The sequence below is a fragment of the Pieris napi genome, chromosome 9 (genome assembly GCF_905475465.1).
Source record: "Pieris napi chromosome 9, ilPieNapi1.2, whole genome shotgun sequence".
Classification (NCBI taxonomy): Eukaryota; Metazoa; Arthropoda; class Insecta; order Lepidoptera; family Pieridae; genus Pieris; species Pieris napi.
In genome coordinates, this window is record NC_062242.1 from 2,273,929 (window position 1) to 2,418,107 (window position 144,179).

Sequence of the window (144,179 nt, forward strand, 5' to 3'; positions counted from 1 at the left end):
TTAAGAGATAAATACACACCTCTGTTTAATTAAGTAATTGATACCGCCAGCGAGTTTTCTTTAACACTTTTTCTTATATTATATTTTCACGCTTTTCTTCCTTCCATAATAAGATAATAGTCATTATACGCGGCATGCACGTCTTAAACATATAACCGGATGATATCGTAATTTCTAAAGAGTAATTTCAAAGGTCCATCTCCATGGAATTGCAATATTGCTATTTTGTCGAGCATCCCAATACATTTCACCGTATTTGAATCAGTTGCGCCCGCGCATCAGCTCTGTTTGCACGTGTATTCGCGTAACGCGTACCTCGCGAAGTGTTCGACAAAAACCTGTGCAGTGATATGGTTTTGTGTTTGATCTGGATTCGTTGTTTGTGACATTGACGACGTAAGTTATATTTAAAATTAATGGTTTCTAATTAAGGTGATATAAAAATCGATATTACTAATTCCCCAAAGAAATTATTAATAACGTCGCGCATTTAAATTATTTAGAAATCGGACGAACGTGCAATGCTTAGATGGGATTTAGCTTTTAGAACGAAAAAAAATCGTGCAAAAAATACAGTGGGACTAATTGATAGGGTCATTACCAAAGTGTTCGAGAGCAATACGAATGGAATAATGGAGCACAAGTTATTCACGATATCTAATACAGGTATCTAATGTTCATGCAAAATGCAACGAATCTCCGTTGCCGAGATTGGCTGCGTGCGCGCACGGTTAGGGCTATGAGATAGGCCAGCTGATTAGGAAAATACAATTCATAAACTAAACGAAACACACTACAAATGTTTTTAAAAGTGTTTTTTATAACACTTAAAATTATTTTATTAATCTTCATCCATAAATTATATAGCACGTCTTAAAGTTTCCCGCTTTTTTCTTAAAATAATTTGTTATAAATAAGAAAAATATTTAATAATTAATGCCTGATATGGCATTCTGGCAATAACTACATATGTTCTTGCTTTTTATAGATTAAAATTTGTTTTTCTAACGATGATGATTATAAGACCGTTTCTTTAAATATTTTTCAATCTTATACAACAATTTTTATATATTTAAAACAAAAGTGGTTTCTAAAAAGTAGATATACAGTTTTACTATAATGTGTGGTAACCCTATCCGAGTATGTTAGTGGCGCGCATGCGTAGTGAGAGTTAGAAGATGTAGCAACGACCTGGAACGCATCAGCTCGAATTAGCGCCCGTAAAGATATTAATATTTTAATAAGTTTCGCGTGCAGGTGAGAGCATAAGGTTTTCCTTGTAGTTTTTTCATATTAATTTTTTATCTAAGATCTTTTTAATTAAATTGGGTAGATATATCTATAAATTTCCGGTTTCCCAAGCATATTTTAAAAATGGGATCTATACGAAAAAATATTTTAGTTAGTTAATGAATGTAGATTTTTCTTAATACACACTGTAAACTGAGGTAAGCAGTTTAAAATGAAACTCAGAATAGTATGTATATTTTGTGTGTTAAATTAAACTCGCTTACTTTTTGTGTCTGTGTGATTGTGTCACAGGATCAAATTCTGCGTGAAGAAACTATTAAAAATGTGAATTTTGAAGAAAAAATACAATTAAAAATTTTAGGGTAATTATGCAATATATATGGCACTCAGAGTATTTTCATTTATTCATTAGTCACGCATACATAGACTCGCAAGTGCGTTGCCGGCCTTTCAAGAAGTGGTACGTTTTTTTCTTGAACGACCCTAAGTCGAATTGGTTCGGAAATACATCAGTGGGCAGCTGATCCACGTAGTGGTGGTGCGCGGCAAAAACTGCCTTAAGAAACGCTCAGTTGTGAAACGACGGTGATACAGATGGTATTTTGTATTCTTCATCTCGTCAGGTGTTGCTACAATAATCTTCAATCTAGTTACAAATTGTTCAGACACTAAAAGTTGCCATAACCAATCAATTTAATCGCAACATAACTGCATTTAATAAATTGTAAGTCAATCATTATACTAATTTGTATGAAATATACAACTCCAAATTACTGTGTACTACTAGCACTACTGACAAGTCATCAATTAAACGAATTACACAGTATAAGATGACAAGATACTAGCTCAGTCATCATCATCGACTTATCTAACGACACACTGTCGTCGGCGAAGCGACGTGTTCACAGATAGCACTATAATTGATTTGTATGGAAAGCAAATTGTAATAAATATAGTTAAAAAAACTATAAAATACGCTTTTAAAGCACATCAAACTAAAAAGTGAAATATAGTAAACTATATTTATTTTCCACTTTTTAGTCCTAGCAGCAATACGTGTTGTCTCAATTTAATCGTATTGCTTTGTGGACTTAAAAAAAATTTCATTGTTTTTTCGAGATATGAAATTATTATATTGTCGCTGATTCTTTATAAGTGTACAAAGTTTGAATTAAAACATACATACAGGTGAAGCTAATATAAAGCGTGTAAAAAGTAAAGAAAAAACATAATATATTTCAAAAATAGGTCTACATAAATTCCTATATTGAAGATATATATTATATGAGTATTTAAGTCGGTAAAAAGAAACAAAACTAGAAGATTTTGTGAAAATTATTTGACTTTGACATATATAATTAAATAATATATCGTGACAATATTTCTTGCGTATATAAAAAGCTCGTAATCTCGTCTATCTTTTTAGCTCGCTATATCCATTTAAACTACAACTTGGTGACATATAATTTACAAAATTAGGTCTTAAAATTCAAAAACTTATTAACTGTAGTGCACTGATAAACAGCAATGATTAATATCAACATAGCTCACACAACTTGCCACAGATGGCGCCATACTTTATGTGTAAATAATAAATCGCGCTAGCATTTTCATTCTTTTCTTACTATATTATGTTAGTTGTATTTAAATTTAAATCGTTAAAATTTGCTATATCTCTTGAAAGGGTGAAAATCGTATAATCGATTTCACCCATATTAATTTGACAGATGACTTACTTAAATTATAAATTATAATCTCAAATAGGGATGAATGGTGATTGTTGTTGGAAAAACATCGATGTCATAATCGAAAGCCCAACATCAGTGTTCGATATTAAATGAAAAATGTTATCCAAATTCCAACATCGGCATCGATGATTTTTGCAATAAGAATTGACATACAGTGAAATGGTGAGAAATTTATTAAGAAACACAACAAATTATTACATGTTTTTTATCAACTGGCTGAAATCTGAATGTAAAGTAATTTTGATAAGGAAGAACCTTTTAATCTATTTATTTGTTGATAAAGAGTAGTGAGAGAAAGAGCGAGCGAGACTAAGAACTACGAAGAAGAACAAGAAAGAGAACCTGGGCGCAAAGAATGAATAGGCGTTCAAAATTTAATATCTCTGATTTGTGGATGCGTTCATATAAGACATAATTTGTTTCGTAAGTTGCATTGGTCGCATTGCATATTTTTCGTATAGGAACATCGATGTTTTTGCTTTCAACATCGATGGTCATCAAGCATCCCTATTCTCAATACAAAATATAGAACTTGCTCTGTGCAGGCTTTTAAGTATTTTGTTACTATTTAAACAATCCTTTGTCAATCAATTTGACGACTCATTGGTCTAGTAACCCTGACTGCGAATCCATGGGTCCCGGGTTCGATCCCCGGCTGAGGCGAACATCGATGTGATGAGCATTTGGTGTTGTTCTTAGGTCTTGGGTGTTTAAATATGTATTTATATGTATATCTATCTATAATATGTATGTATATCCGTTGCCTAGTACCCATAACACAAGCTTCACCAGCTTAGCATGGGACTAGGTCAATTGGTGTGAATTGTCTTTAAAAAAAAAAAAAAACAATCAAATAATTCAAATACCGATAGCCATCCAACCGTTTGCATGCCATTTGCGATCACTCGCTATTAGCAGTTAAAACCAGACGCTTCCATTACCAGGTTTGACCAACTCCAAAAAACCGAAGAACTCCTTATACAAGTCGCGTGCTAGTGACACTGTTTATTATTTGGTCTCTAATCCATTATTTGAAGAAGCCTTCAATAAGCATAAACCTAATGAAGTATGGAAATTAAAACGCTGAAGTATAAAACCCAAAGTTTTTTTATAAATTGTCTCTGTACAAAGACAATTAAACATTTCGATCTAGCCTAACTTAAGACTAATAAATAATGTAAAACTAACCTAATTTACAATTACTAAGTAACGCGTGACCGAATATTTAGATCATAAGTTTAACAATTACTCATAAATGACTTGACTTCTTATTATGACATTTGCATGCCTGTTATTGTATGGCTGATTGTGCGGACTTTTCTTGTTGTTCCATTTTTTATTTTATTTTGTACCACTATCATGGCAAATAAAGGATTTATTATTATTATTAAGAAAGTGTCCAATAACACTACTTACAGGATTATGGGGAAGACACTCTGTTCTTGTGTTCTATTCACTAACCACAGTTTAGCATTTAAGACTTACATGAACTCACACTAATTCCCTAATTGGATTGGTTTTATCCTTTTAATCTTATCACTGGTGTCAAGAAGTTAAATAGCCTCGACATTCACGTGATGGTATTATTCGTGGAAACATCGTACAATAATATGTATTTCCGAACCTCGACTTAGGGTCCTTTAAGAAGAGAGGGTACCAATTCTTAATAGGCCGGCAACGCATTTGCGAGCCATCTGGCAATGTGAGTGACCATGGGCGGCGGTATCACTTAACATCAGGTGAACCTCCTGCCCGTTTACCTCCTATTACTAAAAAAGTCACCATCGTTACCTTGGTTACAAGTAAAATGTTTTGTTAAGTCTGCTAGTATTAAACATGCTCTATTGAAGTGAAGGTACTAGTAATTGATACCATGCACAACTTGATGACAAAATAACGAAAAGTATATGAAAATTGCAGAATATGCTTCGTGTACCACGAATGTATAATTTTCCATTCGGGTTTAAAAAGCGTGTCATCACTTTATATAAACTATAATTTAAATAGACATTAGACTATTCTTATTTTTAATGTTATATTCAATGTGTTTAGTAGAAAAAACTTAAGTTAAATATTATTAATTAGTGTAAATATGACGTATGACAGACATCCCTTGGATCGTAGGTTCGATCACCGGCTGTGCACCAATGGACTTTCTTTCTATGTGCGCATTTAACATTCGCTTGATAAATGAAAACATCGTGAGGAAACCGGCTTGCCTTAGACCCAAAAAGTCGACGGCGTGCGTCAGGCACAGTAGACTGATTAACTTGCCTATAAGATTGACCAAATAATCATAAAACAGAAACAAAATCTGAGGCCCCGACCTAAAAAGGTTGTAGCGCCACAGTTTTATTGTATTTATATATGATGTGTAATTGAATCCAAGCAGCAGTTAATTTAATAATGACTTAATTATTAAGGCTAACTTAGTTCGTCAATATGCTAAACTACAAAAATCATACATAGATAATTTATTTTACGTGCCCTAGGAGCTGTTAATGTAATGCAAAGACCACAGAGCACAAAGCTCGGTGCTTTTCTATCTTCCTCCGCGCTTTGTGCTCTGTGCATTACATTATCTACTTTCCATATAAGTATATATATTTATTTACAAATGGCCAACGCTCGGTACACTCATACAATGGTACGAAAGAAAAATAAAATACAAGATTTAATGTGACTTATATATAACAAATATACAGTATTTAAAATTTTCTTAACTTACATAGTAATAATTGTCTGTCTCCAGTTCAAACAATTTGTATGACAATACTTGGCGATTAAAAAGAGTGGTGGAAAGTTTCTTGCCAGTTCTTCTTACCCGCTCTACGCCCTTGACTTGCGAACTGGTAGTAAATGTAAATTTACGATTAATTTAAATTGACGATTCAAAAGTGTACTTGGTTACCCACTTGAATAAAGATATGTTGAGTTTGAGTTTAATAAAGATAACTATAAAATTCATAAAAATTAAAACAAATTTAAAAAGTTTGATCCCTGTAGTGCCTTTAACGCTGGCAAAATTTCCTCGCTATATTGCGATACTTATTCGATAAACGGGAAAGCACCAGCCCTGCGATTCTGTAACTCACTTCACGAACTCACACAGCGGTTTTCGCATCGGCGGTCGCTCTCAAATCAGTCGTGAAGCAGTCATTTTATGATTTGGCATTCTGAAAAGGTGGGAGCTTGTACTTTATTGTTTATCAGAATGCCAAATCATAAAATGACTGCTTCACGACTGATTTGAGAGCGACCGCCGATGCGAAAACCGCTGTGTGAGTTCGTGAAGTGAGTTACAGAATCGCAGGGCTGCTCTGGGTTCACCGGTACTATCTACCAGGCGTCAACTTAAATCTTTAAATAGCGCCTGTGCACTTGAACCCCACGGCGCAAGAGTCTCTACTCTAAAGGGAACAAAATCGAAGTGAGTATATCCAAAACCAACATTAAATGTTTATGTCGATAGTAGTTACGTATTAAAAACCACTTTCACGCTTTATGTAAACGTCAATAAATTGATAAGTGAAAGAAGATCTTTTATCTTCAACACTATATTGGTAAATAAATGTCGTCGCTTTCTCCGCGTTATATCAATTGGTATTTAATGTACTGATAAGATGACGGCACCAAATTAGGGGGCCTTATCGAAGATGTGACACTGAGAAATGGTTGTACTGAGAATAGCTACGGTATAACGTAAGGCATTTATTTATTTCGTAATCCTTCAATATAAAGTTATAACAAAAAACAATTGGAAAAGATGGAATACGTAATACAAAAAGGTTCATACATTTACAAAAGGAAAAAATCTATAAGTACATTGAACTAAGTAATACCGAATTCGGGTGTGTGTTAGTGCGGGTACGTGAGGGTGTGGATGTGGGGTGTGCTCATTATTATTATTATGTATATAAACACATTAGCAGCTTAATAAGCTGATGCGCGCGTATTTTGAGATTTGGAGAAACTTTACAATCTATTTTTAAAAGAGTACAAAGATGGTGCACTGATTACACTTTCCGGAAGCCGATTTCAGTCGGCCACTACTCGGTTTGGGAGAAAATTCTTTAGGGAATTTGTGTTATATTAAATTGTTAAAGAACTATCCCTCAAATGTGTATTTTCACTTAAAATAAAGAGCTTCTCAATTCCTAGAACATTATAGTGGCCAGTGTGGATTTTATAGGTTTCAATGAAATTTCCTCTTAACCTCCTACTTCCTAAATCAGTAAGGTCAAGTGCTTTCAGACGCTCAATAAAAGAACTGGTTCGGAAATACTTTAGTGGGCAGCTGGTTCCACATAGTGGTGGTACGCGGCAAAAACTGCCTGAAAAATGCTCAGTTGTGGAACGACGGACGTCGAGGTGATACGGGTGGAATTAATATATTGGAAGTAAACGAATTATAGTTATTACTATATTCTTCACTCGTGGTCTAGTTTATTGAATTTAAATATAGCTTTATTGCCAATTGTTCAAGCTCGAATAAGCTCTCCGTTCATACTCTGCCAGTATTCAATTGATTTAAGTAATAATATGGAAAACCTTAGAAAACTTCCAAAACTAATTTCCTTTGGTATGCGGTAAAACAAAAGAGGAATGACGTCTGAGGTTACTAACCCGGTAATTAAAATACAATTACAATGGGTTTCCCGCGCTCTGACAAAAGGTCCAGTTATAATATTTGTCAAAATCACAAGCACCGCTGCCGTTAACTTAAACTACTTGTAATTGAGAGTTTAATAGCGGAAAACATGATAATTTGCACTAACATCTTCTTTTGAATAATTCATTTTATTTTTGTTTAAACCGATTATTTATAGTAATAAAACTGTCTTAACAGATTCTAATTTGAAAAACAAGCACGCTTGTATTCTAAATTTGAATTTTGTTTTTTTTTTCGCAATTCGGCCAGTGCCACGTACACTAGAAATCGTCCCAAAGACAATCACCATTTGCATTTATTTATATTCTTTTTCTAGAATTATTATCTACATTAAAAATTTTTAGCTATTTTTTGTCTTTGAAAGTCTTAGGTACTATGGTAATAAGATTGATTTCGTTAGTTTGTCCTGCATTTTCAAAGTGGCTATAACGATAAGGGAATTTAATAGCTATTTGATGTTTATAGTATATTTATGAATGGTAAGTGATTTAAATAGGAAATGTTTGTGAACGATAACAGTTTATTGGTTACAAACATCAAACCATAAGCCGTTATGAATTTTGGTATGAAAATTGCACTGCAAAATGTCATATTAGGATTTTTAATTTCTTTTGTCATTGTGATGTTGTCTAAATATTGTGTACAGTTGTGAATGATCAATGTGTTGTGTTGTTGTATGTCGTGTGTTCTCTGTTAGTGTTTGTATGTTATCCGATAGTGTGGATTTTTAAATAATAAAAGAAAATTAGGAATAAATATTCAGATATTTACATATAACATTTTATGTTGGGTATGTTTACTGGGCTCCATGTATTTCAATTGTATTTCTCTTAACTTTTTAGTTTCTAAGTGTTTGTACTGTGATGTTACCCCTTGGTTTTCTGGTGTTTTTGCACTATGAGCTTATTTATAATATTTAAGTAATAATAAAAAAATATGTTATTATTCGTTCTACTACAAATAAATTCTCTGTTTCCGGTCGTTTTTTGTGCGATCTGTAAACATTAAAAAATTCTATATAAAAACTATTAAAAATTAAAAAACTAGAGAAAATTTACTTTCGCATTTGAGTATTACTATGAATAACAAACTCCCATGTTTCGTGGAACTCCCATGATCTAGCTTATCATACATTATTTATTCAGTAGCTTGATTTTCTTCTATGAATATGGAGATGTCATGCAAAATGTCTCTATACGACACGCAATACATTGCGATGCTATTTGTTTTATTGATAGAGGTTCTTGAACTTGATTGATTAAAACAAGTGAAATTATATCATAAAAGTTTTTAATAATGACAACTTGACATGACAGCCACGGAAACTGGAAAGACTTGACACTTTATGACTTAGTTTAGTCTTTGTTGTTTTCTTCCTTTATTTATTTATTTATTTATTTACAGCATTCCAAACAATAATTCTAATATATAGACTAACTTATATAATACTAAAAATAATGTTCTACTGAAAAAATATTAATGTTCATACATCTCGCAGTTTTCCCAGTCACAAATACATATTTCCAATTTTGGTGCAGAACTGAGGAAACGGTTAACTGAGGAACAATGTTGGCCTAGTAGTTTGAGGTCGTAGGTTCGATCCTCGGCTGTGCACGAATGGTCTTTCGGTCTATGTGCGTATTCAACAGTCAGTCGTACGGTGAAGGAAATCATCGTTAGGAAACCGTCATGATTTAGACCCAATATAGTCAACGGCGTGTGTCAGCCACATAAGGCTGATGACCTATTTGTGTATTAGGAAAAATAAATGAACACAAAACGGATACTGAGGCCTAGACTTAGTAGGTTGTAGCGCCTCTGAATTTACTCTTACTCTTACTAAAAATTTACTCTCATAATGTTTCCCTAACGCGCCAAAAGATTATAACTTTAAAAATTCTTCGTCTACAATGTATAGTTTATATATTTATTACACTAAAGGTATTGCGATACCCTTACTCTTACTTTTGGCTCCCGCAGAAAGTTATAACTAATTAAAATTAGCGAAATTGGAGCATGAAGCGACAGTCTTTGAAAACTAATAATTAATTGGAAAACGAGTTTAATTTAACTTTAAGCGTAAGTGCGCGAGTTACTTTGAACGTAGCTAGTAACTTTTTAAAATTAATTACATTTGCTGCACCGCAATTAAAAACGTAAATAACTATAGTAAGTTTATAAAAACTACTCTCTAAAGTGCCGACGTTGGAGCCCCTACAAAATTAAAGAAGTACGCATAAACAAAAGAAGTCTATGCAGTGTTTAGGTCTTCCGTAAACCTAGTGAAAGTTGCTGAACATAAGAAACAATATGCTCCTCCCCTTTTAAGAGTGAAAGGCAAAGGCGAAAGCCACTGAAACCCAGGTAGAGTGCCAGGTAGTAAGGAGATAAGGTGGTGTAATATATATATGCCTTTACGGCTAAAGGAATCCCACATGCCCCAGTAGAACCCCAGCCCGGTTGTGTACCAGAGTCGTATGGAACCGAAATGGTTTAATATACCCTTACTGAGTATGTGGGACTCACATAGCCAGTCTATGTACGGTATGCCTAAAGCCATTTTTATCGGAATTTAAATCGGAATGCCGAGAATTCTCAGCTAGATAATGGTAACACGAAATTGGATTTTCTACTGCGAAGATATCTTTGAGATAATATTTTATCAGACTTTAATAAAACTGCTTCAATATTGCAGGGAGTGTGGAGGCAAATTTCGTGCTGTGATGCGCCGCGAGCGCCTCCACTCGACTTATGCATGCCGCCCGCGCACCCGGTAAGTCAATTATACTTGAGCTACTTGAATTTAGGAGCAGTGTTGGCCTAATGGCTTCAGCCTGCGACCCTCATCCCTGATGCCCGGGATATACGAGGCTAGTTTTTCAAGCTAGTACTGTCCTGGCTTGCTGACCTGGCTTGGAACTTGTCAGTTCTGTTTACATGAGGCTAGGATTATTTCAAGCTAGTAGTACTATTGCAGTGAGTGAGGTGACCACACATCCAAAATAAGCTGCATGCGAAAAAAACACTATTCAACTGAATGAGTTACTTCAAAAACTGTGTCAATTCGCTCTAGAATTTTTTGTAGTGCTGAATCACGTTTAGATTTGTCTTTATAACTTGGAACTTCAACAGACATTAATAGTCACGGTACAGTTGTACAAACTTTAAATTAATATCCATACTTAGTTTGGGCATCTTAAAATCTCAAAAACACGTCGCGGTGACAAAAATATTGACTTTTTAGGTCTAAGGCAAGCCGGTTGTCTCATGATGTTTTCCTTCACCGTTCGAGCGAATGTTAGATGCGGTCATAGACAGAAAGTCCATTGGTGCACAGCCGGGGATCGAACCTACGATCTCAGTGATAAGAATCGCACGCTGATTAGGCCAATATTGCTCTAACTCGCACGCTATTAAAGATCTTAATATTTCTATGAACAAAACAAGTGTTTATCGTAACCTGCAATCTAGAAATTTCGTGTAGTTTATTATTAGTTTTATTTAATACTAAGTCGAAGCGTAGTAAATTTATTTTAAATCTGTCGGAAGTTCACAAAATAATTCTCGAAAGCTCTCCCGCCTGCAGTCTGCCAAATGCATCGTTGCATATTTCATGAGTGTAAAATGACTCCGGCTGGAAACCTTCACTTTTATTTCACACTAAAATTGTTTTGTGTAAATTAACGTGATGTTTGTAGCGTATTCGACTCGCATATCTTAATATATATAAATTACGTGTCACGTTGTTTGTCCGCGATGGACTCCTAAACTACCGAACCGATTTCAATCAAATTTGCACAACGTGTGTAGTTTGATCCAACTTAAAAGATAGGATAGCTTACATCTTAATTTATACCCGCAATATTATTTTATTGCAAAATATTTGTTTATTATTTGATAGTCACAATTCTAACAGATGGCGCTGTGTTGAAAGTACCAACGTTTCACATAAGCTACAATTTAATGGCATGGTGCCATGGGCCAAAAAAGCATGGTGGTCCACATGACTGGTGTTCGCCTAACATTTCCCTTGAATAGTTTACTATTATGTAATACCTATAACAAAAACCTAACCAAACATAGCCACAGCAACGCTTGGCCGGTCTGCTAGTTATACAATATTTGATAGTGTTGTATAAAAAAACTATAAATATTATGACATATCACAGTGCCTACACGCGTCCATTATTATAAAAAAGGGGATAAACGGACAGGAGGCGCACCTAATGCTAAGTGATATCGCCACCCATGGACGCAGTGGACTCGCGAGTGCGTTGGCGGCGTTTTAAGAATTGGTACGCTCGTTTCTTGAACGACCCGAATTGGTTTGGATACACTTCAGTAGATAGCTGGTTCCACATAGTGGTGGTGGGCGGCAAATACGTAACACATAAAAAACTAGCAAGAAACTTTCCGACATTGTTTATTCAAATATTTTTTCCAGCATTATCCTCGCGTGTCCCACAAACCGCAATCGAACTGTAATATTATATAATTAAATGCATTCATCAATTGACAATTGTCATTTTAACTACGCGGCATACGATAAGCCTAAGCATTTCAAACCAGAAATTTATTATTAAATTGGTATTAAATTTAGAAATTATAAAGTGATTTAAGTCTTACAACCCTAACAATCTATTTCTAATCAAAATATTAATAGTTTTTGGTAAATTAGAGCAGTGTTGGCCTAGTGGCTTTAGCGTGCGACTCGCATCCGTCGTCGTAGGTTCTATCCCTGGCTGTGCGCATTTAACATTCGCTCGAACGGTAAAGGAAAACATCGTGAGGAAACCGGCTTGCATTAAACCCAAAAAGTCGACGGCGTGTGTCACAGGAGGCTGATCACCAACTTGCCTATAAGATTATCAAATGATCAAGAAACCGATACACAAATCTGAGGCCTAGACCTAACGGGGTTGTAGCGCCACTGATTTATTTTATTTTTATATCCCGAGTTAATACATATAATAAAAAGAGTAAAACGCGGAAATAAACGGAGAATGGCGGATATTAAAGAAGAAAACTTTAAATTTCCTGCAAAGTCCTAACTCGGTCTTAACTACTGTAATTGAGCGTCGCGGCGCACAGCATTTGCTGACAGTTAACGATTTGCATATTTCAGAACTTTGAAAGTAATTTATATTATACGTATTTATTAACGCACAATTTTAAAAGGATTCTCTTGGCTCTAGACAACTAAAAACCTATTAGAGGTAGGAAAATTAAATATATAATTATTATATTTCGGGCGGCCGCAGAGCAGGCGGAAAATAATATAATTTTATTTCTCGATTATTATCCTCGCACAAATAATAATAAACGTATTGACAAGGGAAGGTCAGAACAGAGCAGAGTGGAAAGAAATGGTGGAGGCCTTTGCCAAAGTTGGGCAAGCAGATGGGTTGTCGGTGTCACCGACTCACTAGAGTCACTAGTTTAAGATTAAATTTATGTTTAATTCTTTGTGCCAGAATATTTGAATTACCTTAATTGACGTTCATAAATACAAATTGTTACCTATATTCATCAATGATGTTTGATTTGAATATATGTGGCGAAATGTATATATTTAAAACGAAACCCCGAAAAACCAGAGAAACTTATACCGCAAATAATACAATTCAACTGTTGAGTCTATTCACGAGCTATTAAACACTGCATTTCAGGTCAGACAAATAAACATTTGAATTTGAGAGTTTTTTGATATTAATATCGGTGAAAGTGATTTTGCTTTATGAAAGTGACCGCAGTGTATGAAAAATTCAGCATTTCTTTCATGTCAATGGATGTGAAAGCGTTTTAGAGATGCAAAGATGAAAGCGGGAATTTGGGGTTTCGTGAAATAAGCGTTTACAAAGAATTAGGTAGGTACCTATATGAGAATCCGAATAGCTTTATTGGTAAAGGGCCGTTCAAGTAGTACGTAAGCACGATATTGGGTTCGTTGATTTTCTTATTTGGTGATTCCGTCAACATTAATTATTTACTTTTTTACACATATTGTCTATGTTTACTGTGCAAAGTATTCTGCTATGGAATTCTCTTCCAATTGACATTAGACGAGCTCAGTCCTTAAATTTATTCAAAAAGCTTCTTTTTGATCATTTTCTTTCTGCCTCGTAATTAGCTGCCTCTGCTTATATATATTCATTATTGTGACACTGTAAACCTTTTGTATTGTATTGAATTTTAAATGTTTGTCTATACATAGTTCTAGTTATTATTATTGTTATTTTTCCTTTAGACTTTACTTTATTTTAGTTATAGTAACGGGTTATTTTGAGTTTTTATTTTTATTTTTTGTTAATAATTTTTGCAATTCTTGTACTCTACCCTCTGCAGGTGTTTCTTTTTTATTGTTCCACATTAGGGTTGCCTGAAAGAAATCGCTTGTTAGCGATAAGGCCGCCCGTTGCCTTATAACTTTTGTAACATGTTTTTTTTGTATTTTTGTTATGTGTATGTTTGTAAGGTAATAAAGCATAAATAAATAAATAAATATGTTTAAAAACGAAATGCATTTTCGAGGTTTCTAACCAAAAATTAATACGTTTATGTACTATTATTTTTGATAGTTTTGCTTACTTTTGCTGACAAGAGAAAGGGGGGAGGGGATAAATTGCAGTAAATCTGCTTACGTAATACTTCATCGGCCCCTAAAATGTTTCTGTAAAATAATATAAAAAAGCTAGCTTAGTTTCAACAATTGTCAAGCTGCTAATGCTCATTGCCTTAATCACTGGATATGAACTAACACGGATCTCTTATCGTCAATGGTTAACGCGTTAAATGTGTTAAATGTCATCGCAGTGACAGCCGAAATGTTGCTAGCGCCATCTAGCGGTAGTAATTTAAAACAGAGGGATTTTGTTATGGCCACTTTTTGAGGTCTCTGATTGGGTCATTAATGCGTTATTTCTTCCATGAATACTAAGGTATTATATACCTTTAGTATACCTTTCAATTTATTAAGTTTCAAAAATTTTCTTTTTGGGAACTTGTCGTGTTTGTCTATAATATGTTTTTTTAATGTAATAGGACGCAAACGGCACACCTGATATTAAGTAAAGCCGCTTATGGACACTCACATTGCCAAATCCCAGAAGGCTCGTAAGTGCGTTGCCGGCCTTTTAAGAATGTGAGATATGAAATGATTCTGCTATGCTTACGCGACAAATTGGGACAATTTGCGAAATCCATGTTTTCAAAAGGAAGTAATTTATTATAAAAACCAATATGAGGTAGACCCACAAAACAACTGTCTGAAACTGGGTTCGCTTTTGAAATACAGATAAAGCTCATTTAATAAATATTTAATACTCTTCGACTTCTGACCCGGTTGTAAATATAAGAATCTTATATCTATTTGTTTAAAGTGCCAATCTTAGTATGAAATAATTATGTCAACTTGATGTGGATGTCCCGACCTATTGTTAAGCACTCAAAATGTACGTAAATAATTTTATTTAAATTTAATTTAAAAAAAAATCAAAGACAATATTCTGAAATATAGATGACGCCACTGTGGGACCATAATATGCGGAAATTTTCATATTTAAATCTCGTAATAACTATGACATATCATCGGATTTTACGATACATACCAACCGTAAGATTAATTGAGATCGACATAAGCTTTAATAATTAGCATCGTTAGCACCTGCACATAAGTAACTGGTCTAATACATTATTTATAACTTTCCACACACAGCCTAATAGCGCTCTCGTGTATAAGACGTAAGGGCCAAAATCCCGTAACAATATTTTGCATAATAAAACAGAATGATTGCTATCGAAATGTTGAACGCATTAAGTTAGATGTTGTTTATAAGAAATTGTAATGAATTGTAGATCAGTTTATAGATTACTTGTTCTATTATGAGAAATAATGATTTTACAGTACTTCATACTGTTTAGATTGTAGAGTATTAATATTTTTAAATATAGAACGTTAGCAATTCAAATAAGGAATTGATGAACGATTTTTGAAATGCCTTTGTGGAATTGTCAGATTTCATAGAGCATTGTCGTCTCTGCAGAATTCTACGTTATGCAGATTATATTTGATATAATGAATGACGCATACCCCTTAGTATGTAAGCTATAATGCTAACCTTTGCCTATATATTTTATCTATTGATTGTATAGAAGAAGATTGATTTTTGATTGATTATAAAAAATTTATAACAGAGGAGTGAAAAAACAAATTGGACACAGTTTTTGCCGATATACAATAGGCTAGATAATCAAAGGGTTTATAAATATTTGTAATTTATGAATCCGTGAGATTGGCTTTTAGTTAGTTAGTTTAGATTAAGTTTTTGTTGTTACTTGTAATTTTATTTTTGTTGAGCACTTCTTGCACTGTACCCTTAATATTTTTTTTTATTTCCTTACTAGGGTTGCCCTGAAGAGATCGCTTGTAAACGATAAAGCCACCCGTTGTATCCCTTATAATTTATGTTACAAAGTTACACCTCTCAATTTCTTAGTATAAATATAAAAAAAGTACCTAGTTTAAGTTTTTAATAGTACGATTGTACTTGCGTTAGGGTTAGAAAACACATGTAAACAGGCGTTTCGGTGCCCTTTCATATCTATTTAGTGATAAAAAAATTAAATTTAATAAAAGTATCAGGCCGGTTTATATATATATTTTTTCTAGATAATTCCCCGACAATATGGTCGTCGAAGGTTTTAAATACCTTATTTATATGTATAACTTAAGTAAATATTGCTGCATTGGTAAAAAAAATTTAATGTTTTTTTAACAATTCCCCGACTATGTAGTCGTCGGAGGTATTAAAGAACTTACGCCATTCAGGCCGAGCTACGCTCGCCAAAACAGACCGAGCTGAGTTGTACAGGCCCTAAAGGCCAACAGCGAGAATCTATTCCCAAAAAAAGCACATTACCTATTTCGTTTAAAAACTGTTTGAATAATCTTGACCTATTGTTCAACATTATTTGTTTTAGGTTCACCTCTGTTACGTTCATTCCCATAGCTTGTTCAGTGTTATACCTGACGTGTCCATACATTGGACAGTCAGTGTAGTAGGTACCCTCTCTTCAGCTGCATTGCTACAAAGACAGGCAGCACTTTGTCTAACTATGAATCTGTGATACGACAAGAATCCACCGTGACCTGTGAATATTTTGCTCATTAAAACGCTATCTAAACCTTTTTTATTACAATTTCTTGTGAAGAGCAATAAAACACATTGATATTCCAAGAAATTGGTCTATGGAAGTGTTCGGTTCATTAAATTCAAATCACCAATTTTTACGCCGAGTTCAAAACGTATTCACAGCGTTCGTTAAAAAATTCTCGCTTGATTTCGGTTAAGCGTGTTTTTTGTACATATTTACATTATTGTATTCGCAAGAAATCTTATTAAATTAATGTTATAATACAAGTTTTTATAGCCTCATCTATTACATGAACCGTCTTGCTTCTAAAGAGGACCTTTTAGTGTATTTTAGGGCTGGCGTACAAATGCGTTCCCCAGAGTAATTATGCAATGGCCACATCAATGGAATCATCGATTATTTCAATCTAAATGACCGTACATTTAGATTGAAATATAGGTCATCGGGGTGCTTTAAATAGATATATATATATAATATAGATTTTCGTTTTACTCTATATTAACCACTCGCGTACAACACTAGACTAGACTAAATAATTAAATTTTAATTTAAGAGCAGTGTTGGCCTAGCGGCTTCAGCGTGCGACTCTTATCCCTGAGGTCGTAGGTTCGATCCCCGGATGTACACCAATGAATTTTCTTTCTATGTGCGCATTTAACTCGAACGGTGAAGGAAAACACGGCGACGGCGTGTGTCAGGCACTGAAGGCTGATCACCTTCTTGCCTTGATGTAACAGTTGAAAAGAGTGTTTTCGTCTGGCTATACTCTCGGGGCGTAACTACGACGATTTAGGAAAGCGTCACGCTTATAAAACTAAAAAAACTCTGAGCAAAATGTACAGCCTTAGCTTGTACACTAAACATATTATTAAAACTAACACGTATGCTCTTCGTATAAATTCATTTAAAATTCAAATTCCAACGCAATTCTTACGCAACTCGGGTAAGGAGTATCAACAAAAAATACTTTCACTCAGCCCGATTGGGCTTAATTAACTGATTTTACAGCCCAGCGAATTTCGGAGATTTTGCTGTGTCGCCGAAATAAAATATTTTCTCTTCAATTTTGCTCCGTTTGCTTTGGCAAAATTTGCTAAATTGTAATCTCAATGCAATGATGTAATTTTATTAACAATACTGTAAAAAAATAGTACACAAGAACAAAGTGTCTTGATACTGTAAGTAGTGTTTTTGGACACTTTATGTTAAATATCCTTTTTAGTAAATTAGGTTAGTTTTAAATTACTTATTAGTCTTAAGTTAGGCTAGATCATAATGTTAAATGACGCTTTGTGCACAGAAAAATTACAAAAAAAAAAACAATACTGTCGGGTCTAAATTCAATTAGTAATTATTATTAATTCTTACTCGGTGCCTATTATATTAAGTAAAATTACAGCGTGGCACATCTATGGACCTGGATTTCTGAAACTAAAGCTGTTTCAGGTTGAACATGACCTTCATTAAAGAATCTTCTAGATACAGATTTGCTGAAAATAAATATAAATTAGACACCGGTGAACCCCGAGCTGGTGCTTTCCTCGCTCCACGGATAAGTATCGAAATACAGCGAGGAAATGCCGATGTGAAACGTACACTAACTACTAGCCACAAACTTTTTAAATTTGTTTTAATATTCTATTTATTAAGTTTTAATTATTATTATTATTACTATGTATATTAATAAAATTGTGAATACTGTATATTTGTGTGTTTTCGTCCAATACACACAAAGAGTCACGCATTTTCATTACTTAAATTGTCTTAGAGAAAATAGAAAAAACTTTGTGGCTAGTCATAAACGGAAGTAGGGTGTATAAAAAATATCGTTCACATTCTATTGACTAGTCTAGTACTTTGTCCGATAGAAAATAGAAAGCTGTTTAGATCTAGATTTTTACCACTCGCGTTGTACTGTTAGAATTCTATCAAATTGAAAAATTGTCACGTACTGAAAATTATTAACTGTATTCCAGAAGTCTAAATGAATGAATATGGGGAGAGCCGCAAATGCAAAAAGCGTACAGTAATCATCATAATTATACAAAGAGATTTGGTGAAACTAAGGGTAAGCTGGAATGACGTGGGGGGAAATTATGAGAGCTGTTTAGGACCGATCAAGCTGATTTTACACTAGACTCCGATTTTCGAAAGAAAGTCGAAGACGGCTTGACCAATTTTTATTATAATTTATTTATTGCTTGAACTCTGAGGAAGGCTTTTATGTAGAGGAAAATTAAAATTGCATAGGTAATGGGGTAGCGTAGCAAAAAGTTTCATGTTTTGGTATGTAGCTACTAAAAAGGTAAGTTAAGTAACAACATCATACTAAGGCGAAACGAAGTTTTCGGGTAGTTAAAAAAAAATAAAACACTAGAATTTAATAAGTTTGTTCTGAAATATTGTACTACATAATCAACATTATATATATTACCTATATACGTACATAGGTGGAGTAACAACATGTAGAAATAGTCATATTTTTATGTCCAATGTAACCTTATATAAAAATACAAGTCGAAATTCGATTTTTTAAGTATAACAATGTTGCTACGCTCTTTGATATAAAATTTTAACGAGGCAATAAATATTCAGTGTATATCCATTTTGTAATACTTTGTGATATAATGTTACCAGTATGGACTTGTTTTAATAGGTATGTAGGTTAGAAGTAGGTACCTAAAGATACTTCAGGTGAATTTGTTTACGCTAATAAATGAAAATCTAAACTTATTATTAATACACTTTTTTATTTATTATTGCTTAAGGGTAAAATACCAAAATGCTGCAGGGGTTACACCTTAGTGAAGGACTACACCACAAATTTTTAATTCCAATTTAAACATAATATTAGTAGTAACTACATCTACTTGAAAGGGTTCGATGTGTCTTCTATTTAAAATAAATAAAGAGCCTTATTTCTATAGTTATGGCCTACCGTCTCTCAACCGCGAGGTCGTGCGTTTAAACCCTAAGATCTTTGTTTCTATTATTTCTTGATCTGAGGGTAACTAACGTGAGGAAACCAGCATGTCATAAACACACACAGAAGCCTGTGTCTGGCTTACCTTATGAAATTAAATGTGTTTATAAAAAGTTGTATAAATGATTATTATTTAACAACTTTATTTATTAATTAAAGAACACATCATCATATATAGGGTCTTTAGTATTCCAATCTATCTATTCTAAAATGCATGACAATTACGGTGAACATAAATTTTGCAAAAAAAAAATTGAATAAAATTATACTTCCAACTACAAATTTTAGTTTTACTAATTTCCTATTAAAAATAGTTGTTCGCTTAACAATGCGGAATAGGTAATCAAAAGGCTTTTTTTTAAATTGATCACCCAAAGTTTTACGAGCAAATTTCCGAATGTACATTAGTTTCATGTAAAACTAACGAGTTAAGCAAAATGTTTACAGAATTAAGAAACACTTTTGTTTGGAGTATTGCCAAGTATGAGTCGACAGTGTCTAAACACTTAGGGTGAGATCTATAGTGCGCACTTGGACTTTGCTCAGACTTAACTACAACCATTCTTTACTTTTTTAAAGGATAATAAAGAAGGTATTGCATGAAATGAAACATCAATTTCTGTCTTAGCTTGAGCTTAGCTTAATCTCACCGTTAAAATGTCTATAAATATACTAAATCATAGTTTAACCTTAGTGTTTTTCGTAAGTAAAGTCTGAGCAAAGTCCAAGTGCGCACTATAGATCTCACCCTTAGTACAATTAACTTATCTCAGTTCAACTTTATGCTATACATTGCTGTGAACATATGTAACCTACCAGTGCAGTGGGCCAGGCATTTGTCACACACACACGGTTTCCCCGGGAGACAAATAATTCTATTTTTTTTAAAGAACAGGCAAACGGGCAGGAGGCTCACCTGATGTTAAGTGTTACGCCGCCCATGGACACTCTCAATGCCAGAGGACTCGCGAGTGCGTTGCCGCCCTTTTTAGAAGTGGTACGCTCTTTTCTTGACCTTAAGTCGAATTGGTTCGGAAATACTTATTAATAAATAACTTACTTATTACTTAATAAGTATCGCAATACAGCTGCCAGCATTAATGGCACACATTTCTTTTTATTAGGTTTTAATTTTCTATTTATCAATTTTAAATTGTTATTACTATGTAGGTAAAGAATATTGTAAATACTGTATACTATATGTTGGAAATAAATATTTAGAATTATACGAAACATTATATACTGTGAGACAATCTAAACATTAGATAAAACATAACATTTATTAAGATTTCTTCTTGATAAATTACTCAAGATTCATATATCATCCTGACACATATAATGAAGATCTTCGATCGTATCTGACTGTATATGAATGGTAATGTCTGAAACAATTGAACGGATTTCGTACGGTTTTCGCCAACAGATATTGTGAGTTCTTGAGGATGGTTTTATGTAAATTGAATTTTAACGATTATTTTTAGAGAGGAAATCTTGTTGAACTAATTCCACACGGAAGCTGCGGGCTGCATCATATAAGCCCCTTGCCCGTTTGCTCTCCGATGCTTCATATGGTATAGTGAACTTGCTCAAACTCATTAAAAGGCTTAAGTATCTGTTAGCTCTTGATGAACGACTGTGAGTTAAGAGGTTATTGTATGCAACCCTTGCAGAGCTCGTTATTTTACCAATCTATAATATAAAAATGAATCGCAAAATGTGTTGGTAAGCGCATAACTCAACAACGCCTGGACCAATTTGGCCAATTCTTTTTTATAATATTCCTTGAAGTACGAGGATGGTTCTTACGGAGAGAAAAATTAAAAAAAAATCGAGTGAAAAAGTCTAAAAACAACACTTTTCTATATTCCCATACAAAATATTCGTAATAATACTTAAAAGTCAATTTGAACTTTAATATCATAAAGTTCAAGTGTTAGTGGAGGGGTTCCGGGAAGGTAATTTTTAATTTTTTGACATAATGTATTTGTTGTCTTATCAACTTTCTTTTTTTTATCTTACTAGCTAGACCGGTGTCCCGAATAGCAGAATAAGTATTTAAAAAAAATAAAGAATCGACTGTTAGGCGGTACGATGTTCGCCAGGCCAGCTAGTTTCAAATAACTAGGTTCGTGCTTTTACAGTACTCTCACAAGTAATTCAATTCGCATGCATATAAAATATTCGACAAGTATTTACGAAATGCGCCATTAGACAAAGTCCCTAATCAGCGTTGTGCCACTGATCTCTTTTCGCACCCAATCCGGTCATTATCGCCGCAACCAAACAAAACAAAACTCCAACTTTCTATTGTACTCCTCTTATTGGGGGACGTGCGTTCAATATTTGTTTTTGTCAACTGTTTATACACGTTTTGGGCCGTTTTCACTTTCGTTGGTACAGTCGCGACGACATTTGTATTCCGATCGCGAACGATTACGTGTCTTTAATGTATTCTTAAGTAATCGGTGATGTTGAATGACTTTTTAATGGTATTATTAATTTATTGTTTATTATGTCGCGTGTGAATGGATTTTGTTTAGGTGAGATGTTAACAATTAAGTAATAAAACATACACAGACACACACTCACGTACACACATAAACATACACACACACACACATACACACAATTTACGCACACACACATACTCCATGTGGTTTCCTTATATGTGTATCCCTATAAATATTGCAGCCTATGTAATAATGATTGTTTATTCTTACTAGATTTTTCTCCACTTTATAAGACCTTCTGTCGATCCGAAGTGGTGGAGGCCTGATGACCTGTAACATAGGTACTCTTACCTTTAGCAGGCATCAGTCTCACACAAACTAGCACTTTCTCTAAACAGAAGTAAGACAATTATTTATTTATAATAGTATATAACTGTCAATTGTTTATGTACTAAGTTTTTGTGAGAAATGAATAAAGATTATTATTATTATTGATTTTGTAAGTAAATTTCGTGAAATTAGTTCCACCCCTACTGTGTTTCTGGTTTTATATACTAATATTAAAAGGAACATGTTGATTTTGTAATATATTCCTTTGTAAGCTCCGTTATAAAAAAAAATCTAATATTTTTAGACAGTAAAAAAGATTACATATGACAAAGAAAAACTTCATTGCTCGACTGTACCGCGTCACGGAAAACGGGACAAAGTACTTAAGTGAATATTATTTTTCAATATCTGATTTTTCTTAATACGACATGGCTTTTAGTATAAATAAGCTTGCGTTTCTATTATAAATAAAACACGCTTTTTAATTTATAAGCTAAGTACATAGAACTGGTTTCAGATAGATTATTTTTTTGTTGTGTTCTGTGTTCTGTGACCACCGTATGGGGCGCGTATATATTTTTTATTTGGTCCCACAGTCCACACCCACAATCATATTATTATAACAATCAAATATACAGTATTTACAATTTTCTTAACCTAGTAATAATAAATATAAAAACTTTAGAGGTGTCAAGGGACACCCGGATGGAACGAAATTCCTTTCGATTAATTTATATGTTGATTGGTATCATAACAGTATGATAGATTTTCTCGACACCAATCTTACGACGAAAAAAAAACCCAACATCACGAGGTGTTCTCAGGCGGTCACCCATCCAAGTACTGACCTCGCCCGACGTTGCTTAACTTCGGTGATCGGACGAGAACCGGTGTATTACAATAGCAAATAGCAAAAAAGTGTCGTGACAACTTTTCGTAAGAATTTTTTCCGTCTAGCCCCCTTTCACAACGCGCGATAAGGAACTTCGTTCCAATAAATTTAGGTTTAAAGAACTTTATTACTCATAAGAACTATTAGTTCGCTTAAAATGAGATACAGTAGGTAGTACTTAATTCTAAAATTATATAATATTAGTCTCTCTAGGGCGTTGGAAACAGTACTGATTGCAAATAATCTTTTAGACCTCCTTTGAAAACATTTATATTTTCGCACATTTTCAATTCTTCTGGTAAGTTGTTGAACAACTGTGCTCCTTCGAATAATATTGTTGTTTTTCCGTAATTAGTCCGCGGTGTTATAAGTTGTAGTATATATATAGTTGTCTAATATTTAGTATTTTTGTTTTTTCATATAATATTTTAGTTGGAGTTAGGTGGTTATAATGGAATAAAACTTTTATAATTTTGTTTTGGGTCCTTTGTAATTTATTTAGATTAGTTTTCGCGGCTGATCCCCATATTTCAATTAAATATTCAAGATTTGATTTTACTAAAGAGTTGTATATAATAGTTCGTATTTTTTTTGGGATGCAGTGTGCAACCTTACGTAGTGCAACTAACAATGACATTAGTTTTGTTTTGACATGATCGATATGCGACTTCCAGGAGAGCTGGTCATCTAATATTAGTCCGAGATACTTTTCTTGAGTTGAGCGTTTTATTGCATCATTATTTATTATTAGTGGTGGGTAGTCTGAAATCTGTTTATTTCTTGCGGCGAAAATCATATGAGATGTTTTAGATGTGTTAATAGTTAATAAGTTATATTTTAACCATTCACTGAGTAGCTGTAAGTCCTTCTGAGCATTATTTATTAAATCACACAAATTTAAAAAATTTGGTCCCTGTGGCAGTGTACCTTTAACGCTGGCAGCTTTTCCTCGCTGTGTTGCGATACCTATTTGTCGAGCGAGGAAAGCACCAGCTGTTGGGTCACCGGTACTATCTATCTACTTAAATATTTAATTAGTGCCTGTGCACTTGAACCCCACGGCCCAAGAGTCTCTACTCCAAAGGGAACAAAATGGAAGTTGGAAGAAAGACTCTTATATTTGAACCGTTTATTATTTTCCTTTGGTTCATTGATTTGATGTTAGTATCAGTGCCTTCTGTGTCTAGCCTGAAATAATTACTGTTTTGCCAGGAATCGAACTCCATGTCACTTTGAAATCGGTTTTAGTTTTTATAATTCAATTTCTTTTTTTTTGTTCTTGTATCAGTGTGCCAAGCTTTTATAAATAAATAAATAATTAATAATATAGTATATAGTAGTATATGATATCCTACTTTTAAATGCGTCGGAAAATTCAAAGCAAAATTAATTAACCTTTTAAAATGCATGTTAGCATTATACACATTTATTGTTATAATATCTATCTGAACAAAAGAGTCTACTAAACACATACTAATGTCTTATACTTCTTAAAACCACGGTTTTCTTAGTACCTCGTGAGAAGATGTTTATCGCGGAGTGGCTTGTCAATACACTTACGGTGTTACAGAAATGCTAGTACACATTAGAAATGAAAAATATTTAATTCGATTTCTAAATGTCATCTCATACAATTCATTTTTTGACTAATTTCTAATTAGTAAGAAAAACTGGTGTTAAAATTCTTGGCTTCAGATTTCTGTATGTGATTTGTGATCATTTTTTTCTATGGCAAGTAGGTGATCAGCCTTCAATGCTTTCACACGCTGACTTTTTGTATCTAAGGCATACCGCTTCCTTACGATGTTTTCGCAATTTTTTAAACTTTCTCGAAGATTAATTCAAATCCGTAATTATCTTCTTAATCTTTGACTCCTTTTAATCTTCTCCTCATATCTTGACCCTGATCGTACCTATTGGACTCCGTTAGTAGTTATTTTGCACATTTATTTACACTTATCGAAATTGTAGGATTTATACTCAATAAAAACTAAAATTTTATTTCCTTTCAAGTGTGTACTAGGAGCTTTTATTAAAGCTTAAATCATGTTTGACATTTACTCTAATCTGTTGTATCAAGAACTAGCTTCATTGTAATTAGCGCTTTAGTGTCGAATGACTTCGCTAAATCATCGTTTGATTTTCCCCCTTTGTAATTAAGAAGATAAGAAACGAACGCTGGTATGACACAATCCAAAATTAGTGGAGTGTTTAGTAAACGTTTTAGCAATCAATTAATTTGGAATGTATGTTATCTTATAACAGTTTAAAAGAACATTAATACCCGATCCATTTTTAAGGTTGTTACGAAAAACAATATTTCGCTATGAACAATTCGGAAAACCAATATAAGGCAATGTACAATGCGGCACTACATATACTAAAATAGCATGGCCTAACACGCAAAATAGTTAAGCAGTAAATATAAAGTTCTTCAGTCGGGCTCTTCATTTTTAAAAGTAATGTTAGTGGAGTAGGAGACAATTACGAGCCACAGTCAAATAAATAACGGCACTGTGGAATCGACTCCCAGTAGGGGTCTTCCCTCAAAGATATGACCTCCAAATGTTTAAAAATCGAGTGTACTCCTCCCCAAAGGCCGGCAACGCTACCACTAAAAATGGGTGTCTATGGGCTGCAAAGACTGCCCTTTTATGGTCGTCCCGCAAGCTCGTTTTATATAAAAAAAAATATATTTTTTTTCCTTGGCGCGTCAGACAGTCTGTATGTATGCGCTGTTTTTGCGCAGCGGAATCAATCACCCACGTAGATGTACACGTGTGGCTTCCCAACGAGCAGAAGTCCTCGGAACAATGAGGTCGTTCCGTGAAGCCTGCGAAGTGCCTAGGAAACTTCTGAGCTTATAGAAGGAGCTAGGCTGGCTTAATTTACCAGGACTTAATGCACATTGGACCAAATGGGGGTCAAAGTGCGGAAACTGAGTCCAAACGACACTACACTAGTGGCGCCGAAAACTCCCTTCACTCTCCTCTCCCTTCGGCAAGCCTCTGTGCCTGGGTCTCTGCAAGGGTCTTTACTTGATTGGTCCAGCGAGGTGATCGGCCTCAATATCTGGTACCCTTAAAAAATGAAAATTCGTTTCCATTTCAGGTAAAAGATGAGACAAAGAATTGTTGTATGTCGCAAGATCATCACAAGATTTTTTTAATCGGATTGCATGTCATATCGATATAACCGAAGTCATAGCCTTTGCTCTCTCATATATTAGACAGTCTTAATCTGATCATGAATATATTAAGTAATTATGTATTCTACGGTTGCTTTGAGACAGGTGTGTTACTGAAATTCGTATTACCATCGGAAATTTATTCAGTACACCAGACTTGCATAAATTATTCGAAGCTTCCAATCCTTACATTGAAGGAAGTGCTTAGACAAGAGTATTTATGTAATTGTAATACGAAGACGGAATAACACAAGATCGTTATGTAATGTATTAGTGATTTATTTTAACAGTTTATTGACAATTCACAGATTTTTTATAATATTTAAATTAAAAAATATAGCCAAAACGGATAACACCATATATATGAAGGATTACGACTAAAACATTTTGTAATAATTTATTTATTGATATGTATTGTCTAAGTGTGTGTAAACTAAGTAGTAAATCCGTATTTAGTAAATGATACAATTCGTATTGTGAAATCAAGGAAACAAAAGTAGTAGAATAGAACTTTGAAACTGAGGTTTTTTTATTTTCAAAGTTAAGAACCGGGGCACTGTCATGTTTCTACGTCTCAAACTACAATAACTAGCATGAAAACGCTCAATCCGCCGTTATTTCTACGACTCGTATATTTCTATTGGGCGTGCAGTCACACAAATTGTCCATACCCAAACCAATAGAATAACATATATTATATAGTTGATTCTTCCATACATCCTGAAATTCAACCTCTCATTTCAAAATTCAATAAAATATTAAACAGGTTCATTACAGCACAAAATGCCATATAAAACCGATGCTTGTGAAGCATCGGTTATCACGACTCAATTCACATAAGCGATAAAATTAAAGTCAATTAATGTGATTTGGTTTAGGTTATAGACGTGAAATACTGAAAATTGGCCCAGTTCTTGAATTGATCGGCTCGTAAATTGGAGTATTGGGGTAATTTGCCAACGTAAAGCTGTCTTCAATGCAGTCAATACGTCGCCTATTCATTTATGGAATTCATTTAAGAATAGACAATTTAGTATAATAATAAAACTAGAAGTCTTTATAGTTAGTATTATTCTAAATCAGTTAAGTAGATAATAGTATAATCCTTATCGCGTTTTGAACCTTCAAATAGATACCTTTTACATAGCATAGAATATGTATTTAGTAAGCGCCTTCTGTCGTCGAAAAACGGATAGATTTTTTGAAGGTGATTTTTTGATACTTAAAACTAGACATTCTTATTATTTATTTTATTGACAAAAGATTGCCAACGCTTATACATTGGAATATAAAGGAAAAAATACAAACTTTAATGTGTCAAGCACTTATAGGCAAACATAACAATCACTATAAGAAAAGGAAACATCAAAAATTATAAAAACTACAGGAAAATTAATTTCAAAGTGTGAGTGGAGCAATTGTTGATATCCAAACCTACGTTAATCGGAATGCTTTGAAAATAGGGTCAAGACTTCTAAATATAACTAACTATTACTAACTAACTTCGACTAAGTCTATTCAAACATACGTAAAGATTAGCCTTAAAATCCGTATTATATATATATAAAAACTCTTGTACTTGAACGCAGAGTTGTAAAATATTTATAAAATTTTGAAAGCTTTGCTCCATAAGGCGTAATGTACAATCTACAAGAAAATGCTTTTTACGCCCAAAAAGGTGTATTATGGGAGGACAAAACCAATTCTTACGAAAACGGATTTGATATGTTACAAAACTACTTACGAAGCGGAAAGTGAATCACTTACACCATTTTAGTGCGGTTTTCCTTGTACGAGGGGAAAGGTAAGATTTTCTTAAGGCTTGTGTAATATTGAAGTGCTAAAAATGATTCAGTTGTGTCATAAAAATCCTGATTATATAAAGTTAGTTTTTAAGGGCGAATTTTTTTTTAAAGACAATTCACACCAATTGACCTAGTCCCATGCTAAGCTCGTGAAGCTTGTGTTATGGATACTAGGCAACGCATATACATACATATTATAGATAGATAGACATATAAATACATAATTAAACACCCAAGACCTAAGCACAACACCAAATGCTCATCACATCGATGTTGGTCCCAGCCGGGGATCGAACCCGGGACCCATGTATTCGCAGTCAGAGTACTAACCACTAGACCAATGAGTCGTCAAATTACATTTGTGAAATGAATAGTTTTAATTTTGGACATATTTTACGTTCTAGTAAAAGTTTTTTAATTCCTTTGGGAGAAACAGAATCATCAAACTGAACTGCAACATAGGAATTACATAAATTGCCATTGGGCAATTGCCAGTTGTAACTGGATTATTATTATTATTTATCATAAGCACCAGCCAATGTCAAATATAACAAGCTTAATATTAATATGACAGCTCCAAACTTTGATCGACGTGGTAAGTACAATTACTTACTAATTATTATTATTACTTATTAATTATATTTGACATTGGCTGGTGCTTATGATAAATAATAATAATAATCCAGTTACAACCTGACTAGGCGCTAGACTTAGTTCATCATAGACAAGATGTTCAGGTTTCTGTATGACAAATGGCAACGATTTTTGGGTTCGTGACATGCCGGTTTCCTCACAATGTTTGCCTTCATCATAGGAGCAAATGCTAACTGCTGGATGAGGATCGCACGCATAAGTCACTAGGCCAAAACTGCTCTGGTGATTGGAATACAATCCAAAATGCCTACCCACTATTACATTTTGGAAATATATATATATTCTATTTATAAAAGGATTATATAGCATTCTATAGGTGAAAGAATTGTAGAAATCGGTTCGGAAGCTTTTTAATTTAACCCATATAGTCATACAAATGTTTCCTCTTTATAATATTACTAGCTGTGTCTTAGAACTTCCCTATACACAACATTTGACGTAGTTTTCTTTTGTGGCAACAAAATAATTTTATGTTTTTCAGTTCCGACTCGGGATAGGCCCACATACAATTGCCCATGGGTAAAACATTTTTTTGTAGACATTGATACAGTATTAACTGTACAAAATTTTTTTGTTCTATCATCAATAGTTTCCTCAGCGAACGCGATGACAGATTTTTATGGATAATTTTTTCACACCTTGGGTTATATTATTGCATTTTTAAAAGGGATCCCTATTGTTTTTGAAAATGTAATATAGCCTATCAGTCAGTGAAGATGCAGCTTTCTAAAGGTGAAATCGGTCTAGTAGTTTTTGTGTGAAAACATTACAAACATACAAACAAAAACACAAATGTTACCTCTTTATAATATTAGTATTGATATGTTTTACGAAATGGAAATGGGCCGGTCACATTGGCCGCATTTGTGATGGCAGATGGGTCAAAAAGACCCTTACTTGGAAGGGCCCAGTGGGAAGAAGAAAGAAAGGATGCCCACCGAAAACTTGGGAAGATGATATAAAAGGGATAGCGGGAAAAAACTGGAAAATTGTCGCATCAAATAGGGATAAGTGGAAGAATCCGGAGGAGGCCTTCACTCCATCGGAGGTCGAGTACAAGTGTAAAACTTAAAAGACATGGACTTACTGTAGTTATAGTGTACTCGAATAAAGGCTATTTTTATTTTTTATTTATTTTATTATGTTTTACGAAACTCAGTCCCAAGCTTGTCATTTAATATTTAAACGGTCATTGATATAAGCCATTTGAATGTCAAATGCAAACGGAATCTGGTCAAAGATTAAACGAAGCAACGTTTCAAGATTTTCCTAAAATGTAATATTCAAGAGATACATAAACGTCGCACAGCTTTAATAATTCATAACAAATTGATATTATTTGCAGTGAATATTCGAAAGCGAATTCGTGAATAATTTAGGTATTTGCCCGATTGGGAATTATATCGGGTCGCTAGGAAATTTGGGAACGGTATAACCGATTCCGAATTTAATTTTCTTAAACATTCAAATTATATAAATATTTATAATAAATGTCATCTTGCTTATTTTAATTTGAAATTAAACAAAGAGGGACCAAACTTTTAAATTTGTTTTAATATTCTGTTTACTATTTTTTTAATTATTACTATGAAGGTTAATAATATTGTAAATACTGTATTTTTTAATTCAAATGTATAATAGAGAGAAAACGTAAAGACAATTTGATATAAAAAGCGTTATAAGTATAATTTCATATTAATATTATTATTAAATTCCTTACGGTTATAAAAGTCTCTTTACCTACAATGGAGTTTCGGATACTTGATTTAGAGAACTGACCATTCCTTATTCATTCCTTTACGTCTTCAATCGCAAAATAGTAATTTTATTTAAAATCGTACTCGGGTCTTCCCAATACAAAAACATCGCTGACTTGAGCCATGGTGGCGGTATTTATTATCGGTTTTTAGATTTAACCGGTTCAACTTTACCGATAACGAAACCCATATGAAATTCCTTTATAACATTCCAGCTTTGTGGTTTCCCAGATATGGTTATGTTTGATATATCCAACGTCTCCATATGAATCACTCCCGGCACTTTGATGATTCATTTAACGAAGGAATACCTAGAAGTGACAATGACCTATGATAAATTTCTCAGATAATTAGACTGTGTTTGAATAACGTGGATTATTAAATAAAATCCCGACATACGAAGAATTATTAACATTTTCATAGTCAAGAGTTCTTATACCTAAAAAATCATTGCGTACATTTTGTCTTCGATATTTCTAATTGAATGAGAATGGTACATATCTGAATGAAGTCAACTTTCTTGCCTTTATTTAGTTCCAAATATTAACACGAAACGCTACTTAATATTTACAAAACCCACCTATAACGCAGTAGACTCGGTCCGCGTTATAGGAAATCAATTCAACTTCAACTTATAACAACACAATTGAAGGTACGCAAAACTAATTATGGACTTGACAAATCATTATAAATTTCCCATGAGAAATCTCCGCTTTATAGGGGGGACATATCGCGTCATATGTGGGATGGAAAGCGCGTTATACGAAAACGCGTTATAGGGTGGATACTGTACGGTCCAATAATTAATAATTTACATTTGCAATTGCCAAGATTATCGTATGACTAGAAAAACAAAAAAACACACTGGAAAATGAGCAAAAGTAAGCACAGCTCTCAAAATTAATACTACATAAACGTATTAATTTTTTGTAGGAATCCACGAGGCATTTCGTTTTCAAGCATAGACAATGTGTGGGTAATATGTGTAAAAATGTTAATAAATACTGTTGACTTATTTGGTGCTTCCATAATACTTGAACGGCCTCAGTGTCAATGCAACTTTTCACCACTTCCGTTGTTAATTTATTGATCCATTTCTTATGTTTACACCATTTGGATCAAGTCGTGTTCAATTGATCTTTTACTAAGATTATTCTTTAACCTTTCACGATAAATATTCGTGCGTGTTAACTATTATGGTTAGGTAAGCGATATTTTACCGGGCTTTAGAGGAAGCTATGATAACAGATCAAAAACACACTTAAATCGCCTTAAAAGCGTTTAATCCTTTTTTATATTTAAATTTAAACGCATTTTGTACTAGGGTAGTCAAATTCATATTCAAAAATCATTTAATCATATAGGTAACACATTGTACACTTATGACTTGTCAGTAAAGAAATACATATTAATGCTTCTAATTTTACATTTAGTGCCAGTTCTCAAATCAAGGGCGTAGAACGGGAGAGAAGAACTGGCAATAAACTCTCCGCCACTCTTTTTAATCGCCATTTTTTTTTACACAACGTTTGAAAGGAGCTGCAACCATTAAACCATGTTCCACATGACATCTTAAGTAATTATAATACATAGTAGTAATAATACTAGTGGTAATAATAATAGGAGTTCTTGCGTACAAGCTTAGCAACATGGGTACGAAATATCTTAACAATGAGCCCCAGTAACCCATATCTTTTTAATTCACTTAACCTTATCGTAATTACATCTGGAGTTACACCACCCAACAATTCCCTGCAACTGTACCTTTGTGTATTATTAAGATTACTGCTTACACCCACTTGTTGGTACGTCATAAGTGACTGGAACATTGTGTTTGAGCTTTAAAGTCTTTACAGCGGTCTTGTGTTGTACAGGCAAAACTGGTAATTTATCTTCCTTCCAAATCGAACGAGCGTATGCTCAAAATTATTAAAAAAATCTTTTTAATTTTTATTGACGTGGACGTAAATTCGCTTAAAGTTCGCACGTGTGCTTTTATTAAGAAAAAGTACGTCGTGGGGCAGTATAATTTCAATTTAACGAATAAATATTATTACATTAAAAGCAATAACAATGAAAATCGTGATTATTTAATAACAATAAAAATAGAAATCAAAAATAAAACCAGTGGTGCTACAACCTATTGAATTGAGATTTCAGTATCGATTTCAATATCTCTTTAATAGAAAAGTACGCGATGAGCCATGTATACCTGACACCGGCGATTTTAGACGTAAGGCATATCGGTTTCCTCACGATGTTTTCCTTCACAACCTTCCGAACAAGCATGCGTTTACTTCTCACATGGGAAGAAAAATTTATGCACGGCCGTGATTCGAACACGTGATCTCAGGGTTAAGACGCCTAAACCTGTTTGTTCTTCTGCTTCTTTTATTTAAATAGAGGATTTTAAATTTTATATATTTATTTATTACTCTTACAGAGACATCCATATTAGAAAACATAACACTTAGACAATATAAGCTAAAACAGATTACAGCATCCAACCACTTGTTTATACTTATAGCTTTATAATAGTAGGATAAACATCAGCATAAAGAAATAAAATTATGAATGCTAATTAGAATTACTAACATAAAACAGAAACTTTGTGTGAGTTCCACTGATTAAAAATGAATAAAATTTGTATAAATTAAAATGCAAGTGATTTGGAGTGGCTGTTAAGTCTTCTGAATACATTATATTAATAAACACGACTGTGAATTGAAAACGATAAAGCATACAAATGTAAATGGGCGATGTTTTTTCAGATTTTATAAAAGATTTTCAACTGGTCGAAATCTTATCTTTTTAAATTTTGTTTCGAGTTTACTTGGAACGCCTGGATAGGTTTGGAAAATTCTTTTTAGCTTTAAAGTTGCTTCATAATGAAAGAGGATACTTTTTAGTTAATTCTAACTACTATTTCTTAAGATTTACATATTCCTAATGTACAGACCCAAATGTATGTTTAGAATATTTAAAAATTAAGATAATCTTTATGGTTGCACGATAATAACATCTCTCAGCCACACTCTCAAATGCACAGTGTAAGTTACGCACACACCCATTCACATAAACACCCACTCACATACTCTTTCGCACACACTTATTCACACGGACACCCATTCCGATACTCATGCATTCACACCTACTTAAGGTCTTACACGATTTTGTTTCATTAGATTGAACATTAAGACTACTTTAGCGTATATTCCTTTTGTTTTAAACATACAATCACCCACAACACAGGTGCTTCCTAGTCTCTACACTTATCGTTAGATAAATTTTGTAACAATTATAGCTTGTTATATTTGTCTGATACTAAAATATGATAATTATATTATGTACGTAATCCCTCTTATTAATTATTCGCATTCAATCTAGTTGATGAATAGCTCTCATATCCGAATACCATCCGGTTCCTCAATGCTCAAATTTACGACGCTTGTCATATCCAGGACCTGATACCAACATTATTATGGTTAATGAATAAAACAAGTATCAATTTTTATCGCTACAAAAAACGCGAAAACCTAAACGAATGTTCCCACACGTAACTCGGAATGTTGAAATTGCTCCATTAGGTTGTATTATTGGTATATCTACACGATGTCCTACATTTAGATGACTGGATGGAGACGTTAGTGAATGATATATAACGCCTGTTATCAGATCAAATGTTAAGTAAAATAAATGGCTAGACCTTATCGAGCTTTGTCTATGAAAATTATGATTTATCTTCTAATGATATAATTCTGAGCTTTCTAAATGCTCTCTATAGTTGCAGTAGAATTTAAAAGGATTTTAATTACTCGATTTGTATATTAGTGTTGTTTTCGTTATTGATTTTGAAGTAAGTTTTATTAATTATTTAAACTATTTATAAGAACAGAATTCGCACAATTTGTAGTAAATTGTATTGTGATACTTACATGATAAAAAATTTGTGCCATTAAATTATACATTTATTATTCATTTTCACATTGCACATGCGCCGCATAATTATATTTGTAATTTTTTTAATGAATCGGTTTCGGTCAAACTGCTCACGAACATATATATATTGGCTTCATGTCCAATAAACATATAAAAAACAGTGCCTTCATTGAAAATCTTATAAATCTGTAGAAATGAGAAGTGTTGCCACTTTCGAATCCATCTAAATTTCAACGAGAAATATTGTAAAATAGCAAATGCATTTCTCGCAAGTGTATTCAACAGAAGGTGGAAACTAAATGAAATTCTGTTCGCTTTGCTCAGCCCTCAAGTACTCTCAAAGAGCTCTAATTTTATCTTAAGTTTACGCTTTTAAGCCTGGAATCGCATTAGGTTTTAAATGCTATCGGTGCATTAAGCGACTTTGCTAATATAACGAAGGAATTTCTCAACAAATTTCCATAGAATCTGTGATTATACAATTATAGCTATAGATTTTATTTAAATAAGTCATTCTCAACGTGTGTGTGCATTCGGCTGTGTACCAATGGACTTCTTCTTCCTATCCGGTACACTCTTGACAGAGCGGTCGTGATCGCTATGAAGTAGTGGTAATAGAAGGAGCAGATGTGATGCGCTTCACGGGTTCGCCATCGTTGCCTATTAGAGGTCATCCTACTGCACTGATTGAGTGAATCTCCTATGGCAGACTTGATTTGGTCAGTCCAACGCGTAGGTGACCTTCCGCGCGGTCTAGTGCCGCATATATATGGAATATAAGTGTCTTCACGAGCCTGGTCTACGGGGCTTTTGTTATATTCCATTCCATATGTAATACGCACATTAACGAAACCAAGCGAAACAATATTTAAATTGTATTTTAATGTAATTAAAATAATGAGGAGTATATTATATGGTAGTATCTCGTAAATTAAAGTATGTTTAAATGTCTATGTCTATGGTCTTATCAAATAGATTTGTTAAAGGAAAATCTTATACAATGTAGGCTATGTACGGAAGTATCATCGGTCAGATTCTGTTGTCACTTGCTATCTATACCCGTCACATATTTCCTGTCTAGGATTGTAATATTTTGAGCTGTGTATCTTGGAATTTATATTATGTTAATTCATTATTAGAATACAAAAATGATAACATAAATAAGACATACAAGGTATAAGTATAAAAAAATACGCTAGAAGAATTCTAATACTAATTATGAAGGGTCCAATAAAATATCTTTTTTTTAAACACTTTACAATACTTTTCTGTTATAGGGCGGTCTAAAACAATTATATAAAAAAATCTGTGGCGCTACAACCTTTTTAGGTCTGGGCCTTAGATTTCTGAATCTGTTACATGATAATTTTTAAATCTATTAGGCAAGTAGGTGATCAGCCTCCTGTGCCTGACACATGCCGTCGACTTTTTGGGTCTAAGACACGTCGGTTTCCTCACAATGTTTTCCTTCACCGTTCGAGCGAATGTTAAAAGTGCACATAGAAAGAAAGTCCATTGGTGCAGAGCTAGGAATAGAACCTACGACCTATGTGAGTCGCACGCTAAAGCCACTAGGCCAACACTGCTCAAACAATAAATTTTATATTATTTCTAACCAAAAAATTATCTCAAAAGTAATTGATATATTAAAAGTATTTAATAACCAAATTAATTGTATATTCTCTAGCCAATTTGTAGTGTTTTAAAAAGCAAAATCTTAAAGAAATATCCAGTCCATCGTAAACATGATTATTTATTAGAAAGATGTGTGTAATTGACAATACGAATCATCTACAAAGAAAATCCGTCACGCTATTCAGCTGCTCGCCATTATTGTTTTCGGGCTATTTTCATCTTTTTACTTTTTCTTAAGATGTTCTCAAGTGATTTGTTTGGTGAAAGTAATGTATGTCACGATATTTATCTTATGTTCTTACGATGTGGAAATCTCTAAATGTACCATATTGAATTTTTTTGTTTGATTATATATTTACAACTGTAATTGTCATACAAAATACAACTGTAATTGTCATACATTGGTCTGACAAAAAAATATACTTCTATTAGCAAGACAAATTCAATATTACGTTTAATTTTCTAACACCTAGTTTTGTTTTATATGCTGGCTAGATATATTTACATCAGATTGAAATCACGTGACTCAATACACCTAATGGTACTATTAAAATAATTTAGTTAATAGTAAAAAAAATAGTAAAGTATTGCTACGTTTTTACTGAGTGAGTACTTTCATCTGACTAATAGCGTAATACAATTAGGCCAAAATAGACAAAAGAGTAAAACAGTGCAATTAGACTACTTTAGTTCTTATAATGTTTTATGGTAAACTGTATTTTAAAATTAACTACGACACTAATTAAGAAGATGTTGATATTTTCCACCTTACCAAAGAGGATGCCAGGAAATATTTGAAGAAGCGGGAAGACTTCGACTTTGTTTAGCAGTAACATTCTAGTGTATTCTTTATAATATAAACTGTCGTTTGTTTATGGTTTAATTTCAGTTATTTTGTCTATGAAGATACTTATGTTTTCTCTTTCATATACTTGTATTCAGAGTGTTTTCTTTTATAATAGATAAGATTAGTAACAAACAAATCAAATAATCTTATCGATAACCACAACCACACGTTTGCCGCGACCGAGAGTCTTATAAAAAATTCTCATTTTACGCGCTGCTGATCCATTGGATTGTGAATAACATTTTGCCAATTTATTGCTAAATTATGGGTTCAGATTTGTTCTCGTTATTTATAACAAACTACTAATAGTATCGTAACGGAGTGGTACCCACGTAGGAGAGGCAAACAGATAAGAAGATGGAACTCAAACCGCTAATGAACGCCAAGATTGGAAAAAACGATTTATGCCTTTGTTGAAGGATAAGCTGCAGCAAATTTTTTTGCCGATATTAAATATATACTTAATATTTTATTACTTTTGGCACATATACTTAATATATAGCAGGCTAAAGTTTTTTTTATTTAATCCTTTTTTTTTAGTCCAGTTGAATGAAATATGACATTTATATTGGCATTGAGTCCCCATGGGCGTTAACACTTAACATCAGGTGAGCCTTCTGCTCCTGTTCTATAAAAAAATTCAGAAACGTTAGTTTCTGTGGCGACTTTTTGGATCAAGCCGGTTTCCTCACGATATTTTGCTTCACCATTCGAGCGAATGTTAAATGCGCAAAGAAAGAAAGTCCATTGGTGCACAGCCGCGAATATACGACCTCAGGGATGAAAGTCGCACGCTGAAGCCACTAGGCCAACACTGCTCTTAGAAAATTCCTATACTATACACTATATATTTACTATATTAAGTAGGTTTTATTAGTTATACGGATATGTAGTAGAGAATATTAAAACAATATCCACCGGCGCAAATTCTCTTAAAATACTAATATTTCTCTCATTAATATTAAAGCGTTAAAAGCTTTTATTCACGTCAATGAAAGCTTAAAATGTTGCATGAGCTTAATGCGTGCGGTTTTTCTATATCAGCTTTTATTACACTTATCAATATGCGTGGAGTAAATTGAGAAATGTGGTTACGTCGAAATGAAATTTATATCCTAATAAATATAATAAAAAGGGCAATAAACGCAATCCTTGTTTTCCAATACTTACAATGACCATAAAAACAATATATACGCGGTAGTACCTTTTAATGTACTTATTTTTTTCTGATTTGGGAGACTTCGTCTAAGGCACAACTGTCAACCATGAGCTCGTGTGTTTGGATTCCAGCATGGGTATTTTTATTCACAATTAGTTTTTGGTACATACGGCGAAAGAATAGATCGAAATCAATCAAACACCTCCTCTAAGGACAAGAGAAGAGCGTACTAATTCTTAAAAGGCCGGCCACGCACTCGCGACCCCTCTGGCATAGAAAGTGTCCATAGTATCACTTAACATCAGATGAGCCTCCTACCCTTATAAAAAAAACGGCGGCTTTGCATGCGTTAATTTTTCGTTAAAATAACAAAAATACTTTTTTTATTCGGTCTTAATCCACAGAGCAAATAGTATAGATTTATAATTACGATATTCTTACTTATAAAACTGCTTGAGCAACTTAACAAGCAAAGTATAGTTATTAACGGTAAAGAATGATAATAATTTGTTCTAATACAAAAATAGAATTTCTCATGCCGTATGCATTTTAACTTTTTCTTTCAATTCTTCGCTTTCTTCATAACCATTTGGCGTAATTGGAACTCAATATTATCTTTTAATTAAAGATAAATAGAATTCATAGATTGCATTAAGATTTTCTAAATTTTGCGATATTTAAAAAAAATTAATTAAGCTTCGAATTGGCAGCAAATTCATCAAAACTTTTAAGTTAAAAATGTTTCAGTTTTATTTTTTGTTATATTGTACAATGTACATATTATTTGCAGTGTCACTGCGACACTCAATCTTGGTATTAAGAATACATACATACATTCCGCCACCACACCACTATGACGTTTTTGCCCAAATATGTCGAATGAGTAAAGAAAAAAATTGCCATGAAAAAGGCATATCATATAAAATTGACTAGATTTTGTTCCACAGAATCGAGCCTATGGAACATCATAACAATCTTATATTTCATTTCATAATCAGTATAAAGATACTAATTTAAAGTAGAAAGCGCCACTTGAAGCAATTTCATTAATTAATCTTAAGTGTTATTAAGAAATTGCTAACACTTCAATCCCGCAGAGAAAACTTTTATATAAAATTTCTTTCCAAGAAAACCTGAGCTAATTCTTAAGATATAACTTCTAAAATATGAGTAAAGAGATTATATTTTTATTACCCGACGGAAAAAATGGTTCTTATTTTTACTTTTATTTATATATATCCCTAATTGATTGGATAAAATTATAATGATATGTATTTTATTAATTATCAGTCAAACTTACGTTTTGGACTTACAAAATCAAAATAAAAAATCGTTTCAATAGTTTTTGATATGGGTAACTGCATTTCTAATTGGTAATTGTTTATATTCCTTTCAGTCGATAGGTACGGAATCGGTTTAATTTGTAATGTATATATTTGTATGTAACAAATGAACACGTATCATATAGCGCAATATTAAAAAAACAAATTTCTATAATCTTTTTTTTTTTTAAAGACAATTCACACCAATTGACCTAGTCCCATGCTAAGCTGGTGAAGCTTGTGTTATGGGTACTGAAAACGGATATACATACATATTATACATAGATAGACATATAAATACATATTTAAACACCCAAGCACAACACCAAATGCTCATCACATCGATGTTCGTCTCAGCCGGGGATCGAACCCGGGACCCATGGATTCGCAGTCAGGGGTACTAACCACTAGACCAATGAGTCGTCATAATCAAATCCATCCTATAAAATAAGTCAAAACAAGATGCTAAATTGTACGTGCTAATAAACCGGAATCGTCTACAACGATTTTAAAATTCCAAAGAAAAATTCGGTTTTGCCAAATGTAATGCGGTTCTATTTGGCTCTAGAAAACTTTGAAACTAGCTTTTTGAATCGCTTTGAACTGAATCCGATTTATGTGATCCAAAGCGTATTAATTCGAGAATTGAATTTCAAAGGCGCCAGAATTTTAGTCAAATCCGAATATTTTTTGGATTTAATGTATAATTCACTTTTTAAATCATACTTATAACCCTTAATTGTTAAGTAAAAAACTGGTTGTACTGAAATTAAACAATATATTTTGTATTGTATTTAAGAAAAGCATCTTTATGCATTCAGCGACATATTATCTTAGTATGAATGGGATTCCTGAAGATTAGGGAGACGTCACAGAAAATTGCCAAAGTACACAATACATGTGTTAACGTAAAATTGTAAACACCGTTAGATTGTAATCTATCTCGCGAGATTATAAACTGTCGAAAGATTGTGAACCTCAGCGTACTGCTTACAATTTAACGTATTATTATTCGGTAGATTGTACTACACTAACTTAGTTATCATTCAAACTTCTTTGGTCAATTACAGATTAATTTTACTTCCCAACAATTTTATATAACTACTGAATAATAATACGTTAATTTGTAAGCAGTTCGTTGAGGTTCACAATCTTTCGACAGTTTATAATCTCGCGAGATAGATTACAATCTAACGGTTTTTACAATTTTACGGTGACATATGTACTGAAGCTTCGAGGTAATATAAACAAAATCAGACGATATATAAAATACAAATTAGCTATTTATTCAATAAGAAAAAAAGTATAAAACACACATATAAACATTTGATCTTAATTACAATGTATTCATAATATGTATTCTTGTATCTAAGATTAAAATAGGAGATTAAATTATCAACCATTACCGTTTCATATTTGACTTAACGACTGTAGTAAAAAAATGCTTAAATTGTGAACAGTATGTTAGGGGTCTTTCGAGATATGACGTTACGGTATTTATATTTTTTTATTAAGAAGTTTTACAGCTTATAACTAAATAAATTACCTAACTCAAAATAACTTTATTTATATAGGTAAACAAGTACACTTATGAACGTCAGAAAAGAAGTTAAATAAATAGTAAATTTATATTTACTACCAGTTCGCAAGTCAAGGCAAGCAGGCAAGAAACATTCCGCGACTCTTTTTAATCGCTAAGTACTGTATCCGCCTATAAAAATATTCAAATAGTATTACAACACAATAAGTAAAGTACATACTTAATAATTAGGTGGATTAAAGCAAATAAAACAAAAAGAAAAAGATAAAAAAAATATAATTTACGATGAGGTGAGATTTAAGGTTTTTATTACAAATTTTCTCATAAACAGTTTTATGTTTAGAAAGTTTTTATACTATTCCTTCCTGTACTTTCGTTTTATGACTTCCGATGTATTAATTATATATATTTCAATTGTGTAAGTGAAAGTGATTTTGAGATAAGCCTATTGAATTAGACGCTGATTATCTATTGTGTCATAATATTGATGGCTAGAAAGCAAAAAACTGTTCGGACTATTCAAGTTTTTGTGATTAATTGTTAGCCATTATTTATCATTATTGTCATCAATTAGATACGAACTTTTTGTCATTATTTTACGTAAATCTTTTATAAGTCGTTTCAGTTTAACATTTCCTACATATCCATGTAAAACTGCTAAGAACACGCTCTTATTCTATAAGCCTTTTGGCTATAAGGTGGATTTTTTTATAAGGAACTTGAACTTGTTAGAAAAAGACAATTTTTATTTGAAGCGAAAAATTGATTCATTTCTGTTATTCTCGTACCGGACCTAGTTTCTGCAAAACATTACAAAATGACGGTGCCATTTTGAGCAGTCGAGTTGTTTGACACAATCAAAATAGATCCACGATTCCAAGATCAAATTCTTAAAAGTCGGCACTCGTGAGCTCTCTGGCATTTAGAGTGTCCATGGGCAGCGGTATCACTTAACATCAGAATAGCCTCCTGCCCGTTTGCCTCCTATAACATAAAAAGGCCATAATAATGCAAACACATATACACAATACATTAATATTAAGTAATAAAATAAAATGTTGCATTTATCTTTATATGGACGAGTAAAGACTCGTCGAAGGCATTCCATATTTTTCTATTTCTTTGCTATCTCCATAACATTATTATTATTATTACGGCACAAATATAAGAGTCTTTCCTCCAACTTCGATTTTGTTCCCTTTGGAGACTCTTGGGCCGTGGGGCTTTAAAGATTTAAGTTGGCGCCTGGTAGATAGTACCGGTGACCCCAGAGCTGGTGCTTTCCTCGCTCAACGAGTGTCGCAAAGGAAATGCTGCCAGCGTTAAAGGTACACACACTGCCACAGGGACTTATCTTTTTAAATTTGTTTTAATTTTCTTTTTAATAATTTTTATTATCACTTTGTACGTACTAGTTAAGACAATTGTAAATACAAATTAAAAGTCTGTAGCGATTAAATGATGAATCTTACTGTTACTTTATTGTTCCCATATTAATATCTACATTTCGCGAACGGAGTAAATTCAAGCAAGTTAGTGAAAGTTAGTAATTAAAAGCTCTCGTTTCGCCTTTACAATATATTACATTGTGCTCACAATTTACGCCTATTATTTATCTTATTACAAGACATTTTTATAGAACACGAGGCAAACGGCCAGATACTGCCGCCCACGCTCACAATACCAAAAGGCTCGCGATATTGTGGCTCACAAATTGATGACATCGAATGTCATCTCTCTTCTTGAATTATCACATTAAAGCCCATCCTTGAAGGCGCTCATATTTATTCCGTGACGAGATTAATATGCGCCATAAATCTACGAAACCATCAATCATTTTAAATTTGTATTAATTTAAACTGAACTAACCAGTTACAAATTTTCGGCATAGACAAATTTCTGCATTTTCTTTTTTGACTATTTAGTAGGTGATCAGATTATATGTCGTATGGTTTTTTTTAACATGACATACCTTACGATGTTTCTTCTTTCTTCTTTTGACGCCTCTTTATTACTGGAGGAAGGCCCTCAGCCTCGTGAAGTGTGTATTGTCTCACCAGAAGCAGCATCTCTTCCGCTGTCGCAATACGGGTACTTCCTAACGTTACGAAGTCATGATTTTTCCTTCTACCAATACGCCGCTTACCCTGGATTTTACCCATTTTATTTAATTGGAGGTGGTAGCTTTCATGAAGAGAAACACGTGACCCAGGTACGCAACTGTCTGTTCCTTGATGTTCTGCATAACTTTTTCGACATCCCACTTTGATAAAGAACTTTCTCGTTAGAGACCTTCTGAAGCTTGGATTCATACAAAGCGATGATATGCGACAATACCACTACATCTCAAATGCTTCTAAATACCAGCGGGTACTTTTATTGTCAAACCGTCTAACTATGGAGGACTTGGAGTTAAATGGTCTAGTGACGACAGCACAAAACTTTCTTCATTTTGTTGAAAGATCCTCGGGCAATATTAATTTGCCGATTTCGATTCACCGTTTTACCAATGTTATATTAATATGTAACATTGGGACATAACTTATTATATTAGCATGTTAGATTCGATAGAACTAATATGGGCCAAAACGACTACACAATCACTGCTCGAGCAACATGATATGTTTTTTTTAAATACTTATAATGTATTTCAAACAGAGATACATATAAATGTTATATTCTTTGGTAAGTTGGTGTTGCTTTAAATCGTTAATATTTCAATAGTAATGTTAAAATACCGTCGTTTTTATATTTATTATTAAAAAGTAATTCTGAGGAAAACAGATAAACATCACGAACTCAGTCGAGCAAATGGGGTCAGAGGCGCGGTATTTAATTTCAAGTTTCAAAACTAGCTAAATATTAATTGATTTAATTAATTTTATACATTTTAAAATTCTAGTTTTATTCGTATAAATTATGTATTTTGAAATATTATTAACGTTATCCTTGGAACGGTACACAAACATAATTAATGGAATGTTAGATTAAATTTTAATTATGGTTCATTTTGAACGAGTTTCGAAATTAACGCTATTTGTTTTGTTCCTTACGCAATTCTCTTAAAAATAAATTTAAATTTGAGAAATAATGCTGTTAATCTTCCTATAGTGATAATGTAATGAAAGCTAGTTTTATTTTTTATTATACAGGAGGTTCATCTGATGTTATGTGTTACCGCCGCCCATGATCATTGGCAGAAGGTTCGCCACTAAGGCGAATGTTACCCTATTTCGAATTGGCTTGTATCCTACCATCCTACCAAGTGGTTAGTTTTAACATTTATATGTGTTAAACTTCCAACTGTATAAAGTTTATTTCATAGGACAATAATACACGTCCATAAAATTTTCATCGTTGATATTGTCTGTGGAGCTTCTATATTTATGTGAACAGATATTTACTAATTACATTTTTATTTATTTGACATTTATACACAATAGTTTAACTTATAATTAATTTAATTTGATCCACATTAGTCCAGGCAGTTTTTCTTCAGTAAATTTACAGTTGTTTTGACAAATTGGTTAAGTAATTTTAAAGTATTTTGACGAGGGTAACACCAAGTCCCATTATGGAAAATATACTTTTTATATAAGATAGGTAATGGTGTGACTTTTACGACTTCCACAGATTATAGTATAATATTTACGTATTACGTTTATAGGGTATTTCATCCTACATTACATTTGCATATAGAACGAATGGACAAAACAGTATAAACATAATGGTAACTGCCCCTTTCCATACTTTTAGAACTGGGTCACTTCGATATTTTTAGCTTTGTGAAAACACAGCCTCTTAGTTTGAAATAGAAAAATTTGGACGTAACGAACGTAAGTGTTGTTTTGTACTTTACTGAGTAGAAGATAATTTAATTTAATATATTTGTGTGTTAAATACACACAAATATATTTACTATATTCTTAACTTTATAATAATAATTAAATGATAATTAGAAAATTAAAACAAATTTAAAAAGTTTGGTCCTTAAATATATATGTGATATGAGTTCGTTTCTTAGCGGAACCATTTGATTTGATAGGCTGGATTATTTTTATATGACAGGATGGCAAACACGGGTCACCTGGGACGGGGACTAACGGGTCTATTAGCGACGTTCCTGGGAATGGTACGCTCTTTTCTTGAAGGCCCCTAGGTCTTATCAGTTCGGAAATACCTTCACTGGCAGCTGGTTCCATAAAGAGACGGATCAAAGTCCCTTAAAAAGCGCTGTTGTGGAACGTCAGGCGGTTGGTAAAGATAGAATATCGCGAATGCAGCTTGGTCAAGCGTTTTTAAAAACAACAAAACGCTGGTATCGAGTTTGACTCCCAGTCAGAACAGACATTCTCATTTGTTCTAAATCTTCGATTGCACACGAGTTTGAACAAGATAACTTAATTGAAAACGTGTATAAGATTGAGAGCAGTGTTGGCCTAGTAGCTTCAGCGTGCGACTCTCATACCTGAGGTCGTTGGTTCGATTCCCGGCTGTGCACCAATGGACTTTCTATGTGCGCATTTAATATTTGCTCGAACGGTGAAGGAAAACATCGTGAGGAAACCGACATGCCTTATACCCAAAAAGTCGACGGCGTGTGTCAGGCACTGGAGGCTGAAATCTTAGGCCAAGACCTAAGGAGGTTGAAGCGCCACTGATTTATTTATTTTATTGTATTAGATTGATCAGATAATTTGCATTTACTTATCTTGTTTTTTATCTCAGTATTTAGAAATTGAATACCACATAAAATGTCACCCAGTAGCAATTACAAAATAATTAGCGAAATGGTACTTTCTATATCGATTTCCGATAATTGAAGCAGTAATACTAGCTCGCGAAACTCGCAATAAAATCGACACTTTACTACTTAATCAAGGAAATTATATACTTTCACTTCGCCATACTTTAAATATATGTAGATCTGGTATTCATATATATGGTTATAAAGACGGCTGATATAATTAGGATTATATTGGCTATAATATGGAAACGTTGTGCTTTTATTAGATTATAAAAAGAACCGCTAAAATGTATCCAATGTATCCAAAAAGGCAGTGTTGGCCTACTGCGACTCTACCCTCAGGTCGTAGGTTCGATCTCCGTACAGATTTTAATATGTACTTATGTAATTGGTCACAACTAGTAAGTTCAATATGGTGTTTTACGAAATTGCTTGATCACGCATTCCCGGCTATCAGATAAAACATTGTTCCACTAAGAAACGAACCTACATCACATAAAATATGTTAAACTCGTTCCTACGGTTGCTGTCAAAAATGGGTATATAAGCATATATGCTATGTTTTGCAAATATAATGAAATATATAAAATTTTCGCGCCACGGTGTTTGTAATTAGACTCCTACGAAATGGCTCGATCTATTTTAGTGAAATTTTGTGTGCATTTAGGCTAGGTCTGCGAATCGTACAACATCAATTTTCATCCCCCTAAACGTTAAGGGTCCACCCCTAACTTATTTTTATTTATTAAAAAAAAAATATGATACAGCATAGAAAAATATAGACAACCCTTAATTTTCACCCCTCTGCGATCAACACCTATTTTTCACATTAAGGAGAAACGAAGTTCGCGGGGGCAGCTAGTTTTGTATATTAAATTAATGTCTACTGTACATACTAGATAAGTACTAAGTACATTACTACTGTACCAAGTACAAAATAAAACGTTTATAATTTTTCTATTTCAAACTAAGAGGCTGTGTTTTCACAAATGTAATATGACTATGACTTATGGCCAATTTATGGAAGGCTGTAGATCATAAATAAATAAATTCTTGCCGTGCATTATCGTTATACATATTTTCAATTTATCTACTCCGTGTTAATGGTGAGAATATAAAATATTTTTAATTAATTTCGATTTCTTTGAGAACTTTCTTAAAAATTGCGCTTTGTTTCCCAAATCTCAGTAACAATCTAGACTGAATATAACATTATCATCAATTTTGATCACGTGTAACGTGTTTGTGCTGAGAAAAAAAACGATAAAAAAAACAATTGACGATCTTAATTAAAACAGACTCAGGTCTCTCAGACTATAAAATTAATTCCTCAATGTTTAATATGCCATTAAAAATTAAAAGGCAACACTATTATTATTCGGAATGATTTCGCTTCTAGTGTCTATTGTTAATAGACAAGACAAGCGTACATATTTTAATAAACCCCACAGCCCCACCAACACTAGCTCTAATCGGGGTGCGGTAACAATGGAGCTTTGCCCCTCAATGTCACACAGCCCCGATCGTCCGAAAAAGATGTTCCACCGTAAATTGAACTCAGGATTAGCGAAGGTTATACGCCACATACTATAATCATTGGAGGCGTTATAATTGTTATCCCTTAATTTGTGCCTTCGTGTAAACGCGAACTTCAATCAAGAAATAAAACAATCTTGAACTTTAACTCCAGCCTTGGCTAGGCACTTAAATTGCTTTATTTCATCCTAATAATAAATCCTTTCGATATAAAAAATATATAATTATTCCACGAAGAAATGATTGCAGTCTATCGTATACGTGTAACAAGCTTGAAGCTTTTTATAGACCACAGATGACGAACCGCTAGAACAGTCCATGGACTAATTATTAACTATTTCTTATCTATGGAAAAACGTTGCTAAACTAAATCTATTCTTACAGCCTGTTATTATTAATAAGGTTTGCAATAAATTAGTTTATTTAAATTATACACTTACTAGCGTGGACATTTTTTGTAGATGTTGATGTAAGTATACTTTAATATTATATTATTCAGTGATAATATGACATTCAAATGGTGAAAGAATTTTTGAATTTATACTTCTTTAGGCGCGTTATTAAAAATTTATGAGAGTGAAATTTTACGATGCGCGCGCACCGTGACACAAAATTAACAGAATGAAGTTGCCCACGGAAATACTACGGCATTGGACATAATTTAAAAACAACATTCGAATAATAATAGAATTTATGTTACACTTAATGTAAGAGAATAATAATAAATATTTATTTATTTAATTTTTCAAATGTAAACTGATTTTTATTTGACTATAATGACTCCTATTCCAGTCTTTGATTATTTAATTGTGATTAATTATTTGCATGCAATCAAAAACTATTTTTAATAATGGCAAAGAAGTATAACTTCTTACGCGCGTACATAAGTACTCGCACCCTTTTTTTTATATTGGTCTAGTACCTTTTGAGCCAATTCGTTACAAATGTACTTACATACAAATCTTTCCTCTTTATAATATTAGTATAGATAATAGTGATTTCCTTAGAGAATTTGTCGTATCCGAATAAAATTTGTTAATTTTACGTATAAATAAACGTGATGCAATCTTTATGACTAGTTAAAAATTAAATAGGTATGTTCGAATGCGCAAGAAATTTTAAGTGAGAATTCTTTTCACATTCAGGCATAATTCATTCATTCACATTTTGCTTTAATATCCGAAGTGGTTAGTGCATACTTCGTTGCATTGCGGCTCTTCAAATAATCATTAATTTAGTTAATACAGTTATAGTTCGTGAATAAAAATCTATTTATTTAAAAATTAGTTAAATTTCACGTCAACTTAAATACTTGTATATGATTATTAAAACCTTGCATTACGTTTGTGACAGAAAATACCGAAACATAAATAATAATTCTAATCTTTAAAATTTATTTATTTTATTATTGTCACTTTTCCAGCAGTTATAGGTCCGTGACGAGATTTCATCGGTAACTCATAAAATGTCCAAGCGTTTAACTTAATATGGCAATACTGCACGACATATGAATTGAATTTATAAATCTTCAACTAGAGGAGAAAGAGCGATGTATTAAAAAATGTGATCCAATATGCCCTTTTTATATTTCTATGTGGATTAAAAAATATTTTATGGAGAAATTACTGATGTTATTAAATTTCGATCGAATTTGATAATTAAAAGTGCATAAATAGAAAACTAAACTAAATTTAAAAAGTTTGTTCCTGTGGCAGTGTAACTAATTATTACATAATTACTCACTAACTCCGTTGGCATTTACACAATAATAATTAGATTGAGTAAATTGGGTATTACGAAACATGGACTGCTATTAAAGCAAGAGTTTGTAGCTTCGAATTTTCGTGCATCGAAAGATATATCACGATAAAAAGATGTTGTTTTTAATTAATACCTTTTACAGAATTTCATAGAAATTATTATCAAATAAACAATCTCGCTAAATATTTATATATTTAGTAATAGATTGTCGAAGCTTTTCGAGTAAATAAATATATAATAAGTAAAAATATTGCCAGGAAACGAATTAATTACAAAAAAAGAGATATTTTAAATGTTTGAATTTGGAAGTGACAAAGTCTTGAGAGAGAAATTAGTCTATGGATTACGTAGACTCAATCAGCTCTTGAAAGATCTCTTTACATAACCTACGGTCAAAGCTCCCTAACTTTCGTTACAAATTCTTCATTCCTCACAGTTTTTAGTTTAGGAATACTGAAAACTGGTTAGGAAACTTTCTATGGCTATGTTTAGTTATATCTTTATATGGCGACTTACTGGGAATAGTGACTTATTGCGTTTCATCATTGATTTAATTCGTAATACTTAACTCTGTTGGCGACTACACTACGCTTCATAAATTTTCAGACATAATTTTGTTTTTTATACTATATACATAATATGTAATATTCTCTTGCCTTATCTCTTAAGGTAGTTTTTTTTATGGAAATAGTTTTTTAACTTTTAGTAGTGGTTTCAAGTAAAAGGTAAGGAAACTACACGCCTGAAAAAATAAACAAAGACATCAAAAGAAAACAAAGGGAGAAGCTAGTTAAAAACAAAATATGTAAATACTTTTTTTTATTCTTTTTATAGAACGGGGGGCAAACGGGCCTGATGTTAAGTGATACCACCGCCCATGGACACTCACAATGCCAGAGGGCTCGCGAGTGCGTTGCCGGTATTTTAAGAATTGGTACGCTCTTTTCTTGAAGGACCCTAAGTCGAATTGGTTCGGAAATACTTCAGTGGGCAGCTGCCTTGAAAAACGCTCAAAATTATAAGTATGCTCAACGCATACTTAAGGTAGTTCATTACTTGATTTACACACTTCACGTAGATGCTAAAATGATATACACAGACTACGGTAAAAAAAAACATACTTTTTGCTACGAAGCGCGCCATTGACTATAAACTGTGACATATTCCAATTTCCACTTATCTGTGGTTGTGTCAGATTTGGCGCCATTTATACTTACTATTACTATTTGATTTATAAATCACAAATCTAATTTATCGATTTAGATAAAGTAGTATATAAAACTAAAATAGTATTTCTGACACATGCTTATAATAGCCATGACATTTTCCCTACCCTATTCCTAATATATAAAATGGCCTCTATAAAATAAACCCACAAAGGCTTTTATCAGGCTATTCGGGTCAACGCGCCGGAGGCTGTTTGCAAATGACTGGATACTTCAAAAGTAACGATTTATTGAATAAAATTCATATTAAATATTTTCTTGTTTGTGTAAACATGAAAAGGTTTTGTTTTTCCGAACTATTACTATTAACTTAAGTTTCAGAGATTGCCATATGAATGATACTTTAACTTTTTATATATAATTCTACTGTATATGTGTATGCCACTGTCACTCTTAAACGGCTGGACTGATTGGAATGAATTTTTTTATATGCGTTTTTTGGATGGTTTAGATGCACAAATCCGCCCGGAAGATCCCGCTGCAGTGGGTATCTAGGTTATTTATCTACACAGAAATTAAACAACTGGTATATATATGAATCTTCTGTGCATGTGTTCGTAATTAAACTTCCAAATGGCTGGACAGATTTTGATGAAGTTTTTTGTGTGTGGAGTCGAGTGTATTAGGTACCTAAGATGTGTGTACAGGACAACGTCTGTCGGATCCGCTAGTATGACATATATTTTAAAGATTTAGATATATTTAAAAGAAAACTATAGCGTAGTTATTTAGTTACACAAACGTCAAAATCTTTCAATAGTGTAATCTATTCCCACAATGGTAAATGCGGTCACAAGACTGGAGTGGTTTTTGGTGTTGTTAGCTGGCTTGTTATTATTGTACCATCCATCCATTGTAACTTACAAATATTGTTGAACAACGCATGTCTATGTGTAATCATATAATAGTAGACCTACAAGTGTTAACGACGTGTTTTCTCTCAATGCCAGAGGACTCGCGAGTGCGTTGCCGGCCTTTTAAGAATTGGTATTCTCTTTTCTTGAAGCTGGTTCCACATAGTAGCGGTACACGCCAAAACACAAACTTCGTGGAAGATTTTTACACGAATTTAGTTTAAATTCACAAAACAATAAATTTAAATGAAAGGTGAATAAATACAGCTTAAGGAGCTCCTAACTCACATCTAGTTGCAGCTTATTAGCATCAAACACCTAATGCCGACACTATTTGACACACAAAGACATTTGTCAACACATAGAAAGCCGGCCCATTGATATGTCAACGTCAATCACATGAGAAAGTTGAGACGGGCAAATTTACGCGTCAAAACTGCAACATATCTCGTTTTGGCTTCAAACCGCTGGATCAAGATATGCTTTTTGACTTGTGTTAGCATCTCATCGTTATAAAATTTTAATTTATTAGTTGCTTTTGGTCCTTATTTATATATATGAACTAGCTGCCCCCGCGTTTCGTTTCTCCTTAATGCCTAGCCTACCTTTTTACTACCAACATGGAACATTTTGCTCTGGTACCTCAGAGTTTGTTCGGTTTTCCGGAATGAAAACTTTTTTAGGGTTTTCTGTGATTTTTCTCTATATAAACCTCAGAGTTCAATTTATAAGATTTTTAATAGCAAAAAAAACTAGAATTGTATGTATTTTTGTATGTTGTAGGTATCATAAAAAAATAAAAACAAAAAATTTTGTCTAAAAAATAAAATTTTTTTTGGGGTGATCCCCTTATCACTTAATGGGTTGAAATAAACATAATAACCGATTCTCAGATTTACTGAATATGCATAAAAATTTCATAAGAATCGGTCGAGCCGTTTCTGAGGAGTATGGGAACGTACATTGTGAACATTGTGTTGTTATTCAGTTGAAATTAACGTTCCTAATTTAGAACATTTCAGAGTAACATAATCAAAATGTCACCGACAGCAGTGTTCGTATATGTAAAATACTTTGGTAGATATCCGTATCACCACGACGTCCGGCGTTCCACAACTGAGCGTTTCTTAAGGCATTTATTATTTATTTCCGAACCAATTCGACCAATTCGACAAGAAAAGAACATGACAATTCTTAAAAGGCCGGCAACGCACAGAACCTTTTCAATGTGAGTGCCCTTACCATCAGGTGAGCCCCTGCCCATTTTCCGCCTGTTTTATAAAACAAAAATGCCGTCCAAGAGGTCAATTAACTTAGAGATAGCGAATAAAAAAGAGATGAATTAATTGTGGTCTTACGAGAGATCGTGTAACTTCCGTCGTTCGCACATTACGTTTAGTTATGCATGTCGCCGATATAACCTGTTCTTGTCAAAGATTAATGCGATCAAGGAAAAATTATTCGCTTATTTCTTGACTATATCTTACTTAGTTCGTCTAGTCCTTATGAAAAATATATATATTTTTTTTTATTGATAAAAAGCTTGCCAACGCTCGGCACACTGACACATTAGTAAAAACAAACACAAAATACAATTTTTAATGTGACAAGCACTTAAAGGCAAACATGAGATACATATAGAGATCATAACCTATTATTAAACAAAACAAGCATTACAAAAAAAAAAAACAATTACTAATCAAAGATAAAATTCCAATTACAAACAACTAAACAAAAATCAATTTTATAGTGTGAGGGGAGCAACTATGTATATCCAGACCTAGCTCGTTTAAAATAATGCTTAATCTGGACATCGGTAAGCTTTGACCAAAACGCGTTCTACGGAAAGGAGGGACAAATGGAATAATGGGATGCCTGGGGTATCGAGAGGGTACACGAAACTTGATAGATATAATTTATTTATTTTGTATTCCTACAGCTAAATAAATTATATACAAAAAAAATATTATAGTAAACACGTAGCTAAACATGTATTCCACATAATAGGTTTATATGTTTACGAATTAAAGGGGGATCAATAAAAATTATGTAATACGTAATTCTTAATTCGGCCGTGCTGTGTCCTTCACGAAGTGTAAGTGAAGGCATGTACGTGAGGGTGTGTATGTGGGGTGGATATTCTTAAATTCATACAGTATTACTAATACTACCGAAAACATATTAATTGAAAATTGAAACTAAGTACAAAATATTCTTTATAACATAAAACCTAAACCTTTTTAAAGCAAATTATAAATAATGCAATCCCTGTGAATTTAGCCAATGTGCAACTAAGTATATCAGTCTCGCATGCAATAGTATCGCGCTCGCGTATAATAGTTATATATGATTATAAGCGAGATCAGTTCTTATAAAATGTGCTGTATATTGTTCATGAAACCTTAAAAGGTAATAAAAATGTTTTAATTAGAAATAATAATTGGTTATTTATAAACGAGTTGAAGAATTCAGTTTCATGGTTATAAAATTGCAAAGTATCATGAACCTATTTGTGTTCATGATACTTTGCAATTGTGTGTAATTTATTAAAAACAATTATTTTCTCTGATAATCTTGAAATTAAATAACATTGTTTTTAAAACAAAAGAGCAGTGTTGGACTAGTGGCTTTAGCGTGCTACTTTCATCCCTGAGGTCGTAGATTCGATCCCTGGCTGTGCACCTATGGACTTTCTTTCTTTGTGCACACTTAACATTTGCTCGAACGGTGAAGTAAAACATCCTGAGGAAACGGCTTGCCTTAGACCCAAAAATTCAACGGCGTGTCTATTTTAGACAAGTAGGTGATCAGCATCTTGTGCCTGACAGCATCTTGTATTAGATTAACAAATTATCATGAAACAAATATAGACATCTGAGGCCCAGAGCTAAAAAGGTTGTACCGCCACTGATTTCTTTATATTGTTTAGAACTAAGCGAATTTAAACACTCTCGTAAATAAATATTTTATAATCTAATCATATAATTTTTATTATTATTATAGTCAGACTTGATATTTTAAATTGAAATGTCCTCAAACTATCGATTAAATTTACTTACACCATTATCATGTGATTTTTCAAAAATCTAACTTTATTGGTGATAGAAATTTGTGGGGATCTTTATAAACATTTACTTTCAACTGCTCGATATAAAACAAGTCGTGCGTTTTGGTAATGGCAACTCGATAAAAGCGAAAGCGGTTTATTGCTATAATTTTATTGTAATTTTATCGATACACATTACTACTACTTTGTACCAATTTAAATTAAGCTTAATGGACCAGCTACTGTTAAGTGCACTTCAATTAATGATTCTTTATTACTTTTAATAGACACCTGCTGTTTGAACGGAGTTTAATATTGCTTTTACGATAGTTTTATCAGTATGAAGGATATGAAACGCTCAAGCTCGCGGCGATGTGTAACCAAAAAAGCTTATTGAGGGAATTTTCTTTGCATAAATTGCGATCTATCGAAAAATTCTTGTTTTTTTATTTTTTTACCATTGGCTTTACAAGAAAGCATTAAATAATTTAAAATTGAGAAAACATTACATTGTGCGATGGGCCTCATTTCATTAACATTTCAAGGATCGTCATGCTCGCTTAAATGCCATTGCTTGTGGCGGCGTCCATGCGTCGGGTTGTCTCTCTCATATGGCGAGGGGGCCGACGGCTGGCCATGCGTCATACGTCGTGAATGGGTGCTACTTATGGTGACTGGTCGGACTTAAATTCGTGTATGCGGTGATGTTAGTTATAACTAACAATAAATAACTAACATGCGTGTTGTTCCCACGACAATGTAAGTGCGTGCTCTATTTCACTATGCCTCCTGCTGATAGTGGACAAATCTTTGTGTTTAGTTTACTTAATTATTATTAATTAACTATTTATTACTTATGATGTCTTGTGGAACGTGGTATAATGGTTGCCTTACAAGCATTGTGTAAAACAAAAAACTTGTCGATTAAAAACGGAAAGTTTATTGCCAGTTCTTCTCTTCCGTTCTACCCGCTTGATTTGAGAACTGGCAGTAAATGTAAAATTAGAAGCATTTAATATGTACAGTCAAAACCGGTTATAACGACATTGAAGGGACCGTATAGTTGCCGACGTTATATCCGATAGTCGTTATAAGCAATGTCATATATTATATATACACAAGTATAGTTAATATGTATGTACACTATCTACAAGTTATATTATCATAGTTAGATATCTAGAATAGGTAGGTATGGGTTATAATATGGTATGTTAATTTTATAATATGTAAACGAGTCAAAAATATTTATTACGAAATAATTAGGTACAAAAGTAATCAATCATTTTGGTCCAGTCTCAAATATTTTTTGCATTTTACGTTTCATACTCCTTAAGGTATGAGTATCACCAGTAACAAACTGTTCGTTAAAGGCAACAAATTTTTGCAAAATTGTTACAGCCTCCGAAATCGTTGTTGGCTGAAACTGTTCGTTGAGAGAAAGTGCGTAGGTAATAATATGCCTAAATATTCATTCAATGCCTTTAAATAAGATTTAAAATCGTTTGTATTGTTTTGTTTTGCTGAGAAAAGAAGCGGTTGGTCGTTATAGCCGATGAATATCGATAAAATTTCGACGTTGTAAGCGATATGTCGCTGTATCCGATGTTGTTAAAAGCGGTTTGTTTACTGAATAGTTTACTAGGGATTCGGACGGGACCATACAATCTGGTTGTAATAACCGATAGGTCGTTGTAAACGATGTCGTTATAAACGGTTTTGACTGTATTTCTTTTTTGACGTTTATTAGTGTACATTGTGTTACCTACAGGAATTAATGATTTTAATTTGATTTTCTGAAAGAGTATCTTTTTGTTCGAAGAAATCTATCTGTTGCAATCTTATCTTCAAAGCAAGCATGAATATTTTAATAACGTCTACTTAATTTTCTACAGAGTTAGGAGTATAAACCTGGATAATTGCTTAACGTAATTACTACATGGCACAATAATGAATGTATAAAAGCAAAAACATGTCGACACATATTTTTAACGATACACTTTGGACCTATTTGAATTAAAAAAGGTAAATATTACTTTTAATATAAATGTTGCGTACAACATAATTAAAAAAGAACTCAGTGGCGCTACAACCTTTTTAGGCCTTTACCTCAGAGTTCTGTGTCTGTTTTATGATCATTTGTTAAACTAACAGACATACGCCGTCGACTTTTTGCATCTAAAGCGAGCCGGTTTTTTTATTATTTTATTCGAAGTGGCGTTTATGTTTTGGGTGAGCTTAAAAGCTAAACAAAATGAGAAGGAAGAAGAAGATTGAACAAAAGGAAGAAGTGGCTATTTGATACCGTCTTCGTTCCTTGCATCTTTGTAGTTTGTTACATTCATAGACGAAAGTTCTTAATTTTAAATGTTTACAATACAAGTGTTTTCTAAAGCGGGCCATAGACGGACCGCATGTTGCAGTCAAGACCGACTGTAATATGGGGTTTGCTCAGGAACTGCTCGAGCGGTCCGTGTATTGCGAATATGAATTTAGTATGGAAACTGCAGATCGCCGTACGGCGACCGCATATTGCAGTCGGTCTTGACTGCAACATGCGGTGCGTCTATTGCCCGCTTTATTGTTATAAATTATACAGGTCGAGTTATGATATTAACTTACCCAACATTTGAAGTCCAATATAATGTGGAGTCGCAGTTCATGAAATATACTTAAAACTAACATTATATAATGTATAATATGGCTGTCGACAAGCCGCTTTCCTCACGATGTTATACATTGCCGTTCAAGCGAATATTACATGCGCACATAGAAAGAAAGTCCATCGGTGCACAGCCCGGGATCGAAAATTCGGCCTCAGGAATGAGTCGCATGCTAAAACCACTAGGCCAACACTGCTCATATTGTGTTTATTAGTATAGATAACACTCCTTTTATTATCCTTGGCTTAAAAGTAAATTAATGTATGTAGGATTAAGATACATATTTTTATTATTCAAAGACAAACTAATTTTGAATACTCAACTGTTTAGTTTAGCTTGAATAATGGATTCTACCGCGAAGAGACAACAAGTCGTCGGCGGTTACTCTCTTAACACCAAATATTATTCCAGAAATGTTTATTCAAGAGACACAATTGACGGCACCGTGTTCTTCAATTGTTTTTCTTCTAATCTTATTGTAGCAACGTTCAGAGTTTTCATAGAGATTTTCTTGCTAAATTCAAACAAAGATAATATCGAATCCATAGACATTAAATCTATGCTCCGAAATCCACTTCACGGCTTAATCAGAGCGGTTATTTGAAATTAGAATTGCTCACCACTTCAAACTTAGAGTCCACATTCGATTTGAAACGGAGCAGATTTTCTGCTGCGTTTTCAATTCAATGATGGATTATTGCCAGTGTTTGTTGATTGATAACTACGATTCATGACTGCGAGATTTCATTTGTCGGCTCAATCAATTTGTACTTGATTGCCGCGTAATCAGCACTATGATAGTATAATTAAGTTGCTATTACTCTGTATTTCTCTTTGATCTATGATAGAGTTGATTAGAGGACTTTGGAGTTGATTGACATATGGTAATAGACTGGAAGTCTGGGGATCCTTGGAGTGACGTTTTGACAAGTTGGATCCGGTTTTTATATTATACGATTCGGAATGGCGACAATCCGCAAAAGTTTTTGTTGAATAGAAAAATTTAAGACTTAGTTATTTTGATTAGTTTTGAGGTTATACTTCTTTTGGCGCGTTAGGAAAAAATGATGAGAGTAAATTTTTAAGAGGCGCGCGTCACAAAAAACCGACACCCTGAAGTTTTTTAAAGTTTTTTAAAGTTTTTTATACAACTATTGATGCTGTATTTGTACGATATTTATGTGTTTCTACAAGAATATTTGTATCATAGTTTAGCTATCTTAAGCCTCTTGTAACTCACATGTCTACTCAACTCCAACCAATGAACGTGAATTAAATAGTAAATATCAATATAAGTTGCATGCAAAAATAAAAAAAGGCTTCTTTATTTATGTAGAAATATTTTTTGTGATATTTAAATAAACTTTATATAGATAATGCGTTATAATAAAACTTTCAACGTGTTAAATACCTTTTTTCTATTGCTAGTGTCGTTTTTTCTACCAACGTAGAATACATATTTTGAAAAGATTTTTATCTTGTTACGCTAAAGAAGTATACTTCTAACGCGTGTACACAAGTACCCATAGGTTTTTTTTAAATAGAAACTAGACGTTAGAGGTACAACCAATTTGGTGCTTAGTAAAGGCTGTATTATCTATATGGCCTATTCTTCACCATTAATACCCTACGTTGATTGGCTGACCACCGATCAAATGGCTGTCCACCGTTCGCCACCTTGATTAGATAGATTAGATTAGACCCTTTGCATGCGACTTGTCATTTGTTTTTCAATTTTCATATAATTTTTTTTAATACTATTTGGTAAAGACAAGAATGGCTCACTAAACTAAGGTAATTATAAGTTTTCATCTTAATTGTTTAATTGTCACAGTATGATCTTAGTTAGCACCTGTGCTGTGACTACATAACGTACTAATACTCGTAATAAAACCCATATAAAATTTAATTAATTTTAAAAGTGTATTAACTTTAAAACGCATAAAAGTATCTATAGTTCTTATCATTTATTTATTAAAGAAAAGAATAAAGCCATGTTAAAAAACCATTATTTGAATCTAAACCTTAAAACATATAATATAACTGAAATATTTTATTAAAAGGAGTCCCTTTAGGGAAGGTTTCGAAGATACGGCCTGCGTTCCCCCTTTGAATAGCTAGACTAATTCTTTGTCCGAGGTATTTCCTTAAAAAGCCTTATAGTCCTAGACCCCAAGGACCAAGGGTCTCGACACAGAATGGGACAAAATCATAACTCAAACTCAAACTCAAATCTTTATTGCATTCCTTATGTACATAATTTATTACAATAATGAATAAGGACTTTAGCTAGGCACAGCAATGTTATGAGAGGGCATGCTTTATTATAGTTCATTATATTCTTATACATTCCTATTCTTATAAGATACATTATTTATTTGGTATATTTACTTTGGTTTTACGTTGCGAAAAGGTACTTAACATTATTTATAAACTTAACTTTTATAAGAAATTAAAATCTATCAGTCAGATACTCTGTAACAGTGTAATAACATTTCTTACATAATAATTCCTTTAGAAATTTGATAAACCTCAGGTTATTTGTTTCATTCTTCAAATTTTCTGGTAATTTGTTATATATTTTTATGGAGGAGGTCCTGATTGATGTAACTTTAGTCTGGATGTAGGTGGAATCAGTTGGTTTTTACGAGAAGGTCTTAATGAGTAAAGGGTTTTTGTATCTTCCCTTTTTTTATACATATTAGGATATTTGCGAATAAATTTACATGTTTCAAGTATATATATGCCAGGTAGAGTAAGGATATTGTTCTGAATGAAGTGGGGCTTGCATGAGTCAGTATTTCCTATATTAACTAACTATATTCGTTATTTCATTTCATTCATATTCGGAGCCTAGACCTGTATTTGCAAGCTTTAGCTTTTTCTTTGAACATATTTATTTTGAATCTCTAGATGAAGTTTTTTACGTGTATAAAGAATGTATATGCTATGTTATAAACGTTATTCTGGGGTTTTGAGAGTCAAATTATAATACATAATGAAATATAGCTATAGCTTACGTTCTTCCGAAAACGATATCCTAGAAATCCTATCTCATAACTCTTCCTTTGTTAGTGAATCCTTTAAGAGCAATGAGGCTATGGAATTCACTGCCCGTCCCTAAGCTCCTTCTCTATCTTTCTTTAAATCTCTACTGTTCAAGCATTACCTGTCCAAACCGTATCCCTAACTTTCGTACTTACTGATCTGAAATTATCGTGATTCATGTGTCCTTTTTTTATGATTTTTTCATTGTTCACATATGTTTTAATTGCTTTGTTTTGTTCCATTATTTTTGTCCAAATGACTATAATATGCCTTATGTATTTTTGCAATTGTTGCGTGTACCTTATCCTTTAAAAAAAAATTGTCTCACAGTGGTTGCCTGTAAGAGATCGCTCGAAAGCGATAAGCCCGCCAGTTGGCATTTTTTTATTATTACAATAGTTTTATACACACAACGAAGTGTTAATAAATAAATAAAATAAACAAGCCAAGTTCAAGAACAACTATATAATACAACCTACTTACTAGTAATTTAAGCTTTTGCAATACCCTATATACCTTTCTCCATTCACGCGTAAAGATTGTAAGGATAACGTGTGCGAAGGCTTTAATAAGCACAGCTAGACGTTAATTTAACGTTAATGTACAAGCTTTTGACCCGGCGTTTGACGAGATAATCTGATGTACGTCATTCATGGAATATGATGGAAAGTTTTGTTATAGGGATGGGAAGTAAATATGTACCAGTCTTAATGTGTCTCTAAAGTTTATATTTCATTACAAATTTTACTTCTTATTAATTGTTTGTGGAAACAACGGTGTGTGTTTGCGTAAGTTAAACAAACCTGACTAATAATTGCTTTATCATACAAGAGCTGTGTTGGCCGCGCTGTTTGTATTTAATTTATATCCGTAGAAACAGATTAACATACTTTTTGACAGACTGAAATAAGTATAGCATAGCTTTGCTATTCGTGGACTGATCGATTTATTAAAATAGATTAAATACATTTCACCATGTAAGTCTGGGTATGTGGTTTATTTATGATTAAGCTGATTTAGCGCTATGGATATTTTTAATACTCCTTTTAAGCATATTCCGCGATAGTTCAAACAAGACGAGGCTTAAATAGTCGATGTATGTCCAGGCTGTGCGAAACTAAACTGAGTTTCTGCGTGTTGAGGAACGTAAAACAAAACACGACTACCAGCCTGGTAGGCAGGAACAAGGAAGTGCAACTTTTCGAGTAGTGAGAGTCAAAAGTGTCAATTTTAAATTGCTCACACGCATACTTCATACGTATCTTAAAAATAATGAGTTTAATGAAGTTAATTAATTAATTATGGCTTAACTAAAATCTAGTTACTATGTCCCTAAATTAAGAAATTATTGTTATTTTAATTAAAATTATTTGTTTGGAATTTGGATCTGTCACCTTGTTTCATGCAATAAAATCTCTTGACGTTTGCTTGTCCTATACGTGCGGCCATGAAATAGGAGGATCACATGTACTGTATAGATACCCTCCGAAAACTTAAAGAAAAAAAATCCCAACAAAACACAATGTTGATTTTGTTATTATTATATTTTACTGACCCTGAATTCGCTTAATTAGGTTAATGGTTCAAGGTCTCGGACGCGGACTTCTTTCCTTTAAATACCTAGAGATTTTTGTTTAACAAATAAATGATTTTTATTGTAAAATAACGTGTTGTGGCGCATGATCGGTATGTAAGGTGTAGAGGCATATTTAAATTTAAATAAAAAACCTACTTTGTGTTAAGTACAATTTTTTTACATATATTATAATATATATAATGTTTTCGGGGCTAGACATTTTATAACAGGTCTATGGACAGATGGACTGGAGCCTAAAAATTAGTTAGGCCGCCCATTGAGACTAATTACAGCGCCCATGGACATTTCGGAATCTTTATCCGGCAACGTCGAAATTCAATACATTTTTGACGTTAGGCAGACTTAGAACTGAATCTCGGTTTTGAATCTTACCCATGGATATTTGCAATACTAGGTGCAAGTGCATACTGGCCCTTTAGTTACGCTCTAGAAATGGAATGTTTGATGCTTAATAGGTGTATTGAGAATATCCATAGCGCTAAATAACCTGCATCATGAGTACACTCCACACACGTCACGTCACAACACATCCGAGTTAGGTGTTACTTAGTTAAATGTATTTAATAATTTTTATTCGTTTTTACTTTCGTAAATGTTTTTTTTTGAGAAATAAAGTCTTTAAACCTAAATGTTTGAACCTTTTTGTATATATTATGGTCCATCCATATTAGTATAATTATGTTAGTAGTTTTATGTTCTCTAAAGTGATATCCGCGTATTAGACGACTGGTCGAAAAGTTTATTGGTATTACCAAACATTGATATGGGACCCACTTTGTACGTATTTCACTTGTGATGAAATCCGAACTTTCACTTTTTGTAATATAAAACCGAGTGACAGAGTGTTGACAGCATTCTCAATTTTCATCTTTATTTGTCGTTTCACACGTGATATGCTATATTTTAATATACTCGTAGTATTATACAAGTATATCTATTACCAATTTTTTTTATTATCCTTTATATTAACGCTTGCGAAATTGTGTGAAACTAGAATTATATTTATTAATACGGCATTATGACTGTGAAGCATATATGTAGTATAGAAATAAAATGGAAATGGAAGAAAATACAATACAGGATTTAACTTTTTAACAACCTAAAAGATAGTTTATATACTTTATCTATTTTGTTTTGCTAAAAATATTACTGAAATTCTATCAAGTATTCGTATAAATACGTTATTTATTACAAATTTATTCATGTAATATATGTAAGTAATGTGATCGAAATGGGTGTCTTCCAACTTATAATAAATTCCCTATGAACTTGTAAAACAAATTTCGGAGCCTTTGAAATTGGATTGGACCTTAAGAATAATTTTATTTCACTAAGTTTGGGAACTTCAGGGTAATATTCAAAGGGAAATAGGTTTCTGGCAAACCAGCTTTGACATATTCTTTAATACGATATTGTTGGGAAAGTTTAGCGGTTTTGGGGTATCGATTTTATACGTTATTCGAATTGGCATTCCAAATATTTTCCTTTTACGGACAGAATTTGGATTATATCTTTTATACTTTGTGAGGGTCCTATGACTATTATACTCTGCTATCGTGGTATTTTATTAATAATATTGAAATAAAGATTAGCGTGTATAATAAATTATTTTGTTTTTTTTGGAAATGTATGTAAATTTATCAGGTACAATTAAAGAGTCAAAATGTCCAAACACAGTATATACTACTGAGGAGACGGAAATTTTATCCTTCGTTTGTTTTATTTATAGCCAATAAGATCAGGCGTAACAAAAAATAGAAAAGAAGAAAGAAACAAGTTATAAAATTTGTAAACAATGTGTGGCCTCGATTAGGTGCGGACGGCGTGCAATTAAATTCTCTATTTCAAAATAAATGCAATATGCTATTTACGAACCATCAATAGGCAAATGAGTACCTCTATAACTTCGAAACTATAAACAGTTTGACACTAAAGTCAATCCATTGCTAAGTGTAATTGTCAAAATCATATAAGCTCACGCTTTTATTTCTTATTCAGGTAACCTGGGTAAGTCTGCTATCCCCATTATACCTTTTGTCATTTGTTTTGTAATAATTAATATGTCAAATAAATTAAACCTACACGTGCCAAGTTATTACACAAATGTTTTCCTTGTCCTAGTTATATAAAGTAATCCCACCTTATCACTTGGTAAGTATTCAGTATTCGCAGGTGCTTTCGACTTTATCGCTCCACTCTAATAGCAAAATACCCGATACGTAAAGTGGGACAAGAAATATAGGCATTTGAATAAGGTGAATAAATCTTTAAGGCGCTTCGTGATTATCTATAATTGCTTGGAATAGGTGAGAATGGTGTTGTGATTTTTGTGCTGATTTTCCATTGTTTAGTGAGTGACTGCACTTACAAGAGAACACAAAATTAAATATATATATTAAAACATTGTGAAAAGGGCGAACTTTATTATTAATAAGCTTTTACAGGTATAGCGAAAAAAACAAAACAATGATATACATTATACAATTTGTAACGAAGTACATTTAGTATAGAAATCATGAGATTTTATTTTTTAGTAATCTTATTATTGAATATCTGATTTATTTATTGGTAATCTCACTTATCCGTATTATAAAAGAGAACAGGTTATAATGTTATTATGAATAATAACATTTTATTTTTTTAAATTATATTTAACAATGACAGAGTATTCTCTCGCTGTATTTTCAGATACCCTGTGCGAGATAGGTGTCATCTGGTACTGGTATTGTCTACCAAACTACTTAAAATTTCGTATTCTATTAAATAAAACTTATTTAAGTCGTAATTATTGTTAAATATCCCTTTAATTATCTTTAAACAATTACAATAAATGTTTGTTATTAGATATTAAGAACACGCAGAGGGGTAGGAAGAAATTTTTGTATTTTTTTTTGTAATACTCATCATCACGTCTCGTTGGTTTCAGGTGTGGTTGTGATGTCATGGTGGTGGACAGTGGCGCTTATCGCGGTGTTGCCGGTCCGCGCCGCGCCCAGAGCGGCATCCGGTGAGCTATTTTACAGTAAGCATACTGCACTACTATGTTTCATACTTAATTCTTAGAATCTCACTTCTACGTCACCTCTCATTACTTCGTGTACTTAAAATAATTAGGTTATTTTTTTATTCATCATAAATATGAAACAAAAAGAAATAGAAGGTAAAATGGAATTATAAAAGTGTCAATTGCTTTACAGATACGAAACAAAGTTTTATTATTAATAATATTAAAATAAACAGAAAGATACCAATAATGTGTACCATAAAAATATACACACGGGAATTCAAAGAGTACATATACACATACAAGGAACAACAATCACAACAAAGCTTTTAATTGGAATTCTAGTAATTACTTAGGCGATATTGAGATATTTGAGGGACAAACGTGCTCTTGTTGCCGAAGTTGGATTAAAAACAAAGAAATATGTTTTAAGTTCAAATAGTATGTAACTGATATACTGTATACTACGGTCAGAAGGCTTTTTTCTTGAAGGACCCAGTAGAATTGGTTCGGAAATACTTCAGTGCGCAGCTGCTTCCACATAGTTATGGTGCGCGGCAAAAACTGCCTTAAAAAAACGCTCAGTTGTGGAACGACGGACGTCGAGGTGGATTTTTGTATTCTGCCTCGACGTCCGATGATGAAACTCAGCTTCTGGTATATGCTATACTGTTTCTCTCTGCGCTATAGTCACCTGAAATTCTATATTACGGCATATAACTTTGAGACTCAATCAATAGCTATGTATTTTTGTGTTTAAATTCATAGATACAATTTATTTTGCGTGGCTTTTTCAACTAGACAGTACAAAGCTACGATGCATTGGTTGTACAACATTTTTCAGCAGCATGACAGACTCGAGCGGTAAGCAAGTTCGGCTCTGTGCTTATAACTATATGACTAGAGAAGTTGAGGTAATTGCTACCGCGGCTAATGAATGGTCAGTCACTTATTAGATAGCATAGAATCTAGATAGATATTTAAGCAATATAAAAAGTTGAAGAACTATTTTGATATGCATTTGTCGCGTTCCTAAACAAGACTGCTATGGTTATATTTATACAAACCACAGCGGTTTTCTATTATATTCAAATTATATTATGATTATATTAAAAAAAACATTTAATCATATAGGTAACACATTGTACACTTATGACTTGTCAGTAAAGAAATAAAATAAAATATTTATGTAAACTAAATAAATTTATAAAAAAAACATAAATCAATCACAAATATCTTCATCAATGAGGTTGTAATAAATATATACAAATTCATAATTCCTAATTATAATATCTTTTATATATGTAATATATATCTCTATGTATACACAATTGGACACTATGTTTTGGACCTCTCTGTTTAGTAATAGGTACTTTTTCTTAGTAGGCATGTAGATCGGACTTGAGTTATATATCTTTTTTCATATAAAAATATATTTTAATTTCTAGTTAAAATACATTCGTGAACTAGCTGTAATTACCTAGCACTTCGCTAGGGTCTGAACTTGAAAGCGTGACGTACTAATTGCTCATCGTCATGGGTGTTAATTAATGAACTACAATTTTCTATTTTGCGAAAGTGTTAAAGTATTTTTAGTATTATATAAAGTCTCGACATAGGGGCCCATTTTTGCGCCTGTTTTTAATGGCTAAGTGTGTGCCGTCTGTGCATGTCGATTTTTGGGGCTAGTACTCGCCGACTCAATTGTTATTATAGTGCAAATAGAAAACAAAACATCTATTCGTGTGTAGCCAAGATTTAAGCACGCGACTACACACTAACATTGCTCATTGTATTTTTTACTTCGTTGTATACATTTTTATGTATCCAGAAATTTAGGTAATTTGAATTGAATATTGTACCTTACATAGTAGTACATATTATATTTGCTTTACGGGAATGTTATTTTCTACAAAATTTAATAGGCATTTAACGTTAAGCAATAAGAGTTTCATTTACGTAATTAAATACGAATGGTATCAATAGCGTAAAAGCTCAAAAAAGCTTCATTAAGTTTTCTTTCATATAAATGGTACTATACAATTTTTACATCACTCTAATCGTAAAAAGTTTGATAATATTAAACTTAATATCCCATAAATATGACCGTAAAACACAAATGGGTTAAATATAATTCTAAACAGGTTGTGTGAGTAAAAGTGTTATTTAAATATGTACAGGCTTAACAAAGCTTTAATTATTCACAGTGAAAGAGAAACGAAGAAAGAGATTTGTTAATTTGACTCTGTCACGTGTACTATTGTTTCGTGCGGCAGATATGTCCCCAAAAATGTTAGAAAACGTGAAATTTAAATATCTACTAGACACGCAATTTTTCATAGATTCTACAGTCAAAATTAATTTGATAACATAAATTATATATTTTAATAATGTGATAAACGAGCTAGGTCCTGATATCCATAGTTGCTCCCCTCACTAGTGTGTTTTATAGTTAAAATCAATTTTTTGTTAGTTTTTTGTAATTTTTTTTTGGATTAGTAATTGTTTTTTTTGCAATGTTTGCTTTATAATTGTTTTGATTGATATTTGTATGATCTCTACATGTTTGTCATGTTTACCTTTAATCACATAAAAATTTTCGTTTGTTTTTACCAATGTACACTGGTACCGAGCGTTGGCAGAATATGCGAGCAGAATATGCGAACTTTAGATTGAACCACCATAACATTTTTGTACCATATTTTGAAAATAAATTATTATTATTATTATAAAAAATGTAGGCGTAAAATATTAGGACTGTAAATCACAAAGGGAATCTTAAGCACGTAAGGCAGTGAGCACGTAGCAAAGTAGCGAATAATATCTTGTGACGCCAACGCACGATGCGCCTTGGCCTATATTTTTTCTTGGAACTTCACATAAACAGTATGACTAAGTTGAGTTATTATTGGAAAACGAGCATAGATTTCTTGCTTTTGTTTAGGGCTGGATCTGATCTTCGAAATTAAAGATAAAAATAAAATATGTAAATAAATATCACTTATTCCACGTCATAAAATTTGATTTTGTAGGCATTCCTACTCATCGGCAAAGAAGACGGAGGGTGTAGGCCGAGAGAAAAAGCCGGCGTAAAAAACTCTCGCTACTCTTTTAAAATAGCAAATCATCACACAACACTTATTTTAAAACAAATAACGTAAATTATAAGTAGCCTGTCTAGCACTAGTCCCAGGCCCTTTTATCAACTAGATAATCGTTAACTTTATAGTAAGCCTTTTTACACAGCTATTCTTTAATACATTTTTTAAATTTATTAAAAGGCAGAGCCTCTGGGATTTTGTTAAAGAAGAGTATCCCTTTTCCCAAAAAAGAATTACTAACTTTAGATAGTCTAGTACGGGGAAATTGCAGCCTGCGTTTGTTCCGAGTAATAACATTGTGCGAATGTTCTATTCTAGTAAACTTATCACTATTTTTGTATACATACATAATATTTTCATAAATATATTGCGAGGGATGATGAACTAGCAATCCTATATTTATAAAACAAAATAAAACGGTATAACTAATATAACGAATGACAGATTGTATAAATAATCTACGTTAATTATTTCATAAGAGATATGCAACATCTTTCATAACCTATAAATAGTACTAATTTTATTATTGTTTTTAAATTAATTGATTTTGCCATTTTTTACTTATTCACATAACGTTTTATTTATTTCAAAATATACAAAACTGTTTAAGCCTTATTTGGATTTGTCAAATTGGTTACACATTTTAATTTCATTAGTTCATCAATTTTTTTTTAATAACAATCCATAATCAACTGTGTTGTCATAGTATTATTTAAATTGTATCTAAAGCATGACCTGTCCATATCATATCGCTAACATAATTCAGAAATTTTCATTAAATCGTTTATCAACATAAGAAGATTTACACTTGCACTTTCAATATTTAAATTTTCCTTATCGTGCCTTGTTGCTTTTGGTGAGTGGTCGTACTTGAATTCGTGTATGCGGTGATGTTGGTTATTTCGACTATGTGTTTGCGTGTTGTTCCCACGAGAATGTAAGGCGTGCTCCTATTTCACCATGCCTCCTGCTGATAGAGGACAAATCTTTGTTTTTAATTTATGTTATTATTATTAATTACTTAAAATGTCACATGGGACATGGTGTAATGGTTGCAGCTCCTTACAAACATTTTGTAAAACAAAAAAATGCCGATTATAAAGAGTGGCGGAGAGTTTATTGCCAGTCCTTCTCTCTGTTCTACGCTCTTGATTTGAGAACTGGCAGTAAATGTAAAATTAGAAGCATTAATATGTATTTCTTTACTGACAAGTCATAAGTGTCCATTATGTTACCTATATGATTAAATGATTTTTTTTTTACTTTAAGGTTCAAATAAATACTTTAAATCCATACAATGCTCGTAAACAACATTGTTAAATTTACGGAGGCAAAGGTTTATCCCTACACATGTCCGTCGTAACACGGAGTAATGAGCTTGTTGACGGGATAATAATATATCACATAGGTCAAATGTATCTTGATAACTCTCAAGGGTCTGCTTAGGCCATTTATCATTAACCACATTGACTTAGGCTGAGACATTACCACATATATCGAACAATAAACACTATATTGTACTTTTGGAATCAAACATTCAAACATGAACTCGACAAGCTAACTTTAATAGCAATTTCGACAACGGAATTAAAAACTGATTTTAATGATTTTAAATTTCCAACGCAGATATAACCATGACACAAGATTTATACATAACCTATGCGCTATTTATTTAATATTTTCTTAGAAGTGATTCTGAATACATTTTTTTATGTAATAGGAGGCAAACGGGCTGGAGGCTCACCTGATGTTAAGTGACACCGCCGCCCTTGGACACTCACAATTCCAAAACGCTCGCAAGTGCGTTGCCCCCTTTTAAGAATTGGTACGCTCTTTTCTTGGAGGACCCAGAGTCTAATTGGTTCGTATATACTTCAGTGGGAAGTTCCTCATAGTGGTGGTACGCGGCAAAAACTGCCTTAAGAAACGCTCAGTTGTGGAACGACGGATATCGAGGTGATACGGATGGTATTTTTTATTCTGCCTTGCAGTCCGATGATGAAACTCAGCTGCAAGTATTAGTCCGAACAACTTCTCTGAACACTCTCGTAGTAAATGCGGTAGAAGATGCTGATACCGCACATCTCTACGCAGTGCCAAGGGATGAAACATGACATTCTTTTTCAAGTTTTTACCGTAAAAAAAATCTACTGCAAGCAATTTCAGGCAAATAAAGAGAACCAGCTCAATACTCAGCAGAACTCAGCTACTAAATATAACGTTCATACTAATATTTTAAAAAATTAAGTAAGAAAGCCTTTTCAGCACCATTCGCAACGCGATAAACAGTGTTTAATGCCTGTTCACGTAAAAGATTGACTCGTAACTTTTGCAGCTATGTATCCACTGCTTTCAAGTGAATTAAAAATACCTTACAAAGATGTTATTACACTTACAAAATCATGTATTAAAAGTAAATGGTTTCAACCATCAAATATTTATGTATTTTCCAAACCATTACGAGAACGCACTACATTAAAGGCCGGCAACGCACTTGCAAACCTGGTGTTGCGGGTATGAGTGGCGGTAAACAGTTTAAGGGACGCATTTGCTCGTTTGCTTCCTGTCCCATAAACAATATAAAAATCCACAGATTAGAATAGTCCTGTCAAAATATGTCAAATCGCTGACAGTTCGAACGCGTATCTTTTATTATTTTGTATATCGTAAATATGCCATTCGGTTTAAGTAAGGGCATCCGTTTTTTAAATAAACTCACAATGCGTTGTACAAGTTTTATCAAATTATACATTGTATATGGTTACGCCCGAAAAACGAAAAACTTTTATGGTTACACCCTCGTCAATACGTAAGTCTTATTTTGATGTTTCATACATTGACTATCCAACACAATGTCTTTCTATGTGACCCAGTAGCTGGAATTAACTATTGAGGAGCTGGGAACCATGCCACATGTATTTTTTTACTTAAAATGGTGGCCACATCTTACCCAATTTAAAACACATTTTTATTCATTTATTTAGCCAATAACGTGAAATCAAACAAACTATTTAGGATGCATTATAATGTTAGTTTACATTTGACTATTGCATAACGAAGCTATAACGCAAAGCAAAGAGAAAAAGAAGGTTATCCTCGAAGCGTTCTATATGAAACTTTCCTTCCCCTATGAGAAATAAATGGAAATACTTAATAGAAAATATATAGATATACATAAGTAGGATAAGCCCCGGTCGAGTTTGTTTATTGTATGAGATAGGATGTCAGAAAGTTTATTATAAAAGCTTACAAGAGAGATCGGAAACTGCCTAACAAGATAGAAAAGCAAACTCCGTCATGTAACACGGTCCCAGGATATAAGTAAACTTTTGTGCTTTGAATAGATTTCCTTTCGTTTCTGAAAGCTCAATTTTTGCAATTCTGTAGAATTCCTCTCGAGCTTTTTAAGTTATATACGTATTGATTCCATTGAAAAAAAACATATAGATAGATATAAATAAATAAATAATAGAATAAGGATTACATAATACAATGGCGATGAATGCTAGGCAACCCTGTAAAAGGAAACAAGCTTTGGTGATATATTATATTTATGATATGATATTGAAGAATTTTAAAAGATTAGAAGTCATGCTATATCTTGATTTCAATGTAAGTGGTGTCAACCAAAAATGTACTGATACATTTTATTTCTATCCAAAAGACGGAGTTTAAGGAAATTAAAATTTACCTGCTTTTAAAGTTTTAAAAATATAGCTGCCTTCTTACTTCACCATTGCCTGAATGGCGAAGTTAATGAATATATACTAGTCAGTCTATTCCCACCAGAACAACGATAGATTATCTAAAAATGGATTTACCAATTTTGAATAAAATTATTGGTCTGTGAAAATGTCAAACCAAACCTATCAAAAGACGTCAACATATAGAAAATAAGAAAACAAAACATATGTAGATATTCTATTCTATGTTTTTGAATATTGGTATTTTTCATAAGTGATTTCCTCGATATTTTGTCTTGGCTGTAAATCGCCGCTCCATCATTGCCCATTAATTGGTGATGATAGGGGCAACAGCTGAGCACATTTCCCTCCCCAATGGACAGCTAAAATTTATTATCTGTAATTTTCTTTATGTTTGCAACGTCGCTGTTACAAATGCGTCAAAATTAGATACAAATTACTGTTATAAGGTCCAATTAGCAATCATTAAATAAAAAGTACTTATAATTGTTTAATGTATGCCTACAGCGATAACTTTTACTTTTTCACTACGCCCTAGCAAGGTCATGAAAGTGAAATTATTAACCTATATGTGTCTGATGTTAGTGGAAAGTAAAACGGTTTCGCTTTCCTTCAAATTACCTTGATGGGATCACGCATTGTGTGAGCCCTTAGTGGTGCACATACGTTTGATATTTCAGAGATATTCTCATTTGTGGTTAGAAACTGTCATAATGCAATAGATACGAAAGCTATATAGATTTCGTGGTTTCAAAGAATTATATTGAGTGATCTATTGCTACTATGAATGTGTTCTTAGCCATCAAGTGCCAGCCTAATCTACTAATTATTGTGTGAATCATTGAGGTAAGCCGATTGCTGTGTGCCCTTAATTTGAGAACTGGCAGTAAATGTAAAATTAGAAGCATTTAATGTATTATAACTAATTATATTTCCTTTTTTGACGTGTTACCTGCATGAAAAAGCTAAAATTAATGATTATTAACTTTTGAGTTTTATAACTGAATATTTTAGTTGCGTCGAATAATTCTTAAAAAAAACATAAACACATAATTTGAAAACCTATTGTACAAAAAGGTTAAAAGAAAAGAAAAGGTTTCGATTTTGTGTCCTTTGGAGTAGAGGCTCTTGGGCCATGGGGTTCAAGTGCACAGGCGCTAATTAAAGATGGCGCCTGGTAGATGGTACCGTTGACCCCAGAGCTGGTGCTTTCCTGGCTCAACGAGGAAATTTTGCCAGCATTAAAGATACATTGCCACAGGGACCCAAACTTTTTAAATTAAAACCTACAGGTTAAGAAAATTGTAAATACTGTATATTTGATTGTTACGATTACGAATAAATGTTATAAAAAGGTTAAAAGTCTTATTTTTAATTTTCTTATCTTAATATCACATTAACCTGCGTACACTTACACATACATTTTAACGACCAATAACTCGCAAAATGCATGCCGCTTTGCTTTACGATCAATAAAATATCGCAGCAAGTGGGTCGCAACTTGGGGGCCCAAAAATTAATTCTGATAAACAATTTAACGGTTAAAAAAAATCTGTGGCGGTAAAACCTCTTTAGGTCTTGGCCTCAGATTTCTGAATCTGTTTCATGACCATTTTTAAATCTAATAGGCAAGTAGGTGATCAGTCTTCTTGCCTGACACTCGCAGTCGACTTTTCGGGTCTAAGACATGTCGGTTTCCTCACCGTTCGAGCAAATGTTAAATGTGCACATAGAAAGAAAGTCCATTGGTGCACAGCCGGGATCGAACCTACGACCTCAGGGATGAGAGTCGCTGAAGCCACTAGGCCAACGCTTTTTATTTTTTTTATTTAACGGTTATTTTCTATAAGGCTTGCAGCAGCTTGGTGTAGCAGTATTGGCCTAGTAACTTGATTGTGTGACTCTTACCTTACGACAGGTTCGAACTCCACCCGTGTAGCAATGGACTTTTCTATCTCTGTGCTCATTAAACACTCGCTCGTGAAGAAGGAAAACATCGTCAGGCACAGAAGACGGATAGATGGTCTACTAGAAAAAAAACACATGAACGCGCAACATAATACTGAGCTTGCGAAGACCAAGGGTTGTATCGGCACTAGCTTATTGGTTTTGCTTACACAATTAATCAAAATATTACGAAATCCCCGTAGACTGATTATAGGGTGGCATTATGTGGTCCTATAACCTATATGGGTTTGTACTGTCGATGGTCAAGATTTTGGAAAATCATTATGAGTCAACAATTCGTTAGGTTGTAATATTAATATTGTCTCGATTTTTCCACAAGTTAGAGAAGTTTTCATCAAGCTGAAATGTGACCAGCTACTCAGTACTCCTGCCTTGAAAGTTCTTGAATATCACATCAATTCAGTTTCGAGTTTCAACATCGAAGACATAAAGTATGAATAGTGGAGACAATGATACGAGTAGAGTACTGTGTGAAGTGCCCGTAATTGAAATAACTAGTGACCGTATTTTGTGGTAATTAGTGTATTTGGGGCTTTTAGTGAAAACAAATTCCTCGTAGATTTATTTAAAAATAAACACATGAAGAGATCTACTGGGTCTTCAATCCGATCCCGTAACAATGTCATAACAATATAATATAGGAAAAAGTTCTTTGCGGTTCTTATAGTTGACTTGTCATTTGTGTCAATTAAGCACGAGGACATGTACAATTTGGTTTTATCTTTTTAACATTTACACACACTTAAATTTTGGTTTAAGAGTTATGTATTATTAAAGTCCGCTTAATTTGATTTTGATGGTCACACTTCTCTTTAATCTTATTGAATCTTATGAATTACACAGATCGTTATATGTAATTATTTTATTTTAGTACACTTTGTTTCACAGTGGAGAAGTGAAAGCGAAAAATGATTATGACTTTTGATTGCTGGTTATATTTAATTGATTGTAATTATGTAGATAGTTTACAAAGATTGTATAGAGGTATAGGATTTTTAATATCATCTATAAGAATATTTACTAGTCCAGTCTTCATAACTGAAACTTCATACATAATATTCCTCATTATAATATTGTAATCAGTTAATTTATCATAAGTTTTTTTAAAATCGAAAGAGTTCCAAATGCGTTGTACGTAAATATCTTTAGGCACTAAACTTGACAAATTTAAATAAAAATATTACAACATTCGAAAGTGAGAATGCTGATATGTATTTTTCATTGAGTCATAAGTGTCGGTATTTTTGCGGAATTATCATCAAATGAGTAAAAAATTAATAACGATTGCACCATTTTTACACGCTTTATATTAGCTTCACCTGTATGTATGTATGTAACCGACTCCTTCGGACTCGATTTTAACCCACTTTTAACGGACAGATTTAATTCAAACTTTGCGCACCTGTCAAAGATCGATGACAATGCAATAATCCAAAAAAAAAAAAAAAAAAAAAAAAAAAAAAAAATTAACTAAAAAATAAATAATAGTTTTAAAAAACTAGAACACACTAGGGCGCTCTGTGCCATATTTTTCGTCTATCGAGCAACCCACGCTTTTTCACAATAATACCAGTATTTTTTGTATATTACCATTTTCAGCCTAAATTAGGAATTATTTTTCACTTTTTAGTTTGATGTGCTTTAAAAGCGTGTGTTCTAGTTTTTTAAACTATTATTTTAAGTCACCAAAACCACTTCCAATAGCGATACCGACTAATCAAATAATGAGTTTTTGTTTCGCGCGATCCAAAGGTTGTGGATACGGATATTGAGAGACTACACCGAGCAGAGAAAAACGTTAGGATATTGCTGTCGCTGGTGGAAGTTTAGAGTATGGTCGCAGGTACTACTGGCAGTTTTCGATTAACTTTTTACTCATAGAATGATGATTCCGCAAAAATATACATAGCCGTCAAATCTACGTAAAAATAATAATTATTTCGAAACTTAATAGAGTTTCTTGCCCATACTTCTCCACACGAAACTACCTTTTCTAAGGGGCAACTAGAACCATCTTTATATTTCATTTGACGCTCAAAAGTACCATTTTAGGTGGTCTAATTGAAATAAATGATTTGACTTGATAGTTTAAATTCTTCGTTAGACCGTACATGCTTCCTCGTAATATTTCTTCATAAGAAATCTTATTAACCTATAGTAACAGGCCGTAATGTTTCCCTAACCGTTTCCGTAGCTAGTTAGTTACCCAATTCCTTTAAGCCTTAGGGGAGAATTTAATCTTACAAATCAAGAAATATGTAGATATTTTGTCTTCTTTACTTTGGGACTCTTAAATAAGGGAGAGACTAAGAGATAATGAAAATATATTAACAATTTCAGGAATAATAAATGGTATACGTTGATTTTTTTAACAGCAAGCAGGTACGACATTTACATACTTATTAATTTGATAATTTGAATACGTTTTAATATGATATATTTATGAAAATGTGGGAGTCATTGTTGATATATTATTTCGAAGTAATATTATTATATGTTCGCAGAGTGAGTTCACAGCAGCATTATTGTGTATATTATGTATTTAATATTATATATTTTTTTTGCTCATTATCGTATTGACTTAGTAAGAATGTATTTTTGTAAATAAATAAATGAAATATGCGCGCAAATAACACTTGCTCACACTAGGAAGACAAACATTGTGAGGGGTTCAAGTCTCAAAGCCAAAAATGGACGACATGTGTCAGGCGTAGAAAGCTGAGCAGTGAGCACCTTTTTATCTGTAAATTTAATAAAAAATGCAGTTTGTGGCTAAGATTGTATTGATATTATTATTAATATAAAGTATTATGTAAACTCGAAGGCTTTTCATGTACCAAGGCCATTGTAAACACGAAGCTTTGTTGCAAATAAAGCTGTTTGCAAAGTCGATGTTTTTAGGTCAAGTCTGACAACGCCAATGTTGATAGAGATTCGACGTGAAAATGTCCATCTTTTGCACGGAAATTGAAACTGGGGAAACGAAAACAGAGCGAGTTCGGGGTCAGAAGAATTCAATTCACTTTTCAATTTGGCGATGTTTTTAGAAATAGTAGGATAACATAGCATGTTTTAGTCTATGTATATTTATGTGATTGATATGAGTCCATTAAAATCAAACAATCGATTTTATTTTATGCCCATGGACTTTAATATATTTTGGGGCATATAAGATTTACGTAACGTTATTTAATTGAGCAATTTTAGATATACTTTTATTCGATTTGATTAGAATTTTTATTATATAGACGTTTCGAATTTTTTATATAATACACATTATTTTTAGATTTGGGAACCCTTTAAAGTGAAATACCTGTGTCAGGATTCAGAGCTCTTCCATAATAATTAAATAGTTAAATCAATTTCAATTAAAATTATGGAGAAAAAACTAAATTTAAAAACTTATACATTTATAAATTTGATGCGTTAAAAACGCCGCGTGTTCAAATTGGGAGATTAATTATTCGTTAGATATTAATCACAGTCAGAAGTTTATTCATATTTCAATGTGTCAAAGAAATTTGGAAACTTTTCCGTTTCGCGCATTCACTTAGGATCTTAATTAGTTTTGGATTATCGTTCTCTGGGCGTCTTCATCCAATCTTTATCAAACGTCCATCAGCTTGGAAAAACAACTGTAATATTTCGAAATGTTCTTTTGTTATATAGAAAAAGACATGGATTTAATCCTTCATGAAAAGAGCTTACCAATTCTTAAGACCGGCATCGCACTCGCTAGCACTCTGGCATTGAGAGTGTCCATGGGCGGCGGTATCACTTAGAATCAGATAAGCCGGCCCGTTTGCCCACTGATCTATAAAAAAAAATCAACCAAAATATAATGCTAAAACCCTACAATTAAGATATATAGAAAACATTTTGAGACAGTGATTACAATCTATAGAGTTTTATTATACAAATTGTCCTTAGCAAAAATATATTAGACATATGTAAACGTATTCAAAACTTAGAACAAAACATATAGAAATGCCATGTAAAAGGGTGCCCATTATAAGTTTTTTGGCGTTTATTATACTATATCCATATCAGTATTCTATTAATACGGGGTAATCTCATCGGTAATTAACTGTAATATAACGATTAATATTAATAAGCCAAACGTAGTTTATTTATAATCTCATCAATTATACCACGTATTAATAATAACTGGACAGCATCCGATGTGGTTTTAACTGTTATATGCTATTATTAATTTGCGGTTAATGTAATTAACTGGGTTTAATAATGAACGAGACAAAATTTATAAAGGAGATAATTTTAGTACAGACAAGATGACGAAAAATGTTTTGGGCTGCTTTTTTCTACCATAATAAAATTTTGTTTTATTTATTCAAAAAACGTGACATGATAGCTTTGTATACAAATAGGAAAATTAAATGGTTGGTTGGAAAAATTAGAGTTTACCATTTGGCTTTAGTCTTCATCCCTGAGGCCCTAACTTCGATCCCTGGCTGCGTACCATTGGAATTCCTAAGGCCATTTCCCGTTTAGGGTTTTAGCGCTACTGGATTATTATTATAAGTTAGTTTATATATCTATCTATTGCCATCGAAAAATTCAGGAGCATATTTAATGATTGTAATGTAAAATAATTCAAAAAGCAATAAATGTGCAGAAGCTTACAATATATCGGGTTACGTTGTATCATGTAATGGTGACATTTGACATGACATCTGTCAGCTGTCAATCGAAACCTGCCATTTAATATTCGAGCCCAATTCCATAGCTGCGATATACATCTTTATATGGGTGGTAAATTTAAAAACTTTCTGCAATAAACAATAACTTTTGAGCACGACTCAGTTTTATCGGTGGAGTTACCAACTGGGGTTATTAAAAACTTAACGACAGCTTCTACACGAAGTTGAGTTTCTATTTTATTTCACTTTATAACTTTTAAACATTCTGAAAGCCCCATAAGTCTTGGATTGGGACACACATTTCCGAATAATAAAAATAAAAGAGTACCTTAATAAAGATTAAGTTTATGTTATTATATTTAATTTTATTAACCTTCTCCAAATTCTTCAATTTGTGTCTCATCTTCGCTACTATTTTCCCAATCTTTGCCCGCTATCTCTTTTATTTAATCTCAAAGCTATGACTTAGTATTTACATGTTGTGATATAAAACAAAAGACCACTAAAAAAACAGTAAAATTATTTTAGCTGAAATTTTACTGTTTTTTAGCTGTCTTTTGTTTTCTAACTGACATTTTCCTTGGTATTTGGAACTTTAAACTTTTTAAGTATTATTGCGCGACTGTTTTTAAATAAAACACATTAAGTACTCTGTACCTACCCTTAGCTACTTTTTAATAGTAGATTTTTTTAAATATTCACTTTATTTATAAGTGTACGAAGTTAGTAAATATGTCTTAAAACCGACCTACTATTAGAAAAACAATCATAATTATGGGACAGGATGGTATTATATTTTGTTTAAAAATTTAATTTAAATTATTGTCTCTCGAAAAAATTACAATACATATTACTTTGATTTTGCAAGCTATAATATGTTTTTTTTATATTATTTATTATCAATACTATTATTATTTATTATCAAATAAAATAAGTGATAATGTAAGACTATCCTGGTCCTAACAAGTGACCTTCGTTAATCAGACCTGCCCTTGCGTGGTAGGCATATTAATGAAAATTACTTAACTATAAAATCAAAAGGAACTTAAAATAGTAATGCTTCTACTAAACATAATATATGCCCAACAGCCTTAACAACCGGCATGTTTAATTAGTATGACATGGTGCTTGTACTCTTATTGTTTATGTCTATGGCCGCTAAATCAATACAAGTTTCATTTACATATTTCATTACTTCGCCATGCATTTATCATCCTTTATTGCGTCCAATTATACCGCTAATTTTATGAATAGAACTTTTTAAATATAAGTAGCCGTTTAATGCAAGAATTTTGTATTTTTATATACATAAATTTATATGTATTTATTTCTTATCCTACAGCTATCATAAATTATATACAACATAAAACCAAAGATGGAAAACATAATTATACAAAATATTTACGAAAGGAAAAAGTCTATTAAAATGATTCAATACTTAATACATATAGCTGTGTTGTGTGATGGTGTGAAAGTGAAGGTATGTGTGTGACGGTGTGCTCATGATGCAGGTGATTTAGCGTTATGGATATTACAAGTTTTTTGCATAGGGTTGACATGAGGAACGTGAAAGCACGATTACGAATCTGTTAGGGAGGAACACGGATGATATATATATTTTTAGTCTTTATATATTTAGGTTTTCTGTCTGATACCTTGATTAAAGGTGTTATTTATTTCTACCTCTAGATTTATGAAACACCTTTTTTACCATCGAAAAAACCCTCTTGTGAAACAAAATCATTCTTATCACGTCTCTTTACGCCTAATTGTATTTATGGTGAAAAGATATATTAGATAAACCTTAAAAAGCTTTTCTTTTATGACATGAGTATGAATTTATCGTATTTTGAATACGTTATAAAATAAATTGTGTATTAATTTAGGAACAAATTTTTGTATAACAATGTTTAATAAAAATAGTTTTAAACGCATTTTTGATCGAAATATGTATAATATACCTACTTCATAAAAATTATATTGTTAACAGACCTTTTCAGTTGACAGGTACTTCAAGTCTAGTTTAAAAAAATACTATTTTGAATCGAAATAGGTGTTTCCTTCTACATTCATCCCGCCTCTATAATCATTGGTAAATTTATATTATATACTTACTAAACCAAAAATATAAATAAAAACATTGAAAGCCTATTTCGAAGCCTACTTAATAACTAAAAATACATCGAGCACGTACATAACGTTCAAACCGAGAGGCCGTAACTTTTCATTTATTCCCAAACAAACTCTGAATTACAGCCGACAAAACTTCGGTATTTTAATGGTTTCCAACCTCTTTATAATGGTTTATTTTGCTAGCAAAAATAAATGTAATTCATTAAAGTACCACTTACATATAGCAGTGTTGGCCTAGTGGCTTCAGGGATCGACTCTCATTCCTGAAGTCGTACGTTCGATTCCCGGCTGTGCCAATGTATACTTTAATCTATGTGCGCATTTAATTCGCTCGAACGGTGAAGGAAAACATCGTGAACAAACCGGCTTGCCTTAGACCCAAAAAATTGACAACGTGTGTCAGGCACATTGCCTATTAGATTGGCAAATTATCATGAAACAGATAAACAAATCTGAGGGCTAGACCTAAAAAGGTTGTAGTGCCACTGTATATAATATAATGTATTTCTTTATTTTTTATCACATGCATTGGTTTAAAGAAGTTTATTTTCACTAAAAGTTAATACATTAGAGTTATAGAGAAATTGGTTATCTGAAGCCCGTATCAAACATCAAACTTAAACGCAAGTTTGTAGAGATTATAACTTGAGATACGTACGAGTATACGGGCCTCATGACAGTGAGGCTGTGACCAGTGTAGGGTATAGGGAAACGTGACACCACCTAGAATACTTTCTCAGATAAACAAACTTAAATCAAGCCAACTTGTCTCGTAATTTCCCATTAAACTTATTGATATAATTTAATTTATGAAAGCCTTAAGCGAAGCTTGTACTAACCGAGATGACGATATTTACAAATGGCTAATAACTTGAAACCACCAAGTCACCCACGCGCTTGACTGTGATTTGAAAATCGTGAAATTTTGAAAATTTTATACGTTCCTACTATTTCATATGTTTCGTGAGTGATTTAGATACATAAATACGTCATTGGAAAACTGGACCATATATACGTATAGTCACGCTTAGATTAAGACTTAAATTCTATAGTCAAAAATATTCACTTTTTTTTTAATTTCAGCGTTGTCAATTTTTTTGTGACCAGCCAGCATCAAACCTTATGTTAGTCTGTAAGTTTATCGAAGGAGGTTGAATTACATATCGTGGTTAACACAGATATGTTTAAAACAATTGATTTCTACGAAAGATAATTTGCAGACAATAATTCTCAGTATAAAGGCAAATGCACTCGACGGTTTCACTTTCGTTCGTCGTGTACAGTTAGCGTTCTGTTAACCGAACGCGGTTAACGCTTAACGATCGTGTTAATGTAAAACGACAGTTTTCATTTCGCTCAATATTACTTATGTCTAATTATATTCGAACACAAAAATAACATAAATATTAATTTATGTTTCCATTAATTTCAATTATTTAAATTTGTAAATAAAATAATAATTATTATTATTGTCTTTTATTAACATAACTTTTACACATTTAAAGAAAACTATTTTTTAACGGATTGAAGCTACGTATTATCCGCACTTCTTTCAAGTCCGGGAATAAATACAGATAATACAACTTTTTCTACAGCTGTATTACTATTTGACATTCAACACCTTTTGTCTTCAGTCACCGTGACCATGCACGCTGAAACGTCGGGAAAAATTTCAAATTATGTAAAATAATTATAAGTTTATAATAATACATAGATTCAATCTGTTAGAAAACTATTTATTATACAACTATTTAAGAGGTTCTTGTAGCCGTTATAAGTTCTTCTTCAGACACTATACATTTCTGAAAGTAGCGTTAGTGACGCCGCACAATTTCCACTCTCCCAGGAAAGCCTCTGCGCCTGAGTGACAGAAAGACCTGTAAGGGCCTTTCCATAATTTACCTGTAACCGTCCTGGTACAGATTTGTTTCTTTAGCTGTCCGGGAAATCCTCAGGATCACCTTCAACACCACATTTCCAGACCATCTATTATTCTCCTTTCAGTCAGACATCTATCCAGGATTCAGCGCTATTTATCATAAGTTAGACCGTCGATAAATATTTTTCATTGTTATAGTACCTTTTACACTACGCATATTCTTTACTCCCTACAAGTGCGATATTTCTGCATATATTGAAAATATCTAGGACAGAAATCATTATAGCACACTCGTCAAAAACTAATCCATAGAGCTGCTGCCACACTGGCGACAAAAAGGCAATAAATAGCTTCCCCAATTGGAGATTGTATTTGGGAGGCTTTCATTGTTATCCTACGCACAGCTGGTATCGGGCAATTGCTTTCTTTGACACCAAGGTTGATTTATAGAGGCCTATTGTACCTTATCACGGCGTCTTGAAAGAATGACTTAGCTTCAATGTCTCTACAATACGATAGAGGAAAACAGTACGAAAAGCGTAAATAAATAAAATCAGTTCTCGAGTCGAATTGTGTACAAATAATGATTTAATTATAATCTTAAAATATGGGAATTGTGTATTTTAATAAAAGTAATAACCAAAAAACTTGCATACTTAAAATACACAAGAAAATATTACCTCACAAATTTTACACACATAGAAACTAGAAAGGAAGAAACAGGCAAACAGGAAAAAATACAAACTAAAACCAATTATAAACTTTTAAAATATATAACTTAAAAATTATACAACTACAACAACTACAGACTACAAAGAGCAGTGAAACTCAATAATTTTTAACTTTACACCTCAACCATAGAGGTCCATAGACAGAAGAGTTATGTCACTTATGCGTATAAAAAGTCATATTGTTGCCGCGTTATTAAATACAGTAAATTGTCATTATAATCTACTAAAGTAAAGCATAAAATTGCATAAATGCTTGAGTGATTTAGTCACGTGATTAACCTACAAATCGTTGGCAATCAATTTACTAATCACCCACACTATTTATCATAATATAATGGGACAAGCACAATTTGCCGCAAGCTGTTCTAACATCTAAATCACCCATGAAGTATGTAGATATCGACTGACTGTCTAGGTAAGGAGTAAACCCTGGTAGGGCCCAAAACTATAAACAAAATACCATTGCCAAGCGACTTTTAAAAAAAATAACAGACAATGGTAGGCAAGGTACAACTTATCAAACATGACATTTTTTTTATAGAACAGGGCAAACGGCCTCACCTGATGTTAAGTGATACCGCCGCCCATAGACACTCCCAATGTCTGCGAGTGCGTCGCCAGCCTATTAAGAATTTTACGCTCTTTTCTTGAAGAACCCTAAGTCGAATTGGTTCGGAAATAATTCGTTAGCTGTGTAATAACCAATTTCATTGGGAAGAAGTCGGGCACTATTAAAGTAAAGAACGGGTGGTTTTATAGGTACGTACTTTTATTACTAGTTTACGTATGAAAAGCCTTAAGGTTTATGGGTCTGACGGTTGCTACATTTTTATCATTTAATCAGCTTAACGAGTCCCACTTTCAGTGAACTGGTAGTGATTAATATGAGTTAATTTACTGTGCGTGATTATCGAATATATGGGTAATAATAATTACGCGTACTCGATTTTCTGTTACTGTTATTCTTCGGGCTCAAAAGAGGTTACACTTATTTAATTAGGTACATAATTAGTCTGGCCATAAAGACTATGTTTAAAAGTAATATAAAATTTAAATTTGGAATCTGTTATTTTTGAGAATACTGTGGTTCATTTTGGCGCCAATGTAATATAGATTATGTATATAATTTTGTGATGTCTTCAAGGTAAGCTTCAAAGTCGAGTCTATGACGATATGACTGATTCCAGTATACATTTGGTTTACGATAAAACATATCGTCACAGTCGTAGAATAGTGACGGATCTGAAAAATAGTAAACTTTACAGGGCAGCCATTTCAAAATAATATATTCATGTGAGTTTTATGTCATAACTCTTTTAATTCATATTCTGTAATTATTATGAAAATTGGCATACAAGCAAACAATAGGGTTTCTTTTGAAACAAAATTAAAATAATAAAATTAAATTACACAGTTTTCTAGAAAAATCAATGAGCGTCTATCGAATCCCACACATTACCTACTGATTAATTTGAAATTTAAAACACATGATTTTTTTTAATGTCGCCGTAATATTTAGTCAATGTAGTATCCAAATATGATAAAAAGTGGATTTTGGATATTTTTCAAATCCGACATTTTTCTACGATCATGTCGATATGTCTTATGCAATAAAACAGTCACAGAAATATCTGCCTCATGGCTCACGTGACCGCATACATCTTAGAAACGACAAACATAGACTGTATGACTCGGCAACTATTTAAAAAATTGTATAGTACTATCGTACTAAATCGCTATTGCGAGCAGTGTTAGCCTAGTGGCTTCAGCGTGCGAGTCTCACCCCTGAGGTCGTAGGTTCGATCCCCGGCTGTGCACCAATGGACTTTCTTTCTATGTGCGCATTTAACGTTCGTATCGTAAGGAAACCGGCTTGCCTTAGACTCTCAAAGTCGACGGCGTGTGTCAGGCACAGGAGGCTGATTACCTACTTGCCTATTACTGAGGCTGATTACCTATTCCTTGCCTTGAAACAGATACAGCAATCTCAGGCCCAGACCTAAAAAGATTGCAGCGTCACTGATTTATTTTATTTTAATATCGCTTTTAAAAATGTGTTTGTGGAAGAAGGGTAGAAAACTTAAAGATGCAAAATGGGTATGCAAAATATTTTACAACCTTAGGTTACCAGTCACACATCAGAATATACACAAAAATTCATAGAATCGGTCAAGCCGTGTCAGAGGAACTGACTTACGTTTTTTTTTGTTATCCCTATTATGTCAAAAATACCTGTGCCCTGAGTCACGACAATTATAATATTTTTTTCTCCGGGCAGTGAACTTTACTTGCATTCGGGTTAGTTACCAATTCGTTGTTAAAAAAATCGTTTGCGTGCTAAAAGTCGCATTGTTATTCGCACATTATATCATTAGCGATGTCAATGACCTTATGAGTTCATCATTTGTCATTAGAAAAACATTGTATTACCATTCATTTAACCATGGTTAAGTTAACGGTGTCTTGTTAAGTGTGTGGTTAGCCGCATAGACTGGATTTGATTATAAATTAAAATACGGAAGGGAATTTAATAAATAACCTGCAAATACCGGTCAACCGGTATATTTAATTATTCTGGATTACGATTATCGGTTTGTAAGACTTTTGTCTACGAAGCCATGACCACTATAAAAAACATTGTTTCAATATTCTCACTTCTTTCTACTCTTCTTTCTCTCTCTCTGTTATGTATTGGTTTATACGATATCTACTATTTGAAAACTTTTTAAGTTGAGATAGGTCTTTCTCTCTGTGTTTGTTTGTTTACCACGTCACTGAAACATTCAAATGAATAAATCTGCGTTTCAAACAATTATATAATGTAGTACATTAAAAAAGTAATGTACCAATGCTAAATACACAATTATTTATTCGATGCATTAAAACGTATATTGCTTTTGTTAATTGTTCAGCCCCAGTTTATATGAATACCACCGAAAATTATTGACAATTAACAACTATTTCTTAACATGTCGTCACTCGCTATAGAGCAAAAATCTGTTACAATAATATTTCTTTCCCTCCATTTGCAAGTCATCAAAACTAATTGCGTACAGAAGAATCAACCTTAAACCATATTTGGAAGGCATATAATCCTTTGAATATAACATATAATTCGCAAAGCAAAAACGCTTGGATAAAAACTAGGATTAAATTGGCCTATTGAGAAATAATCAATTCTTTATCTGCTGAAAGGCGAACCAAAGATTATAGATAAACCGTTGCAGCTTCCGGGTTTAATTTTGGCTTCAATGCAAATTTTACACCGACCCCAAAAAAGGTTATCGGTGACTTGTATGTAGATGATTTTGATGGAATTAGCTTTCAGGCGTGTCTACAATTTTCTCGGAAAAGTCATATACTTACATAATAATTAAACTTATTTAATAATTATATACTAATTTAATAATTATACTTATATAATAAATAAACTTTTATCAGAAGCTAAATTATCTAGGTTATATAAGGTGCAATGGTGCCTACTAGCTTAAGCGTGCGAGTCCAAAGTTTAAAGCACGGCTGTGGAGTATTATTTTTAAAATTAGGTTTATGACATATTGACCTATTAATAGATACAGAAATCTGAGTTCAAAACCTAGGATTATAACGCTACTGATGTTTGCAATTCATAAAAGTCACATACATACAGTATTTTTTTATGTAATAGGAAGCAAACGGGTAGGAGGCTCATCTAATTTTAAGTGATACTACCGCCCATGGACACTCACATTGCCAGAAGGCTCGCAAGTGCGTTGCCGGAAATTTATTCTAATACATATTTATATCTAGATTATATATGTTTAGTTGCTGCTATGCCAAATTTAGTTTAGAAGAAAGACCGATTAAAATCCTATTTTTATTTGACAATTCTATATTTATTTTTGTATTTAATTTATCGCGTTCAGTAAATGCTTTACTATATGCTTGTAATATTTTTTAATTAGGTAATTAATTTTTATCTTCAATAACAAGGCGTACGTGTAATAAAGCAAATTCTTGTAAGCTTTTGTAATACTTCAGTTTAATTACCATTTAAAAAAGCCATGATGACATCAAGTTTAATGAATGCCGCCCAATCAGTACACAATGCGTAACGGTACTCTGTTTGTTATCAATTATCAAAGAACCGATTTATAAATCAATTAATCTTAGCGGAAGTTTTTATCGATTAGAACTTAATTATACACGTTAATGATTTGGTTGGACTACATTTTTATGTAGGAAAATCGCATACTTTATATTTTTATGTATTTCATTATAATTATTCACTTAATACCAGGTCAGCCTCTTGCCCGTTTGCCCACTGTTACAAAAAAGGAGGAGTCAACGTTAAAGTAAAAAATCATTTATTCATGTAGGTAACACAATGTACACTTATGAACGTATAAAAACGAAATATACATTAAATGCTTCTAATTTTACATTTACTGCCAGTTCTCAAATGAAGGGCGAAGAACGGAAGAGAAGAACTGGCAATAGACTCTCCGCCACTCTTTTTAATCACCAAGTATTTTTTTAGCTTAGCACCGAAAAATATAGATTATTATTAATTATAAACTTATTAATGAAACGAACTAACATAGTTTTTCTATAGTTAAAATAGGTAATTTATAGTAGACGATTATAAAATAGAATATTGTTCTTGGTTTTAATTACACGTGTCATAATTTTAAAGCATGATCCTTATTAACATACAACATATAAGTTGGTTTTTAAACGAGATTTAACTGTGGATACACTTTATATGAAAAATATTCTTAACACAATTTCCTTAGACCCAGTATGCTAGCTTACATTCTGTACTGATGTGTTGTTATTTTGTTCACTTATTTCTTATTAGATCTTTCCCCTAACAGTTGTTTCTGAAAATATTGTCACTTTGGATAAGACATATTTAAATAATGTTTAAAAAAATGCATGCAAGCCTAGCAACATAAATATGTATTCAAATTGTGTTCATTTAGTTGCCTCAGAGTGAGACTGAAATCCCTGGAAAATTTTCTGTCTATGTACGCATACAACACTCGCTAGTACGGTGAAGAAAAGGATGTTGGCTATTAGAGAAAACAAATGATCACGAAAAATATATATAGTACAAATTATTTATAATTTATGTTCTACATATACATAACGTATATTGAGAGATTGTTCAAAATTCTATTTGTTTTCTATATCATGTGATCGTGTTTTGTTTTAATATATTTTGAGATTTAAATGATACTGTTTGTTAGTGGCCGTAGACGTAGCGACTGTGTCTCGAAAAACTTACAAAAAAACTACTTGTAATAAAAAAAACGTGAAAATACCACCGAAAGATAATAATACATTACATTATATAAATGCAAAAGTTTAAATAATGGTCACAAAATTAAAAAAAAAAGATTTACATCGTATATAAACGTAACGTAAACTAATTTCGACATATTATTTTCGAGAACAGTGAGTTCTCGTAGTATACTTACAGGAATTTCAAATGTTCAGAGCGTCCTTGGTATTTAACGGGATCCCAGTAGCTACTAGTTTTGAATTATTACGTGGCTTGAACTGACCTACATACTGTATAATGAATTTATTTTTCATTCTCCGAGCCGGATCTAACGGAAACCTATTAAAATTAATACGTATATTAAGAACGCAATATAAAATGTTAAGAAAAATACTTGTATTAAATAATAGACATCTATGCTAATAAGTTAGTTATAAAAAACTTCTCAACTTCTATAATCAGTAAGTTAATATTACCTACAGATTTGCTTTTTTGTTTTTTAAGAATTACAAGAAATAATTAATAAAGTGTTTCCTTAACTAAAATATTTATTTTTCTGTGACTGTTATTAAAATTTCGTTACATCTCAACTCTGTAAGTAGCTACGTAATTTAATCTCTAATATAACGATTTAAGGAAGTAGAGACATTTCTGAAGTTACGATTCAATGTATAAAGATATAATCTTCACTTTTTTTTCGTGGCTTAGCTGTTAACCTGAAATCTGTTAGGGGTTGTATTGTAACCTATCGTTGGTCTTATGTATTTTTATTTATTACTAACTGCGAACTTCGTTCCGCCTTAATATTTTTACCTACTCCACATTTTTAGTAGCTACAAACCAACATATGCTACCCCATAGAAACTGTTTGCTGTTCCGTTAAAAACCTAAGTACTAATTAATAGGTACTAACTTTAAATTTTTTCTCCGTAAAAACTTTACTCAGAGTTCAAGGATAAAAAAAACTCATCTTCGGCTTATTCGCTTAGCAACATATTCTACGATTTGATTTATAAACATATACAATGACCGGAACACTTGTAAAGATAATAAATAAATAAATGAAAACGGTTTTAGATACTTAGTTCCATATTATGAAGTTTAAATTACATGGGAGATTACTTGAAAGTGGAAGTAGGAATTGTGATTATCTCCTACAATAGAATGACTTCCTGCAGTTCAGGAAGTGATTGTATTGTTCACATGCTTATGAGATATTATATACGTAACACAGTAATCTTGGCGAAACTAAACGGTCGCAAAATCTTAACCACTGTCACCAAATATATTATTTTATAATTTAAAAGAATCTCGATGGTAATTTTCAAACATACTTTAAATATTATTTATTTACACTTCGTTACATTTATACAAATAACATTATACATAAAAAAATATAAAGGAAGCAACGGGCAGCCTTATCGTATACAAGCGATCTCTTCCAGGCAACTCTAGTAAAAAATATGATGGGTAAAGTACAAGAAGTGCATAAAAAAAGCCTTATAAAAAAATTATAGAACCGTAATCTAAATAATACAAAAAAATAAAATTAATAAAACAAAAGAAGGGGAAATACAAGAATTACAAAAGTCAGGATTTAGCAGGATAAGATATGATTAAGAAATGTTTATGCAGAAGAGTTTTAAAAGATGTTAGGGAGTTAGCCAATCGTATGGACTCGGGCAGCCTATTCCACAACTTAATGGCGGAGATCCTAAACGAATTTAATTACTCTTCAAGTTTTACTTAATAATATTTAAAACCCGGCGAGTTTCTGGCTCAGAAGCAACCACTTAAAAATATATCAATGACACAAACACTGAATTTTCATTAAGGGTTCTAGAACGCGTATCTTGTAACGTCCCCTTAAAACCTTCTTAAAACCCTACTTATAAGTGTGAACAGTTTTAGAAACTATTTCAGTTTGGGATCTACCAATCCGAAACAGTATTGTAGTGGGAACTCTGCGACGGCTTAAACATATGCGATACTTATCATTGAAGCTAAGCCGATTTTCGTAATAAAGTCCGTCCTTCCAAGATGTTACAAATAGTGTTCATGATTATCAATTTCCTTCAACAATTTTCAAATTACACATTCAACATTTATGGAGCATAGCGACCTTACTTAAGTTCTATACTTTTGTCTCCATTTTGTAACACATTATTACGCGAACAATTTCGTGTTTACTTTCGTTATTCTGCAACAAAGCATTTTTATTTTTACGTAAATAATGAAGCTATTGTTGAGAAATGTTTTTCGAGAAATAAGTTATTTTGAAACACAAATTTTAGTTCTTCATTCATATAATTGTACTTTAATTACTAAGAAACATTATAATATAGCTGAAATATAAATTAATGGATATAATAAAAAGTTAATGGGGTTATATTATTATTGGTGGTATTTATATGAGTACTGTACTGTACTGTCGTACTTCATTGTGAAATTGTAAAAATATTACAATTTCATAGTACCTACGGGTATTTTTAATGGGTCAGGAAATAAACGAACACTTAAAGTTAAGTGCTTATGCCCATGGACTCTCGCAACACCAAGGGGTTTTCTAATGCGTAACGTGGTATGTTAAATTTAAATTAATTAAAATGATGAATTAATTTTTATTTGAAGAGACAGAGTTAGACTGGTTGATTATCAGCTACTAATTTTTTTATACATTTGCGTGAGCCTTTTTTGAAGTCAGCAAAATTTCTTTCACAGCAATATATTTTCTGATGTCAGTTGACGGGCATATATTTTCGTAGCTGTGTTTTAATATTGTTGTGTCGCTACAAACTTTTTTTAGATCTAGGCATCAGATTTCTGAATCAATTTCATGATCATTTATCAATGCAACAGGCAAGTAGGTGATCAGTCTTCTGTGCCTAACTTTTTGGGTCTAAGGCAAGCCGGTTTCCTCACGATATTTTCCTTCACCGTGAGCGAATGTTAAATGCGCACATAGAAAGAAAGTCCATCGGGGCACACCCGGGGATCGAACCTACGACCTCAGGGATGAGAGTCGCACGCTAAAACTAATACTGCTCTAAATTTATACACTCAATTAATCTACTATTAGTGATAATTTATTAGACAGCACATGAGAACTTACGTCGTATAAGGACGTCTGGTTAAAAAATTTGAAAGTTCCGTCCGTTATCGAACCAGTATTTAAGTGATATTTTCGAATGTGAGAATTAGGTGATTAACATAGTACATGTTAATTGAATACGCTAATTATACCATTATTTACGAATAATTTATTTGGTTTATACAGTATGTTATCTAAACTAACTAATAATAAATATATCAGATTTTATTGAATGAAGAAGAACGAAACAGAGGCTTTATTTATAGTAATGCTAAAGTATTTTTCTTACTTTTTTTTCTGATGTTTAGTAAAGTTATATTAGTTAAATTTAACCTTATATAATAGTTGGTCTCAAACAGTAACCGAATATACTGGTGCAAAGAGTGATGGGCCGACGGAATCGAAAAGGTAGCTGGAAAAAATTGAATGACGATGGCAAAAAATACGATAGGGTGGAAAAAGTTGGAGGAGGGCTTCTTCTGGACCGGGGCCGCATATTAGAATAGTAATTTTTATATTTATATCTTCTATTACTATATAATAGTTGATATCATATATATGATTACTTATTGATTCTATGTCTGATAAGCCAGACGGTGTCCAGGGTGCGCGAGCCTTTCAGATTTTTCCACGCTCCTTAGTTCTGTATTAGGCGGCACGATTCCTTTTGACTTGGGAATTCCAGTCGTGAAATAGTTGTTTGAAGAATCTTCATCTTCATCATGCGTCTAGGTTATAATATGCTGCTTATCGTTTCCGACCCTAGAGAGATGATCACACCAGCTATCTCACATACTATTGTAAAAATAAATTGTGATAAACTGAGAACAATTTTCTGTTTAATTATTATAGTATTTTAATAGTAAGAACAAAATTAGTGACATAAATAAAATTGATAATAAATCATTACTTATGTTTTACCTTGAGAGAGGAGTGATTATAAATAATGTAAATCAATTGACAATTTAGTATATTTAAACCAGTTTTTAAGATTTTCGATAAAGCAATTGTAATACCAGAAAGTCGTAGTTTAAATATATGAAGTTTCTTGGTGATTTACCTAATACAATAGTTCTCCTTCATATACATAAGAAGAGAGAGAGTCTGTAAAATATGCATATCGTTATATCGTTTCAATCGTACAAGAAAATTCTTAATCTGAAATGTTGACGTAACGAGAACTCATCGGAAGTTCATTTAATCGTGAATTCTCTCAAAGACGTTTTAATTTCGCATCGAACTGCTTTCGCGCTGGTGGATAAAGGACTTGAATTTTATATTCATTTGGAATTTCTTTTCAAAATTTAAATGGATCAGTTGGCGTAATGAGCTTGAAGATCTCTACCCCCTTTATAAAAACTAAACTTTTTTGTTTCTTTCTGGCAAGTTCTGCCTACCCTATGATAAAAAGAGACCGAGGAGTGCTCAAGATATAATTAGTAGTAATAATTAGAGGACTCGTCTTTTTGTTACCGTTAACGAATTCGCCTTCACCGGGGAAGGCGTGGACCTTTACTTCGTACTTCGCTCACTCCAGTGAGCTTCCGTCCTGCCCTTCAGGCGATTGACAACCCCGCGACGGCCCAAGCCGAGGTCCGAGTTTGCAGGAGTCGCCCTTGCGCTAGCCGTGAATATTCATTCAGGACGAACTACGCTCTCCAAAACAGCCTGAACTGAACTGTAAAGGCCCTTAAGGCCAACAGTGATATTCCATTAAAAAAAATCAACTGACGAATAAAAAGTTTGACACATGCTACATGCTAATGATATCATTAATTAGAATGTTAAAGATTCTATAACACTTAATCATTTAATCACAGATATATTCAAATGTAAAAATAATTTGAATTATTCGAACTTTATTGCGTAATATGAACATCACAGGGGTAATTTTCTGAAAATTCACTCTAATTACGCGTATAATAACTAGCTATATTAAATAATTGATAGTTTTCGTTTTAACGATATGACATTAATTATTTATAAATGCAATTTAGATTTTATTAAGAAAGCAGTCTTGCGTGTTGATCTGATAAATTTTAATGAACAACTGGTTTCTAGTCTTCTACTTATGTTTTAAGCGAAATAGCAGAGTACTCTATATGTTAAATATATAGTACATTATATATGTTTTTTATGGGAAACATAAACTAATAATAATAAAATAATATACATTGAAATAAATAACTAAACTTAACATAAACTAAAATATATCATTAAAAGGAGTCCCTTTAGGCAAGGTTCCGAAGATACTGGCAGCGTTCCCCCTTTGAATTGCTAGACTAATTCTTTGTCTGAGGTAGCTGCCAGATCTTCGGTCTCCTGTGATATCGACTAACCTTTTTGAAATTTCTTTAAAAAGCCTTAAAGCGCTAGGACCCCACGGATGTTATGTTGTTATGTTTTTAGGGTTGTAACATACCTAGAGTTTAATTGCGTGTTGTTCCCACGGGAATGTAAGTGCGTGCTACTATTTCACCATGCCTCCTGCTGATAGAGGACAAATCTTTGTTTTTAATTTATTTTATTATTATTTATTACTTAAGATGTCATGTGGAACATGCTGCAATGGTTGCAGCTCCTTACAAACGTTATGTAAAACAAAAAACTTGGCGATTAAAAAGAGTGGCGGAGACTTTATTACCAGTTGTTCTCTTCCGTTCTACGCCCTAGATTTGAGAACTGGTAGTAAATGAAAAATTAGAAGCATTTAATATTTATTTCTTTTTTGACGTTCATAAGTGTCCATTGTGTTACTTATATGAATAAATGATTTTTGACTTGACTTATAAATTCTTAACTTAACTTACTCAAAATACAGCGAGGAGATATTTCCGAATATCAATCCACGTCGTGTGTTACTGTCGCCGCACACGGGCCACATGCCACAGCCACAAACGCCGCCACGAGAAGCTAGAAGCGGCTACAAAGGTAGCTGAAGCGCGCGACAGCTACTTGTGGCCGGTGGTCGACACTTGCGGTCGGTGGCTGCTACTTTTTTTAACCCTTGCCTGCAGTATCATAATGGACTCTGACGAAGAAGGTTTAATTGCGCTACTTTTGATATAATCGCGCGAGTGGCGTGTGGCAGCTTTTTGTGACGGCGTTTAGTGGCCGGTGCGAGCCACAAGAAGCAAGCTGTGACGATTTGTAGCGTGTGGCCGCCACCGGCGCCACCGTGTGCGGCGAGTCCATATAAAATGTATGAAAATTACAGGAAATATGCCAGTGGCGGCGTTTTGTGGTTGTGGCCGGTGGCCCATGTGCGGGGACCCTTAGGCCGCCTTTTTGAGTATATAATCAACAAAATATATGCTGGCTTCTTAAATCGTTTTATACTGGGTGTCGCAAAAGTGAAGATATTTGGTTCAGCTATAACATTTTTTCTAAATTAGAAAACTAGATTTAGGTTTTGTTAAATGTATATTTGTGCCATTAAATTTCGTACCATTAGGATTTAAAGATAATGTCTTTTAAATGGTGACCTCCAGAGTTGATGCACATTTGAGCCCTATTTATGACATTTTGCATAACTTGCCTTAATACTTCCTGCGATATGTTCCTTATTTCTTGATGAATGTTTTCTTTTAGAGCTGCGAGAGTCTGTGGCTTGTTCACATACACTCTAGATTTCAGAAAACCCCAAAGAAAGAAGTCTGGACTCGTCAGATCGGGTGATCTTGCAGGAAATCGTACGTGCACGAAATTCACGTTGTGTTTTTATCACTGATGAATTATTCCGTAAGAACATTGACACGATTATTCCACGTTCTTGGGGAGTAAAACGGTCCATATTTATTTTCAGTGTATTTTACATTTGTTCACTACACAATTTTCAACAACAGAATGAAAACTATCGTCATATACAAAAATATTGGTTGTTTGTAAAGTAGGTTTACGATCGAGATGTTTACGTGATAACGTCTTATTGGTGATATAAGTTTTTGGGAAGTAAGGAATTAATGAAGATAACAATTTTTTCAAATTTTAAATTACATCTATCGTTTTATTCACACTTTTGATGATAAATTTCGGGTGTAAAATGACAAGTTTACTTATTCGACTATGATATACATTTTTCTTCATACATTCTCGGAATGACTGGCAGCGCTCGAGATGAGACGGGAGATCGGTCCCTCTCTCTCTCGTTATACCTGCGATCGCGCTCGTGAGGTTTTGGTGTGACACAAGTTTCTGAACATGTCACCCGACTAAAACGATTTTAAAGACGTTATCACGTCAAAAATAAACAAATTTTCTTTAGTGCCAGTACTTTTGCGCCACCCAGTATAAGACAATAGGTGAATAGCAAAATAAACTCTCAACAAAGACGATCGATAGCCATTAAGGCAACATATTCTGTACAATTTATTACTTGTGGAAATAATTTCTTACTGAAAACGGAATCTGACCCGTCCCGTCCCTTGATATATGAACAATAATATGCTATAAAGGACGTGCCTGGAAAGTCAGGAAGACGTTATAGGCTTAGTAAGGGAAAAAATTAAGAAATATTTTTACGACCCACGGCTTGGAACGGCATCTTAAAAATTCAGTTTTATTACACAACCTTATTTAACAGACCCACTGATGGATTGTTATTTTCTAGTGAAATTGTGACCCAGAAAATTCCTGAAAAAGATTATACAAAACGTATCCCTAACATAATTCAGGAATCATTGCGCTTTAAGCGCCCTTCCCAAGTATAGGCATTGTTTTAATGGTTTAGTTTTGCTGTATTTTACTCATTATTTAAGTGTTTTTTCTAAAAGTGTTTGTTCTTAAATCTCAGTTTCTATTGATTAATTGTGTGCTACTATAGGTATAGATTAGCTGCTTATATATATCATATAGTTACTGTTATTATTTAAGATTTTAAGCTATCAAATGAACATATAAAATTCTTTACGTAACAACTCGAATTCTAAAAAATATTTTTTCAAAAACAGGAAGTAATTTCTACCTCGCCCGCTCCTGAATATATTGATTGCGTGGCTATCGCGATAGAACGTATTATTCGAGCAAAAGGTGCCCTATGATTCTTCTTTTCCGTATGGTCATCTCATTTGCAATGGTTATCATAATTTCATAGAATTATTTATGTTTAAGTCCATCGAGAAATGGGGCAGACACAATATGTCTGCAATTGCTGATGATTATAAGTTACGACGGTGGCATTTATAAATACAAAGAGGCTTGTCATAATGTATCTAATGAAATATCTATCTAGACGGCCGGCTTCGCACTTGCGAAGCTTCTGGCAATGGGAGTGTCTATGGGCATCCCTTAACATCCAGTGAGCTCGTTTGCCCCCTGTTATGTAAAAAAAACTACAACATTTCATGATACTACCATATCGTACCTATTCTGAAATTTAAATTGCATCGTTTTTACTTTGTTTTTTACGTAGTAGTTTTTACTAGTATTTTAGCAGTCAAGTCAGAAAATTGTACCTAGGCAAAACTAAAATATCAATTTATATAAACATTTAAACTGTCAGGTTACAATCATAACTATTCTGTTAAAAAAACACGACCGTCAGTTGTAATGTTACATATAAAGCCAATCAGTTTGATTGATCTGGAATCTCTAGATGCCTGTCGGCTTAAGACAATACAAACGAAACGGTTTCTTGAAAAGCCCACAAACAGAATTGTCTCATTTATTACTCATTGTTTTCTAATACTTATGAGAAAATATCAATTGAGCTTATGCCCCCGACCACCTGCGAAAATATAAATCAAAATACTATAAGGAATGTCATGTAAATACTTTCTTTAATATTCTTGTAGTCTTAGAATTCCAACTTCGTTTCAAATTATTAAAATTAACACCATAAGATCAGCCATTGGTGGCAATGTTCCAAGCTTCATAATAGTTTCTTTAATTGTCACTTGAAAGTAAATTATGATCATTATATTGAGTATTTTGTTAAATAATAAATGAAATGGTTAAAAAATAAAGCTGAAGTCAAAAGGGTTTTGTGTTCTACTGAATTATTGTTATATGAGTAAAGAGATAAAAAAACGTTTTTATACTACTAACGACATCTATTATTTCTCTGTTTTTTTAGTTTCGCTACGCACCGCTAGGTCGCACGATATTAAATATTTTCACCTCGGCTACTCACTCATAGATGACACCATTTCTATATCTTCAAAAACTATTTGCACTAATTTTTTATACAATTACTTAGCTGACCGGACAAACGTTGTTCCATGTACAATATTATTTCTAGGAAACATTTTTTAGGTCAATAAAAATAACGATCTACTAATTAAATAAAAAAACGGTTAATCATAAAGTTAGTAGTAAAGTTGTATGTATTTTGTGTGCTGTATCATAAAAAAAAACTTTAGAGGTGTCAAGGGACACCCGGATGGAACGAAATTCCTTTCGATTAATTTATATGTTAATTTGTATCATAACAGTGTGATAGATTTTCTCGACACCAATCTTACGACGAAAAAAAAAGCCAACATCACGAGGTGTTCTCAGGCGGTCACCCATCCAAGTACTGACCTCGCCCGACGTTGCTTAACTTCGGTGATCGGACGAGAACCGGTGTATTACAATACAAATACAAATAGCAAAAAAGTGTCGTGACAACTTTTCGTAAGAATTTTTTCCGTCTAGCCCACACAGACGGAACGTTTCACAACGCGCGATAAGGAACTTCGTTCCAATAAAAATTTTGGGTCGGGACCAGCCTTAACATGTAGGGAGGTGAAAAATAGATGCTTTCCGATTCTCAGACTTACTGAATATGCATAAAAAATTCATAAGAATCAGTCGAGCCGTTTCGGAGGAGTATGGGAACGAACATTGTGACACGGAAATTTTATATATATGTATATAGATATAATTTATACATACATAAAGAGCATAGACCAAAAATAATATATTTCACAGAATATCCCTTTAATTAATATTTGACAATTTTTTTTCAGGTTATCAAATGACACGCAAGTCATGCACGGCGGGCGGGGCGCGAGGTGCTTGCATGTGGGTGCAGGAGTGCAATCGAGTTGGGGGGAGACATGCAGGTGTATGTGTGGACGGATTTATGTTCGGGTCCTGCTGCAGGCTACCCGACAAACCTATTATTATAGAAGGTACTGTCTCACAATAAAAAAATTAAACTAGTAACGATATAAGTCATGTGATTTGTCGATGCTATTTCGCACAATGTTGTACTTCACAAGTGTTAATGATGCAAATGGAAAGAAAAATATTTTGCCCGTGATTCAAAGGCACGACCTCAAGATTAAGGCACTAGTTTTTTTAAGCAGTTGTAATTCAATTCGACTTTATTTGTATTTCTTGACAGTTCTTGAAATCTGTCGATTAAATTACCATACTATATTTAATAAAAAATATTGACTTCCAGAAACCCAAAGCCCAGTAACAATAACGGAACGGCCGTATACAGCGCCACCTACCGATACAACGCAGACAACGCCAAGACCTACAACACAAACACAGCGCCCTTCGTTCATGACCAAACCTATAGATGGCGCGCCACACAGCTATAGGCCTCCAGAAATCAACTTGCCAGTCGGCAATCTAGAATCAATTAGCGAACAAAATAGTGATATAGTTAATAAAATAACATATAACAGTGTAAATAAGTACCAAAATGTAAATAGGCCGAACAATGATGTGGAAGCTAGTCCCCACAATAAAATATCTTCTAGTCTTAGTTTAATACCTGGAGCTCGACCGATGGCGGTGTCTGATCAAAATCTAGACAACAGTATTCCTGCAGGTGAGTTATTATAAGTTCATTGCAGTTACGGTAGATGTCAATAGTGACAATATTGTATTTAAATGTTATTTGCTGTTTCGGAATTCCAAAACAATTATGGTAGAGGAGAGTGACCAAATATGGAATACCATTTTGATTTTTAGGCATAATTTCCACAAGTGTTATAAATAAAAAACTTTTTGTGGTAATTATTAACAATCATATATTTGCACTTTAGTTTGTAATAAGTTTAGGTTTTATTGATTAGTTTAAGGTAAGAAAAAATTTAAGAAACTAAATAACGATTTAGGTACCTAAATATGGAATAGGTACCCCAAATATGGAATACTATAAACACTATCAAAAATTAACCTTAAAATACACGAGACTGTTTGGAAACTTGGTATAATATGGAAAGGTACACAATTTTTTTACAAAAATCACATATCCAGGTATCAAACTCTGGCACAGCGCAATCATTACATGCCCAGAGTCCACACATAAGATACTTGATCCATGTTTCCCCATGAGTATCATTCGAAACCAGCACACCACAGAAAATACACTCCGAATCTTCAGATTCTGGAGCTGTATATCCTATCAAGGCATCGGGTTCACTGTCAGTATCAAATAGCATCACCTCCTCATCATCTGAATTAGGCTTAGTCTTCTCTTTTGGTTTTTTACCTTTGATATTGATTAGATTAGATTGATATTTTCTCATTCTGCTTTTAATTCTTGTTTTTTGCCAACACGACAGTTTTCTTTCCGAGTGTAGTAGCTGCGGCTTCTCCTGGAGAAAATTCGTTTTTCTGACATAATCAAAATAAAGTAGATCTTGACACATCAAAGTATTTTCCAGCTTTTAAATAACCCATTTGTTTCTCTCTTACTAATTTTATTACTTCCGCCATATGCTCTGAATCCATTCCTTTCGCTTTGTTTTCGAGTTGACGCTCGCCATTTTGGTAAAACATTAAAAAAATATATAATTAACAAAATCATCATGTCAGCTGACACTTCAGAGAACCAATTATGGAATAGTCCATAATTGGATACTGTGATCTGTCCATATTTGGATTTTCCAACGATTTCAAACTGACATTCAGATTTTTATATTTAAGAAAGTAATATCATCTAATACCGCTAAAACATACAAAAGAACGTCTAAACGGTCTCTAAGAGCTATAAAATCAATACTGTGTGCACTTTCTTTACGAAAAATACGTATTTTTAACATACCTTAGAAAGTTATGCGGTAGCGACAAAACAAAAAACTGTCATAATGACGAAAGCACTTGCTCAACTGACATGCTACAACTTGTACGCGTAAAAGAGAGTAAAAAGAGACAGAAAATCATTGTTTCTTGCGTATGTGAGTTTGCATTTGGGAGAAATAGGGGTATTCCATATTAGGGATACTATCCCATATTTGGTCACTTTCCTCTAATAATTAAGTTTAATTGCCTCTTCGCAATTTGCATTGCATTTTACTGCTTTACATGCTGCAAGTATTGGACATTTTTGTAAGAGGCTAATGCCATAATAGGACTATAGAAGTCCTCTGGTAACAGATCACTAGCCTTCCATCGCCGTCAGAAAATATACTTAAGCCTTCATACTGTGACTAAAACTAGCATACAAATTAAAATAGATACTAGGATAAAGTGTTTCGTATAAAATGTCGGGTACTGGGATACTATATTTACTGCCATAGAACAGTGAAATTCGTTTTAGCTATAATTGGATCTTTGACGAAATAATAAATTTAATGAAAGCTAAAAGGGAAGGTTATACTTATAATGTATAAGTATATATATTATGAGGTCTACTTTGTTATTTTTTGATAAATAAAGATGATATTATGAATTATGTATGAGCTTTAATACGATTGACATATTGATAGACTTACCTGTGCAGTCATTTGCATACTTCACACTTGATAGTGTAATAAATATTAATTTCCAAATATACATTTTCAGTCCACATGTCCAGACCGAACAACGTGAACACAATGCACTGGCAAGCGACCACTGAACCCAGCTTCATAACGAAACCACGACCTAACTGGGAGAAACCGGGAAAACCGAAACCGACCAAGAAGTTCACAACCACAACGAGTAAACCTCACAAGAATTACCAGAAACCGAAAGATCCGATGCTGAATATGATCAACAAAACTGAAGATACCACATCACCTTCTATACAGACTACTGCTGCTACTACAAGTGTTGGTTCGTATTCCTATTTATTAATTTGATACTTACTCCGGTGCCCGTAATCTGTAACTCTCAGTAATGAAACAGTGCCATCTACAATCACTATGATGTTATACTCACCTCACGTTACGCCCACGAAGGTATTCCTACCAAAGCAGTATTTAACTTTTAGATTTTCGCTACTGAGGCCTTCAGGCCAATCAGTCTTTATATTGGTCGAGGATCCTGTCGTTAGTTCGGGTGAAGGGTAGCACTCTCTATATTGAAGTGGCAAAATTACTATTAAGAGTTTCTTATTTTTTTTTATTTGGTTATGCAGTTCTTGCACTTTTCCCTTAATATTTCTTAATGTTTCGTTTTTTTTTCTTACTAGGGTTGCTTGGAAGAGATAGCTTGTTAGCGATAAAACCGTCCTTTGCATCCCTAATATTTTATTTTAATGGTACGAATTTTAATAGATAATAAGTTACTATGATAAAAACGCCATCTGTTTTTTATAAAATAAAATTATTAGATTCTTATGCAAATTCCGTCACTAAACTTGGCGTTAGCTAACTTTTCACACATCAGCGTCATCTGAATTGATATTGAGGGCACAACGCCGCTACTTTACTACCGCTACTACTACGACGTTTTTGTTTGCAAGTTCGATGTAGTTCCCTCAATATCCGTAGCGCTAATGTCGCAAACACGGACTGAACGGTGATGATTTAACATTGCGGTCCCAATAGCTTCACACGCCACATTTCAAAACTAATCCCTAATATTGTATGTATACGTTTAATGAAAATACACAAAAATTTGCAATACCATGAGAGTAAAAAAAATTGTATTAGTTACAATACAAATTCATGTAAAAAAGAGTTTTATACCTACAATAGTTATCACTTATTTTATTTCAGTTGTATGTCCATTTTAGTTTTAAAATGGGACTGTCAGCACTATACAGTGCACGCGTGGGACCGAATTGGTTTACCCGAATTGCACAAAAGATAGCTGTGAGCATAATAATATAAAAAATAAATCAATTATTCTTGTGTCATATAAAGACTTTGAAATGTTAAGTTAACGTATGCAATACAGACTACGCGTAATCAATAGCGAAGTATTTAAGTAGCTCTGTTCATAAAAATAAATCAGTGGCGCTACAACCTGTTTACCTCTAGGCCTCAGATTTTCTGTATCTGTTTCATGATCATTTGGCAATGTAATAGGCAAGTAAGTGATCAGCGTTATGTACCTGACACATGCCGTCGACTTTTTGGGTCTAAGGCAACCCGGTTTCCTCACGATGTTTTCCTTCACCGTTCGAGCGAATGTTAAATGCGCACATAGACGGTCCATTGGTGCACAGCCGGAAATCGAACCTTCTATCTTAGGGATGAGAGTCGCACGCTGAAGCCACTAGGCCAACACTGCTCTGTTCATAACGTATCGTAAATGAATGAATACAATTTTTAGGTAATATGGTTGTTCAGGTGGCTTTAACTACTGTTTTAAAATTAAGTCCCCGGTCGCGTCTGTCTGCCTAGATCAGTGTGTGTGGGGCCCACGCCCCACAGGGGGGCAATTTGATTGTTATGGGTGCTATTTGAAAATTTATTAAAATTACTTGGAATTACAATTTCAGTTTTTCATAATATGTTTTGAAAATTTACTTACTTTCGTTAACAACTTCCTAGTAATTTCTTCCTACAGCCTATCATTTAAGCTTAAGAGAACAATTCTACATTAGTACATAATAATAAAAAAAAAATTGTTAAGAATTTTAGTAAGGCTAAGAAAGGCTCATAAAAAGTTGGGAAGTACTGGTCTAAATGAATATTAGTTCGGAAAATTGGTTTTTACAAGTAGTATTATTCCTGAGGTAGGGGAAGGTGGGGACCCTTCGTACGGTTTTCACATTTTATTTTTTAAAATTTTTATTTTTCCATGAATCAATCACCTGATAGCTTAAATTTATAGTCTAACTATCTGAGATTCAAATAAAAAAATGACAAATGATTTCATCCGATGTTTCAACCATAATTATGATTTAAACTAAATCTGGAATACGTACGAATCTGCCCCATCAACGGGGCACCTTCGTACAGTGTTGGGGGTACCTTCTTACGCTCTAGGGAAGTTCAAAATTCATTTATTAGCCATGAAATTAAACACAAAAATAAGATTTAACTTCTATTAAACAAAAATAAAATAGTTTTCTTATGTAAAACAAAATTTAATTAGTTAGGTATCTTAAATTTAGGATTACATTTTTTACTCTTTGGTGTGGATTAGAACTTCTTATTTTCGGGTGTGGCAGTATAAATTCGTGGTTTTCCTGGCCGTCATCGTCATTTTGCTTGTTTTATTACTTCTTACACAATGCGAATAGGGTCGAAATGCCTCTGGTGTCGAAACTGACTTCGAAGGAACTACTATTTGATGGATTGGTAAATTATTCACAGCATCTGGTTCACAAGCATCAAAATCAACCTTAGTCAAGATGCCTTAACAGTAGTGTAATATGTAGAAAGTCGAAAACTTAATTTGTATGATAAAGACAGTTCGCGTCGACAAATTTTTATACAAATTTAGTTGTACAATTCGTTCAAATGTGCCCCATCTAGTGCTGTCCGAATGTACCCCACTAACTGAATTACAACAAAATATAACTTATTTTAATATTAATAGGAAAACGTCATAAATTAAGTATTGGAGACGTATCTTAAGTATATTTTGCTAGTTACTGATAGAATACTTTACACGAAAACTTATTTTATCTACGGTAACAAGAGATAAAAACATAGATCAAAAAATTACTTACCGAGCGCGAAAACACGTCCATGCCTGTAACTTCACTCTCATCGGTGCGAATTTCACGAAACTTCGTTGATGTATAGTTGGTACCTCGACTCATGCACACATACAAAAGCAAGACTGTACTTTGTTTCGTTCAAGTTTTATTTTGACTGTATGAATGTGCCCCGCGTACGAAGGGTAACGATCTTCCCTATATAATTTTTCATGATTTTATGTAAACTGTCTGAAATAGAACGATTATTGTTGACTAGTTTGCAAAAATGCAATCCTGGTTATTAATAATATATTCTAATTTGCAGAGTGCGGCGTAACAGCGATGTGGCCTCGCCCAGACTCTCGTATAATGGGTGGCAAAGACTCTTCCTTTGGGCGTTGGCCGTGGCAAGTCTCAGTTAGACGGAACTCGTTTTTCGGTTTTTCTTCAACACATCGATGTGGTGGCGCCATCATCAACGAAGGATGGATAGCAACGGCCGGACACTGCGTTGACGAGTGAGTCTGGATAATAGATATTAGACTTGAAAACAGAAATAAGCATTATTTTCATATAACATCAATAGGAATGAATAATCAAATTGTGTCAAACAAAAATCGTTTCTAAGGACGTTTTTGAGTGAAAGCTTTTTTAAAATATTATCGGACACAGCCGGGGCCAGAATGCATGACTTTAAGGTTGAAATATATATAAATATGGTATCAATTCACCTAATGATTAAGTACTTGTATGTGAAGATTTTTATTGGCGTTCTAAGTTGTTTGCATTTAAACCATAATTTAGTTGTTACCTGTAAATCTTGTCAATTAATAAAATTAAAAAGGCTAGCCACTTGGTTAACAGTAGTTAATAAAATATTAAATTTGGGAGGTGATAAATTATCATAGACAAACTAGAAACAAAAGTTTTCTACTAACTGTTTTCGGACATCTTAGTCAAGTATTTTTTATAAGCTTTTTTAGCAATAGCTTAAATAACTATGTATATAACTATATTACATTACACGGATAAAATTTGTCTAAAAAAGAAATTATTTAGTTATTTTGCTTTATTGTGCTATTTATTGGTCAAGTTATTTCATCGACAACTACTATAAAAAAAACAATGGTGTGTGTGGACCTTTTAGGTCTAGGTCTCAGATTTTCAGACTAGACACACGCCGTCGAGTTTTTGGGTTTAAGGCAACGCGGTTTCCTCACGATGTTTTCCATCATCGTTCGAGCGAATGTTAAAAGCGCACATAGAAAGAAAGTCCAATTGTGCCTAGCCGGGGATCGAACCTACGACCTTTGAGAGTCGCATGTAGCCACTAGGCCAACACTTCTCGATAACTACTATTTTTTTTCAAATTTTTTTTTAAATTTTTTTCGTTTTCCAGCTATCTACTATATCTTTTAACTTATAAACTTGATTAACAGATGCTATTTTTATTTATAAAACTATTTTTCCAGCCTCCTCACATCAGCTATTCGAATCCGCGTGGGAGAGTTCGACTTTTCGTCCGTTTCCGAACAATATCCCTACGTAGAAAGGGGCGTGGCACGAAAAGCAGTTCATCCCAAATACAATTTCTTCACTTATGAGTACGACTTGGCTCTGGTGAAGCTCGATGCATCTGTGCAGTTTGCACCTCACATTTCGCCCATATGCTTGCCGGCGTCTGATGATTTGCTGGTGGGAGAAACTGCTACCGTCACTGGATGGGGGAGATTATCTGAAGGTGGAGTGCTGCCATCTATATTACAAGAGGTGAGTTAGAAGAATATAGACACTAAAAAAGTCATTCCGAATAAATTAAAAAAGTTTTTTTTTGTTTTTGTTATAGGAAAACAGATAGGTACATCACATAAAGAATATAATAACTAAATAATAACTAAGCCTCATTTATTCCTTGAAAAATTCATCCAGATTTACAAAAGATACACACACTTTAAATTTTTAAATACACAAATAGTTAAAAAAAAATCAAGGACCTCCTATAGGCCTCCTAATATATTGAATAAAAAATGCATCATAATAAATGTTTCACGTCTAAAAACCAAATGAGAAATTTTGACACAAACATAGTCAATTTGCTTTCTATTAGGTTATCAACTTTGCGAAATAATTTAATGAAGCACTCTAATCGAATAAACTTAATTTTAGTAATTAATTTGTATGATTTAGACCTCTAAATTAGGATAATTGGTATCAACAAAAACGTAGCTAAAACAGGGAAGATTATTTGTTTTTTTTTTGTAATTGGAGGCAAACGGGCAGAAGGCTCATCTGATGTTAAGTGTACCCATACCCAGTACCCATGGACACTCACATTGCCAGAAGGCTCGCAAGTGCGTTACCGGCCTTTAGATGCTACGTATTTATTTACCCGTAATATTTATCATAATTTGAAAATATTTCGTAATAACAATAATTACAGGTCCAAGTACCAATAGTATCGAACGAGCGTTGCAAGTCAATGTTCCTGCGCGCGGGCAGGCATGAGTTCATTCCTGATATATTCCTCTGTGCCGGCCACGAGACAGGGGGACATGACTCATGCCAGGGGGATTCTGGAGGACCCCTACAGGTAAATACTAGTATTATTCCTTTCACACCATGGAAATGTTTAAAGAATTAAAAAAAAACTTTTTTAATTTTGTTAATTTTTAATTATTATTATGTCTATGTACGTTAAGTAAATTGTAAATACTGTTTATTGGATTGTTATGTTTAGTTACATGAAGAACAAATATTATTATTATAAAATTCGCTTATATTATTTTGTATTTAATTTTGTTTTGTAATTAATTGTATTTAAAAATAATTTATTTAATGAAAAACTCATGTTTAATTCTGTGAATACTTAATTATTTGAAATACAATATTTATACGTTTAATAACGTGTATGCTCTGTTTTTGTTCATTTCCTTGAAATAACCGGCAAGTATATTTTGGACCCTATGGAAGTATTTAATTACTGCCAAATTCAAAGGAATAATAATTAAATGAGCTGTTAATTCCATTAATAAAATATGTTGTGGTTGGGACAGTCCCATCTGACCAAGATTTCTGTAAAGCACACGGAACGTCAATATAAATAATGTCAAATGAGCTATCTATTTTTTTACTAGGAAATGGAATAGCTTTAATTGAATTATTTAATAACTATATGAAAATGTTTTATTTTTGTAATCAATTGTAAATAGACTGATAGATGAATTTCAACCGTGAGTTCGTGTGTTTGAATCCCAGCTGAGCACCAAAGGGGTTTTACTTCTATAATAATATGCACAATTAACATTCGGTCGTAATTTGAAGGAAAAAGTATTGTGAGGTTCTGATCTAAAAATCGCCGGCGCTTTAATGTTTGTGAATGTTCCAATACAAGGTTGTTTTAATAACATACGAAATTATTTAAACATTTAGCATCAATTATTTTTTTTTAAATATTAATGCGTCGTTTGTTTAAAGTTTAATTTCAGTTTTCTTTTTTTTATCTACTAATGTTTTCTGTTATTTTGTATATATTTTGTTTATCAATATAACCTTTTATTATATGGATTTGTGTAATTAAAAAAAAAATCAGTGGCGCTACAACCTCTTTAGGTCTTGGCCTCAGAATTTTAAATCTGTTTCATGATAATTTTTAAATCTAATAGGCAAGTAGGTGATCAGCCTCCAGTGCCTGACACACGCCGTCGACTTTCCGGGTCTAAGACATGTCGGTTTCCTCACGATGTTTTCCTTCACCGTTCGAGCAAATGTTAAAAGCGCTCATAGAAAGAAAATCCATTTGTGCACCAGCCGGGGATCGAACCTCAGGGATGAGAGTCGCACGCTGAAGCCACTAGGCCAACATTGCTCATAAATAAATTACCTATAATTTTCAGGTGAAAGGAAAGGACCATAGATACTTCTTAGCTGGCATCATCAGTTGGGGAATCGGATGTGGGGAAGCGAATCTACCTGGTGTTTGCACAAGGATATCCAAGTTCGTACCGTGGATACTGCAAACGGTTAACTCGTAAGATATTTTTTGGGAATTATATAACATTGACAGGAAGCTATTCTAGCAGAATTATTTGTGATAAATTTATTTATTGACCGTAAGCTTTTAAAGCAGAATTGAAGTAAAACTTTTTTGATGTATTTTATATCCGTATTTCGCTGACCAAGACTGAAGAGCACTCAACGCGTCAAGTTAAGAACGTCTTATTAAGAAGATTTATTTGAATTAATTTTTGGGAAAAATTGTTTTTTTGTTCCTTGAACAACCAATTTTTGAGAGGTGTTCTAATGTCGGCCGTATTTAGTAGTGATTGCAACATACGTTTGTATAATGTCACGAACAATAAAAATGGAATATAGGAGTTTCATAAAAAAAGTCTGAATACATAGTTTTAACTTATCTGCTTATGTGTAACAGAAATTAACTGAACTAGTACAGTATTTCCCCCTATAACGCGTTTTCGTATAACGCGATTACCGTCTCCATTCAACGGGGTATTCTCCCCTATAACGCGGCGATTTCTCATGTGAAATTAATAATGATTTGTCAGGTCTATAATTAATTTTGCGTACTTTTGCACTTGCTTCTATTGCGTTATTATAAAATTAAACTAAATATAATTGAATTCGCGTTCCAAGTTTTTTAATAGTTAAAAAAAACGGTTTTTCGAGACTACTAGGTACTACAACGCAATTTCCTACAACGCGATCCGCATTATAGGGCGAGACTATTATATTTTAGTTAAAATATGGCATTTAGACTGCAATTATCAAATTCAAAAGACCCCATTCACAAATCAATTATAAATGTTTTATACAAAATGACGTAAAACATTATTATATATTTCATAAGAAATTGAATTTTCGCTTGGGGTGTTAATGTAATTAGCGGGACTGAAAACAGAGGGCAATGATAAATCTTCAAAATGTGTACGTCGTAGAGAAAGTGCTGACTTAGCTGTTTCTACAAAACGTTCGAAATATAAATATATTTATTTTTAATTATTTATATTCAGCCAGTTTGAGTGTTAACATTTAAAAGTATTTATATGTAGAGCTCTACAAGTTCTAGGAACTGTGTCTCAAATTCTTTTACCTCGTAGATAAAGTTATGGTGCATTGAAAATATACCTTGACAAATACGCATTAGTGTGATTAAACCCCAAAAATAAAAAATATAATAATATAGGCTTTGTATTTGATCTATAAAATTAACTAGTAATGATAACTTGCTTAAATTTGGATATTCGTAATAATGAATACTATAGATTATAAATCAATACACTCCAAATGAAATCTTGACCAGGAAAGAATAAAGACGAAAATACTGTACTAGTTCAATAACTTATCGAAAACTAAACGACACGAACTGTCACTGTAGCACGAACAAAACGTAATGTTGAACGGTTAACGTAATAGAATAGTAAACCTAATGACGAACGTTACTATTTCGAATATTATTTGTTTTTCAAATTGTATCGAAAATCTATTCTACCTGACATTATCGTTATTATACTTGACGTAGTCCGCTAAGGGAGCGTTCAAGCATTACGTAACGAATTTAGGGAGGGGGTCCTTTTGTAAAACGTTACGATGCGCGGCGTGGCGTTATTGTTAACATTATTTTCGACTTTCCAGTACTTTACAAAACATCATGGTAACTTTTAGGTATAAAGAATCATTGGGTGGTCACGAAACGATTTACTATTGGGTACAGAGAAAACGTAACGGCGCGTTACATGGTGGGGGGGGGGGGGTTTTAATAATCTCCAAAAATTGCGAGACGTATTACTTGAACGCTCCCTAAGTCAGATGACAGTTACCTTCAAAAATGTTGATTGAATTCAACGTTTTCTGAGGCGTTTTATTAAAAGGACAGTACACCGTAGCTATGCAGAACTCGTTACTGCGAGACACTGTATGTTCGCAAAAGCTAAGCGGTGTCGCACGCTTCTACTTAATAAACGCCTATATACTTTGATTTAAACCCAACTACAAAGGGATGTTACACGAGACCGTACGTTTCATTGTGAACGGACGTCATGTCATGTCGTGTCATTTGTCAATGCGTGTTAGAGTATGCTTGGCCAATCACAATCAAACGAAACGTTAAGAATGTAAAACAAAAGAAACTGTTTCATCTTTTGTGTTACATTCTCAACCCTAAGAAACTCAGAGTAATACATCTGTATAAATTATGCGTGAACGTATTTTAATCTTGAGGGTAAGCAATGTAATCAATCAATAAATAAAACGGATATCGTTTTAAGCGTGATCGGATTAAGCTGGTTTCAATGTACACCAGATTCTAATTGACATTGATGTATTATTTCAAGTAACGCAAATGACTTATATATTCAAGTCCCGACAAACATTTAGAAAATCTAAATTGTTTAATATTTATTCAACGTTAATTATTCTATCAGATAAATTTTCATATCGTTACGTTGACGCTTAGCGGCTTTCCCATTTATTTACACAAACTGAATCGAATTACTTTTATGGACGCACGTATACGTCTCTTTCTGTCAAATTGTGATTAAAAGAGACAAAATACTTTATTGAATGTTTTGTCAATCAACTTGTATATGTAACTTCTATGCCTAGTTATTATGTATAAATTATATAATAACTATGCATATAAGTTACATATAGAATATTTGTAAACCGACACAAAAGCGACAAGGAAGCTTAAGATTTATGATTAAGATATAGTATAAGATCCTCGATCAATTGATTAGATTATACATAAAAAGATGTTTTGCAATGCAATAATGTGCTGAAACAAAATGTGAATTTTAAGATATAGTTAATATTGTAAACTAAAATTAAACCATTAGTTATCCAATCTTCGTAATTATGTAAATAAATCTTATTTAAATACATAGAATTAAGTGCTCTTGCCTTTCATTGTATACAGTATTACTTATACGCATTGTATATAGATTAATTTAATATTTAGACTTGCTTATATAATAGATGTGAGCATTACCAAATCACAGTGTAATAATTGCTTATTTTTAGCTTAAAGGTGATGTTTATTATAATATATATTGTTTGAATACATACCGAAGTCTATGATGTTGATTGTTCGTTTATATTGTTAATTATTAAATATCAAGAACAATTATGTATTTTATTTTCCTAGATATTGTCGAATACCTTTCAAAATGGTCCGCATCTGTTGAAGTGGGAGTCGGGTAGTGCTAATAACTAGGAGGTTATATTATCGGCAATGTAACTTTTTTGGATTGGTACGCACATCAGGGATGTTCTCCTTTTCGTCTATGAAAAATAAGATATCTTTCCAACTTAGTTTTACTACTATAATATAGAAAGTTTCAAAATATAGTGAAGAAACGAAATACAGTCAAGTAAACTTTATAAAGTTATATATTATAATATTCGATTCGACTTAGGTTCTCTATACATATTTATAATTCGGCTCAAGTATTTTCTATGTATTTGGATATTTCTACAATTTTCTGTAATTTCTTCTTTTGGGAACAGTATCCAAAAAATCATTGATCATCGAAATCTATCCAGCCATTCTTGAAGTATCGATGGGGTGAGTAGTGTTACGTTATTTATATAGATAAAGGTAAAATATGACCTAGTTCAGACTACTCAGTATATCTGTGTGGTTTGAGGATATATACAGTTTGTCCAACCTATGCAACTTAATCTCCTAGCCAGTCAGGCCTCAATGGCTGTGGTCGAGAAGTTGTGTTGTAGCTGTTCAAGTTATGACGTCATCGTAGATTGTAGATCACTAAAAAACCTTCTAGTTAATAATTAGCAACGAGATGAAAAAGGGAATCGAGAGCGCAATACAGACAAAACCGTAATCCAAAATACAGTGGAAATAAAATCTTCATTATATTATAATATATTATATATATATATTATGATATATTGAATTATGTCATCGACTGAAGTTAATATATTTGTGTAAGAAGTCGTTGCTAGGCAACAGGAGTCTTTTGTTTTCTGTAAAATATATTCTAATAATTGAAAATACCAAAACCTCGCTAAAGTGTTAACAAACACTCATTTTAAATGATATTGTATTCAAACATGAAATTTAAATTATTTCAAATGAAGTTGATTAATTTTAAACATTCTCATTTAAATACAATTTGATTTAAAATTCGCCGCGAAACATTTGCGGTTTCCAGTTGAAATAATCTAGTTTCGACCGCTTATAGTCATTAGAGCCGGCCAACACTAATTAGAATCTAATAATTCATAGCAATTTGGTAATTAGTTGGAGATAGCATTGATGAAATTCCCAATGGCCAGCAATGACCATAACTATAATGAATATCTAATTTGAATTAGTGCAATGATATATGGTAAGTTAATTTTAGGTTTTGTCTGTTATTATGGCACGAATTGCGAATGTCAGAAACATTTATTTATATTCCTTATTTCACAATTTTTACAGTGACTTAATACTAATACAATATAAAACTTGTTATAAAATATATAAAATAAAAATGAAACTAAAAACATAATAAAAACTAAACAAGAAAACATCAAACCTAAACCTTTTTATAACTAATTATAAATAATTCAATTCTTGTAAATTCAGCGTGTGTGCAACTAAATGTATCCTCTCACATCCAATAATAATTAGTTTAATAAAATTCCATTTCATAATTATCCAATATTTACTGAGTAATGCATACTGTCTGAAGTCTAACCAACAGACTATTGAAAATTGTCTTGGACACTTGTATCTTACCTAGTCTCAGATACGCCTGCCAAACGTGAATAGGTACTGAATATACAACTCAAAAATAAAAACCAAACTATTAGCATACCAGAAAGCAATGGAAATAAGCGTTCTAGAAATAAGAAAAATCCATAAAACAAGCGAAAAAATAAGATGAAACACAAAAGTAAAAGATGGCTTAGATTATGCCCTAAAACAGAAGTGGCAATGAGGGGAGCAAAAAAATAATAGCTAGATAGACAGATAAAAGGTGGACTTTTAAGGCAACTATATGGAAAGGATGAAGAAAAAAAGGGAAAGATGGAGAAGAGGGCACCCCCAAAAAAAGCTGGATAGAAGAAATAGAAGCGATAGCAGGAAGCGAATGGAAAAAAAAGACATGAACAGAGTAAGCTGGAAAAGTCGGAGGAGGCTTTTACCCGTGAAGGGGTTCCAATCGACGGTACTGATGGTAGCTAGGATATAGGATAATAAGAAATGAAAATGATAAAATGTACAAAAATCTAAGCTGTTTATCCTTTTTTTGTAAGGATTGGAAATAAAACGGGCTTTTATTATTATTAACCTCCGTACTACCAACTACCTTATTAAATAATGAAAATGTGGTGCCTACATATTATAAATAATTTAAAGTAATTACTTGTCGCCGTATTTACTCGATTATATAATATTTATATAACTTTAAATTCTAAAGTTTAGAATGTATGTAGTTGGTGTAAAATGTATTGCTTCGTATGTGACGATTTCCTGAAGGACTCCAAGCAGAAAATTGTTTCCTTTGCTCGTGCACTTCGTAACGATGCAATTCTATCACTTCATTTATTCTTTAGAATTTTTCTTAGCTCGAGTTATGTAACCTAACATTAGTTACATATATTTATTTATGTTAATAGATAGAAGCGCAAACCAAATCTTAGCAATCATCGCACACTTGAAGCCAAAATGAGGCCTTTAGTTTTCCCCATATTCATAAATTTTAATATAACTCTTGTTTCCGATAATATTAGTGTCACTTCCTAAATGAGCCATAACCCACCCTTAAATAAGCAACACGTAATTTTATGTAAGGAATAAGTTCATGTTTTAAACAATCACAGCGAGTTGACACCCAGCTTCAAACAAAGAGTTTCATTTAACAATTATTTGAACATCCCTCAAACAACCACCACTGAACTCGAGTTATATATTTATAATTTTGTTTGTGTATATATTAAAAACTATACAATTATTACGCACAATTACACAATTATAGATTAGGCACGTTCTAGAACATATTACCTTGTTTATTTTATATGAACTTTGATCTATTTTGATTTCACTGAATCCTCAACTCTCGTTAACATTAATTTGAAAAATTTAATATTATGTATTAATAACCGATGATTCGCTATGGTTGCATTGTATCAATTTATACATTGTGTAACGTCCTTTAAATTAAAAACAATATCTTTGTCTTTATAGAATTTTACCCGTTCGTTTCAGTGTGTTGCTTTACGCTCCAACGTAGGCTTTTACGCTCCACTAAACAAAAGGATACAATGTGTAATCTGCTGCAGGGCCCGAACGATCTAGATATTTTTCAGACCGTCCATCCGATTATTCTGATGATATTGAAGAACATTCTGATAGCCCTTGACTCTTATGTTATTTAGTTATTTACTGTAATTTTTCGTCTCTTTTTGACATTTTTCATTTACGTGTAAAATTATTTATTATTTTAACAGAATTAGTTTGGGCACACTGTTCGCACCAATTACCAAAGAAATAAATAAATAATCATGTTTCAGTATCTCTAAAGTACAAAAATACGAATGTTCTTTAAATGTTTCTTAGTTGTATATGTAATAAATAAAATCCTTGTGTAATTTGTAATTTAAAATAAAATCATTATGGTAGTACTATTTTATTTGCTAAATATTGCACACTGATAAAATTGTCTTTAGTAGTCTGCAATTTTTTCACCATCTTCGACCACACGTTGTACAATTGTTTGTCACACTTAAATTCTTATACACATATAAATAAATAATTATATTTCTTAGATTAGAATCTTTAGATTATTGATTATCAATTATGTGTTAACTGATGTTTCATTTCATTTCTATGTTAGTCTATCGAAAAGACGCTAGTTTTGGTTTGTCGTTTAAATTTTAATTCTGAATTTTGGATTATAAAAGACATATGATAAAAGGGTTCATTTACAAGTAAAATAAACTCTAAATCTTGTTTCTTAAAATACATATGTCAGTAATACATTTGAGTTTAATTCATGATACACATAAAGAAATAAATATCGCTAAATTGTTTAAAACCTTTACAGCACCCGTTGTTACTAGCCTTGAAAGCTGAACTGTTATCTCAAAGTTCTGTTATCGTCCAACGGAGTTATCAAAGCCAGATTGAACTTTTACTGTAATGGAGTACTCTAAGCTAAGTACACAATAACATTAGTGCCTTATGGTGCATTCTTTGTTTGAGTTCAATGTGCATGTTATTAAAGTTTCAACTGGTTTTTAATGGAGCTTTTAAGAGCTTTGTCGTGCTTGCATTTCTTGATATATCGTGGCCCCAACCATGTTAGACTAGCTAATTAAATGTCGCGTTTGAACCCCGGTTGGGACCTAGGTAACTTAAACATGTTCTATAAGAAACAAAAAGTTATTGTTATTTTTTAAAAATTTAGAAATTTTATATTTTTTTATTGTTAGCGGAAAGGCCGGCCGTGATGGTTATGAGACTTAGATTTAAAAAAAAGAAAATATGAGAGGGCACTTGTGCCTGCGCACAAACTTGTGCACCGGTGCATACTTGTAAAAAAAAATAGTGGCACTATAAAGTTTTTAGTTACTGTTATCGTACTTTATTACTGTTATCTGTTACATGATCATTTGTCAATTAATTAGGCAAGCCTCCTGTGCCTTCTTTTTTTTTCCTTCCGTTGGAGCCAATTTTAAATGCGCAATAGAAAGAAAATCGAATCGAACCTACGCGATGTGAATCGCACGCTGAAGCTACTAGGCCAACACTGCTCTACATACTACAAGTATATAGCAGTGCCCAGATGTTTCTGTTTCTGGGGCGAATTAGTTTAGAAAATTGAATACACAACAAAGTCGCTTCGTCGTAGGCTGAATAAACCTTAAATCTAAGGTTTTAAAGTTTGAAAAACAGATAATTACAATTTAATATTATATATTAAATATAATATTAATATAATATTTAATTGTCATAGACACTTGTTATGCGTTTTACAATAGTGTTATTATAATAATCTAGCCATGAATATCAAAATAAGGTTACCTTAGAACAGTCATGCAGAAGTTGTGGCTATACTGATAGCGTTTATGTTGTTTTCAGAATGCCGACGTCCGTCGTTCCGCAACTTAGCGGTTTTTTAAGGCAGTTTTTGACACGCTATGTGGAAACAGCTGCCCGCCGATATGGCTATTTGGATATTTCTAAACCAATTCGACTTACGGTACTTCAAGAGCAACCAATTCTTAAAAGGCCGGCAACGTAGTTGCGAGCCCGAAATGTGAGTATTTATAGGCGGCGGTAGCACTTAACATTTGGTGAGCCTCCTGCCATTTTGCCCTCTAATACATAAAAAGGTATACGTGCAATCCGTAATGCCAAAGTCATGCATTTGAACACCAAGATTTGTGGCTGTGTGGAAGTAATAGCCAACGAGAGGTTGAAAAGTTAGTAAAATGTTTCTTCTAGACTTTAATTGAAAGTTAATATTAAGAATGTATATCATTATACCTTCATAATATTACATCTACGTATTAACACGTCTTCGTGTTTTTGTATTATTAGCTCATGAAAAGACAGTTGAATAAGAACCTGCCAAATATATGGTATTAATGGGTGGCAAATATTCCACTTTATTTATTTGGTAATCCCACAGCTAACAATTTTCAGCTATGTTGTGTGGTGTGAAAGGGTAGGCTTCATAAGTATACCCCACAGGTGATTAAGCGCTGTGGATATTCTTAATTCTCCTTTTATGCATATTGCGAGATAGATTTTTATAAGGCCCGTGGCTAGTAGTAAATGCGATTACGGAGGCTATGTTGACTGGAAAGATATTAAGCCGTTCAAGAGAGACAGCCTAAGCATTATTGATATTTTTTTAGGTGTGTGCCGCTACTTCATACTGGAGTCGTTATAAACGACGAACGAAAAATATAGTACATAATTTTTTTTCAAAAATCGCCCACATACAGACCACACACGTAGACAAGTATTATAGTACATAATTCATGTTGTACACAGCTTATGGTTAGAGCCCGTCTTGTTTAAGTAAAGACGAGACTCAAAACATAAATAATTAATTTAGATTGGTTCTAGAAACAATATGTAAGATATTCGACGGAATTAGTAAACATCATCTATCGTTGTTTGTTCCGTTTGACACAATAATAAACGTTAAACATATTTGTATGTGTGTAAGCCTAGGAGGCTGTTGTTAAACAAATATTCTACGTAGACAAATTTTAAGTTAAGAAACTGTCAAATTTATACTGAAGAGATCCGGTCAGTCTTTCTTATAGAACAGCCGTGCGATTCTGTTAATCCGTGAGTTCACCTCGCACTAACAACGCTCCCTTCGTCACTCACGTCGTTTTTGGAATCTCATGGCATTCTGTTAAGCAATTTCACATTACGTCTTGACAAGCGGAGGGAGCTTGTAGTGTGTTTATCAGAATGCCAAATCGTAAAATGACTGCTTCACGATTTGAGCGCGACCGCCGCTGCGAAAACCGCTGTGAGAGTTCGAGAAGTGAGTTACAGAATCGCAAGGCAGCAGGCTAGCAGGCACAGGTTCATCTTACCTCATCTGGTGTTAAGTGATACGGCCCATGGACACTCACGCTTCGAGAAGTTAGTGCCTTGTCGGCCTTTTAAGAGACAAAAAGATGGTTAAGGGACAAATACGTAAGATATATGTCATAAATCATGGACTAGTAAAACATTGTTACAAATTCCGACCAAAGACTAAGAAGTGAAGGTACGCGCGTAGAAGGCGCTTCAAGAAACTGGTGTGGAAAATATTTAAGGCTTACAGATACCGGCAAACATCTTGAATAAATGTCCTTGCCTGCGCAGAAGCGATTTTTTGTATTACTTGGGTGAGAGTGACGTATCGATCGCGTGATTGGTAAATCAGTTGACGTTTCTGTCCCGCGATGCATGTTTAATGCACTCCCTTGTTTAATGCTTAAGAAGTTTGCCGGTATCTGTACTAGGAATAACATAGTGTATCGCACTCCATTTTTAGATTTGAGTTTACATTGTGTGCATTGAGGTGTAAATAAATTTAAAACAGCACGAGTAATATCTGTATTTAAAAGGCCAGTCATCGTGGCCCATGAGCACCCATTGAGTCAAATGTCAATATCATTTATTCATATAGGTAACGCAATGTACACTTATGAACGTCATAAAAATATAAATATGAAATGCTTCTAATTTTACATTTACTGCCAGTTCTCAAATCAAGGGCGTAGAACGGAAGAGAAGAACTGGCAATAATCTTTCCACCACTCTTTTATTCTAAGGGCCTTTTGCCCAGCCGTATCTCCCAGTCAAACCCCCGGGAGTTGATTCCACAGTTCGCAAAAAAAGAGTCTTATAAAAGATCAATCAAGGTGTACTAAGCTTTACTGTAATAAAACCAAAATAATTAAATACTCGTATGAACGTTTTATGAAACAAAGTTTCTTCGAATCGTTTTATTGGACTTATTAAGACTTACAAGAATGTTGGCCACCGCAACGATCGTAAATTTAGCCTTTATGCACTTATTAGTCTTAAACTTTGCCAGGACGAAATGCATTGGTAAGATAGTGCCAATTCTATGGGTAAGACCATCAAGTGCAGTGAAGTAAGACAAACGAAATGTATGTATCAGGTATGTCTAGAATTATTTTTGGAAAAGGGTCTTAATTACTTACAAATGATGAATGGAACAGATATTGATAATTTTATGGCAATTACGAAAATATTAACCTCTAGACTCTAGAGTCTTGAGCCTAGATCGTGGACTTGTTAAAAGATATTTTAAACTGTCCGTAGAAAAATTTATAATATATATAATATATATATAAAATATAATGGTATTTTTTGTTTTACACCAATGTGCACGTACGTACGTTCGTTCGTACGTTCTTGGTACGTAAAACTTTTTGTGAATTTCTTTACTAATTACAAAGTTATTTAATAGAAGTAGTCGTTATATAATATACTAGCTGACCCGTCAGACGTTGTCCTGCATGATATTTCAAGGGTTTAGGATATTAAACAAGTATGAAGTTCCGACTGCAGCGCCATCTTCTGGGCTGATTTGTGAATCAAAATGCATATAAAAATTCATTCAACTTAAAAATCATTATTTTTTAAGAGGCCCGTGGCGGCTTCATGTTTGGTTCCAAAGAACCGTTCAAGCGTTCTTTATAATTTTTGATGTCAACAAAATTTTGTGGAAATAAAATAATCGCTCCGCTTATGAATTCGACCAGACCATCTAAATTAAAGAACTTTGATAAATTACCGCATTTTTTCTCCAAATGTTATATTTCTTGTGATAAATATTAAACAGTGACACTTGTTCTCATTTTTACATATTTATGAAGTTACTTTAGTATTTGACTTTTTTGTGCAACGAAATAAATCATTTATTTTAAATTTCGATAACACAAAAAAGTATTTTACGAAGTAGGTACAGATAAAATATCATCACATAAAAGGAGGCTTTACACATTGTGTTATTTGTTCCTATGTAGCCTGGGACTAAGTTATTGCATAGCTTTTATCGCGGACTTTGAGCGCGGCGACCGAATCAAGAAATTCCGTAACGAAAAAACCTAACACACGATGACGTAATATAGGTGCGGCCATACGCGATAGACCATACGCGGGACAGAACGCATACTGTATTCACATCTCTCTGACAAGATCGGTAACGTAGCGTAAGCGCGGCCGCTGCAGCCGGTACGCGTTAGAGTGAGACAGACTATAGTGGTAGATTGAATTAATATCAAAGAAAAAAATACTACATGAATAAAAAATAAATAAATAATTATAATTGCATAAGTTAATAAAAAATGCTATGCAATAGCTTTACCGCGGCAGTACCCGAGTGCCACACGTTTTTGTTTATCGTAAGCGATCAGCCGTCTGTGCCTGACACCTATTTTTGACTCTATGATACATTGGTTTTCTGGCAATATTTTCGTTATCGCAATATATGTTTTTTTTAAATTAATAAGTGTAAATTTGTTGTCACGAAGTGTATAAATAAAGTGCGCATAAAACTGCGTTCATAAACTAGGCTTTAAATTTCAAAGTAAGAAGCACAAAGAACAACATTTTCGTAAGAGATCGAAACAAATATACTACAAAGTACAATACTGTATTCGGAGCAGTTTTCCGATACTTTATACAAAGCTTTCATTCAATATTGATTCATACACCAGTAACTTTAAAACCGAGTTTTCAGATTTAAGTTTATAAGCCGAATGAAAAGTTTATAGTTTGAAACTTGGTTGTTACGCGGCCCATTGGAGTCGCGGATGTGTGAAGGCTTTCATAGTTGCGGAAATTAGTTGTTCGTGAACTGAATACTTTTGAGAATTTTATGTTCGAATTCTATTGAATAGCTAGTGGATTCGTGTCATATCTAATAAATATATGTTTCTATTTAAAACCTAAAAGTTTATTATTACTGACGTAAAGCACGAGATAGCGCTCTCAATATTTACCAAAATATACTTAATTCGTAAATTTTTATACATTTACACAATAAACTAGAAAAAAATATATTTTGTTTTTATAGCTCTGGGGACAACAAAAGGCTCTGATTTTAAGTAATACTGCCTGAAATTTTTGGAAGAGAAGAAAATACTAGTTATCATATTTAAATAAGTGTAGACGAGTAACGATGCCAGCGTGAATAAAATCATACTTCACAGACTGCATATGTGAAATAAAATGGTAGTAGCAAGTACAGTAAATAGCAAGACCAAAGTGGAACCTTATTTTTTTTTGTTATCTATGTCACTAACAATAATAAGAATTTAAAAGTTATAAATAGATAATTAAAACGAATTTAAAAAGTTTTGCCCCTGTGGCAGTGTACCTTTAACGCTGGCAGCATTTCCTCGCTGTATTGCGATACTTACTCGTTGAGCGAGGAAAGCACCAGCTCTGGCTCTACCAGGCGCCAAAGGGAACCAAATCAAAGTTGGAGGAAAAGCTCTATATGATATATGACCGGTTTATTTTTCTGCCTGGTCTGCTTTTGTGCTTATGTCGCTAACATAGATAACTTAATATCACTGACAAAGACATACATACCACCTAGTTTATATTCTTGAAATCTGTCTGTCGTAAATAATTTCCCAAGTTCGTCGAGGTGACGTCGACAAATGCGTCCTGGCTCTAATTGAATAACTTTGTGATAAGAGGCTTCTAGGGAGTAAAACAATTTACTTAAAATTATAAATAAATAGTTGCTATTATAGAAAACTCTCTGCTTTTACCATTTAAATAATAGCGTGAGTGTTATACTGTTCTGTGCCGAGCAGTGTTGGCCAAGTGGCTTCAGCGTGCGACTCTCATCCCTGAGGTCGTAGGATCGATCTCCGGCTGTGCACCAATGGACTTTAATTCTATGTGCGCATGTAACATTCGCTCGAACGTTGAAGGAAAACATCGTGAGGAAACCGGCTTGCGTTAGACCCAAAAAGGCTCAGGTGGCTGATCGCCTACTTGCCTATTAGATTAACAAATGATCATGATAGATATAAAAATCTGAGGCCCAGACCTAAAAAGGTTGTAGCGCCACTGATTTTATTTATTTATATTGTAAACAATATAAATAATAATTGTAACAAAACAAATTAAATATTTAGTCTTTGTTGGGCAGTTTTAGAGATTTCGAAAAATCTTAAAATAATTTGACGTTTACAATCAGGCTGCGGATGATGTTTACTCATCTTAATTATTGTTCAATGTAGCTCAGTCGATAATGACGGTCATGTGCGTAACGATCTCTTGACAAGGATCCCATAAAATACTTTACAAATTTAAATACACTGTATTTTAATTCTAACTAGATATTCACATTCTTACATATTTCACTACAATAAGAATTACTCTCTCCAGTCGATAGCTCATGTCAGAGAGTCCTGGTCAGCAAGGAAACATCTGGAGCCGACTGTCTGTTTCCACCGGTGCTGTCCAGCACCTCACTTATTACAGTGTATAGTTTTGAGAACGATGAGTCTTTCATCAGTCCATCTGGTTAGTGAACGGCCACGTGATCTTTTTCCTTCTGCTACCAACCACGAGCAGTTGTTCTCATCTCCTCTGCGTATTGTATGGCCAAAATATGTTAATTTTATACTAAATTAATTCATTATCAGCATATGATATATAGGCGAGTCCGTATGCAGTGTTGGGATCGATGCATTGGTCGCGAAGCGCGCGTCCGTATGACAATAGAACTTAAAAACGACAACGATGAAGAGATATCTCATGCCTTTGAAAAGTTCCCTTCTAAAGTACGTGATTGCCTGTAAACAAATTATCACACTTTAATTATTGTTTATCATTGGTGTAATAAAATACATATCTACATTTAATCTCAAACAAGCAGAAGGAATATTTCCGTGCACATAAACCGTTTTTATATTGCTATCAACCGGTATTTTTACGGTTCCTTGGTCGTTACGTTCAATAGTATTCAAAAGACATTGAATATCCTCCCGGGGAACGTTAGGGAAACGAGATGTTAAGGAAAATAAGGTTTCCAAAATTTTATGTTGTTACGCCATTTATTTTCTAAATTAAATCATACGTGTGTAAATTTCTTTCATATGGAATTTATCGTAACATTTTTGCTATAAGTCTAGATTTTACCAATAGGCGAATTGAAAAATTTCGCATGAAACGCATTTACACTAGCATAAAACTATTCAGGCCGGAAAGGTCTGGAGCGTGGTGGAGCGATGGAGAGCGGTGGAGACTCTCTGTGGAAGCCCGCTGCCCCATCTAGGGATTGTAGAACATTAAGTCAAGTATGTCATAAAACTCTTAGATTTTCCTTTCATTTGCTTCAATTGGATTCGATCAAAATCGGATATTAAGAAATGGCGCACAGCCGCATAGTTATGTAAAATATACTACGGCATAGTTATGGAAAATATAAATATATTCTTCGAATAATGTATACAAGTTAGCCGTCAAATCTAAATACAAAATACCATCCGTATCACCTCGACGTCCGGCGTTCCACAACTGAGCGTTTTCGTGTTTCTTGCCGCGCACCACCACTATGTGGAACCAGCTGCCCACTGAAGTATTTCCGAACCACTTCGACGGAGGGTCCTTCAATAAAAGACCATACCAATTCTTGAAAGGCCGGCAACGCACTTGCGAGCCTTCTGGTAGTGTGAGTGTCCATGGGCGGCTTTATCACTTAACATCAGGTGAGCTTCCCGCCCGTTTGCATCCTATTACATTTTAAAAAAAAGTTTAGAAATCAAACAGCCATCAAGCCTATCTTCAAATACATAACTAGAAATCACATAGGTTTGACTAAAACATTTTTTTGTTCGATACGAATATGTAAACAAAAATATTCACCCAGTTTTGTGTAAAATCTAGTGAAAAGAATTGTTTTCGTCGTTTGTGCAGTTTTTTAATAAAAGTGTGAAAAGTTTTAATGAACGTCTAAAATGTTACTTAACATTATTTTGTCAGTATTTAAAATTCTGTTTTCCCGTGGAAAATAAAGTTACAATTTCTCTCATTACTCAGTTGCAAGTAGCAATTGAAAATGTTAAAACACTGGCCTAGTTTCGATTTTATGTCGATGTAAAAATTATCTGAAATTGAAAGAATGCTTTAATACAAGGAAAACGTTTATCAACGCCTTAAGTATTAAAAGAAAAATATATCTGTGGCGCTGGAACCTTTTTTAGATCTCGGCCTCAGATTTTTGTATCTGCTTCACGATCACTTGTCAATCTAATAGGTGCTCACTGATTAGCACTCTGGGCCTGACACACGCCTTCGACTTCCTCACGTTGTTTTCATTCACCGTTCGAGCGAATGTTACATGCGCACTAAGAAAGCACAGCCGGGTATCGAACCTACGATATGAGAGTCGCGAGCTGAAACCTAACTAACACTGCTCTTTAATAATATTCAAATATTTTTTTTCTATTAATAGAAGAAAACGAATACAATGATTAATTTAAATTATCCTTTCAATATACTTTCATGCATAGGCTCGGATCCGGATGAACGATGTATTCAAATGATTCAGGTAAGGGATATTTTCAGAATATTAATTTAAAGGTCTCATGAAAAATATAAAACCGCCGTACAGTGATTAGTCGTTAGTTTATAGATATATGACTATGTTTCAGATTAGTTTAACAGTTTTAATGCATTTTATAGGTTCTATTTTTAAACGAACTTATTATAAGCAATGATAGATATCAGTCAGGCTTCTGCGCTAGAGTAGATTTTTGCATGTAAGATATGTTGATATCCGATGATTTCCTTCGCCATATTATGAGCACGTCTTTCGGGTGTATGGACGAGCTGGAATTTTCTATAAGGTTTTCCTCGGCATTATAAGAAGGTCCAAAGAAGACCATAGTAATTGTAAGCAATGATCACCATTTTCGTATTTTTATAAAGAGAATAATAGTGAAAATAAATTCGAGCTAGCCCGATTTACTGTGTGTTCTAGAGAGCTGTATTTTAAGTAATAATGTTGGAATTGTGCACGATTTAAGACACAGCGCATGGCGGTGTCTCTTTGAATTTTTATAGCTCCACAGAGGTTTACAGAAAATGCAGAGAATTTAATATTTCCTTAAAATTAAATTAAAGATATTTTTCAGCAAAATTGGATAATATAACTTTGCTTATGTGCAAAACAAAAGAGTTACATTGATTAAAACTTATTTTACCTGCATTTTAGAACCAGCTTATTTAAAACGTTTGATTTTCCAGAAAACTTGGGTATGTTTAGCATGTAACTTTTTCTTGCCAAATTAAAATTGATCATTTGTCAATCACATAGGCCAGGAGTGATCAACCTGTGCCTGATACACACCGTCGACTTTTTGGGTTAAGGCAAGCCGGTTTCCTCACGACGTTTTCCTTCACCGTACGAGCGATTGTTAATCGATAGAAAGTGCATTGGTCTAAGCCGCGGATCGAATCTACGACCCTAGGTCAGAGAGTCGCAACCTGAAGTCACTAGACCAACACTGCTTCTAATGACTTTTACAATTGCTAATAAACATAAAATACTGGCCGTGCGGCGGGTTAATCTACTCAAATGGGATGTTATTACACAAGTAGTTTCTGAGATAAGCGCGTTTAAACAAACAAACTTTTCAGCTTAATAATCCACAGATAATATATCATTTCTCGACCGTGTCTGTGTAAACACAATATACTTAAAAGCTACCGAACGGATTTTAGTGCGGTTGTCACCAACGTACGATTCCAGCCCTGCGATTCTGTAACTCACTTTTCGAACTCACATAGCGGTTTTCGCATCGGTGGTCGCTCTGAAATCAGCCGTGAAGCAGTCATTTTATGATTTGGCATTCTAATAAACAATAAACTACAAGCCCACCTGTACAGAATTCCGTATTGTATGTAATGTTCCGTATTGTATGTTTATCATGAAATATAAAGAATTTGCATATAAAAATATAACACGAAATCTACACGGGCATAGCTGTTAGTGGTAGCTAGTATCCACAATCTTACTACATACATGTGAATCATGATTAGATTTCAATGGAAATAAAGATATACTTGAATAGTTTTGTATGTAATTTCACCGGTAATTAATATCTGGTTATACCCGTTACTATGTTGTATTGTTTACGTCTTCGATATAAGATCTGAAAATAAATATTCGCCAGAATAAAGCATTCAATGTGATTTAAGAATATATTAATTTTATGTTTTAATATTAGAAGAATATTTTCGCATAGTACGCTAGAATAACTGTAATAAATTGTACTATGTCGTTCTTGTACAAAGTAAACAAAGTAAAGAATGTGGTAAGTAGATTGTTTCATTTCGTAAAGTACATTTTTCATTACAACGTATGTTGGACATATTTCTGCTTTCACAACTTCACTTCGGAACTAAGCTACTTTATATCTGTTTTTATTACTAGATATAACGTAGGTCTGAGACGTATTTTGATTATCTAATATGATAACATTATAATATGAGCAGTGTTGGCCTAGTGCTTCAGCGTGCTACTCTCATCCCTGAGGTCGTAGGTTCGATCTCCGGCTGTGCACAAATGGACTTTCTTTTTAAGTGCGCATTTAATTAACACTAGGTATCATTCGCTCGAACAGTGAAGGTACACATCGTGAGGAAACCGATTTACCTTAGACCCAAAAAAGTCGACGGTGTGTGTCAGGCACAGGAAGCTGATCACCTACCTACTTGCCTATTAGAGAGGCCCATACCTAAAAAAGTTGTAGCGCCACTTATTTATTTATTTTTAATTTTAACATTATAATATAAAGGCGGCTAATAGTGATACAAATTTTTTGGTGTGTGAGATGTTTCTTACTAAACAATTCCAACAAAGATTTCGTATATGATAGTAGGTACTAATGTATCTAAAAAGGATAATATTAGGCTTATTACAATTTCAAAGGTTAAAGCACCGGAAATGAAAGTTCTACAGACATCTGCCAGATGACCGGTAAGCAGATGGTTGAAGAAAAAAGGTTCTTTTGTTATCTATTTGATGAATGCAAACATGTGGTTAATGTTTCAGTTAAGTGGTAAATGCCCGGTTTAGATTGTATAGCTTTTTACCTTGTATGGTAAGATATTTTTCTCTCTAAATTCAGCTAGTCGAATGTGTAAGCTTAATTTACAAATTTCATATTTAATATTGCATTGAAGCTGTTAAATTAAAGATGTAAAATGAAAATAAACAACTTTCTGTTTAAAAAATAAACAATTTTTTCTAAGCTATTCCTGTCCTACGTCAGGACAATTTTTTTGAGCTTAAGTTCGCACCAATAAGTTATAATTAATTACTTATGATTATTAATCTCTGGCTTTGACGTAAAAAGTCTTATTAGTGCACGGTGAGGCTATTAAAAGACTATTGTGACCATTATAAACGGTATGCTTTAGTTTTTATAATAGTTCGGAACAGGTTGCGTGGGAACAACCGAATGAAACATGTTATCATCAACATAACGGTGCAGAATGAAAATAAAACAAGAATCGTTCACATAAATGCTATTTAATGCAATCCCAATCCAATTAAATTGAAATGCGATCAAAATAAATAATAAGCGTAAATTTCCATTCAGTCGACCATATTAATTTTCACTTGTTCTAGGAGTTTCGATTTCGTTCGATTTATCTTTTTGTACTTCGGGTTTGCTTTGACTGATCTCCTGACGCTACTTCTGATCATCACTCTGTCGAAGAGTTCTTCACTGGTGTCTTCACTTCCGTCATCGGAGAAGTGATTATTCATACTTTCATCTAATTTCTTTGGCCTTATTAATAGTGAAGTGTTCATCGTATCATCTGAGAGCGTCGCATCGACGTCCTCAGAAAGCTGTCTATCTTCATCACTTGTCGCTTTTTCTGAGCTGAGTTGGCGGACCAGGACTCTGGATTCGGTTCGAGGTACCTCTAGGTTTTTCTTTTTCTCATCCTTTTTTTTAGTGCCTTCGCGATTACTTGGTTTGTATTTCATTGGAGAGAAATCTACTCGACGTAAGAAACTGATGGAATCTGCAAATCGCCGACTGCCTTTTCTTGTAGTTTTTGGGGCCGCTTTTCCATCCTTAGATTTACATAAGTTATCATCGACATCCAATGCAACGCCAGAGTCAGAGTTAGATTCTATATTAATTGTGATTTCCGGTACACTTAAAGCCTCTTTGATTTTAAGTTTATTAGTTATTTCTTCAATAATATCTTCTTGTTTTTTTATTATTTCATCTTTTTGTGCTAATTGTTTGTTCACTGCCTCGGTTCTTATAGCTAGATTTAATTCGTAATTTTCAAGTTCCTTAGACAAGAATTCTAATTCCCTTTTTCTGTTATCTTCGAGCTTTTTAATGGTCTCAGCCTGTTTTATGTAGGCGTCTCTGAGTTTCGCAATTTCTTGTTTATGTGACGTAGTAAGAAACTTGATTACGTTAATAGCTTCCTGGAGCGTTGACGGCTGCAACAGATTTTCTCTACTCGTACTGGACGTCATTTTTCTTAGATCTGTAAAAAACATATATTTATTATTGACACGATACAATGATTATAAAATATGTATATATGAATGATGATAAGTATTAAGTGAATAATTATTTAACATCATACAAAACTAAAAAGAAAAACTTAATATTTAAGTTTGTAAGTTAATTCTAACCGCCTTATCAAGGAATAATTAATAAATTGCATAAGACTGCGGTTTTAAATACGTTTTAGTGGTACCTCATTAGTGTAATAGGTAAGTAACTTAATTAGTTTATCATAAGCACTTGTTAGGAATAATGATTTAACATCAATCGGATTATCAAGTTTGTAATTTCTTTGAACAATAATCCTATTGTACCTATATTATCAAGATTGTGTCATTTTTACTTCAAATTCATTATGATGTCTTTGTAGCGTTATATTAGCGTGTTTTACAATAGATAAAGTAATAATGTATATTCTTTATCTATTGTTAGTATTATTCTCAGAGATAATACTAATATCCAATATATAATAACCTAACATGTGTATTATAAGTAATAGATTGTCGACTCGAAGTCACACTGCTTGGTAAATACGGATTTTAAAGGATATATAGAAACTCGAAGAACGCTTTATATTTAAATTTATTCTACACAAAAAGTGATTTTTAAAATCGGCTTCGTATAAATCGACTTTTAACTATTAGCTGAATTGTTCCAATTGTACGATATTTTTTTTACTTCTATTGGTACTTCCCAAACCTAAACTGTTTTATGAATATCCGATAATGGATAAAACCCTAGAAATTTCTTCGAAACACTAATTAAGTTCCGTTGCATTAACGGATTGCTATCAGCTGTAACTATTGTCATGCAGGTAGCACCCTAAAGTTTTTATGGCATAATGGTAATATTTTTTACTACTACTAGGAACTTACTAAGTATTTGATTTTAAGCTCTGTATATTAACTTCAGTTGGATTAGTAGAAAATATTTTCCCACAACTATTACAATAGGCAGTTCACTGGATTCATATTTTAAAATGAAGCCCTTAAAGAGAGAAAAATATATTGTAATATGACCTAAAAGCGTGCATAATGGCGTTAGCCCAGATATGTATATTGTATTTCCGTACGAACTAAATTAAATAAAACTGCTGCTACTTCATATTATGTTATTAAAACTCTTAACCATTATTATTTACTCCACATGAGTATAATTCCGATTCTTAGAAAAGCTTAAGAAAACCGGCTCAAAATTGTGATTGGCCTGTGCTGTAAACGTCCAATACAATTATTGTAATGATTTGATTTATTCCGTTATATTGTCCTAATGTTTCCTTACCATTGTTTTTAGATAAATTACGTTTATTAACCTCATGAACATATTAGATCGATCATGAATTAATATTTAAACTAAGTTGAATCAAGAGTGTTCCTACAGTTTCCAAAGTGGTCATACCAAAACTATTTTACTGTTATATTACCCCAATGATAGGTATATAGGAAGGAGTAAATATTTAATCAAAAGTGTGGTTTGGTATGTGAGTACTATATATTGAAATAATTTTTTTTTTAAATATGTACAGAAGATGTATTACATTATTTACATAACGTGTGCCTTATAGAGATCGTCAAATTTCGAATTACTCATTAATTAATTATTTAATATTTGATATTCGAATTATTATTTGATATTTAGAGCTTACATATCAAGATAATATAACAATAAATCAAAATAGTTTTAGCAAAAACACGATGAAGCTTGTTTAATATTGTATAATTTAAATTGAGTAGTCGATTACAATACGAACGCAAATACTATTAAGATTAGATATTTTAAAATATTTTTCAGAGCGATCTAAATCCACCTGCACCGAAGTATGCTCTTCCATTCCACAAATACCATCGTGGTTTATATTATCCGTACAATAACATTATTGTTCGCCGAACAAGTGACCTTTTAAACAGCTGTTTTGTTAAGTCACTATAGAATTCCTTTCTTAGAATCTCTTTATGTTTTAATATTTAATTTATATGTTGATGTAGTCTTTAGATTATATACCAGCTACCTATAAAAACTAAGTGAATAAAATTACTTTTTCTATATTATACATATATGATATATATACTATTCATAAAATACAATACAGATATACAAAAAAGAAAATTTTAATTCAAATAATGGACTTCATTTACCGGACTCCAGAAAGCTTACAAAATTACCGCAATTTAAACACCATATAATATTTAATTAACACTTCATATTAGTTAAGCATTGTATTAATTATTAAAAATTTACTAATAATCATCCCTATAAGAAACTAAATCAATTATTAATTAATAAACTACAATTAAATAATTAATAAAACTAATTACCTGAACAAAACGATCTCAAATCAAAATAAATCGGGAACAATACATAACAAATAACACATCACACATTGGCGGCTGAACACTGACTGAACTTATAATAAAACATTGACAAAGCCTTAATTGATTCCCCAACTAAAACACCTTACTGTACATATATTATTACACGATTTTGATCCTTACGACTATATAATAAGAAACGATGTCAGATGAACAGTTTTAATACTCTAAAGTATGAGTCAGAACAAGTTTCCCCGGATTCCGATGCAGGTAAGCCGGGACTGAGTTCATAGACCTGCCAACTATTAATAGACGGTGGGAGAAAAGGGATCATTTTATAGTGGTATGCCAATTGTTGAAACTTCTTAGAATGTATTATACCGTAAAGGACTCAATAATAATTCTGGAAAAATACTGAAGAATTTATTGACTATCTTAGTTTCAAGCATTTACATTCCTAGAAATTTCTACCATCATAGTGAGAAATTAAGACTATTCATTGGAACAGCCTGGATTCAAAGGCTCACTCCACTATTTAGACCAGTGTTTCCAGAGGGGCAATTCTATTGTTAAGAGACCCCTCTTAACAATAGGATTGCCCCTCTATTCAAAAATTAATTAAAATTATTTGGAATTTGAGTTTCACTTTCTTTTTTATGTTTTGAAAATGTACTTGTTTTTCGTTAACAATTTCCTAGTAGGTAATTTCTTCATAAAACCTATCATTTAAGTTTCTTAAATGAACAATTCAATTATTTATAAATAAATTATGTATGTTAAATAGGGTTGCATACGAATTTAAGAAAGACTAAGGTGGGGCATGGTTCAAAAAAGTTTTGGTATTAGACACTTAATTTGCACATAATTAATTAATTAATTATGCGAATTTGTACAAGGAAATTAAATAGATAATATCAGAAAACATTTGTTAAAGGCAAAGGTTTTCATAGAATTTGATTTTACAGCGATTTTCTTTGTTCTTGTTTCTAAAATCAGGAAGACAAATAGGTTTATTGTTAAAAGTATGTGTTATCAACACGTAACGTAACGTTTAACGTTACTCGGTTAGATTCCAGGAATTAATTTCGAGTTAATTGTAACAAAAGACAGAACATATACTTAAATAATCACTTCTATTGACTTAATATATAGACCACAGGCATTATACATACAGGAGAATATAATCAACGAATATAGTTTATCTATTGATTTTAGTAAAACTGTTTCATCTATACTAATATTATAAAGAGGAAAGATTAGATTTTTTGTTTGTTTGAAATGAATAGGCTCCGAAACTACTTGACCGATTTCAAAAATCGGGTCTCGTTCTCTTTCAACAATCTTTCACCGTTGGCAAGCTACACTATTCCCGAGTGACATAGGCTAAGTTTCATTTTAAAAAAAAATTAGGGATGCTTACTAAAACTTGAATAATCTAACCCAAGGTGTAAAAAAATCAACAAAAGACTTCCTTCAATCGCGTGCCCTGCGAAAACTATTTATGATAGAACAAAATGATGTATCACAATTTTTCAGGACACATCACTATCTATAGAAAATATCTCGACAGCATGTCTCTATCTTTTATAGTTACGTCACAATAAGCGTCCCTTTATTATTATTTTTTTATTTAAATACCACCGCTAGAAAAGGCTCTTTATTCGTACCTAGGCATTGATCATTATCAAAATAAATACCAACGTTTCACATAAGTTACAATTTAATGTCATAACCACCAAAAAAGCATGGTGGATTGGTGTTCTCCTGCCGTTTCTCTTGAATAGTTGACTACTATGTAATATAACAAAAATCTTAGCCACAGCAACGCTTGGCCGAGTCTACTAGTAGGTATTATAATATAATTAATGACAAACAAGTATTCAGTATTATATATTATGTAATATATTTGAGAGAAGTTTTGTTCGAGATTTTGACACCAATAACTCGTTGCTGCCTAGCCGATCTTGGTATTTTTTTATCTTTAATGATCCAGTTGGAACCCGTATAAGGTGGATATTTTGGAGGATCCTGTTAGTAGTAACCTGGTTAAAGCAGAACTAAAATTTATTGTTTGTAAAATTCTCAATAAACACATTGGTGATGCCACATTGAAATAATGTATGCAAACTGTGGTGTAGGTTTAAAATTCGCGTAATAAAATACGTTATTAACAATTATAACTAATATGAAGAATTAGCTGTATTAATTAGTGTTCTTGTTAACAAATTATGTTTAAGAAGAATTTAATCTTCAAACTTCTGGCATAAAATGAAGCTTGTTTAAAGTATAAGTTAACTATTTTCATAACATGAAATTGATGTTTTAGATAATTAATGTTAGATACAGTCAAAACCGGTTATAACGACATTGAAGGGACCGTATAGTTGCCGACGTTATATCCGATAGTCGTTATAAGCAATGTCATATATTATGTATACACAAGTATAGTTCATATGTATGTACAATACATACAAGTTATATTATCATAGTTATCTATCTAGAATAGGTAGGTATGGGTTATAATATGGTATGTTAATATTATAATATGTAAACGAGTCAAAAAGAAACAAAAATATTTATTACGAAATAATTAGGTACAAAAGTAATCAGTTATTTTGGTCTGTTTTTTTTTAGCCCATTCTCAAATATTTTTTGCATTTTACGTTTCATACTCCTCAAGGTATGAGTATCACCAGTATCAAACTGTTCGTTAAAGGCAACAAATTTTTTTAAGAGCCTCGGAAATCGTTGTTGGCTGAAACTGTTCGTTGGGATAAAGTGCGTAGGTTATAATATGCCTAAATATTCATTCAACGTCCCTAAATAAGATTTAAAATCGTTTGGATTGTTTTGTTTTGCTGAGACAAGAAGCGGTTGGTCGTTATAGCCGATGAATATCGATAAAATTTCGTCGTTGTAAGCGATATGTCGCTGTATCCGATGTTGTTATAAGCGGTTTGTTTACTGAATAGTTTACTAGGGATTCGGACGGGACCATACAATCTGGTTGTAATAACCGATAGGTCGTTGTAAACGATGTCGTTATAAACGGTTTTGACTGTATATTGATTAATAGGCTAACTCGATAAGTTAATTACTAACATTGATGAAAATATTGATATATTTTACAACAATCTTCCTTCTTTGTTTATCATATTCTTAATGAAGTGTAAGTTTCTATTTAGTTTTGGTTATTATTTATTTTGTGGTTGCTTGTTTAATTTTTCCCTAGCTAGCTTGATTATGATCTAATTAATATAATTGATGTGTAAAATTTGTGATGTCATATTATATAATTTTAGTTATACACGTTGTTTAAGAACTTATAAATAAATAAATAAATAACGTATTAATAATATAAATCTAGTCAGCTTAGCTAAACGCTGAATTTGAGCGTTGGAACCCAAGCCTTTTTCGTTAGAAAGAATAAAAATAATAAAAACGATTGTTTCCGCCCGGGATCGAACCGGGGGCCTTCTGCGTGTTAGGCAGATGTGATAACCGCTACACCACGGAAACGATATGTATTGTCGACAATTTATTGAACACATACTTTAACTCATATTTATTACTAGTAATAGTGGCTTGACAACTTCTGACGTAAAAGGTTTTAATACAAACTTAAGTGTAATCGTTATCTGATAAAAAAACACGCGAAGAATAGAATACGCATTCCTTCAGTTTTTGAATCTGCCATAAAGAGTGGGTAGCATTAAGCTATAGGTAACAGTAAGCGAACAGCAGCAGAAGTATTTAGGAACGTAAATTTTAATGAAATTATGTTTTTTAATTGGCCCTACGGAGTTCAATACATGTACAAGAAAACATTAGACATTAATTACGACAGAAGAGGAGTGTTGGCCTAGAGGTCAGCGTGCGACGCTCATCCCTGATAAGATAGAACCGGCTGTGCACCAATGGACCTTCTATGTGCGCAATTAACACTCGATCGGGAAACGGGACCCGGGCTACGGGGAATAAAAACATTGTGAGGAAACCGACATAAGTTCGACCCAAAAATTACCTCATGAAAACAAGACATACAGAAATATGAAGTCCGGACCTAAAAGGTTATATTGTTACTGTTTATTTGTAATAACGGTCAGTCAACATTTTTACAATAACTAGAAAAAGTATAGAACTGTACAAGAACGAGATTATAGCGATATAATAAGAACACCAGCTGGTCAAAATCGATGCCATAACAGAACATGTTCTTTTTTTTAAATAATTATTTTTGAAGTTATACTTTAGGCGCGTTATGAAAAATTGATGAGAGTGAAATTTTACGACGCGCGCACCGTGACACAAAATTAACAGAATGAAGTTGCCCACGGAAGATGCTACGGCATTGGACATAATTTAAAAACAACATTCGAATAATAATAGAATTTATGTTACACTTAATGTTAGAGAATAATGATAAATATTTATTTATTTAATTTTTCAAATGTAAACTGAACTTTATTGACTATAATGACTTCTTTTCCAGTCTTTGATTATTTAATTGTAATTAATTATTTGCATGCAATCAAAAACTATTTTTAACAACGCCAAAGAAGTATAACTTCTTACGCGCGTACATAAGTACACGCACCTTTTTTTTATAATAATCTATAAAAGACGTAGCCTCAGCGCAGCAAAAGCAATTTTACCTTAAGCTCTAGATAGGTCGAGTGTACTGAATAACGCACGCCTTATCACAGACTAATATGATATTCTAAGTGTCAAGTTAGTCGTAAATAGTAATAAAACCTCATATATATTTATGATCCAGGCTGATGCGGAAAATGGAAAACTGGCAACATCCTACATATTCTGTCAAGAGGGTTGGACGTTCGTATGACGTTTATGGAGTGAATTGAAAAGATTTGGGAATGTTTGAAACTTCTTAAAATTTATGTGTTTTGTATTTTCTCATAACTTTTAAAATCAGATATTACTGTAATGTATAGTGGTTGCCTAGTGAAAGGGTTTGCGTCGCTCCATCCTGAGGCCGCAGACTCGCAGCCCGGTTGAGCAATAATTGTTTTTTTTTCTATGTTATGTGGAATAATTGCCACGAAAATATTGCACTCATGAAATGAATGCGTAATGCATTGAAGGCTGATGAAAGAAGTATGTCTATGACACTACTCAAAAGCAAAAATGATAAGTCAAACATATAGGTACAAAGAATAATTATATTTATTTTTAAATAATTTTATTTATAATTCTTACATAAAATATTTTAATTATAGTCATCTGTTTTTTTTTATGTTACAGGAGGCAAACGGGCAGGAGGCTCACCTGATGTTAAGTGTTACCGCCGCCCATGGACACTCGCACTGCCAGAAGGCTCACAAGTGCGCTGCCGGCCTTTCAAGAATTGGTACTCTCTTTTCACGAATGACTCTAAGTCGAATTGGTTCGGAAATACATCAGTGGGCAGCTGGTTCCTCATAGTGGTGGTGCGCGGCGTTTTAACGAACGTTTTAACTACTTCGGTTCCAAATACTTTACATCCTTTCTTATAACAACACTATATGTGATTTAAAATGTGACTTCTTCGATACAAAAGTCCCGTCGGGAGTTGTGTGCGCAATATTGCGAGATACGATTGTAAGGAAGTTGCATGAATCTGTTTTGCGCTACGCCTTCTAAAGTTCTCATAGTATTTTCACACGTGTATATCCACTTAAAAATAAATAAATTAGTGGCGCTACAACCTCTTTAGGTCTTGGCCTCAGATTTCTGAATCTGTTTCATGATCATTTTTAAATCTAATAGGCAAGCAGGTGATCAGCCTCCAGTGCCTGACACACGCCGTCGACTTTTTGGGTCTAAAGGATGTCGATTTCCTCACGATGTTTTCCTTCACAGTTCGAGCAAATGTTAAACGCGCACATAGAAAAAAAGTCCATTGGTGCACAGATGGGGATCGAACCTACGGTATGAGTCGCACGCTGAAGCCAGGCCAACACTGCTCTACTATATCCACCTACTAACATATATTCATAAGTACCTGTTTGTCCTCATTTTTAGTGTGTGATGTTTGAGAGCATAACTAAAATGAAAACAAAAATGAACATTCATGTTTATTGTTCGCAAGGCGACACCTTTTAACGCAACACGAATCTTATTTTATTTCCTTGTACCGAATAAGTTTATTTATGTACTGGGATATTTCTATCGTTTAGATCGTAACACGTTCCGGCAATGGTCCGTGAAACTTGGGGAAAAACTTTTATTGATATTAAGGGTTTTCATTTTCGCAACTTCCGGTGTGTCGCTCGCTTCGATAATTTCACATGTATGTATTTGTACGAATATTCAAATTATATGCGAACTGGTGCCTATATACAAAGGATAAATACATTTGATATCTTTTTATACGTGGCATCGAATGGATATGCCATCTGAAATCTTATATTTTACCCTTTAAATCATACTAGAGAAAGGTGCTTGCTAAATTGAATGAACAGAAACAATACTATGGACCATACAGCGCAACAATTTCAAAAATAACTCTACAGTATGCAAATCTTTATTTTGCAGAAAAATATCAAATACTAACATACCAGCACGAGCTGTGTGTGTTAATCTTCAGAGTGGTAGCCCAGTCATTTTAGGGGTTTCACCTCGGAATGAAAGATAATAAGCTACAAATTGGTATAGACCTTTGTTTTGTCGTTCTAAATGTTGTCTCAAAAGTCACAAATGATACCGTGTCCGCGTCTTAAGATATTGAAGGCCAAAGGTCATAAAAATGGGTTTTTCGTGAATATCTCGCTTTCTATTGCTTAAATGATATTTGTACTTATTATAAAAGTTGTAGAGTATAAAATTCTCTACAATTTTTGTTTCATGTTTTTTTTGATACGGTCAACCGTTTTTGAGGTAGAGCGCGAAGAGTGCGCAGCGCACAGTCATATATGGTCCTATGCAAGGTCAAGCGTGAGTTACGGTTATCAGTACGTTATATCAAGTCTATTATTTATTAAATTATTATAATTATTAAACAATGGCCATTATTTATGTACTAATTTTTAATTGTTGATATTTTATTAAAATCAGAAACTTAATTATTTATATTTAACTATTCAACTATAGTATATTATTAATTCTGGAATATATATTTTCAGTTAAAAAGACAATAAGGGGATATATTTTATGCATATCTTTATTTATCATTAAATATGCCATACTATACATTTGTTGAAAGGTCTGTTTAAATATCATAAGAATTTTTATTGGTTTTAATTATAATAAAATTGTGAATAGAAGCTAGTTATTTTCATCTTCTTCGTCGTCTTCTTCTTGTTGTCGCTCGAAAACGTTCAATTCATTGTCATCATCCTCATTATCGGTCATATTCATCTCCAAACCCTCCAGAATTTCAGGATCGTATGCGTTTTCTTCATCGGGATTACTTGGATATTGTGCAGCGTTCAGGCAAGCTTGTCCATTGCACTGGGCACAAGCTAAAGAACATAGTAGCCCTGATTTTCGGCATCCACAGCGGGAACCACAACCATTTTTGCAATTGCAAAATATTATATTTAGTAGTTCGGTTGGTGCTGGAGGTAATAACGTTCTTATGGGCTCCAGGATTCCATTTTCAAGCATCCAGCCCCATTCTTGAGGTTCTAAGTCATTCCCTAACCACGTTTGAATCTGGTAGTAGACGCGATTTATATGTTGATGAGCTGCTACACTTGTTGGTGGAAGTCAAATTGTACAGGTTTATTTAGTTTCGTTAATTTAATGAATTGCGTGTAGCGAAAATGATCAATGTTGTCCTCAGATTTTGGAGCATTATATAATGCCAACAAGATGCGCACTCCATTTTCAAATAATGTTTGTACCGGGCAGTTTTCTTGTTGAAATACTTCCACCAGTTTATCCAAATTGGGAATTTTCTCCAATGCTTTAGTAACAGTTTTTTTTTTCTTTTTTAAATAGCGCAGAAGTCGTGTCACAGCCACTAAATGCGTGTAAAAATAGAATGTGTTTTTTAGTACGCGGATATTGATCAAAACTTTTGGAAGAGTATTTTGCGTCTTAACATTGCCTTTCCCAACTTTTTTAAAGAAAATTTCCTGTTGATGTGATTGAGTACGCCCAATTAGAATAACGAGCAAATCAATATCTTCTCCTATGATGACGGCAGTCTTTTGATGTTCTGATAATGCAATAGCTGTCTCGATGATGAGAACATCAGCATCATCTCTGGCTTGTTTTGTTGTGATATCAATAGTTTTTAATTTTTCGACAAGCATGTAGATAAATTTTGTTTTATTAGACCGATTTGATAAAAATTTCTCTTGGCTGATTGGCACAATCATTGTTTCGTCAAAACAAACTTCATACGATTTAGAAAGTGCAGCAGTTCTTCTTTGTTGTTCCATTGCTTTAATATTTTTACTATTGTCCGAATATCCGTCAAATACAACAACAATTTCTGAATAATAGACTTGATATAACGTACTGATAACCGTAACTCACGCTTGACCTTGCATAGGACCATATATGACTGTGCGCTGCGCACTCTTTGCGCTCTACCTCAAAAACGGTTGACCGTATTAAAAAAAACATGAAACGAAAATTGTAGAGAATTTTATACTCTACAACTTTTATAATAAGTACAAATATCATTTAAGCAATAGAAAGCGAGATATTCACGAAAAACCCATTTTTATGACCTTTGGCCTTCAATATCTTAAGACGCGGACACGGTATCATTTGTGACTTTTGAGACAACATTTAGAACGACAAAACAAAGGTCTATACCAATTTGTAGCTTATTATCTTTCATTCCGAGGTTGACCCCTTTTTTTACCTAATATGACTGGGCTATGGGTGCATTACGCTCTTGTGTACAATATACAATTTTATAAATGGTTTTTTTAAGTGTTTTAAAGTCTGATTAAAATATTGTTATACCGATCTTGGTGGCCAGTGTTGGCCTAGTGCTTTCAGCGTGCGACTCTCATTCCTGAGGTCGTGAGGCGATCCCTGGCTGTACAACAATGGACTTCTATGTGCCATTTATCATTCTCTCGAACGGTGAAGGAAAACATCGTGAGGAAACCGGCTTGCTTTAAACCCAAAATGGTGGCTGATCACCTACTTGCCTATTAGATTGATAAACATGAAACAGATTCAAAAACCTGTGGCCCAGACCCAATTAGGGTTGTAGCGCCACTGATTAATTTATTTAATACCGATCTTGGCAAGCGGTAGAAGTTAAAGGTTTCATTTTACATAACCTGAAATCTGAGCTTACTTGGTTATAATGACCACACCCGGGCGCCTGCGGTGATTCCGGCCTTTGGAAGTTGATAATTGTGGTCCATTTCTAAAAGATACTGTTGGATAAACTTCTCTTTAGAATATATATTTTCTGCATTTAAAATTATTAATGATATTCTATTTACCAACGAATGCATGCCTTATTTAAGTTATCAGTTTATATTAATCACGCTGACAGTGTATGGACAATAAAAAAAACGTGTGGGTACTTATGTACACGCATTAGAAGTTATACTTCTTTGTTTTATTCTACGTTTGTAGAAAATGACACTAACAATAGAAAAAACTAAAATGTTGACTATACCTAACTTCAGGGTGTCGGTTTTTTGTGACGGTGTGCGCATCGTAAAAATTTACTCTCATCATTTTTCCCTAACGCGCCAAAACAAGTATAACTTCAAAAAGAACACAAAAATATTGGTTTTCAAATATTCAAAACGTGGGATAGATACGGAAGGCGTCAATTTTCAGTCGTCGTTCGGTTAAGAGAATTACGTGTGTCGAACGAAACTGTATCTAGATCGCTCTATCGAACGTACAGGGACTATTCTATGTATCGGAGGCCTAAATATCAATATTTTAAATTTTATCACACGTGAAAGACAGTTTTCTGAGTTGAATACAAACTGGCAATAACATTATGTTTCACTAGGAATCGAAAATAGCTTCGGATTAAAATATGACACAATTAAATTTTTCCAAGAAAGAAAAAAGTTACAATTTCATAATTTTTGGCAATCATGTTTTTTTACGTAATAATTTTATTCGTTGGGGTTTTAGGGGTTGCTTTTTAACATTATTACAACGGAAAGTTTTAGGATAATATATTCAAATTCTGAAGCGTCCTAATAAAATTGGATTTATAGGGATTTTACAATCTAACCTTTACTACAAAAATATACAGGTAAATAATAAAACAAACAAATACTAATTATAACATCATAGACATGACATCCATGAAATATTTTAAAATCCTTTTTCATTTCGGCCCAAAGAATTTGAGGCCCCTGGATATTGACAATTGAGACTGCTAGTCACCAGTGATTCAATATAAATTGACTCTTCCGCGCTTGTAATAGAGTTTCTTTTAATAAATAAACGTAGGTTTGCTGGAATTCAAAGGTACAATAAAATTGAGTAGTGCTTGTGTTGCCTCGAATTGAAGCAATTAACAGTTGCGGTACTGATTAGAACGCCCAGTACCAACATAAGAGATTACTGTTTTGCTTTATTGCCTTTGAAAAATCTTTTCAGTTACCTCAATAATCTTTTGATGCAGTTTATTTTAAACTTCAAGCAGGGTGTTTGGCTTGTCTTGTCCGCCTAGAACCAAAGTCAAACTAATGAGTTTTGTGACAAATGTATTGCAAGTGGATAGCAATTTATGCTCAATTACCTTAAAGCGTCATGTTATATTATATAAGAGTTTTGTTGTGTTAATATTATATTAACATATTAAACTTTTCGACTGCTCTTATTAATAATTATTAATTCTGCTCCAATTGTTAAACCGCTAGAATAGATGTATATGTTTACATTTTATCTAAAAATAATCAGGGGTGCTAAATTTTTTTAGGTCTGGGTCTCAGATTTTTGTATATGTTTCGAGATCATTTTCTTTTTTTATAGGTAAGCAGCCTTTTGCATCCCACACGATTTCCTCACGATGCATTTCTAGAAAGACAGAAAAATCTCCATCAGTGCACAGCCGGGGTCCGAACCTAAGTCCGCAAGGATGAAATAGTACGCTATGGAACTCCGTCCCTTCAGTCGCGATAAACAATTATAAATATATTTTCTTTAATTACCGTGAGTTATTTTTTATTTTGATGTGTCTATGAAAAACGTCTATGTGGAATCGGTATGTGGTTTACATATTTATGAGTTTAGATTACATTGGTGCTTTCCGATGGTTGAAAAATAAACATTTATAAATGCTCAGATTAGTTAACATTTTAAATAAAGTTGTAAATTTTAGTCTAAACATCAAATTAGATGATCATAGTTAGTTAGCGGTTTCCCAAATAATTTATAATAGTTTATTGCGTTCTGCTTAATATTTAATTAAACTGACGTTCAAATTGAATTAGCAAAGTGATTAATCATTTGATTTATAGTTAGAGTGGAATATAATTTTCATGGTACATTATTAGAGGTTAATTGAAACATTGCAAATATTCTTGTTTCGAATTGTCCTACAAAGTTTAAATACACAATAATATACCACGCGCAAGCAATTCATACTGTAAGGACTCAAAAATTGGCGATTAAAAAGAATGGCGGAGGGTTTTTTGCCAGTTCTTCTTCTAAATATAAATCAAAATATTTAATGAACTATCTAGAGATTCAATTAACTCTCCGATTTAACAATTTTACTGCGACATATATATACGACAATTGCAAAATCAAAAGGTATTTTTGACAACCTGTGCTGTGATTACTTGACTCTATAAATTGAACATACATATGTTTGTATATGGTTTAGTTTTTATATTGATTGTTTTTTTTTTTCCTTTAAGTCTTTAGTTTCTAAGTAAAGGAATTCGTAGTGTGATCTGAGTTTATTCTTAATCTATAAGCAAAAATAAAAGTTAAAAAAAAGAGAAATATAAATATGTTCTCTCTTTCTTAACTACTACTACTGTCAATAAACTTTAACAACGTTGTTACCTGGTATTGCTTTAATTACTTATTTGGAGTCGAGACGTAGCGCTAATAATCTCGTACGTATAATCAAATAAGGTTGTGACATACGGGATATAGTGTTGATCTTACGAATTGCAAAATCCTAGAGTTTTTACTTAAATTTTAACATAATATAAAAACAATTATAATAGCCTTTCTTTCCAAAACTTAATTATGAACATTGAAGTTATTAATTATTATACGTAAAAAAATACTTTTAACAGTAGATAAAATACAATGTAACATTTAGAATGCTGGCATTGTCAGGCTTATTAATTACAATAATTATTAGTAGAGTTTCATCACCAAAGTCCCCCATGCCAGAGTTTCCTCTTACAAGCAATGCAAACACTCAAAGAACTAATACCTACATCTTTTCAGATAGGTTGGGGCAAGGGCTGGGCCAGTTACTAGGAGATGAGTTATCTCAAAATGTTCTTAATATTTGTTTACCTGGAATATCTTACCAAGGGATTGTAGATAAAATATTAAATTATCATTGTGTAGACAGTAGCTCTAAATTAATATTATTTTGTGGTGACAGTATGGGGATAAAAAAAAACCCACATTACTAAAACAATAACTAAACTTTTGGAGTTTGGTAAAGAAAAAAAATGTAAAATAACACTTTGTTCTTTTCCTTATGCTAGCAATATGGATTATAAATTTAATCAACAGATTTATATTTTAAATCAATTTATGCACCATTTGACATGTCGTCATAGTGACGTATTTTTATATTTTGATTGTAACAAGTTTGTTACTAAATTTACTCTGACCAAAGATACATTGTATCTCTCATATAAAATAAAAAAAGAAATTGCTAAATTATTAGCATATAATTTTAAAGAAATGCAACGCAATGATATTTTAAACAATTCTGCCAATAATTTGGCGACAATTATTAATGACATTGATTTTCATTTAAATTAGAAATTGGGACAAAAGAGGCAACCTCTTGCCAAAATGTAAGGAAGGTAAAATCAACTAAAAGTGCAAAAAATTTAAATAGTATCAACCTGGTGCATCAAAATATTCAAGGAACAAAGATTTAGAAGTAGAATTATTCCTAAATTGTAACGATATAGACATTCTTTGTTTGACAGAACATTGGCTTAAAAGCCACCAGTTCATGTTCAATTTTAGCAATCACCAGGTTGGTAGTTCGTTCAGCAGAGTAAATGCTATACACGGTGGCTCATTAATTTTAGTAAATAAACAACTTAAATTTAAAGATCGTAAGGATATTGTGAGCCTATCTGTTGAGCGGACAATTGAATTAGCCTGTATAGAATTGGAGCAGTTCATTATATTAAGCGTGTACAGGCCTCCTTCAGGATTGTATGATTGTTTTGAAAAGGTTATGGATGAAGTATTGCACAAAATCTGTAATTCTTACAAGTCTATCATCACTTGTGGTGATTTTAATGTTAATTTGTTAGAAAATTCTGGGTCAAGCACAAAAATTATAAGTTTGTTTCAGTCATACAACCTTGCCAACCAATTTTTGGAGCCCACTAGAATAACTCCAACTAGTGCCACATGCCTAGATAACATTTATACAAATATTATACCAACCCACAAAGAAATTATTAATTTAATAGACTCAGATCATTGCGGACAATTGATTACTATTCCAAATCTAATCAAAAAAAATACTAAAAAAGATATCACTGTTAATCCAAAAACAGCTCATCGTTTGGAATCATTTAAAACTAAACTGTT

General features: G+C 33.0%; 2 protein-coding genes and 1 non-coding gene across 5 annotated transcripts; 1 reads left to right on the top strand and 2 right to left on the bottom strand.

Annotated features, from left to right (window-relative positions):
• Positions 1–271: 271 nt before the first annotated feature.
• Positions 272–108,603, top strand: LOC125052581 (serine proteinase stubble). 3 transcript variants are annotated; one of them, XM_047653507.1, is made up of 10 exons: positions 272–396; positions 10,367–10,444; positions 64,726–64,821; positions 98,288–98,452; positions 98,728–99,105; positions 101,067–101,318; positions 104,408–104,600; positions 105,555–105,852; positions 106,523–106,672; positions 107,976–108,603. In XM_047653507.1, exons 2-10 carry the CDS (start codon positions 10,423–10,425, stop codon positions 108,111–108,113), a joined length of 1,692 nt encoding a protein of 563 aa, XP_047509463.1. In that variant the 5' UTR covers positions 272–396; positions 10,367–10,422; the 3' UTR covers positions 108,114–108,603. The 3 variants fall into 3 exon arrangements, with proteins under 3 accessions (XP_047509463.1, XP_047509464.1, XP_047509465.1); XM_047653508.1 differs by having other exon boundaries at positions 64,726–64,806; XM_047653509.1 differs by lacking the exon at positions 10,367–10,444 and having other exon boundaries at positions 278–396.
• Positions 108,604–127,141: 18,538 nt separating this feature from the next.
• LOC125052668 lies at positions 127,142–130,603 on the bottom strand. The gene is made up of 2 exons (XM_047653637.1): positions 130,482–130,603; positions 127,142–128,143 (listed from the first exon to the last, which is right to left on the bottom strand). Exon 2 carries the CDS (start codon positions 128,130–128,132, stop codon positions 127,224–127,226), a length of 909 nt encoding a protein of 302 aa, XP_047509593.1. The 5' UTR covers positions 128,133–128,143; positions 130,482–130,603; the 3' UTR covers positions 127,142–127,223.
• A 3,318-nt stretch (positions 130,604–133,921) lies between these two features.
• Positions 133,922–133,994, bottom strand: Trnav-aac. The gene has a single exon. It is a non-coding gene; the product is annotated as a tRNA-Val (tRNA).
• Positions 133,995–144,179: the final 10,185 nt, after the last annotated feature.

Coding starts and splice junctions, on each gene's coding strand:
- LOC125052581 (XM_047653507.1), top strand. CDS start 10,423: ATGCATGCCGCCCGCGCACCCG. Junction 101,319..104,407: donor TGCTGCTACTACAAGTGTTG/GTTCGTATTCCT, acceptor TCTAATTTGCAG/AGTGCGGCGTAACAGCGATG. Junction 104,601..105,554: donor GCCGGACACTGCGTTGACGA/GTGAGTCTGGAT, acceptor CTATTTTTCCAG/CCTCCTCACATCAGCTATTC.
- LOC125052668 (XM_047653637.1), bottom strand. CDS start 128,132: ATGACGTCCAGTACGAGTAGAGAAAATCTGTTGCAGCCGTCAACGCTC.